Source organism: Pongo pygmaeus, chromosome 17, assembly GCF_028885625.2.
Source record: "Pongo pygmaeus isolate AG05252 chromosome 17, NHGRI_mPonPyg2-v2.0_pri, whole genome shotgun sequence".
NCBI lineage: Eukaryota > Metazoa > Chordata > Mammalia > Primates > Hominidae > Pongo > Pongo pygmaeus.
Window position 1 is genome coordinate 60,835,383 of NC_072390.2, and position 144,179 is coordinate 60,979,561.

A 144,179-nucleotide genomic window follows, 5' to 3' on the forward strand; every position below is an offset into this window, starting at 1 on the left:
TGTTATCCCAACACTTTGGGAGGACAAGGAGGGCTATCACTTGAAGTCAGGAGTTTAAGACCTGCCTGGCCAACATGGTGAAACCCTGTCTCTACTAAAAATACAAAAATTAGCTAGGCGTGGTGGCGGGTGCCTGTAGTTTCAGCTACTTGGGAGGCTTAAGGGAGGAGAATCACTTGAACCCGGGAGGCGGAGGTTGCAGGGAGCTGAGATCGTGCCACTGCACTACTCTAGCCTAGGTGACTGAGCGAAACTCTGTCTCAAAATAAAATAAAATTAAATACAATTAAAAATAAAAATAAAAAATAAATCCCAGGCTTCTTACACTCTCATTCAATCCCCCAACTTCCCTTGAAGCCTTCTCTCTCCTCACTCCTCTGCTGTCCAGCTGCAGGCATCTGGCCCTTGAGTAGTTGTCCTCCAAATATCCCAGGGGCTTTTCTTTTCTTTTTGAGACGGAATCTCGCTCTGTCGCCCAGGCTGGAGTGCAGTGGCACCATCTCGGCGCACTGCAAGTTCCGCCTCCCGGGTTCACGCCATTCTCCTGCCTCAGCCTCCTGAGTAGCTGGGACTACAGGTGCCTGCTACCACACCCGGCTAATTTTTTTGTATTTTTAGTAGAGACAGGGTTTCACCGTGTTAGCCAGGATGGTCTCGATCTCCTGACCTCGTGATCTGCCTGCCTCGGCCTCCCAAAGTGCTGGGATTACAGGCATGAGCCACCGCGCCCAGCATCCCGGGGGTTTTTCTACCTCTTACTCACCCCTCCCACAAAGTCACTTCTCTGCACACTTGTCCTTTCAATCACACGAACTTTTTGGCTATCACATCTGCCAGCCTCTATGCTGGACACCAAGGGGGCAGTGAAGGATGAGCTGGCTCTGCCCTCAAGGCGCTGAGTCTTCCTCCTTTTTAACCACCTGCAGGCAGGTTTCAGACCCTCCCTGAGGCATTCCCCTACTGCCTTGTCTGCAGGGGTCCCTCCTTCCTCCTGGCTTCTAACCCACTTGGCACCTGGCACCACTTCCTTGTTTTGACATTCTTGTAGGTTTCGGAATCTTAGGTCTACTTCCTCCATTCACTACACTTGCACTGAGTGTGTCTGGGGTCTCTGCATGAGGCACTGAGCATGATCAGACAGCATGGACCCCGCCCCCTGGCCGCTCATTCCTCTGGTGTATCCAATGAAAGTGAAAGAGAGCATGCAAAGCAGGAATACATGAGGGCATGTGTTAAGAAGAAGACGGGTGCAGTAATGGGGAGTGTGGGTGCTAGTTTAGATGGGGTGTCAGAGGACCCTCTGCCCCACCCAGGAGGTCCCCCAAGGTCAGGCACCATGTCACACAGGGCAATTCTTTTCATTAAAAAAATGAGAGGCTTATACATACTTGTTAAATTTAAAACCTGTCCTTTGGGCCAGGTGTGGTGGCTCATGCCTGTAATCCCAACACTGGGAGGCCAAGGTGGGAAGATGTCTTGAGTCCAGGAGTTCAAGACCAGCCTGGGCAACATAGTGAGACCCTGTCTCTACAAACATTTTTATTTTATTATTATTATTATTTTTAGAGGGAGTTTCACTCTTGTTGCCCAGGCTGGAGTGCAATGGCGCGATCTTGGCTCATCACAACCTCTGCCTCCTGGGTTCAAGCGATTCTCCTGCCTCAGCCCCCCGAGTAGCTGGGATGACAAGGATGCACCACCACACCCAGCTAATTTTGTATTTTTAGTAGAGACGGGGTTTCTCCATGTTGGTCAGGCTGGTCTCAAACTCCCAACCTCAGGTGATCTGCCCGCCTTGGCCTCCCAAAGTACTGGGATTACAGGCATGAGCCACCATGCCCGGCTACAAAATTTTTTTAAAAGTTAGCTGGGCATAGTGGCATGTGCTTGTAGTCCCAGTTACTTGGCTCAAGTGGGAGGATTGCTTGAGTCTGGGAAGTTGAGGCTGCAGTGAGCTGTGATTGTGCCATTGCATTCCAGCCTGGGAGACAGAGTGAGACGCAGTCTCAACAACAACAACAACAACAACAACAAAAACAACCAAACAAACAAAAAATGAAACTGTCCTTTGCATTTATTTTCACTTTTTTTTTCCCCCATTTTCAGAACTTACAGACTTTCTAAATAGATGGGATTTCTAAATAGACTTTCTAATCAGGGGGATCACCTGGTTAGAAAGAGAGACTTGGAGCTGAGTTTCAGAGTACTGTACCCAAGACAGACCAGTCTTAATTGGCCAGCCCAGAGAACCAGGGTGAGGAGCTAGAGGTTTGTGGGGGAAAGGGGGCCCCCTCCCAGTCACCCTTGGCTACACTTTCATGGTATCCTTCTGCACTGTTCCATTCTGGTTCCACGTGAACCTGCTGCTCTGGAAAAATGAGTCTGTTGAGATGGAAATTTCACTGTATTTGACCACTGAGAGTCTGTGGCCTAGAAGGTGCTGGCCTGGAGTGCTGCCATCAGAGCGGCAGCCTCGTTCTAGAGCATTCTGTCTGAGCCGAGCATGGAGCTGAGAGCTGAAATCATGAGTCATTCTACCCTCACTCCTCCAGAGCCGGCAAGGGAGTACTGGGGGGTCATCCATGTCTGGCAGGCGAGGACAATGGGGCTCAGTGAGGTTATATAACTGCCTGAGGGTCACTCTGCTAGAGAGGCAGAACTCGGTCCAACGTCAGATCTGTCAAACCCCAGAGCCCCTGGTCCTGACAACTGTCTGATCTTCCACTACTCAGAGTCCTTAGAATGCTTCTGGATGTCCTTGTGTTGGAGGAGGCCATTTAATCCCATGGAATGACGCTGTGAGGCAGAGCGAGTCATGTTAACCCTGGAAGCAGTGACTTGTCTGAGGTTCTGTGGCTACTATTGTACAGAAGGTCAGCATTTCCCCAGAGGCCACTGCCTTCTAGCAGGTCCTGGGCGATCCTAGTGGGTGCTGGCTATGGTGGGGGTGGGTGGTTACATTGAGGGAGGCCAGGTTGCCCCTTTTTCTTTTTGAGTCGGAGTCTCGCTGGAGTGCAGTGGCACAATCTCAGCTCACTGCAACCTCAGGCTCCCAGGTTCAAGCGATTCTCCTGCTTCAGCCTCCCGAGTAGCTGGGACTACAGGAGGGCACCACAACACCCGGCTAATTTTTTTTTTTTTTTGAGACAGAGTCTCTCTCTGTCGCCCGGGCTGGGGTTCAGTGGCATTATCTGGGCTCACTGCAAGCTCCGCCTCCTGGGTTCAAGTGATTCTTCTGCCTCAGCCTCCCAAGTAGCTGGGACTACAGGCGCCCGCCACCATGCCTGCCTGATTTGTTTTTGTATTTTTAGGAGAGACGGGGTTTCACCATGTTGGCCAGGCTGGTCTCAAACTCCTGACCTCATGATCCGCCCGCCTCAGCTTCCCAAAGTGCTGGGATTACAGGCATGAGCCACCGTGCCCGGCCTTTTTTTTTTTTTTTGAGACAGAGTCTTGCTCTGTCACCCAGGCTAGAGTGCAGTGGCACAGTCTTGGCTCACTGCAACCTCCATCTCCAGGGTTCAAGTGCTTCTCCTGTCTCAGCCTCTGGAGTAGTTGGGATTACAGGTGTGCACCACCACACCTGGCTAATTTTCTGTATTATTAGTAGAGACGGGGTTTCACCTTGTTGGCCAGGCTGGTCTTGAATTCCTGACCTCAGGTGATCTGTCCACCTCAACCTCCCAAAGTGCTGGGCTTATAGGCGTGAGCCACCGTGCCTGGCCTGTATTTTTTTTTTTTTTTTTTTTAGTAGAGATGGGGTTTCACCATGTTGGCCAGGCTGGTCTTGAACTCCTGACCTCAGGTGATTCGCCCACCTTGGCCTCCCAGTGTGCTAGGATTACAGGCGTGAGCCACCACGCCTGGCCTTAGGTTGCCCAATTCTTAGTAATCTGAGATAGAAGGGAGGGGGCAGCCCAGAGCCCAGAAATGAGGGTTCCCTCCCTTTGTCTCCCCCTACTTTCATCATCTCTAGAGTCGTTCTCATAATTGTGTCCATTTTACAGGGCAAATGGTAGAAGTAACCTGCTCAGTCAGGAGAGATCAGGTTACAGTCAAAGCCAGACCAGCCACACCCTGATGCTACTGTCCAGGCCACCACGGCTGGCAGGTACCTGCTGCAGGCTTAGCCCCAGGCTAGGCGGTATATCAGGTGCAAAAAATGATGGTGAAGAGTGACTCTGACAGGCTTGGCTCTGGCCTCTAGGGCTAAGACAGAAGTTGAGAGGATGACGAATATGATTTAGTAGTAACCCTACAGATAGACCAAGGGCAGACATGTTTGTAGGAGAGTGTGTGTGAGCAGGGGAGTCCTGACCCACAGTGGAAGGCAAGGAGGGAGGGGGTAATAAGGGTAGTGGTGACGGGGGTTGTGTCTGGGCTGAGCTGGTTTTATGGGGGAGATGGCATTTCAGGAGCTTGTAGAGCTAAGTATTGGATACACAGAAGACTTTGAGGCAGAAGTAGGATCCCTTCTGCTCCTACAGAAGAAAGGGAAGAAGCAAGTAACTGTACCATTTAATAATAGAAATACAGTAGTAATAAAAATATTAGTAATTAGGATATCAAATGCCCTAGCCTCCAAAAATATACAAAGGCCATTTGCTGTAGGAAATTGACTTATTGGTATTAAACAGGAGAAGGGGCTGGTTGTGCTGGCTTACACTTGTAACCCTAGCACTTTGGGAGGCTGAGGCGGGTGGATAACCTGAGGTCAGGACTTCGAGACTAGCCTGGCCAACATGGTGAAACCCCGTCTGTACTAAAAAAACAAAAAATTAGCCGGGCGTGGTGGTGTGTGCCTGTAATCCCAGCTACTCGGGAGGCTGAGGCAGGAGAATTGCTTGAACTCAGGGGACAGAGATTGCAGTGAGCCAAGATCACGCCACTGCACTCCAGCCTGGGCGACAGAGCAAGACTCTGCCTCAAGAAAAAAACAAAAAACCCAAAACCAACCAAATAAACAAAAAACAAAGAAACAACAACAACAAAAAACAAAAAACAAAAAACAGGAGAAGGACCCAAGATGGTATCTCAGTAGTCAGGGTCCTACTTCAGTATTTCTGCAGCATTGATTAGACCAGACTGTCAAGGAATCTTTTAAAAACTCAATGTATTAGTCCACATTCATTAATTTCCAGACTAAAAGTTGTGATCTTAGTGTGATTTTTTCTTTTCGTTTTTTCCTGAAATAGGCTGGGCTCTTGTCACTACCCCATAACCTCTCAAATCCTTTGAGGACTCAGGTAGCAGAAAGTAAATAAATGAATGAACGAGTGAAATAACATATACAGATAAACTACTTAGCTAGCACACACTACGTTCTCAGTGATTCTCAATGAGGCAGTTGGTGGCTGTGGTTAAGAAAGTAAGCTCCTCCTGTCTTGGAATCCAACACTGCCACTTACTTGGATGTGTCATCTTGGGCAGGTCACTCTGTGCCTCAGCTTCCACCTTTGCAACTTGGGACTAGTAATGCCATCCAACTCATAGGGTTGTTATGAGTTGTAATGGGGATTCAGTGAATTTAACCCATTTAAATGCAAGGTGCCTGGTATAATAAAAGTTATTTTCTTTTCTTAATTTATTCTTGTAGTTGGGGATGAAAAACTCGCACTCCTGTAGGCAGTCAGAAAAAATGAGTGAAGTGGGGGAACTAAGAGGCCTGGTCTGAAGGGGGAAACTGATGTTTAGGGGAGTGCGGACCCAGTGGTGTGAGATTTTCAGAATCTCCTCTTGACGGGTCTCATCCGAGGTGACAGGCCTCATCCGAGGTTCCAGCACAGCTCTGTAAAGGTAAAGACCGTTTACATTTTCCTCCTCAAAGCTGCTTTATTATTATTTTTCTTCTCAAAACACTGCTTTGCTTTGGGGGAGCGCGAGTCCTTGGCCAGATCCTGAGTCGTGAGATATGTCTTCAGCATCTCCTGCTCCTCCTTGGGAAACGCTCTACCCGCCAGTGGGCCTGCGCCCTCCTCCCCTTTCTCGGGGTTCGGGTCCACCTCGTTTCCCCGACCCTCCCCAGGGCTGACTGCAAATCGGAGGGCGACTGCAGAGGCGGAATTCGGGGCGGGGGGGGGTCTCCCCCGCGGGCCCCGTCCCACCAGCAGGTGGCGGTCGATCTGCAAGGCCTGCAAGATGCCCGGGCAGAAACTTGAGCAGATGTTGGTGCCGCTGCCCTAGAAGAGCTCAGCCGAGTCTCCCCGAGCCCAGCTGTCGGCATCCGCGAAAAAGCGGGGAGAGAAGGGCACGGGCTCTCCGCTGGAGCGACTCAGGGATTCAGACACCGCAAGCTGCTTTCGGAAGGGCTTCAGGAGGGGGTGAGTACTGAGCAGCGCACAGAAAAGGGAGCGCTGTCCTTTGCTGAAGGCATTGCCCTTGGCTTGCATTGAGTGGCTTTCCCACCCCCCGGGAAAGACATTTCGGGAAGGTGACGGTCTCAACAGAAGGAGGGAGCGCGGGAAAGAAGCCCGGGGAGCTGGCGCCTTCACGCCCCGAGGTCTGCAGCGGGAGGAGCGCGGGTTCCATCGCGCCAGATGGCGCTGTCTGGCTTTTCTCGGGCCTCGGGCGCCAGTCTCCAGAGGTCTCCGGCGCAGCGTCCTCTCTAGCCGGCCGACGCGGGCTCTGTGTTTCCGGGCGGAAGTGAGGCGCCGAGCGGAACGGCCTCTGGTGACATTTTCTTGGGGGCGGCTCGGACGACTGAAGGGACTTGGTGGTAGAGGCTGCGGAGGCGGCGAGGTTCACTTTGGTCCCGGCAGGGGCTCTGACCGCGACCCTCTGCTCGCCGCCGGGGCTTGTTCCGAGGAGGAGAAGGCGGCGGTGGCCGTCGCGTCCTGAGTCACCGCAGCGGGGACAGTCCCGGCCGGGGGTTCGGTGCGTGCCCCGACGGGGCGCGCGCGGATCGAGCGAGGAGGCACGGAGTCGCCGCGGAGCGCAGGTGAGGCGGGAAGGGGCGCAGGGCCGCGGCCTGGCTACTGGTCGAGTTGGGGGTCCCGGGCTGCGTCCCAGGGAGGGGTCGGGGCGAATCGGAGGGCTGCGGGCCGCGGTGAGGGCTCTGCGGCGTCCGGACGCCGGGGTCCTGGTGGGCCCGGCTGGTGGGCGCCGGGAACTCGCAGCTTGGATTGCCGGCTGACGCGGGGGCATCGCACCGCTCCGACCTCCTTGCTCGTCCGCCGCTGGTGACCCTCGCGTCCTCCCGGCCCGGCTGAGTTGGCTCTGGCACCCCAAGCCCCCAGACGCTGGGGCCAGGTTGAGGCGAGTCCTTTTCCGGGGATGCTGAGGGGAGGCTGGAGGTGCCGCAGTCCCCGGGCTGCCGGGGGAAGCGGTTTCACGGCCCTGGAGTTGTCTTCGCGCAACTTTCCGGCTCCTAGGCCCGCGGGGGAAGCAGTGGCGGCAACTCCGCCAGCTCCGAGAGCCGGGGGTCTGGCGCGGACACCTGCCCCTGCAGCGGAGAGCTCCGGCGCCGCGGCCGCAGTGGCCTTGGTGGAGGGAGAAAAGGCTTTCTTATAGGCTTGGCGCCGCCTGCCTCTCGGCGCTTCCACTACCTTCGGTCGGCAGGCGCCTCCAGTCAATGCGAGAGGATATGTCAGTCTCCAAAATAGACCGCTTCTGAGGAGTTTGTCAACTTTATTTCAAAACCGGCGAGGATGTACACTGACGAACCCGGGTTAAAGACTATCGCCTTTACGCAAGCCATTCATTCTCACTTTTAAATTGTCCTCTCCACCCCCCCGCCCCCCGCCCCGACCCCCGTCCCCGCCAGCCCCCATCACAAAATTGATGCTCACAGGTTGAAGTAGAGAACATCGGTACGAGCCCTACCAGATCCTTGAGCAGTTTCTGCTTGGATGGGTTTTTCGTTTTTTGCCTGACCTTTTGCTTTCTGAATCCTCCCACCCAGTAGAATTAAAATTCTACTGATGATACTTCGTCAAGGTTGGACCTCTTAATTACAAATACATCTGCCAATTTTGCTTAGGCTATTATTGTGTAGTATTGGGTACATGCTAACAGAATCACTCCCTTTCTTCTCTTGGGATATTTTAAGGATGGAAGCTATTAACTTTCTAATGTAGTTTTGCTGATCTTGGCAATCTAGATTCCTCCAGTAATCAGAGCATTGCCTTTTGGTTTAACAAGCATTTTTAGAGGCCTGCAATTGATAGTTACTACCTGATGTCCTTAGGAGTCACATCGCTAACCATTTTTTTTTTTTTTTTGAGACGGAGTCTCGCTCTGTAGCCCAGGCTGGATGGAGTTCAGTGGTGAGATCTCGGCTCACTGCAACTTCCGCCTCTCGGGTTCTGGTTCAGGCAATTATCCTGCCTCAGCCTCCCGAGTAGCTGGGATTACGGGCACGCGCCACCACGCCCAGCTAATTTTTGTATTTTTAGTAGAGACGGGGTTTCACCACGTTGGCCAGGCTGGTCTTGACCTCCTGACCTCGTGATCCGCCCGCCTTGGCTTCCCAAAGTGCTGGGGTTGCAGGCGTGAGCCATGGCGCCCGGCCTGAATCAGATTTCTTAATGGGAAAAAAATTTTTTTCTGACACCTTTTTGTGAAACATAGGATGGACTGGATATTGGAGCTGGAAACTTTCCCCATTGTTAGAATAAGTTCTCACTTTTAAATTGTGAATAAGTTGTTACTTATTCACTTTATATTACTTTAACATGCATTTATGTGAGAGTAACTGTCATAATACTCTTTGTTTTATGGTTATGATTAATTCAAAACACATATAGTAAAGATAAATTCAGCTTTAGGTTCTAATTTAAAGCAGTTCCTTTAGAACTGAGGGCTAATGCGTGTCTTTCAAAGGTTTCTTGCTTCTAATATTAATAGTGACATTGGTACTTTCAGTCTCTTTATTGTGTGACTAGTAAATTCTGTGCGCTTCTGTAGTTACCCATTATACAAGAAGTTGTTTTGTTGGAATTCCCAATCTTACAGCTTTTTTTGACACGTGCATGAACAGACTTGATAGATAGGCAATTTCAGTATTCTTCTTTTTAAAGTTTGGAATTCATGTACACTAGAGACTCAAACCTTACTTTGGTAAATCATCTTAGATCTTCCTCATTTTCCTGCACGTAACTGAGGATATGGAAATAGCATGTATTCATATTTACTGAATTGACAGTACTTGAGAAAAACCTGTAAAAGGTGAAAAATGTGTGTGTGCTTTTTTTTTTTTTTTTTTTTAAAGACACTCTTGCTCTGTCACCCAGGCTGGAATGCAGTGGCATGATCACAGCTCACTGCAGCCTCAACCTCCCGAGCTCAAGCATTCCTCCCACCTCAACCTCCCAAGTAGCTGAGACCACAGGCTCACGCCACTACACTCAGCTAATTTTTAAATTTTTTTTTTTTTTTTTTTTTGAGACAGAGTTTCGCTCTTGTTGTCCAGACTGGAGTGCAATCTCCACTCACTGCAACCTCCACCTCCTGGGTTCAAGCGATTCTCCTGCCTCAGCCTACCAATTAGCTGGGATTACAGGCATGTGCCAGCACGCCTGGCTAATTTTGTATTTTTAGTAGAGACGGGTTTTCTCCGTGTTGGTCAGGCTGGTCTCGAACTCCTGACCTCAGGTGATCTGCCTGCCTCGGCTCCCAAAGTGCTGGGATTACAGGTGTGAGCCACCATGCCTGGCTAATTTTTAAATTTTTTGTAGTGATGGAGTCTCCCTATGTTGCCCACACTTGTCTTGAACTCTTGGGCTCAGGCAGTCCTCCTGCCTTGGCCTCCCAAAGTGTTGGGATTACAGTTGTGAGCAACTGCACCCGGCCTAAATGTTGGATTTTTAATGTGTTCCTTTAAGGAATACTGATTTCATTATCTTCTGTTATTTTAGGAAAGAGTTTGGGACCAAATAAAGTTTCTTGGGTTACTGTAATTCTGTAGGCAAAATGAAATACATATGATAATTTGAATAAAAAGTTGTGAGACTGTAAAAGGGGAGAGCTATATAGAAGGGGGACAGAAAATAGAGTGGATAAAATATTTGTAAGGGGCTGGGCACAGTGGCTCACACCTCTGATCCCAGCATTTTGGGAGGCTGAGATGGGAGGATCAGTTGAACTCAGGAGTTTGAGACCAGTCTGGGCAACATAGTGAGAACCCCTTTCTTTTTCTTCTTTCGTTTGTTTGTTCTTTCTTTTTTTCTTTACTTTTTTTTTTTTTTTTGATGGAGTCTTACTCTGTCGCCCAGGCTGGAGTACAGTGGCACGGTCTTGGCTCACTGCAACCTCTGCCTCCCGGGTTCAAATGATTCTTCCATGTCAGCCTCCCAAGTAGCTAAGACAGGTGCCTGCCACCACGCCTGACTAATTTTTTATTTTTAGTAGAGACGTGGTTTCACCACGTTGGCCAGGTTGGTCTTGAACTCCTGACCTCAAGTGATCACCCTCCTCGGCCTCCCAAAGTGCTGGGATTACAGGTGTGAGCCACCGCGCCTGGCCTTGAGAGCCCATTTCTATAAAAAATTAAAAAACTTAGCTGGGCGGGGTGGTATGCATCTTTAGTCCCTGCTGCTTGTGGGGCTGAGGTGGAAGGATCGCTCAGGAGGTTGAGGCTACAGTGAGCTGTGACTGTGCCAGTGCACTCCAGCCTGGGCAACAAAGTGAGACTTTGTCTCAAAAAAAAAAAAAAAAAATAATAATTCATGTGGAGCATCTTTATTTTCACAACAACAATTTATTGAGTGTTTACTGTGTGCCAGCAGTGCTCTAGTTGCAGGAACTATAGTGGTGAATAAGACCAACAAGGCCACCTGGTGCTTAAGGAGCTTAGACATTTAAACCTGAGGTTTGAGTTGGATTTCCAGGTGAGCATGCCAGGCTAGGGCAGCCTAACCAAAGTCATGATTATCAGTGCACTTGAATGGTTAAATGGGGCCAGTGCCTTGAGTTTTCAAAAGGAATGGATAGGGCAGATGGAGATAGGGCCAGGTTGCAAAGGTACCTTATTAGTCTGCTAATGGGTTGGGAATTTTCTTCTTTTTGGAGGAAAGAATTCCAGGTAGAATATGAAGAATGAGATAGGCATTCCTTTTATTTTTATTTATGTATTTTTTTTGAGACAGAGTCTCGCTGCGATGTCCAGGCTGGAGTGCAATGGCACAATCTCCGCTCACTGCAACCTCTACCTCCTGGGTTCAAGCGATTCTCCTGCCTCAGCCTCCCGAGTAGTTGGGATTGCAGGCATGTGCCATCATGCCCGGCTAATTTTTGTATTTTAGTAGAGACAGGGTTTCACCATGTTGGCCAGGCTGGTCTTGAACTCCTGACCTCGGGTGATCCACCTCGGCCTCCCAAAGTGCTGGGATTATAGGCGGGAGCCACCGTGCCTGGCCCCGACATTACTTTTTAAAGATTTTTCTGGGGCTGCATGCAGTGGCTCATGCCTGTAATCCCAGCACGTTGGGAGGCCGAGGCCGGTGGATTGCTTGAGCCCGGGAGACCAGCCTGGGCAACATGGCAAAACCCTGTCTCTACAGAAAAATTAAAAGATTATCTGGGTGTGGTGGCACACGCCTGTAGTCCCAGCTACTCAGGAGGCTGAAATGGGAGGAGCAGTTGAGCCCAGGAGTTTGTGGCTGCAGTGAGTGGTGATCATGCCACTGCCTGAGAGTCTTTCTCAAAAAAAAAAAAAAAAAAAAAAGAACAAAAATATTTTTCTTTATTATCCTTAAGTTGAGTGAATACAAATTTTTTTTGAGATGGAGTTTTGCCCTTTCACCCAGGCTGAAGTGCAGTGTCAGGATCTTGGCTCACAGCAACCTCCGCCTGCTGGGTTCAAGTGATTCTCCTGCCTCAGCCTCCCGAGTAGCTGGGATTACAGGCACGTGCCACCACACCCAGCTTTTTTTATATTTTTGGTAGAGACGAAGTTTCACCCTGTTGGCCAGGCTGGTCTTGAACTCCTGACCTCAAGTGATCGCTCACCTTGGCCTCCCAAAGTGCTAGGATTACAGGGGTGAGCCACTGAGCCCAGCCCAGTGAATATAAATTTTGTTGGTTTTATTTGTTTTAGTTTGGTTTATTTATTTTGATTTCTTGGTCATCAGATTAAATAAATCTGATAGTTATTTTTCTTTAGTTGTCAATTTCCAGTCTTGGTTTTGAGTTTGACTGTTGTCATAATACTCTTCTGAATCCTTTTAGCCTTTACCTTTACTTGTACCTCTTTTCCTTACTTTTTCAGAACTCTTATGATTCCACTGAAAGTAAAGAAGCAGTGTTTTTTACTTCTGTGTGGGCAGCTTCTCTCAGCAGAAGTGGGATTGATGTTCAGTCAGTCAGTTTTCACACTCAGCCTACAGGGCCTTGTAAAAGTAAGGAGCAGGAGCAGGGTGAAACTAAAAAGTATCTTGCTTTTTTAAAGTTATCTTTTTTTTTTTTTTTGAGACAGAGTTTCACTCTTGTTGCCCAGGCTGGGGTGCAATGGCGCAATCTCCGCTCACCGCAACCTCCGCCCCCCGGGTTCAAGCGATTCTCCTGCCTCAGCCTTCTGAGTAGCTGGGATTACAGTCATGTGCTGCCACGCCTGGCTAATTTGGTATTTTTAGTAGAGAAGGGGTTTCTCCATGTTAGTCAGGCTGGTCTCAAACTCCCGACCTCAGGTAATCTGCCTCCCAAAGTGCTGGGATTACAGGTGTGAGCCACCGCGCCTGGCCTAAAGTTCTCTTCTATATTCCTGAACTGCTAGGAGAGGAAACTATGTGATCTATGTATTATACAGATTTATCAGAACATATTTGTAGCAGTTGATAATAGTAAATGTGATTTTAAAATACTTTAAAGTAGCCAATATAACTGAGATTTGATAAGTTGTTTGATTAGTTGTTAGGATTTTTGGCTTTAATTTACAGTGTTTTGTTTCTCTTCTCTTTCATGTCTGTTCAAAATAAGGGACCTCATTCCTCTTTGCTCAGACTCTGCCACTTAATAGGTAGATGGTGTAAATTCCTAAATTATTAACTTGACTTTAAGTAATTTTAAAACCTACCTAAATGAGTATTTTCTAGTTAAGTGACAATTAATCTAAAGTGGAAATCTATCAGCAGGGACTTAATGCATATGTGGTATTTATACCTGGTTAAATTAAAAACCCATTTACTGAGCATTTACGTGCCAGGTGGTAATGGGCACATAAAATAAGCAGTTTGGGGTGGGGCACGGTGGCTCACGCCTGTAATCCCAGCACTTTGGGAGGCCAAGGTGGGCGGATCACCTGAAGTTCGGAGTTCGAGACCAGCCTCACCAACTTGGAGAAACCCTGTCTCTACTAAAAATACAAAATTAGTTGGACATGGTGGTGCATGCCTGTAATCCCAGCTACCTGGGAGGCTGAGGCAGGAGAATCTCTTGAACCTGGGAGGCAGTTGTGGTGAGCCAAGATTGTGCCATTGCACTCCAACCTGGGCAACAAGAGGGAAACTGTCTCAAATAAATAAATAAATAAATAAAATAAAAACAATAAAAACAAAACAAGCAAGCAGTCTGTGCCCACAGAACTCAACCTAGTGAACCAGATGATTTCTGAGTTTCCTTCCTGCTCTAAAATGTGGAGAAGAGAAAGTAGATTATAAGGGAAAAAAGTACTGCATAACAAAACAACTGTAGTGTGGAACTAGTGTTTTCCTTTATAAATTCATTTTAAATAAGGTATTAGAAAATAGCATTTTTCTTGGTATCTCTAAGCTTGAAAAGGCTGGAAACTTAAATGTCGTTTTTTGGGCTGGGCATGGTGACTCATGCCTGTAATCCCAGCACTTTGGGAAGCCGAGGCAGGTGGATCACGAGATCAGGAGTTCGAGACCAGCCTAGCCAATATGATGAAGCCCTGTTTCTACTAAAAATACAAAAATTAGCTGGGTGTGGTGGTGCACGCCTGTAGTCCCAGCTATTTGGGAGGCTGAGGCAGGAGAATTGCTTGAATCTGGGAGGTGAAAGTTGCAGTGAGCAGAGATCATGCCATTGCACTCCAGCTCTGGGCAACAGAGCAAGACTCCCTCTCGGGAGGTGGGGGGGAAATGTCGTTTTTTTGTAATGCCAGTTCATTTGCAAAATACATTTGCTTGTAATTTAAGTTCGTGTATTAGTTAAGTTCTGATTGTTGTTCAGAGAGAAACAACATTAAATCTGTTAAAACTTAGAGCAGCCATTCCTAAGAATGTATATAAACTAGAATTGTGCCAGGCATGGTGGCTTATGCCTGTAATCCCAGCACTTTGGGAGGCTGAGGCAGGCGGATCATGAGGTCAGGAGATCGAGACCATCCTGGCTAACATGGTGAAACCCCGTCTCTACTAAAAATACAAAAAATTAGCCAGACGTGGTGGCGGGCGCCTGTAGTCCCAGCTACTTGGGAGGTTTGAGGCAGGAGAATGGCATGAACCCAGGAGGAGGAGCTTGCGGTGAGCCAAGATCGCACCACTGCACTCCAGCCTGGGCAACAGAGCGAGACTCCGTCTCAAAAAAAAACAAAAAACAAAAAACTAGAATTGTGCTTGGGTAGTCTAGAAATTAAGTTTATTTTGATTGATTGATTGATTGATTGAGATGGGGTCTTACTATGTTGGCCAGGCTGGTCTCCAACTCCTGGGCCCAAGTGATCCTCCCATTTCAGCCTCTCATAGTGCTGGGATTACAGATGTGAGCCACTGTGCCTGGCTGAAATTAAGTTTTTATTAGCATAGTTAGCATTAGAGAAACAAGATACTGACCAAAGTGACAAGTAGAAGTTATTGTTTTACTGAGTTGACTAGTTTAAAAAAATGACCTTTACAATAATGTAAAGACAATAATGTCTGGAGTCTGTATTTTGCTAGGTGCCTTATAATTAGAGAAAGGTATTGTCGGGGATAGGGAAGTTGGGTGTGGACTAAAACTTAAGGAAAACAGGATTGTTTTTCTTTCTGTATTAAGAACAAAAACTTCATGTGGTTAAATATTTAAGCAGTATCCTTTCTGCCTTAGTTTTAACCTAGCATAGAAACATAGCTTATTCTTAAATCAACAATTTATTGTCAAGGGTTTCTTACTATTTTTCTCTGCTGAAATCAACTAAGCACTTCGCAGTGAGCCTGAGGGTGTGTATAGTGGAGAGAGTTTTGGCAGCTTTTATCTTGGGACCTCAGTTCCTGGCATGTGGTTATCCATCTTTATGTGAGTTGTCTTCTGAAGGAGATAGAAAATGACCAGGGCAGAAATCTTGGAGAAAATTTAGAACTTTTTTTTAGGGCCAGGCATGGTAGCTCACACCTGTAATCTCAGCACCTTGGGAGGCAGAGGTGGGAGGGTAGCTTGAGCCCAGGAGTTTTAGACCAGCCGGGGCAACAAAGTGAAACCCTGTCTCTATTAAAAAATTATTTTTAAAAATTAAAAGAACCTCTGTTTTAAATTATTCTTGATTTACACTGATGATGCTTTTGAGTACTTCAGAGAGTCTCTCATTAGCCACAGTGCTTTTTTTTTTTTTTTTTTTGCATTTGATAACTTCCTTGGCTTCTTACTTGATGCTAGTTTATTCACAGCCCTGGTGCAGGTCCAGGTACATGCCAGAAGTAATAATATCTGCAATATGAAGTGATTTGAGCAGCCATTATCACTCTTGACCTATTTATAGAGTTTATATCAGTGGAGAAAAAGTTGGCTGGCAAGCAAGATCTCTGGTGGTTGCAATCTCACAATTTATATTTAAGTTCCGGGTAGGCCAAATTCAGTGCATTATGGATAGATCCATTCAGCTGTATTAATATTAGTGTTCCCTTTCTGTACTCTAACCTTTTAGCACTCCAGTTTCCCAGTCAGCTTCACTGTTGAAGGAAAGAAAACCGAAAAACTTACCACACTAAAAAAAAAGGAATAGTTCCTTAATGTAATATGATAGTCAGTGTTCAGATTTCTCTATTATCTCATAAATGTGTCAGAGCAAGAGCCAAATAAGGTCTCTGCATCGTTTTGTAATCTGTAGGATCCCCCTCCATTTCTTTTCCCTAGCAGATTATTAGTTACAAAAGTTTTCCCAGTCTGGATTTAGCAGTTACATTCCTTTGGATTCCTGTGGTAGTGGTGGTAAACGTTTTTCTCTGACCCCTGGGTTTCTAGTTAATTGGTATTAGATTTAGAAGCTTGATCAGATTGTTTCTATAATATATATTCTTTCTCTTGCTTCTTTTGCAGGGGATGAGGGGAATACTTTATAGATGGTACTTGGATCAGTAGGTGCATAATATTTGGTTCCCTGTGATGTTAGTAGCTGTTGGTGATCATTGCCCAGTTCTGTTAATTTGTTACTCATAATTCCTTACTCTGAATGGGGCATCCTCTCTCATCAGTCCTAGTTTGAGTCTTTTATGCTTGTTTATGGGTTCTTCAAACTTTTCTTTCTTTTGAGGATTAAGGGAAGGGGTGAGTTGCTGTGGAGAAAAGGGCTCTTTCTACTATATTGTATTTCTGTGTTTTTTATTTTAGTTCTAATCTTTGGTTCTTGCATTGTCTGCATTGTCTATGCTGCAGCTTCTTGGTGGGAAAACTGACTCAAAATCCCAGCAAATAATTGAAAGAAGTCCTTCAAAACCAAATTTTTAAAAAAATTTTTTTCTGAGATAGAGTCTTGCTCTGTCACCCAGGCTGGAGTGCAGTGGCGCGATCTCAGCTCACTGCAACCTCCGCCTCCCAGGTTCAAGCGATTCTCCTGCCTCAGCCTCCTGAGTAGCTAGGATTACAGGTGTGTGCCACCATGCCTGGCTAATTTTTGTATTTTATTTTTGAGACAGAGCCTCACAATGTCACCCGGGCTGGTGTGCAGTGGCACAATCTCAGCTGCTTGCAACCTCTGCCTCCTGGATTCAAGCGATTTTCCTGCCTCAGCCTCCTGAGTAGCTAGGATTACAGGTGCCTGCCACCACGCCTGGCTAATTTTTTGTATTTTTAGTAGAGATGGGGTTTCACTAGGTTGGCCAGGCCGGTCTCGAACTCCTGACCTCGTGATCTGCCTGCCTTGGCCTCCCAAAGTGCTGGGATTACAGGCGTAAGCCACTGCGCCCAGCAGTTTTTGTATTTTTAATAGAGACGGGGTTTCAGCATGTTGGCCAGGCTGGTCTCGAATTCCTGACCTTGTGATCTGCCTGCCTCAGCCTCCCAAAGTGCTGGGATGACAGGCATGAGTTACTGCGCCTGGCCTCAAAAACCAAAATTTATGGCCAGGTGTTGTGGCTCACACTTGTCATCTCAGCACTTTGGGAGGCCAAGGCGGGCAGATGGCTTAAATACAGGAGTTTGAGACCAGACTGGGTGACATGGTGAAACTCCGTCTCTTCTAAAAATACGAAAATTAGCCTGGCTTGGTGGCATGCGGCTGTAGTCCCAGCTACTCAGGAAGCTGAGATGGGAGAATCACCTGAGCCTAGGAAGGTGAGGCTGCAATGAGCTGTGATTGTGCCACTACACTCTAGCCTGGGTGATAGAAATGAGACCCTGTCTCTAACAACAACAACAAAAAAGATTTAGGAAGATGAGTATTATGAGTGCAATGGAGTCTCTTCGTAGAATTGAATGTGTGAGGAGAGGGGCCTTCATTTGAATTTTAGTAAGATACTGCTTTCTACCTCATTTTGTGGTTATGTAGCTGAAGATATTTAGTTTCATAGTGCCTGATTCTTGCATATTTGCGTATAGATACACAGTCACTTTACATGCAGTATTCTAAATGTAAGGAAACAGCTTTACTAGGCTATTAGCAGTTGAGTCAGTTTTTGTCTTAGGTTTTATGTAGAAAGAGAAAAGGGGAGTTACTCTGTGAGAAATCATGTTGATTCTATGTAATGGAATATATTTTCATATACAAATGAATAGTACTTTTAAGCATACAAGTTGTTTCATTAGTGGTCTTGGTTTAAAAGACTCAGTTGATCAATTCAACAAATACCAGATATTGATTATGTGTTAGGAACTGTGAGTGAACTGATACTGAGTATGATCTCTGTTTTCATGGGAGATGCAACATAGAGGGCTGAGGGAGTAAGTAAAAACATTTAGGCATAATTTGTTTCTTTTCAGTTGTCTTTCTTATAGTATGCTATTTATTGTCCTCCCTCATGTATAAAGTTAACTCTTAACTTCTTGGGCTTAAATTTCCTCGATTGCTCTGTGTGTGCACATGTGCCACAGTCAGAAAAATCAGGTAATAATTGTTAGGTGTTAATTTTCTTGGATGATTACTAGTATTGTGATTGTCTTCCACCATTGTCATAGCTTTCTACTGTGCTAGCCAACTTGTCTAACTGAAATAACTTTTAAGTCTTTTTGTGGCAATTGCTAAAGCCAGCAGGAAGTAGGTCCACAAAAATGTTTGAAAGCCCTGCTTCATTCTAGTTTTATCTTCATGCATTGCAATTTGTCTCTTGTTTTCCAGTCTGCATATTCCCTATCCTCAATTCTAGTTTTTATTTAAAAAACCAGGTAAGGCCGGGCGTGGTGGCTCATGCCTGTAATCCCAGTACTTTGTGAGGCCTGGGCGGGCAGATCACTTGAGGTCAGGAGTTTGAGACCAGCCTGGCCAACATGATGAAACCCCGACTCTACTAAAAATAAAAAAATTAGCTGGGCGTGCTGGCATGCACTGGTAATCTCAGCTACTCAGGAGGCTGAGGAAGGAGAATCGCTTGAACCCAGGAGGCGGAGGTTGCTGTGAGCTGAGATCGTGCCACTGCACTGCAGCCTGGGCAACTTGAGTGAGACCCTGTCTCAAACAATAAAAACAAAAAAACAGGCAAAACTTCGAAAATACCTTAAGTTGGGCATTTTGGACAGGGAGGGGGGCATTTTTTTTAAGTGTTTAGGTATAGAATAGGCAAACTTTCACAAAGAGCTAAGAGAGTGTTTTTGTTTTATTATTTTTATTGATTGATTTAAAAGTTTATGGAGAGTGGTTTTTAAAGATGCACAGCTGATTATCATGAATTTTTTTTTTTTTTTTTTGAGACGAAGTCTTGCTCTGTCACCAGGCTGGAGTGCAGTGGTGCTATCTTGGCTCACTGCAGCCTCCACCTCCCAGGTTCAAGTGATTCTCCTGCCTCAGCCTCCCAAGTGGTTGGGACTACAGTTGCGCGCCACCATGCCCGTCTGATTTTTGTATTTTTAGTAGAGATTGGGTTTGACCATGTTGGCGAGGATGGTCTCAATCTCTTGACCTCATGATTCGCCCGCCTTGGCCTCCCAAAGTGCTGGGATTACAGGAGTGAGCCACCACACCCAACTGGTGATTTTTTTTTTTTTTTTTTTTTTGAGACGGAGTCTCGTTCTGTTGCCCAGGCTGGAGTGCAGTGGTGCGATCTCGGCTCACTACAAGCTCCACCATCTGGGTTCACACCATTCTCCTGCCTTAGCCTCTCGAGTAGCTGAGACTACAGGCGCCCACCACCACGCCCAGCTAATTTTGTTTTTGTATTTTTAGTAGAGAGGAGGTTTCACTGTGTTAGCCAAGATGGTCTTGAACTCCTGATCTCGTGATCCACCCGCCTCGGCCTCCCAGAGTGCTGGGATTACAGGCATGAGCCCCTGTGCCTGGCCAAATTTTGTTTTTTTAACCTTACTCCCAACTATTAAAGAACTTACTACTTTTTTTTTTTTTTTTAGATGGAGTTTCGCTCTTGTTGCCCAGGCTGGAGTGCAGTGGTGTCATCTTGGCTTACTGCACCCTCCACCTCCTGGGTTCAAGCAATTCTCCTGCCTTAGTCTCCCGAGTAGCTGAGATTACAGGTGCACACCGCCACGCCTGGCTAATTTTTGTATTTTTAGTAGACACAGGTTTCACCATGCTGGTCAGGCTGGTCTCCAACTCCCGACCTCAGGTGATCCGCCCGCCTTGGCCTCCCAAAGTGCTGGGATTATAGGCGTGAGCCACCGTGCCCGGCCAATAACTGTCTTAAAGGCAGAAATTTTTATTTTCTTGGAGTTAACTATATTCTTGTTTGTGATCTCTTGACTTCGGTTTATTTAAAGTTTTATTCATACGAGAAGTGCCCAGTTTCCTTGATTTTTGGTGCTAGGATAGTACATCATTTTTGAATAATAGATTCAGTAATAAACATACATGGTTTAATATTTAAACTGTAAGCCAGCTGACAGTTTTTGGGTTTTCAAGCTAAGCCTATTAAAAAAATAACTTAAAAAATTTGTTTAGACTAAACTGCTGTGAGGCTAAACTGTAACTCCCTCGCTAAGTAACTCCCTTGCTTAATAACTCCCTCTTCCCTCCGTGTATGGCATAGTTTTTCTGTTATTGATTAACCATTTGGCATACATTGAGCATAATTTTAAGTAAGCACAGTATGGAAGTTTTTTGTAAGCCTAGTATTATTATACCTATTTGAAGGGCACATGCTGTTTTTATGATGCCTTGGCAGATAATGTCAGGCAAGAGTAACTGACGTAAAGAGTAACTGTCCACTTGTACAGATTTTGTCCTTTAAAATCTCATGTATATATATTTTTGAGACAGAGTTTCGCTCTTGTTGCCCAGGCTGGAGTTCAATGGCGCAGTCTTGGCTCACTGCAACCTCTGCCTCCCGGGTTCAAGTGATTCTCCTGTCTCAGCCTCCTGAGCAGCTGGGATTATAGGTGCCTGCCACTACGCCTGGCCAGTTTTTGTTTTTTTAGTAGAGATGGGGTTTCACCATGTTGGCCAGGTTGGTTTCGGAACTCCTGACCTCAGGTGATCCACCTGCATAGGCCTCCCAAAGTGCTGGGATTACAGGCGTGAGCCACCGCGCCTGGCCAAAATCATATATATATATATATATAATTAATTAAATATATATAATTAATTAATTAATTAATTTTTTTTTTTGAGACAGAGTCTCGCTCTGTCACCCAGGCTGGAGTGCACTGGTGTGATCTGGGCTCACTGCAACCTCCGCCTCCTGGGTTCGAGCAATTCTCCTGCCTCAGCCTCCTGAGTAGATGGGACTACAGGCACCTGCCAACCATGCCCGGCTAATTTTTTGCAGTTTTAATAGAGATGGGGTTTTACCATGTTAGCCAGGATGGTCTTGATCTCCTGACCTCATGATCCGCCCACCTTGGCCTCCCAAAGTGTTGGGATTACAGGCGTGAGCCACCACGCCCAGCCCCTAAAATCATTTTTCTTTTTTTTTTTTTTTGAGGTGGAGTCTCATTCTTGTTGCCTAGGCTGGAGCGCAGTGGCGTGATCTTGGCTCACGGCAGCCTCCTCTTCCCGGGTTCAAGTGATTCTCCTGCCTCAGGCTCCTGAGTAGTTGGGATTACAAGCGTCTACCACCATGCCCTGCCAACTTTTGTATTTTTAGTAGACTGGGTTTCACCATGTTGGCCAGGCTGGTCTCAAACTCCTGACCTTAGGTGATCCACCTGTTTCAGCCTGCCAATGTGCTGGGATTACAGGTGTGAGCCTCAACGCCCAGCCTAAATCATATTTAAAAAGAAAAAATATATATATATGTATATATATATATATATTTTTTTTTTTTTCGGAAAGGATCTCACTCTGTTGCCCAGGCTTGGTGCAGTGGCATAATCGTGGCTGCCTGCAGCATTGACCTCCCTGGCTCAGGCGATCCGCCTGTCTCAGCCTTCTGAGTAGCTGAGACTATAGGCATTGCACCATGAGGCCCAACTTATTTTTCTTTTTTCTTTTTCTTTTTTTTTTTGAGACAGAGCCTTACCCTATTGCCCAGGCTGGAGTGCAGTGGCACCATCTCGGTTCACTGTAACCTCCACCTCCCAGGTTCAAGTGATTCTCCTGCCTCAGCCTCCCAAGTAGCTGGGACTACAGGCGCACACCACCGTGCCTGGCTACTTTTTTGTATTTTTAGTAGAGATGGGGTTTCACCATGTTGGCCAGGCTGGTCTCGAACTCCTGACCTCATGATCCACCCACCTCGGCCTCCCAAAGTGCTGGGATTACAGGCATGAGCCACCACATGTGGTGGCCCAGCTTGTTTTTCTTATTTTTAGTAGGGACGAGGTCTCACTATGTTGCCTACACTGGTTTCGAACTCCTGAGCTCAAGCAATCCTCCTACCTTGACCTCCCAAAGTGCTGGAGATTACAGGTGTGAGCCACCATGCCTGGCAAAAATTTTAAATGGTTAGGGAATTATTAACATAAAAATATAAGATTTTGAAATGTCAACTTATCTTTTAAAAAATCAAAACGTTGGCTGGGCGCAGTGGCTTATGCCTGTAATCTCAGCATTTTGGGAGGCAGAGGCCGGGGGATCACTTGAGCCCAGGAGTTCAAGATCCTGAGTCAGAAAAGATCTTGGTATGTTGAAAGATCTGGAGCCTAATGAGGGCAAATGGTGCTGCTGATGAGATTTGAGTGACACGTATCTGGGCTTCAAAAAAAAATCAAAGTTGACCGGGTGCGGGGTGGCTCACGCTTGTAATCCCAGCACTTTGGGAGGCCGAGGCCGGTGGATCATCTGAGGTCAGGAGTTCGAGACCAGCCTGGACTAAATGGTGAAACCCCATCACTATTAAAAATAAAAAAATTAGCCAGGCGTGGTGGCCGGTGCCTCGAATACCAGCTACTCAGGAAGCTGAGGTGGGAGAATCGCCTCAACCTGGGAGGCGGAGATTGCCGTGAGCCAAGATTATGCCACTGCACTCCAGCCTGGGTGAAAGAGCGAGACTCTGTCTCAAAAAAAAAAAAAAAAAAAAAAAATCAAAGTTTATTCTAATTGGAAGGAAACATGTATAGGGAAAGTATAGGTCAAGGCAAGGAGCTGTTTTGTTCCCCTTCTTACGTGTGAAATGTAGATGTGCTTTTATTTACACAAAAGGTGTATTCTTGTATATTTGTGGGCAACCAAATTCTAAATAGCAACCTTCAAATACATTAGGAAAACTTACTTTAAAGGAGTCTGTATTAAAACATTTTTTTAAAAAAAATTATTTAAAGAGATGGGGTCTCATTATGTTACCCAGGCTGGCCTTAAATTTCTTGGGTTCAAGTGATCCTCTGCCATAGCCTCCTGAATAGTTGGTACTGCAGGCACATGCTATGATGCCCAGATAAAACCTTATCTTTGGCCAGGTGTGGTGGCTCATGTCTGTAATCCCTGCAGTTTGCAAGACCAGGGTGGGTAGAGTTTGTTACCAGTCTGGGCAACATAGTGAAATCCTTGTTTCTATAAAAAATTATCTGGGCTTGGTGGCGTGTGCCTGTAGTCCCAACTACTTGGGACACCAAGGTGGGCGGATCGCTTGAGCCTGAGGGTTTGACGGTGCAGTGAGTGATGATCATGCCCCTGCCCTCTAGCCTGGGTGACAGAGTGAGACACTGTTTCAAAAAAGGAAAAAAAAGAAAACCTTATCTTTTAAATGTGTATAACCTAATTTATCTTTTGTAAAGATACAGACATTCAGAACTTTTACATTTGGTTGAAGAAGGCTACTTGTGTAGCATGATCTAGTCTTATCCTGACAGGCAGGTTGGAAATTCAGAAACTCTTCTAAATATATCTATCTAAATATATTTTGGCCATTGACCTACATATTCTTTTCTTAGAAATCAGGATTATACATTTTAGGTTAGCTATGAGCAGTAATTAATGAAAATAATTAAAATGTTCTGAAAACCTAAATAGAATTTTTTAGAGATAGTTGTCAACATGGGAAGGCCGTTTATCTTGTGTAGTGTTTTAAAATTACAGCTTTTCAGGCCGGGTGCGGTGGCTCATGCCTGTAATCCCAGCACTTTGGGAGGCTGAGGCGGGTGGATCTCATGAGGTCGGGTATTCAAGACCAGCCTGACCAACATGGAGAAACCCTGTCTCTAGTAAAAATACAAAAATTAGCCAGGCGTGGTGGCGCATGCCTGTAATCCCAGCTACTCGGGAGGCTGAGGCAGGAGAATCACTTGAACCCGGGAGGCAGAGGTTGCGGTGAGCTGAGATCACACCACTGCACTCCAGCCTGGGCAACAAGAGTGAAACTCTGTCCCCCGGCCCCCCGAAAAAAAAAACAATTACAGCTTTTCAAAAAACCTGCAAATATGCGGTAAAACATTCATCAATTTAAAAAAATCATTAGTGTCCAGAGCATTCTTTGGATGGATTTTTGAAATGAAATTACCTACATCTTTTAAAAACATTTCTTGAAACTTTTTGAAAACATTGAGATCTCACCTAATTCATAGTAGGATTATGCTGTGTCTAAAGTTTACCAGCAGCCCCAGTGACACTCCTGTAGTGTAGCGTGGAGGCACTAGTTTTAATGCTAAGAAGCAAAGGCCAAGGTAGTACAGATTGCTCCCATATTGCCTTATCCAAGCCTGTATGTAGACCCATTAACTGCACTGGTTTTCTGTATGCTATAACCCTAGCTCCTATGAGAGATGTTTTTGCAGAAGATGGCTGTAATGTGCGTGTATGCATCATCTGTGTTTTTTTTTTTAAAGCAAAAGTGAGATTTAATAGATTCATTTAACTGTGACAAATCCAGTGTGCAACTGGTCTCTGGCCCAATTGGATCCAGTGCTCATTTGATATTATCTCGGCACTGTTTTTATCTCTTTGTGTACTGGCTCTGTGTACTGCTTTTGGGCTTTATTTTCAACCAGGCTTTCCTCTCATGAGGGCAGAGTTGACCCCCGGTAGCTCTCAACTAACTCATTTCCTCAGTATTGAGAAAAAAAATTAATAGACTTTAGTTTTTAGAAGAGTTTTAGGTTTGCAGAAAAATTTAACAGAAAGTACAGAGGGTCCTCAACCAATTTTGCCCTATTAACATATTGCATTAGTCTGGCATATTTGTTACAACTGACAAGGCAATATTGATACATTATTATTTATCGTTAATTTAATTTTTTTTTTTTTTGGTAGAGATGGAGTCTCTACAAAACTTCATCTTGTGTTGCCCAGGCTGATCTCAAGCAACCCTCATGCGTCACCCTTCCAAGGTGCTGGTATTACAGGCATGAGCCACCACGCCTGGCCTGATATATTATTAAAGTTCGTAGTTTACATTAGGGTTCACTCTTTTTCTATTGATTAACACAGAGATTCTATGTTGAATAAAACCAAATAACAGTTCTGTGGGTTTGGACAAATGCCTAATGCTAAGTAAAATATCTCCCACCAGAATGGCACAGTTATTACAATTGATGAACCTCCATTAACTTGTCCTTCTCACCCAAAGTTCATAGGTTATATATTAGAGTTCACTGTTGGTGTTGTACATTGTAGGGGTATGGGCAAATTTGTAATGACATGTATCTACCATTACAGTATTGTACAGAGTAGTTTGGCCTAAAAATCCTCTGTGCTCGGCCTTTTCATTCTTCCCTTCCCCCACCCTCTGGCAACCATTGATCTGTTGTCTCTATAGTTTTGCCTTTTCCAGAATGTCATACAATTGGAATGATACAATATGTAGTTTTTTCAGATTGGTTTCTTCACTTTGTAATAGTATTCAAGTTTCTTTTGTGGCTTGGTACCTCACTTCTTCTTATGGATGAATAATATTCCATCGTCTGGATGACCACAATTTATCCATTCACCTCCTGAAGGATAGTAGGTTGCTTCCAATTTTTGATAGTATGTTTGCTTCCAGTTGGTTGCTTCCAATTTTTGATAGTATGTTTTTCAGCATTTTTGACTGAAAATCATAATGTTAAAAGAGCATAATTATAACAGAAGCATCCTTTCTCTTGACTTTACCAGTTTATTGAACAGCTCATTATTATAGGATGTAGTGGTAGGTAGGATTTCCTGTAGAGCAAAGAGTGGTTAAGAATGTGGACTCTGGCTGGGTGAGGTGGCTCACGCCTGTAATCCCAGCAATGTGGGAGGCCGAGGTGGGCAGATCACAAGGTCAGGAGTTCGAGACCAGCCTGGCCAATATGGTGAAACCCCGTCTTTACTAAAAATACAAAAAAAAATTTATCTGGGCACGGTGGCACATGCCTGTAATCCCAGCTACTCAGGAGGCTGAGGCAGAAGAATTGCTTGAACCCGGGAGGTGGAGGTTGCAGTGAGCTGAGATCATGCCACTGCACTCCAGCCTGGCGACAGAGCAAGACTCCATCTCAATTTTTTTTTTTGAGACAGAGTCTTGCTCTGTCGCCCAGGCCGGAGTGACGTGATCTCGTCTTACTGCATTCTCCGCCTCCCAGGTTCAAGCGATTCTCCTGCCTCAGCCTCCCAAGTAGAGTAGCTGGGACTACAGGCCCACCACCATGCCCGGCTAATTTTTGTATTTTTAGTTGAGATGGGGTTTCACCATGTTGGCCAGGCTGGTCTTGAACTCCTGACCTCAAATAATCCTCCCACCTTGGCCTCCCAAAGTGTTGGGATTACAGACCTGAGCCACTATGCCCGGCTGAGACTCTGTCTCCAAAAAAAAAAAAAAGAACATGGACCCTGGGGCCAGGTGCAGTGGCTCACGCCTGTAACCCCAGAACTTTGGGAGGCTGAGGTGGGCGGATTACCTTAGGTCAGAAGTTTGAGACCAGTCTGGCCAAATGGTGAAACTGGGCATGGTGGCACATTCCTATAGTCCCAGCTACTTGGGAGGCTGAGGCAGGAGAATTGTTTGAACCTGGGTAGTGGAGGTTGCAAGTGAGCTGAGATTGCGCCACTGCACTACAGCCTGGGCAACAGAGTGAGACTCCGTCTCAAAACAAACAAACAAAAACAAACAAAGAATGTAAGAATGTGGACTCTGGAATAACTTTATTTAAAATCCTGACTCTACAGTACTACCTACAGCATTGGCAGTATTGGTTCTGTGAGTTCATGCAGATTCCCCCCTGCCCCTTTTTTTTTTAGAGATGGAGTTTCACCCTTGTCACCCAGGCTGGAGTGCAATGGCATGATCTCGGCTCACGGCAACCTCCACCTTCAGGGTTCAAGTGATTCACCTGCCTCAGCCTCCGGAGTAGGTGGGATTACAGGCATGTGCCAGCATGCTCAGCTAATTTTGTATTTTTAGTAGAGATGGGGTTTCGCCATGTTGGTCAGGCTGATCTTGAACTCCTGACCTCCAGTGATCCACCCACCTCGGCCTCCCAAAGTGCTGGCATTACAGGTGTGAGCCACTGCGCCAGCCGGGTTTTTTTTTTGTTTTTTTTTATGACAGAGTCTCGCTCTGTCACCCAGGCTGCAGTGCAGTGGTACAGTCTCAGCTCACTGCAACCTGCACTTCCTGGGTTCAAGCTATTCTTGTGTCTCAGTCTCCTGAGTAGCTGGGATTACAAGTGCATGCCAACACGCCTGGCTGATTTTTGTATTTTTTGTAGAGATGGGGTTTCGCCATGTTGGCCAGACTGGTCTTGAACTCCTGGCCTCAAGTGATCTGCCCACCTTGGCCTTCCAAAGTGCTGGGATTACATGCGTTGAGCCACTGTGCCAGGCCCCTAACCTTATATTGTAGTGGATATTTACACACCTTTAAATTAGCTCAAATGAAACTTTGAAATGTCTTCTTGGGTTTTAAGTTCAGTGCCCCTAACTTTTCTTGTTTGTTTCTTTCTTTTTAAGAGACAGTGTTGCTCAGTTGCCCAGGCCTGAGTGCAAAGGCTCACTGCCACATCCAACTCTTGGGCTCAAGCATTCCTTCTACATGCCTGGCTAATTTTTAAATTTTTTGTATAGATGGGGTCTGGCTATGTTTCCCAGGCTAGTCTCAAACTCCTTGCCTCAAGCAGTTCTCCTTCGTTGGCCTCCCAAAGCTCTGGGATTACAGGTGTTCACCACCATGCCTGGCCCTCTGGTTTCTTTTGATTTTTCCCATGTCTTTCCTGTTATGGAGGGGAGATTTAAGATTCTTTAATAGGCCGGGTGTGGGGGCTCACGCCTGTAATCCCAGCACTTTGGGAGGCCGAGGCAGATGGATCACGAGTTCAGGAGTTCAAGACCAGCCTGGCCAACGTGGTGGAACCCCGTCTCCACTAAAAGGAGCTATTACAGAATCTTTTATTTATTTATTTATTTTTTTTGAGACGGAGTCTCGCTCTGTCACTCAGGCTGGCGTGCAATGGTATGGTCTAAGCTCACTGCAGCCTCAGCCTCCCGGGTTCAAGTGATTCTCCTGCCTCAGCCTCCTGAGTAGCTGGGACTACGGGCATGTGCCACCATGCCTGGCTAATTTTTTTTTATTTTTAGTAGAGACGGGGTTCCACCGTGTTGACCAGGCTGGTCTTGTACTCCTGACCTTGTGATCCACCGGCCTTGGCCTCCCAAAGTGCTGGGATTACAGGTGTGAGCCACCGCGACCGGCCTCTTGTTTTTATTAAAATTTAAATTTAATTAATTTTTTTTTTTTTTGAGATGGAGTCTCATTCTGTGGTCCAGGCTGGAGTACAGTGGTGTGATCTTGACTCGCTGCAACCTCTGCCTCTCGTGTTCAAGCGATTCTGCCTCAGCCACCAGAGTACCTGGGACTACAGGTGTGTGCTACCACGCCTGGCTAATTTTTTGTATTTTTAGTAGTGACGGGGTTTCGCCATGTTGACTAGGCTGGTCTCGAACTCCTGGCCTCAAGTGATTCAGCTGCCTTGGCCTCCCAAAGTACTGTATTTGCAGGCATGAGCCACCATGCCTGGCCTCAAATATATTTTCAAAGACTTTAAAATATACACAGAGATGTGTAATAATGATTCCCTGTGTACCTACTTATTACACAGTTTCAATAATTACCCACATTTTGCCATTTGTTTTTAGTTATGCTTTCTACTTTTATTAATTTTTTCCTAAAGTCTTCTATTTAACCTTTTTTTTTTGAGATAGAACCTCACTCAGTTGCCCAGGCTGGAGTGCAGTGTTTCGATCATAGCTTACTACAGCCTGGAATTTCTGGGATCAAGCAATCCTGCCTCAGTCTCCCAGGTAGCAAGGACCACAGGTGTGCACTGTCATTCCCATTGTAGAGATGGGGCCTCATGATGTTACCCAGGCTGGTCTCAAACTCCTGGGCTTAAGCAATCCTCCTGCCTTGGCCTCCCAAAGTGCTGGAATTACAGCTTGAGCGACCACGCCTGGCATCCCACATAAACTTTTTTTTTTTTTTTTGAGGGGGAGTCTTGCTCTGTCACCCAGGCTGGAGTGCAGCGGCACGATCTGGACTCACTGTAACCTCCGCCTCCTGAGTTCAAGCAGTCCTCCTCTTTAGCCTCCAGAGTAGCTGGGATTACAAGTGTGTGCCACCACACCTGACTGATTTTTGTATTTTTAGTAGAGACAGGGCTTCGCCATGTTGGCCAAGCTGGTCTCGAACTCCTGACCTCAAGTGATCTACCCGCTTCAGCCTCTCAAAGTGCTGATATTACAGGCATGAGCCACTGTGCCTGGCCCAGATAAACTTTTGAAGAAACCCAACCATTATACCATTGTCATCTGTAACAATTAACAATAATAATATAAAATAATTTACTGTCTAGTCTGTGTTTACTTTTTCTTTTTCTTTTTTTTTTTTGAGATGGAGTTTTGCTTTTGCTACTCAGGCTGGAGTGCAATGGCGCGATCTCGGCTCACAGCAACCTCTGCCTCCCAGGTTCAAGTGATTCTCCTGCCTCAGCCTCTGGAGTAGCTGGGATTACAGGTGTGCGCCACCACGCCTGGCTAATTTTGTATTTTTAGTAGAGACGGGATTTCTCCACGTTGGTCAGGCTGGTCTCGAACTCCGGACCTCATGTGATCCACCTGCCTCGGCCTCCCAGAGTGCTGGGATTACAGGCGTAAGCCACTGCACCCGGCCAAGACGGAGTCTCGCTCTGTCACCCAGGATAGAGTGCAGTGGTGTGATCTCAGCTCACTGCAAGCTCTGCCTGCCGGATTCATGCCATTCTCCTGCCTCATCCTCCCCAAGTAGCTGGGACTACAGGTGCCCGCCACCACGCCCTGCTAATTTTTTGCATTTTTAGTAGAGACGGGGTTTCACCATGTTAACCAGGATGGTCTTGATCTCCTGACCTCGTGATCCACCTGCCTCGGCCTCCGAAAGTGCTGGGATTACAGGCGTGAGCCACCGCACCTGGCCCGAGATTTCTTTAGTATTTCTTGTAAGCTGGATCCACTGGCAACAAATTCTCTGTTTTTGTCTGTCTCGGAAGGTTTATTTCACCTTCAGTGTTAGAAGATAGCTTTGTTGGATATAGGATTTTTGAAAAACATTTTTTCTTCCTTTGAGCACTTTTGAATATGCTATCCACTGCCTTCTGGTTTTCATTGTTTCTATTAGAAACTCAACTGTTAATCTTACTGAGTTTTCCTTGTAAGTAATGAGCCATTTTTCCCTTTCAAGGTTTTTTTTTTTTTTTTTTGGGTTTCAGCATTTTTATTGTGATGTGTCTCATTGTGGCTCTCTTTGCATTTATCCTACTTGGAGTTTATTGAGCTTCCTTAATGTGTAGATTCATGTTTTTAAAATAAATATGGGAAATGGTGCCAGGACATGGGTGATCATAGACACACTCCTTTCATTGTTGCTGTCCCCATCATGGAGCCTCTGTTCTCCCAAGTGGGGGATGTTAAGAAGGAAGCCCATTCCTCTGGCAATGCTTGCCAGAACTTAGGCTCAGCGACAGGTAGCTGGGGGCAGGATGAGAAATGTTGATGTCCTGCCTCTCATTGGAAGGTAGCCAGGAGTTTAACACCACAGCCCTGGCAACATGGCAAGACCCTGGCTCTACAAAGAAAAAAAATTTTTTAATTTTTTTAAATTAGTGCGGTATGGTGACACATGCCTGTGGTCTCAGCTACTCGGGAGGCTGAAGCAGAAAGATAACTTGAGCCCAGGATGTTAAGCCTGCTCTGAGCCATGTTTATGCCACTGTACTCTAGCCTGGGTAACAGAGTGAGGTTGTCTCCAAAAAAAAAAAGAAAGCGGTTAAAAAAACATAAAACTTACCATCATTACATACATCATTTTAAGTATGCAGTACAGTAGTGTTAACTATATGTGTATTGTTGTGTAACAGCTCTCTACAACTTTTTCCATCTCACAGGATTGCTTTGTATTCTTTTTATTTTTTATTTGTTGAGACAAGGCTTCACTCTGTTGCCTAGGCTGGAGTGCAGTGATGCCATCATAGTTCACTGAATATTGCTTTTTAAGTTTCATTTTCTAAGTTTCATTTTTTTTTTTTTTTAGACGGGGTCTTGCTCTGTCTCCCAGGCTGGAGTGCAGTGGCACAATCTCTGATCACTGCAACCTCCGCCTCCCGGGTTCAAGTGATGTGATTCTTCTGCCTCAGCCTCCCAAGTAGCTGGGACTACAGGCGCACGCCACCACACCTGACTAAATTTTGTATTTTTAGTAGAGACGGGGTTTCACCATATTGGCTCAAGCTCCTGACCTCGTGATCCACCTGCCTTGGCCTCCCAAAGTGTGGGGATTACAGGTCTAAACCACTGCACCTGGCCTGTGTGTTTTCTTAATACGGAGAATTACAGTGATTGAGTTTTAATTTTTTTTTTTTTTTTTGAGACAGAGTTTCGCTCTTGTCACCCAGGCTGGAGTGCAATGGTACGATCTTGGCTCACTGCCATCTCTCCCTCCTAGGTTCAAGAAATTCTCCTGCTACAGAATCCTGAGTAGCTAGGATTACAGGGGTGTGCCACCACGCCCGGCGAATTTTTGTATTTTTAGTAGAGACAGGGTTTCACTATGTTGGCCAGGCTGGTCTTGAACTCCTGACCTTGTGATCCACCTGCCTTGGCCTCCTGAAGTGCTGGGATTACAGGCGTGAACCACCTTGCCTGGCCGAGTTGTAAATGTTAAGCCTATTTTGCATTTGTAAGATAATACCACTTGTATTTTTGTACCTATTGTTGCATAAAAATTGTCCCAAAATTTAGTGTGGTGATATTAGCAATACACATTTATCATTTCAGCATCTGAGAGTCAGATATTTAGGAGCAACTAACTAGTTGGTCAGTTCTGACTTTATGAGATTACAGTCAGGTTGTCAGCTTGAGGCTTCAGTTATTTGTAGACCTGATGGGCTGGAGGATCCATTTGCAAGGTGATTCACTCACATGGCTGGCAAGGTAGTGTTGGCTTTTAGTGGAAACCTCAGATTCTTTCCATTTGGACCTCTCCAAGAGTGCCCTCATGGAATGGTGGCTGGTGTCTCCCAAAGGGAGCAATCCTAGAGAGAGAAGTGAGAAGAAAGAGAGCAAAGCATGCCAGGTGGTAACTATCTTCTTTATAACCTCATCTTGGAAATCATAGAACATTACTTCTACCATCTTCTATTATTAGAAGCAACCCACCAAGTCCAGCCTGCACTCAAGGGAGGAGAATTAAGGTCACCCTTTTGAAGGGAGGAACATTAAAGAATTTGTGAACATATAAAAAAAGATTTTAGTTTGTGTTTTGTGGCCATGAGTTATTTTCATTTTTCCACATGCCAGATATACTTACCTCCCAAGATTGCCCAAAAGTCATGTCCCTTTCTTTTTTTTTTTTTTTTGAGACAGTCTGGAGTCTGGAGTACGGTGGTGCAATCATGGCTCACTGCAACCTCTGCCTCCCGGGTTCAAGCGATTCTCCTGCCTTAGCCTCCCTAGTAGCTGGGATTACAGGTGCCCACCACTACGCCAGCTAATTTTTGTATTTTTAGTAGAAATAGGGTTTCACCGTGTTGGCCAGGTTGGTCTCGAACTCCTGACCTTAAGGGATCCACCCACCTTGGCCTCCCAAAGGGATTACAGGCGTGAGCCACCACGCCTAGCCAAAGTCTTATCTCTACAGCATTTAATTAAGTCTAAGTATGGCTGAAGCTTCTCTGGTGAGGTTCCTTGAATATAGTTCCTTGATGAATACAGTTTCATTTGATCTGAAGACGTGTGAACCACAGAGAGAACTTACCTGCTCCTGTATATATACCCAACATATAATAGCTGGTTAGTCATTGGATAACATCTATAGACTCTTTTTTCAAAAATGGGGAAACAAGAAGTACACTGGAGTCACTGATATATATAGCATTTCTGAAATCCAGGAGGACGTGTGTTGGTAGTTCCTTGATTAGGACTTATGATTCTGCATGATGTACTTTCACCTCTTTTATATTTTCCATCTCATATTTTTTGTATGCCATTATGGGTATTTTCTTCAAATCTGTCTTTTAGTTTGCTAGTTTTCTTCTTAGCTGTGTGTAATCTGTTACTTAACCTGCCCAGTTTTTCCTACGATATTTCCATTTTTGAAAATTGTGGGCCAGGTGTGGTGGCTCACACCTATAATCCCAGCACTGTGGGAGGCTGAGGTGGGTGGATCACTTGAGGTCAGGAGTTCAAAACTGGCCTGACCAACATGGTGAAACACTGTCTCTACTAAAAATACAAAAGTTAGCCGGGTATGGTGGTGGCGCCTGTAGTCCCAGCTACCTGGGAGGCTGAGGCACGAGAATCACAGAATCACTTGAACCCAGGAGGTGGAGGTTGCGTGAGCCGAGATCGCGCCACTGCACTTCAGTATGGATGACTGAACCAGACTCCGTCTCCAAAAAAAAAAGAACTGTTTGGTTCTTTTTTAAATTTAATTTTTAATAGTTACATTATAATGCAGTTTTGAAAGATTAATTTTTACATTGGTCCATAAAATGAAGAACTATGAGACAATATAATAAAAAGTTCATTTTCCCATTTTGATTCTCTACCTTTCACCTTCCTACTTTTCACAAGTAAGAATTACTAATTTCCTGTTTCCTTATAGATTTTTAAAATATGCAAATGTAGGTAGATTTTTTTCTCTCATGTTTTATACAAATACCATATTGTACCCACTCATCTTTTTTCTTTTTTGAGATGGAATTTTGGTCTGTTTTCCAGGCTGGAGTGCAATGGTGCATCTTGGCTCACTGCAACCTCCACCTCCCAGGTTCAAGTGATTCTCCTGCCTCAGCCTCCCAAGTAGCTGGGACTACAGGCGTGCGCCACCACACCCGGCTAATTTTTGTATTTTTAGTAGAGATGGGATTTCACTATGTTGGCCAGGTTGGTCTCGAACTCCTGACCTGTGATCTGCCTGCCTCGGCCTCCCAAAGTGCTGGGATTACAGATGTGAGCCACTGTGCCCAGCCTTTTTCCTTCTTAAAAATGGACCCTGGAAATCGTTTCTATTATAGAAAAGAGTTCCTCATTCATAGTCCTTTTGTAGCTTAGTTTTCTCATGATAATCATAAACCTACATCTGTAGTCCAGCTAGAATTGGAAGATGAAATGGGAAATATGAAACCCTTAGAATTACAGCAAATGAGCACACAAAGATTATGGATTTTAAAGCAGTCTGGGAGTAAATGAGATAAAACAAAATTAAATTTGAAACTTGCCCTCAGTCAATATTTAAGACCTTCTTGCTTGTTTTGCACCTCTAGACCCTAAACCCGTCTTCACTTTCACAGTATTCATGCCATCTTTTACCTTTCTATGGTGGGCTTATATGTTATGTCAGCTAGGCTGAACTACATTGCCTAGAAACTCCTTTCCTGTATCTTTCTAATTTTTAAAAGTTATTTTATTTTTTTGAGATGGAATCTCTTGCTGTCGCCCAGGCTGGAGTGCAGTGGAGTGATCTTGGCTCAGTGCAACCTCTGTCTCCTGGCTTCAAGCGATTCTTCCTGCCTCAGTCTCCTGAGTAGCTGGAACTACAAGTGTGTGCCACCACATCCAGCTCATTTTCTTTTAAATTTTAGTAGAGGTGGGGGTTTCACCATGTTGGCCAGGCTGGTCTTGAACTCCTGACCTCAAGTGATCCACCTGCCTTAGCCTCCCAAAATACTTTGATTACACTTTCCTGTGTCTTTCTTGTAAGGTTGGGCACAAGAGAGATTACTGTAGGAGATTTGGAGAGTGGCCATTTTGTTGCTTATATACATTGTTGCTTATCTGTTGAGTCACCTCACTTCTTTGTAGTGAAGCAGCTTATGGGACTGCAACTGTTCAGCTCTCCCCTAGATCTCCTTCCTGATCTTCTTCAGCTCTGCTGACTCCTGGGCCAGGTATATGTTTAGCTGTTTGACAAAGAGGTTTGGTTCCATAGGACATCTATACCATCAAGGTTAGAGGCAACAAGAACTAATACAGAGTTCAGTTTGTCCTGTGGACTTAAGCTTGTATGTGTGATTTCTAGCTCGTTGTTTCTTGCTCTCTCCTACTTGTTCTCTGCCACATCCATCTTTCTGTCTCACCTGCGGCCCTGTGGATTTTAAGCACCAGCATCAGATGCAAAGATAGCCTTACAGAAAGTTCTTTATTGTGTGTGTGTGTGTGTGTGTGTGTGTGTGTGTTTGTGCTGGGGGCAGAGGGTGTATTTTTAAGACCTGGTGGTTCTGTTTCTCTGACCAAACCCTGAATTATTCATTTTTCCAAAAGACCACATTTGCTATCTATCTAATCAATCAATTTTATCAGTTTATGGAAACTGGGAGTCATTTATACTGAGTTCAGGATTTGCCAGGGACAAGATGTCAGATGTCACAGGATACAGTTTTTTTTTTTTTTTTTTTTTAAGACAGAGTCTTGCTCTGTCACCCAGGCAGGAGCCCAGTGGGGCAATCTTGGCTCACTGCAACCTCTGCCTTCTGGGTTCAAGCGATTCTCCTGCCTCAGCCTCCTCAGTAGCTGGGATTACAGGCACGCGCTACCACGCCCAGCTAATTTTTGTATTTTTAGTAGAAATGGGGTTTCACTATGTTGGCCAGGCTGGTCTCAAACTCCTGACCTCATGATCCATCCGCCTGCCTCAGCCTCCCAAAGTGCTGAGATTACAGGTATGAGCCACTGCACCTGGCCAGGATGGGGTTTTTATGGTTGGGCTTTGGCACAGGTAGGGCATCTGAAGTCTGGCTGTAGGTAGCAGTATCCATGAAGTGGCTTCTTATTCATTTCTACAGCTGCAAAGCATTGCATTGGAACTCTGGATGTTTTTTAGCATCTGTTGTCATTGTCCCTGCTCATTTTGATTACATCATTTTTTTTTTTTTTTGGGACAGTGACACTAATGTAGCAGTTATTTGAGAATATCTTATTTCATCCTTAACTAAAGTGCCTAGCTCATGCTAACTACACAGAAATAAATGCCTTTTCGGTGTTGAATGCCTTTTCTGTGCTACAAGTACATGGGTGCTAGTAGGGCACCACTACTATTTTGATTACATCATTTTCTGTCTTTTTTTTTTGAGACAGGGTCTTGCCCTGTCACCCAGGCTGGAGTGCAGTAGTATGATCACAGCTCACTGCATCCTCAACCTCCTGGTTCAAGCGATCCTCCCACCTCAGCCTCCCGAATAGCTGGGGCCACAGGTGCATGCCACCATGTCCTGCTAATTTTCAAAATTTTTTTTGTAGAGATAGGATCTCCTTATATTGCCCAAGCTGGTCTTGAACTCTTGAGCTCAAGAGATCCTTCCTTACCTTGGCCTTCCAAAGTGTTAGGATTGCAAATGTGATCTACTATGCCTGACCTTGGTTTTTTTTTTTTTTTTAAGTTTTGAAATACTTTTCATATAGGCTTTCAAAAAAATATGTGTAGGATGATTCCTTGTGGGTTTGAATATGTATTTGTAGTTTCAACAGACTCTGTGAAGTAGACTTGTTTTTTTGTCCATTTTGGACTTTTTTTTGTCCTATAAACTCTATTTGGTTAAATTTATGTGGTGGAGATTCTGAGATCCTAGGGTAATGATGCTTTCCTTCATTGCGGATGTCTTTGCTTTTTCAGGGTTTCTTGACCACGTGGACAGTGTAAATTTGAATTCTAGATCCAAGTGATAATAAGGAAGTAGTATCAAATTTTCTGAATTCTGATCTCCCGGCATTGACCTACAAGTTTCTTGGTAAGCCCTCTGTTGGCAGGTGTTCTTTTTTCCCCTAGATCTCCCTTTCACTAGTGGTATAAGCTACTGTGAGGGTCCCAGCTCATGGCAGGAATATCAGATCTAGTTTTCTTTTTTTTTTTTTTTGAGACCGAGTCTCACTCTGTTACCCAGGCTGGAGTGCAGTGGAGTGATCTCGGCTCACTGCAACTTCTGCCTCCTGGGTTCAAGCGATTCTCCTCCTTCAGCCTCCTGAGTAGCTGGGATTACAGGCGCGCACCCCTACGCCTCGCTAATTTTTGTATTTTTAGTAGAGACAGGGTTTCGCCATGTTGGCCAAGATGGTCTCGAACTCCTGACCTCAAGTGATCCACCTTCCTCAGCCTCCCAAAGTGCTGGGATTACAGGCGTGAGCCACCATGCCTTGCCTAGATCTAGTTTTCGTAACTTTGCCCTGACCTAAAGCTTAATCTTCTGTTCTCAAAATAGTATGGTATTTGCTCTCAGGACAACTCTAGTATTTCTAGGTTGTTTTGTGTCCAATTTTTAGCTCACTGTTGTGTCTGTGTTGGGAGGTACACTTTGAGTTTTTCTTACTTTGTTGATAGTTCGCAAAATATTAAAAATGTTGCAATTCCTCAGGATCTAGTTGCCCTTTTTGGATAGCATGCACACTAGCTGAAAAGTGCCCTACTAGCATCCATGTACTTGTAGCATAGAAAAGACATTTATTTGTGTGTAGAAAAGGCATTTATTTGTGTGTAGTTAGCATGTGTGTAGTTAGCATGTGTGTAGTTAGCATGAGCTAGGCACTTAAGGATGAAATAAGATATTCTCAAATAACTGCTGCGTTAGTGTCATTGGAGGGATTATAGAGAAGGAAGAGACTATATTTGTTTGAAGAGATTGTGTGGACTATATTTGTGTGGAGAGGCTGAGGAAGTTGGATCACCTGAGGTCAGGAGTTTGAGACCAGCCTGACCAACATGGTGAAACCCCGTCTCTACTAAAAATACAAAAATTAGCTGGGCGTAGTGGCGGGTGCCTGTAATCCCGGCTACTCAGAAGGCTGAAGGAGGAGAATCGCTTGAACCCGGGAGGCAGAGGTTGCAGTGAGCAGAGATTGCTCCACTGCATTCCAGCCTGGGCAACAGAGTGAGACTCGGTCTCAAAAAAAAAAGAAAAGAAAAGAAAACTAGATCTGGTATTCCTGCCATTTTCTTTTCTGTTGGAGACTGAAATAGAAATATGTAGATCATGTGTCTTCTAGATATGATGGACTTGGAGAGAATACTGTTTTACTTCCACCAGAATGACTAAAATAAATGCCTGAAACAAACAAAAAACCAACCATGCTAGTGTTGGTAAAGCATGAAAAAAACAGAGGCTCTCAGACATTGTTGGCAGGAGGACAAATTGATGGAAGCATTTGGGAAAACTTTCTAGTAAAGCTGAACATAAGCATATTCTATGACTTAATCTAGGAGTTGTATTAACTCCTGGGTATATATACAACAAAAACATATGCAAACGTGCGCAAGAAGACATGTATGAAACTTTTCATGAATGCATTGCTCATGATGTCCCAAACTGAAAAAATCACAAATGTCTATCAAGAGTAGAATGGATAGCTAAATTGTGATATAGTTATACAGTGGAATACTTTGCAGTAATGAAAATAAGCTGCTATTGCATACTGTTGCATGGATGAGCCTGAGAGACATTGTTGGACTAAAGAAACTTGACACGAAAATAAAAGAACAGGCAAAATGATTTGTGATAAATGTCAAATAGTGGTTACTTTTTAGGGTGAGTAGTGACTAGAGGGGACACGAGGGGTGCTTCTGGGGTGTTGGGAATGTTCTGTATATGGTCATTACGTGGATATGTTGATTTTATATAAATGTGTCAGGATGCGCACTTAACGATGTGCATTTCTATGTGGTAATATTACAATCAAATTTTTCTTAAGGTTTTTTTTTTGAGACAAAGTCTCACTCTTGTCCAGGCTGGAGTGCAAGGACAGGATCTCAGCCTCTGCCTCCCAGGTTCAAGTGATTCTTGTGCCTCAGCCTCCTGAGTAGCTGGGATTATAGGCATGCACTACCATGCCCAGCTAATTTTTGTATTTTTAGTAGAGATGGGGTTTTGCCATGTTGCCCAGGCTGGTCTCGAGCTCCTGGGCTCAAGTGATCTGCCCGCCTCGGCCTCTCAAAGTACTGGAATTACAGGTGTGAGCCACCGCAACCCCCCAAAATGTTTAAGGAGTCTGACTCATTTGATTTAAAGAGCAGATAACTCAGCCCCTAGTTTGTTTTTTAGTGGGCTCATATTCCTTTTGAAAATTTGTTGGCGTAGATTGAGTTTTTACGGGGAGGGAAGTGGGTAGGAATTTAAATATTGAAGGTAAGAATAGACCTGCATGGAAAGTTGATCTGTAGTATGTGTCTTATAGACTTATTTTTATGTTCTTTTTTTTTTTTTGGTCACAATTACAGAATTTTTAGTATCAATTTTATATAAAGTGAAAGACTGCAGTAATCTTAGAAAAAACTGTGATAAATTCTATTCAAAATACCTTGTTCTCTCATTCTCTCAAGGGAGATTGGTATATACCCTATCACTTGATATTGAAGCTAAATTAGATAAAAAGCATAAGGTTTCCTGTTAGGCCCAATCCTAGATTGCAAGGGAATCAACAGGATCACCTGTTAGGCTTTCTTTTTTCTTTTTTTGTAAGCCTGAATTTCTGTGACAGGAAAAGTACTATAGCCTCTTGTGTGCAAAGGCTTTGTTTTGTTAGCAAAACATTGACCTTCTTTAAAGTTGCCTTTCTTTTTTGGTCTAAGTAGAAAGCATTATTTAATTCAGTGTTGCTTTGTAAAATAAAGCAACATCGAATTCATGAATTATCTAATATTAATACTTTTGCATGTGGAGCAGCAATATAAGTTAACTGGTTCATGTAGACCATATTTGAGGCATTAGCTGCTTGTGTTTCTTACAATTCTAGGTTGGTAATATAAAATAAATAGATGCAAGAATGCTAGCAGTTAGAATACCCTATTTTACATGAGTGTAGAGGAAAATCTTAGAAACATATCATTTAATGGGCTGTGGTTTTGTCAGTTTATGGTGTCAACTTGTGGTTTCAACTGAAAAGGAAAAGGGCCTGTGGCAACAAAAAACTTGTAACAGCAGATGACTTTTTGCATTCCTTACATTAGGAAGGACGATACAGTTTTAGTTTATTCGTTTTTTTTTTTTTACCCGCTTTCTTTTCTTTTTTCTTTCTTTTTTTTTATTTTGAGACAGAGTCTTGCTCTGTCGCCCAGGCTGGAGTGCAGTGGTGCGATCTTGGCTCACTGCAACTTCTGCCTCCTAGCTGGGACTACAGGAACCCACGACCACGCCTGGCTAATTTTTTGTATTTTGGTAGAGACGGGGTTTTACCATGTTGCCCAGGCTGGTCTCGAACTCCTGAGCTCAGGCAATTTGCCTGCCTCAGCCTCCCAAAGTGCTAGGATTGCAGGCGTGAGCCACTGTACCTGGCCTATTCATTTGTTTTAATGGGAGCATTATGTCATTTTAGTGATGTTTAAGGATGGTTAATGATGGTTGCACAGGTAGTATGGAAAGGGGTAAAAAGCAAGTCTTAGTTATATTGAGTGCTTAATGATTTTATGCATTGCTATGTCTAAATCTTCAGGAGGATTTCCGGTAGTACTTGGTCTTTGGTAAGATTCCATTAATCATGGTCCTTTCTTACAATCTAAGTCTACAGGAAGTTGTTAACAATCAAAAAAGAGCATTTTGAGAAGGAATGTTTTCTCTGTGTTTTACGGGTATGTCTTATTTCCCTCCAAAAATAATTCCTTGACTATCAGTTTATATATGAAAACAATTGGTTCACATGTTCTGAACTTTAATTTCTGTAAAAGTCTCTTCTGTGTTCACTGTGGTTTTTCCCTGGATGAACTGATGTATTTAGTCATCATCTGTCCTTATATCAATGATGTCAAAATATGTATTTCTATATTTTTAAGACCTGTGGATTGTTTTGTTTTGTATTTTTGAAACAGGGTCTCATTCTGTTGCCCAGGCAGGCATTATTTAATTCAGTGGCGCAGTCATGGCTCACTGCAGCCTTGACCCTGTGGGCTCACACCATCCTCCCACCTTAGCCTCCCTAGCAGCTGGTACTACAGGCGTGTGCTACCATGCCTGGCTAATATTTTTGTATTTTTTTCTATAGGTGGGATTTTGCCATGTTTCCCAGGCTGGTTTTTAACTCCTGGGCTGAAGCTGTCCTCCCACCTCTGCCTCCCAAAGTGCTGGGATTACAGGCATGAGCCACTGCCCCCAGTAGAGACCTGTGTTATGAGGATTATCCAGTCCAAATCCAAGTTGATTATTTCTCTACCACCAAACTTTTTTTGTTCTTTTTTTTCTTTGCTCTGTCTCCTAGGCTGGAGTACAGTGCCATGATCATGGCTCACTGCAGCCTCAACCTCCGAGGCTCAAGTGATCCTCCCACCTCAGTTCCCTGAGTAGCTGAGACTACCAGCATGCACCATTACACATAGCTAGTTTTTTAATTTTTTGTAGATACGGAGTCTCACTATGTTTCCCAGGCTGGTCTGGAACTCCTGGCCCTAAGAGATCCTCCCACCTCTGCCTCCCAAAGTGCTGGGATTATAGGGGTGAGCCACTGCTTGGCCTCTACCACCAAACTTTTTACTCTTCTGGTGGTCTACCTGTAGTCACCCAAAGAGTGGTCTTCAGCCCTATTTTTTCTCTTTTAGAGAACTTCCCTCATCTGTGACAAGGAAACCTTGTCTCCTCTCTCTTTAAAATATCTTCTCTCAAATCTGACTTTACTGATACTGTTGGATCTCATTTATGGGTAATTTAAATAATCATTTCATCTCAGACATTAAACACTAACTCTTTGAGACTCACTCAACTGAGTTGTTGGGAATACTTAAAACACAGTCCTTTTTTTGTTTTCTTCCCCCGCTATCAAACATTGAATTTATTCCTTTTATCTTACCGTATGTTTGTACCTTTTAACCCACTTCTCTTCATTCTCCCCCTCTCTCTGCCATAGCCCTTTTTTTTATTTTTATTTTTTTGAGACAGGGCCTCACTCTGTCACCCAGGCTGGAGTGCAGTGGCATAATCACAGCTCACTGCAGCCTTGACCTCCCAGGCTCAAGCCATCTTCCCACCTCAGCCTCCCAAGTAGCTGGGCTACAGGCATGCGCCACCATGCCCAACTAATTTTTAAATTTTTTGTAGAGACAGGGACTCACTGTGTTGCCCCGGCTGGTCTTGAACTCTTGGGTTCAAGCAGTCCTCCCACTTTGATTTCCCAAAGTGCTGGGATTATAGGCATGAGCCGCTGAACCTGGTCAATTCTTACTGATTTCAGTGTACACATAAGTGATCCTTCTGACACTACTCAGTAAGTTCTGTGAGGAACTCTCCTGTAAGATTTTGTCCACTACCTTTCCTCAGTCACCTACTTCCGTGGTTGTACCCTCACCAGTGCTTCTTGAACTATCCATTGTGAAGGACCAGTATATTTTTATTTCTAGTCCACTGTGGATTGATTCTTTTATAACATATGATAAAAATTGATTACTAGGAAGTTGAAGTACTGATTTTGATTGTTGTAACAATATAAAGTTGCTCTAAGTTTCTCAGTAACTACTCAGTTTCTATACTTTTTTTTCTTTTTTTTTGAGACGGAGTCTAGCTCTGTCACCCAGGCTGGAGTGCAGTGGTGTGGTCTCAGCTCACTGCAACTTCTCCCTTCCGGATTCAAGCCATTCTCCCGTCTCAGCCTCCCGAGTAGCTGGGATTACAGGCGCATCCCACAGTGCCCGGCTAATTTTTGTATTTTCAGTAGAGACAGGGTTTCACCATGTTGGCTAGGCTGGTCTTGAACTCCTGACTTCAAAGTGCTGGGATTACAGGCGTGAGCCACGGCGCTTGGCCTTCTATACTTCTTTCACTGCAGGTGTACGTTGATTTACAGACAACACTTTCAGTAGCATTGTTTTAGATCCTGTCAGTTATCAATAACTGCAACCCTTCCATAATCTGTTTCATTCACAGCACTCTTGGATTCTATCTTTCTAGCTCATTCTTTACCGTACCCTGATTTCAACATTCTTTGGCTCTGTTGGGATGTCCATTCCATTGGCCTACCCCATTTTTAGTGCTCTGTACTTTCTTGATGTGATCATTAGAATGATTTCCTTGCATATACTCTTGCTTCTTTCTTGCTTCGTTCTACTTGTTGGGCAAAACTAAAATTCTGGTTAAATCCAACCTTTACCTTCTCTGCACTTGGATTTATGCAGCTGAACTTGAAAGGAGAAAAACATATATCTATATACCATTCTTTAAGTTCATGACTACAATCCTTAGAGTGGGCCCTTACTATTGCCTGGAAATTGTATTATACTATGTTGTACTTCCCTGGTTCTTTCACTTTCCTAGTACTGTTTCACACCTAGTCCTCTGATCAACTTCAGTACTACCTCCTTCATCCTCACCTTAACTGATGACCTTGCTTTATGCCCTAAGAAATTTGCAATCCAGGGAGAACATACACAGATTCTTACAATGTTTATCATTAGTCCATGCAAAATTAGAATGATGCCTTTTTTCTTGATAATACTTTTTGTGTTAAGGTCTGTTTTGCGTATTACAGATAGAGCTAAATCAGCTGGGATGGTAGTTGATTATATGATTTTCTGTTCTTAAATCTTTTTTTTTTTTTTTTTTTTTGAGATGAAGTCTCGCTCTGTCGCCAGGCTAAGAGTGCAATGGCGTGATCTCGGCTCACTGCAGCCTCTGCCTCCCAGGTTCAAGCGGTTCTCCTGCCTCAGCCCCCCGAGTAGCTGGGATTACAGGCATGTGCCACCATGCCCAGCTAATTTTTATGTTTTTAGTAGAGATGGGGTTTCACTATGTTGACCAGGATGGTCTCGATCTCTTGACCTTGTGGTCCATCCACCCCGGCCTCCCAAATGCTGAGATTACAGGCGTGAGCCACCATGCCCGGCTCTGTTCTTAAATCTTTTATGTGTCCTTATGTATGTGGAATGGACATCAGACAGTTACAGTATACAGTTACTTAACTAAAATTGTGCAAAGTACTGTGAAGGAGGATAATGTGGGTAATATGCATTTCATAGGAGTAATATTAGTATGTAATTTTATCAAAGGCTAAAAATATTAGCCTGTATCATTTACCAAAGGGTTATTCTAATTTCTGAAGGGTAGCCAGCAAGAGGATAGGTACAAAATGAAAATGACTGTGAAAGGCCGGAGATCTGGAAAAAACTCTTTTTATGTGACATTCTTAGTAGTTGGAGGGAGCTAGGGTGTGAGTGGTCCAAGATGAAAACTAGAAAGGTGGGCAGGGGTTTTGAGCAGGGGAAAGCAATCACATTTTCCCTCTTAAGTTTGTGTTAATGGTCCCATAGTTTGGAAATTAAGCATTGTGAATTGTTCTGACTATATGAATTATTGTACTCAGCAGTTTTAATCTCTGTCAGGTTCTCTGTAGCAGATGTTATAATACTTCTCCATTTTTTTTTTTTTTTTTTTACAAACCCCCAAGCCTGCCTTCTTTTCACTTTGTATTAAGTTTTGCTGACCAAGAAGGAGGTATGATATGAATTTCCTTAACTTTTCTCTTCCAGGTTTTCACAAGTAGCCTCATTCAGCTTTATACTTTACAGTTCCTGTCTCCTGTTTGAGCACTGTATACTGCTTAAATTCCATGGTTTAACTCTTTGAGCTGTACGCATCTTTTGTCATCTTAGTTTCTTAAAGAGTATAAGGGCTAAAAAGTGAATTCATTTTCATTGTCCATAATTAACAACCTGTTTTTTTGTTTGTTTTGTTTTTTTAAAGATGGAGTCTCGCTCTGTCACTCAGGCTGGAGTGCAGTGGTGTGGTCTTGGCTCACTACAACCTCCGTCTCCCGGGTTCAAGTGATTCTTGCACCTCAGCCTCCCGAGTAGCTTGGACTACAGGCGTCCGCTACCACACCCAGCTAATTTTTGTATTTTTAGTAGAGATGGGGTTTCACTATGTTGGCCATGGTGGTCTTGAACCCCTGACCTCGTGATCCGCCTGCCTCGGCCTCCCAAAGTGCTGGGATTACAGGCGTGAGCCACCGTGCCAGGCCAACAACCTGTTTTTTCAGATTATTGCATATAGTCTATTTCCCTCCACATTCACCACTGATCAAAAAGCAATATTTAATCCCCTTTTAAAGGGAGAGAAAAACATCAGATAAATCTCAACTTGCCTTTACCTATCCTCCTCTACCCTACCTTCTAGGACTTAAAAAAAAAAAAAACTTTCTCTCATAAAGATAACATATTTACCTTGTAGAAATATTGTTCTGCCTGCTTTGTAGCGAACAGGTTGGTGCATAGGAGAAAGACTGAGTTTGAAGAGACAGGTGATGATAGTCAGTACTATTGAAAATAAATGATGGAGGTTGTGTCTAAGTGGTGACAGCGGATATGGAGAATAGTGGACAGACTAGAAAACTATTAAGGAGGTGGGATTGATAGGAGTTAGTGAATGATGGACGTGGTGAGTGATGGGATGCAGTGAGTAAAGAAGAAGCCATTGCCGAAGATAACTCAGGCTTTTGACATGAGCAACTGAGATAATAGCAATAGCAGTGCTATTTACTGAGCTAGAGAAAGCCAGAGAAGGAGCAGAGTGGGGTAGATCAGAGATGATCTGGATTTGAATATGATGTGATTGTGGTACCTTTCCAAAATCTAAATACAGATGTCAACTGGGTATTTGGGTGGACTGGTATAGAGCTCAGAGATCTGAGTTGGAGAAATAAAATTACTAGTCTAGAGATGGTATTGGAAAATGTGGGTTTAGAAGAGCTCATTTTGGGCCAGGCATGGTGGCTCACACGTGTAATCCTAGCACTTTGGGAGGCTGAGGCGGGTCGATCACTTGAACTCAGGAGTGTGTAACCAGCCTGGGCAACATGGTGAAACTCCGTCTCTACAAAAAATACAAAAATTAGCTAGGCATGGTGGCTTGCACCTGTAGTCTCAGCTACTTGAGGGGGCTGAGGCGGGAGGATCACTTGAGCCAAGGAGGCAGAGGTTACAGTGAGCCAAGATGGCGCCCCTGCACTCTAGCCTGAGTGACAGAGTGAGACCCTGTCTTTAAAAAAAAAAAAAAAAATCATGTTGGTGGATGGGAAAAGGACCTAGACCTAGGATTAAATCCTGAGATTTGGTAGAGGAAGTTAAGCCTACAAAGTAGATTGGGAAGGACCAGCCAGAAGAATAGAGAAACCTTGAAGCCAAAGAAAGGCATTAATTGGTTTAAAGAGCAGAGAGAGTCATCAGGCATAAAATGCTGCTTAAATATTAAGTAAAATTAGGGCCAAAATATGTTGGATTTAGAGATAGGGAGGTCATTAATGACCCTGGTAATAAATGTTCCACTGTTTTTTTTACTTTTGTTTTTATTTTTTTGAGACAGGGTCTTGCTCTGTTACCCAGCCTGGAACGTACTGTTGCAAACATGACTCTGACAGCCCTGACCCCCTGGGCTCAAGGCATCCTCCTTGCTCAGCCTCCCCAGTAGCTGGAACCACAGCACGTGCCACCATGCTCAGCTGAATTTTAAATTTTTTGTAGAGATGGGGTCTTGCCATGTTGCCTAGGCTTGTACCAGTGGTTTGATAGAAGGAGATGTCAGGTTGGATTGGGTTGCAGAAGGGAGTGTGAGAGTTAAAGAAATAGAAGTTTATACAGCTCTCATAATAAGATTGACTGTGAAAGAAGAGCATGATACCTGGAGGGGGAGATGCGAGATTGAAGGTGATAGGTCAAAGGAGGATTTCAAAAATGAATGAATGGTCCAGTTGGGTGTGGCAGGTGGACGAGAGCCAAGGAATAATCAATAATGTAAGATTCTAGGGAAATGAGAGGGGGATGAGCTCTAGTACTCATGTAGAGGAGGTTGCATTTAGATTGGAGGGAAGAACAGCATGGGGGAAAGTGCTGTTCTAATAGGAAAAATGTTGTGTATTTATTGCTTCACTTAATATAAATTTATTGTCAACATTAACCCAGAGGGTTGATAGCCTTTTATGCCATTTATGTGATGCAATTCCTATTTGACAATTATATCATTTTATACTGCTAGCTACTTGACTGTTCCTACCAGAAAAACCTATTTTTTTCCCCTTGACCAAAAACAATATATGCAGTAAATAATCTGGTCATGTGGAAACATTAATCTTTATGTATGACATCATTTCCCTCTGTGGTTAGGGCACTTCGTTTTTATTCCACTGAAGGGAGTTTAGTCAGAGCTTATATTTTCACTTTCTGTGACTTTTTTCTCCTGTATTTAATTAATTATAGCAAAATTCCACTATAGGAAGAAAGCATAGTAGAATTTATTGACTAAACTTGACCCAAAGAGTAGTCTAGTGTTATGGCCCAAAAAAAGCACAACTTCTTTTTCTTCAGAAGACTTTTATGTCAGAGTGGATTTTTGAATAGATAATGTTTGTATACGTTACAAATTCAAGAGATACAAAACTGCATACCGCACTGTCTTCTCCTGTTGCCTTATTCACCTGCTTTCCTTCTCAACTGGTATTACTATTTTCTTAAGTATCTTTCCGGAGTCTGTGCATCTACAGATAAACTGATATAGTTTTGTTATTTATTTACATGAATGCTGTAATGTATCTTTTTTCATTAAAATTGAGTGAGAACTGTTTCCTATCTCTATATAAAGTGCTTTCTCATTTTTTTAATGGCCACATTGTATGAACATACCATGATGAGCTAACTTTTGTCCTGCTGGTGGTCAATACTAGTCTTTTGTGATGATTTGAGCATATTTAAGTGATTTTGACTGCAATACTGGTTACTAATTTAGGTAGTAGAAATTAAATCTCAGTTAACACTCAAATTTAAGGAACTTGAAAGATAATCATTAAATTGAATGATATGCCATATTGTCATTTTTTTTTTTAACAGGGAAAAACAATCTAGATTTACTTGTGTTATCCACACAACTTATTTCTTGAAGAAACGAGTTGTATGGTCATTTTAACAAATTTACTTTTTAGTCTGATGCTGTATTATGTACTTTGAAAATATCCAGTGCTGCCTTCTTTCACAAATTGAGACTTTTGATGCTTGTCCTATATAGCTGACATTAATTCCATCGGAGTATATTTTCTCAGATATTTTAGCTTTAAGAAGAATTTTTTTTTTTTTTTTTTTTTTTTTTGGAGACTGAGTCTCACTCTGTCACCCAGGCTGGAGTGCAGTGGCAGGACCTCGGCTCACTGCAAGCTCCGCCTCCTGGGTTCAAGTGATTCTCCTGCTTCAGCCTCCTAAGTAGCTGAGATTACAGGTGCCTGCCACCATGCCTGGCTAATTTTTGTATTTTTAGTAGAGATGGGGTTTGACCATCTTGGCCAGGCTGGTCTTGAACTCCTGATCTTGTGATCCACCCGCCTCTGCCTCCCAAAGTGCTGGAAATACAAACGTGAGCCACCGCACCCAGCCTTAAGAAGAATCTTTATTCCAGAATATACAACTTGAATCTCCATAATAGAATTAACTCTCATTTTTATTCAGTTAGAAAATCTTGGTCCCCCCCACTGCTAAATTTGACTAGCTTAAAAAAAAGAACTTGGATTTATTCCTGATACCTGGGGGTATTTTCTATCTGTGAATATTTTATTTCATGTTTGTATTGACAGCATGCTTTATTTATAACGGTCTCTGCTGGTTTAACTGTTACTCCCTCTGTTGGCTTTCAGAGGTGTTACATTTTTTTGTAATGGTGTCAGAAAAAATATTTATGCTGATTTTCACTTAGCCTCCAACATTAGTATTATAATTGATACAAATATGCTTGTGAAGTAGGCTACACACAAGATTGTTTTATTTATTTTTTATTTATTTTATTTATTTTTTTGAGATGGAGTCTTGCTCTGTCAGCCAGGCTGGAATGCAGTGGCGTGATCCTGGCTCACTGCAACCTCCGTCCGCCTCCCAGGTTCAAGCAGTTCTTTTGCCTCAGCCTCCCGAGTAGCTGGGACTACAGGCGCTCACCACCATGCCTGGCCAATTTTTGTATTTTAGTAGAAACGGGGTTTCACCATGTTGGCCAGGCTGGTCTCAAACTTCCAACCTCAGGTGATCCACTTGCCTCCACCTCCTAAAGTGCTGGGATAACAGGTGTGAGCCACCACTCCTGGTCTAGGATTGTTTTAAATTAACAAATGTTTCAGTGGCCATGAATGTTCTGGTTTCCATGAATGTGTTAAGGAAACTTAACCAGAATGCCTGTTTTATCAACAGCTGAGAACAGGGCTATGAAAAACAAAACAGGTATATAGAATATTTATGTTTGTATTAAGCAAAAAGTGGGCTTGGCATGTTAGATCTGTTTTAAAGGATTTTTCAAATATTTCCTAGTTTTTGTCTGCTATAGATTGAACTATCTAGGTAACTTGATGGAGTGAGCTGATGGAGATGCCATATTGCACCTAGCATACCGTATAGAATAATGGTTATGTGTGTCTGTGACCTATGGACATGATAGTTGCTTTCTGTAGTGTAACACATACAGGGCAAGGTATTTACTTGTTTTCCATATTTAGCATCCTCTTTAAAAACCACCAGATTTTCAGTAGGTTCTTGGAAACCGCGACTTTAAATGGAACAAGATACTGCTGGTCTTTGAATGATGTCCTTTAGTTATAAGGTTAATGAGAAAAATTGGTTTTGTTAAATGTCATTTCACTTAAAGTCTCAGTTTCCAAGAACCTGTTGACAATGTTAAGTAAGCACTTAACTGTATAGGTCATAAGTTTTTGAGGTTAAATATTATGTCCTGTACCTGTATGGTTAGTTGGAGTTGTATCACTCACAGTGGTGGTAGAGTGTTAGGTTCTAAATTTAGCATACAAAGTGTAAAATGGGTGTAGAGTATTTTCTCTTAAATCCCTTAATTCATTCATAGAATATACTAGGCTTTCTGGGTTCTGTATTTAGTGACCATCGTGGATAAAACATCTATTTAAACACTAGACTCACATTCAGCATGATGAGGTATGTGGGAGCTAGCTAGGATTGAGGAAGCATCAAATTCTGGCCTTTCATCTTAATGCTTCACTAGAGCAACTCCTATTGAGGGGACTGCAGACAAGTTGGATGCATAGTATTTGGTTGCTCATTTGCCAAATGCATGTAGTTGGAGTGTGTTTGTGTTTTTGTTTTTTTAAACATAAGTGTAGGGGCCAGGCATGGTGGCTTACTCCTGTAATCCCAGCAGTTTGGGAGGCCACAGTGGGTGGATCACTTGAGCTCAGGAGTTTGAGACCAGCCTGGGCAACATGGTGAAATCCTGTCTCTACAAAAAATACAAAAATTAGCTGGGTGCGGTGGTGTGTGCCTGTAGTCCCAGCCATTTGGAAGGCTGAGGCAAGAGAATTGCTTGAGCCAGGGCAACGGAGGTTGCAGTGAGCTGAGATTGCACCATTGCACTCCAGCCTGGGTGGCAGAGTGAGACCCTGTCTCAAAAACAAACAAACAAACAAACAAACAAAAACATTTGATGTTTCTCTATTGTAACTCCCCTCCTCCCACCTCCTTTCTTTTTGGATTCGAATGTAAAAGTAGTCATTCCAGGTAATGCGTTTCTAGACTAGTTTTAAAGCGTTCTTTTTCATTTATATCAAAGCCAATGAATGCATATTAATTATATCAGAGTTTTGAAGATTTCTTTCTAGAACACTTTAAATAAAATTGTAAACTTGAAAATGTTCATTACATGTTAGCTTTGCAAGTTAGAGGATTAATATTATGGCATTTTTAGTAGCTCAGTATGCTTAGATTTTGACCGTATTAAGTCCTTTGAATTTGACTGTTGATCAAACAAGCAGATAATAATATATATATATATTTTAAAGGCCTGTGTAATGGTAAGTTTTGCCCCACTCACTTAGAAAGGTAGGCATGTTGTGTTGACTAAATAATCTGCCATTCTGTTTATTGACTTTGTGTGTTTTTGTACAGGTTGCTTTCCTGTTGCATCTTTGATATCATTTCCTAGACTCTACTCCATGATTTAACTTGAAATTCTGAAATGAAGATGGAGGAGGCAGTGGGAAAAGTAGAAGAACTCATTGAGTCCGAAGCCCCACCAAAAGCATCTGAACAAGAGACAGCCAAGGAGGAAGATGGATCTGTGGAACTGGAATCTCAAGTTCAGAAAGATGGTGTAGCGGATTCTACAGTTATTTCTTCAATGCCCTGCTTGTTGATGGAACTGAGAAGGGACTCTTCTGAGTCTCAGTTAGCATCCACAGAGAGTGACAAGCCTACAACTGGCCGAGTTTATGAGAGTGACTCCTCTAATCACTGCATGCTTTCCCCTTCCTCTAGTGGTCACCTGGCTGATTCAGATACGTTGTCTTCTGCAGAAGAGAATGAACCCTCTCAGGCAGAAACGGCGGTAGAAGGAGACCCTTCAGGAGTGTCTGGTGCCACAGTTGGGCGCAAGTCTAGGCGGTCCCGATCTGAAAGTGAAACATCCACTATGGCTGCCAAGAAAAACCGGCAATCCAGTGATAAACAGAATGGCCGAGTCGCCAAGGTTAAAGGTCATCGGAGCCAAAAGCACAAGGAGAGGATCAGGCTACTGAGGCAGAAACGGGAGGCTGCTGCAAGGAAGAAATATAACCTGCTGCAGGACAGTAGTACCAGTGATAGTGACCTGACTTGTGACTCAAGCACGAGCTCATCAGATGATGATGAAGAGGTTTCAGGGAGCAGCAAGACAATCACTGCAGAGATACCAGGTAGAGGATGTTTTTTAAACTGACTGTAAAGTACCTGATGGCATTTCTCAGCTGTCAGGTTCGGTTAGATGAGTGACACTTCAAAAAATCCAGGAGACCTGCAGCTCTGTGTAAATTTGAAGACTGCAGTCTATTAACAAGACATGGCCAATTTATAAAACCTGTTCTGAGGTTTCCAGTGCACTTTAGCACATCAGGAAAAAAAAATTAAATGGTTAATGATAGGGACAAGATTATTTTTAAGTAATGGAATTTCTCATAAGTCTGTAACACATTACCTGAACTCCCAATCATTGCCTTTTTGGCACTGCTTAGATTTAATACTCACTGTTCAGCATCATTACTGAGTACATTCTCCTCAGGAATAGGTACCTTGCTTTATTATATAGCCACTGCACTCGAGCTTATAGTGTCTGAAATAACACATTCTATCTTTTGTTAAAGTTTTCTAATAATTTTTCCTCCAAAAACAGTAGTTTTATGTTTTCCCCCATATTCAATGCATGAGAAGCTAGTTATCCTTGTTACAAATCTTTCTATCCTCACGTTGAAAAGAATGTCTTTCTGAAAAATTTCCCATTAGTTCCCCAAGTTTTAAAAAAGTTTGTTAAAAATCTGCTTGTTCTAGCTCTCATTGGTATAAGGGTCTGTAATTTATTACATATTTGGTAAATCTGCTTTCCCCATTATTATTGCATCCGGTACTGTGTACTATAATACAAAGGCAGTCTTGAGATTTCATAGTGGAAGATAGATGTATCTGAATGGTTCTTAAGTAGTGAATTCTTATTATCCAAGAGATCCTTGCAATATGATCAGGAACATTTTGTAAACTGTATGGCATTGAATAGGTCATGGCAGTATTGTTTATTGCCACATTGAAGAGGGGCAAGTTCGGGTTTTCTAAAGTTTTATGGGTGACTATGTTTTTTTCTCTCTTGTTCTCTGAAAGCCTTCTGTTTCTACATGTGAAGACAGCATATTGCTGATATACAAAGAATATTTCAAGAGAAATCATATTGGTTAATGAAATCTATCTATAGCTTCCCAAACTTATATAAATTCAGTAACAAGAATGATTGGTTTTAAAGCACTTTATAGGTGTTCAAGTTCTGATAATAAGTCTTGTTCATATAATATAAATGAGTCTCAGACGATCTTTAGAAATGCTTTTTACTGTTTTAATATCTCTATTGGATTCCTTTGCTATTGTTCCTTATAATAAAACTACCGGGAGGGGGATTTCAATGAAGCTCATCAGTTAAATGCATGAGAGAAACAGACTTTGGGGTTGTTCTAAGGCAGGTTTTAGGTATATATTTTAGTTTTACATGTAATAATATTTTTAAGAAAGCCTTATTAATACCTGTAAAATTGTGCATTCCTGTATCCTGTTCTAACCTCTTAATCAAGACCTTGATGGAACTCTTAATACAATATTTAATTCCACTTACTAAACAGGATTTTATGTAACTACCCCAATACTTTGCCTTTTTATGGAAAGGAAGAAGGTGGGTAAACAAAATTCTCTTTAAAGTCAGAACCCTATTGTAAGGTGGCTTGAGAAATGTCTTCATAGGCACTTTCCCTGTTTTGCTTAAATAGGTTAGATGTGCTTTGTTCATATTTTCCTAATCTTCTTTCTAATTGAGTATCTTGACTACTGCTTAAAACTTAAAACACCAGTGGTCTGTTTCTTGTCTCTTCTGAATTGTGTACTAACTGAACACCAAAGTAAATTAATTTGAATCTATAGTTTGGTTTCTATTGTTCACACCATTTAGTAACTTTGTGGCTTTTGAAAATACACATAGTTTTCTAAGGTAATCCTGGAGAATCAAATGGTAGATTGAGGTACAGGGTCACTGTATGTGACTGCCTGTGTGTGTGCTGGCAGTTTTGGGAGGTGCCATTCCCATAAGACAGGTATGAATGATCTTTACTGGAATTATGCAAAGCAGCAAAAATGGAACAACCTAGAGTTCAAATATTAGGAATTTCATTTCAATTGTCCATATTGTTGTCTCTTGAAAAATTGTGACATTGTGAATTTTTAATGTAACAGTGATGTATCTTTCAGTTTCCTGAGTCACCTTATGACTTTGGGGAAGAGAGGAGGCACACTCAACCTTATAGTAAGAGCAGTTGTGGAAAAGTTGCATAAATTGTAAAGGTAGGATAAATTATGAACTGACTTGAGTTCAACAACATGGACATTCAGGTGAACTTAAGCTGGATGGGCCTAACAGAATCTCTTGGATGTCGGAATGTTAATTCAGCTGTTTACACAGAATGGAAACCAAGTGGAAAAGTAAAAACTGATTATTGCCATACTCTTTCATTAAGGTACAGCCAATTTAGTAATTCAGAAAATGCTCTTTATAAGCTTTTGTTTGGGCTCAGCTTAAAAGTTGAAGGCATTACCCTAAATAATTCCTGTTAGGATATCCTAATACCTTAATCCTAAATGTTATCTTATGCCAAATAATTGTAACTGTTAATGCATTTTCTTTTAGAGAGTACAAATAATTAATAATGCAGACCAGTGTAGTGCATGATCATACTTTAATTGAGTTTGATATCTGGGCAACAGATGTTTATGACGATTTTTTAAAGTCAGCAGTTACTGACAGGCAGCTTAGTATCGGCACTAGATCATCTCTCCTTGAAGTTTTTGGAAATATATTGATGTTTTAAGAATCTGTTTGGAGGTATCATATCAAAATAATGCTGGCAGTACATTCATTTGGCAGACTTAGAGATGAGTAAAGGGCATTTTATAGTAAATTTATAATATCTTATAATGAATTCATGTAAAAGTACTATGTGATGGTTATCTTGAGTATCAAGGCTTTTATCAAGTGATTTCTTTTTGTTTTTTGTTTTTTGAGACCGAGTCTCGTTCTGTCACCAGGCTGGAGTGCAGTGGCGCAATCTCTGCTCACTGCAACCTCCGCCTCCTGGCTTCAAGCGATTCTCCTGCCTCAGCCTCCCGAGTAGCTGGGACTACAGGCATGCGCCACCATGCCCAGCTAATTTTTTTGTATTTTTAGTAGATACGGGGTTTCACCATGTTGGCCAGGATGGTCTTGATCTCCTGACCTCGTGATCCGCTTGCCTTGGCCTCCCAAAGTGCTGTGATTACAGGCGTGAGCCACCACGCCCGGCCATTGTCAAGTGGTTTCTTTATGCATTATCTTTTTGTGCTTTGATCATTCTCTGCGGTTTTATGATTAGAGTATTATTTTTCATGGGCGGCCAGTTTCTCTGTAAAAGCAGTTTTGAGACTAGCTCTATAAAATCTGTAGTTGGAGGGATTTTGATTTTAATGTAAATAATGGACGTTAGCCTTCATTCAGTTTGAAAAAGTTAATTTTCTGAACATACTAACATACGTGCATCGGTGTACATGGTCACTGGTGAAAAGTTTTTCCAGTAACTGTTTTTCATAAATATTTAGCAGAGTGGACCTTCCATACAGGGTAGCTTTATCTTGTCTTGTCTTTAAGGACCTGCTTTATCGTTAAATGCCTATTTACACCGAAGTTCCAAAAATAATACCCCTCGTGGTAGGTAAGAGTCAGTTGTCTTGGTTTGTTTGCATTTGAAAATCTCATTTCTTTTGGAGAATGTCATTGAGTCTACTGAGGACAGCTGTTTAAGTTTACCTGAATTCTCAATCCACGCAGCCAGGCTAGACCAGCTCAGCCCCACTTCAAGACAAAATCTCAGCACCCATTACTCACCATACATATTTATGCAGTGAGCTGCATCATGATAAGCTATCATCTTACCTCATAGTTTTTTTGTCTGGTAGAGATAATTAACTTATAATGCTTGATCAGTTAACTCTTGCTTAGAAATTTAAAAAATATTTTTAAGTGACAAATTCTTTGTAGAAATTTTTGAAAATAGAAATATGTGAAGTAGAAAGTTAAAATCACCCACAATTCTGCTTTCGTTAACATTTGAATATGTTGTCTTCCATGATATATAACAAAATTTGTCTGGGTATTGCGTATGTCGTCCTTTCCCTCTTAATATTGCATTTTGAGCATTTAACCAGAACACTAAATATTCTCCCTAGAACATATGGATTTTGAATAATTTAGCTAATTATAAAAATAACTTCCCTAATGGTCCTTTGGGCTCTTTTAAGTTTTTGCTTTTACGAGTTAAGGGTATGAACACTTAAGGCTCTTGACCACATACTGCCATACTGCCATACTGCTTTTAAAAAATAATTAAGCTGAGTGTAATGGCTCACGCCTGTAATCCCAGCACTCTGGGAGGCCAAGTCAGGTGGTTCACTTGAGGCCAGGAGTTTGAGACCAGCCTGGTGAACTTGGTGAAACCCCATTGCTACTAGAAATACAAAAGTTAGCCGGGTGTAGCAGCACGTTATCTGTAGTCCCAGGTGCTCCGGAGGCTGGTGTGGGAGGATTGCTTGAGCCCAGGAGGCAGAGGCTGTAGTGAGCCATGATTGAGCCTCTGCACTCCAGCCTGGGTGACAGAGCGAGACTCCGTCTCAAAAAAATCCAAACAAAAACAAAAATAAGTTTATTTCACCCAGGAGCTTGAGTGTTCATGCATTGTATTCTTGCTATTGAATATTAATTTTTTTTAAAGCTTGCTGATTTGATAGAATGATATCTTGCTGGTGTGGTATCTCACGCCTGTAATTCCAGCACTTTGGGAGGCTGAGGCAGATGGATTACCTGAGGTCAGGAGTTCGAGACCAGCTTGGCCAACATGGTGAAACCCCATCTTTACTAAAAATACAAAAAAAAAAAAAAAATTAGCCGGGCGTGGTGGCGCGCGTCTGTAGTCCCAGCTACTCGAGAGGCTGAGGCAGGAGAATCGCTTGAACCTGGGAACCTGGGAGGTGGATGTTGCAGTGAGCCGAGGTCATGCCACTGCACTCCAGCCTGGGTGACAGCAAGACTCCATTAAAAAAAAAAAAATGGTATTTTGATGTTAATTTGCATTTCTTTGATCACTAGTGAAATTGAAAAACGTTTAGCTATTTGTATTCCTTTGGTAAAGTCTGTTCATATTCTTTGCACATTTTTCTTCTGACGTGTTTTTTCTTACTAATTTTTGAGGCTTTTTAACCTTTTGGGGGTTTAATTGCTTGGCAAATTTTAAATATAAGGCAGTGAGGAGGATTCATAGTTGAAGATCCCAAACCCACATGGTGAATCCATGAAGCGCAGTAATTGACCTTTTTCCTAGATTGAATATCAAAGGATTTCAGTGGCTAAAAGCCTCATGTCCCTATTTTAAGCCTTTTGTAATCTGGTTGTAGTTTGGTAGCTATTTAAGAGACTCACAAAATACATTGATAACAAAACACTGACGCAGAATAATCAGGTAAAAACTGTCTATTTTCAGATTGGTAAATGCAAATCAGGTGGGTAAAATACATATGGTTTTCAATCTGGCTATGTATTAGAATCAGCTGGGTGACATTTAAACCGTCTGATGCCCAGACCCCACTTTAGCCCCATTCAATCAGAATCTTTGGGGTCTGACCCCAGGCATCAGCTTTAAAACTGATGACGTTTATACGATTGGCCTTAGGTGATGACACTGAGTAGCCAGGGCTCAGAACTGCTCAGTTAAGCAGTGATATGTTAAGTTTCCTGTATCTGAAAATCACTGTGAAACTGGTAGTCTGGTTCAATTAAGTTCTCTTACTGCTAATGGGTATCAAGTTCTAAACAGTGGAGTCTGGTTTTTTTGAAATTACATTAGTTATAAATCACAGCACAGTTCTATATTAATTAACAAGCATTAAGTGCCCTCTTTTGCTTCATTTAAGCGATTATTTGAAAAGCATGCAGTGTCTAAATGTGGTTTTCTATATGCTACAAGGTCTAGATGATGTTAATTAAAAAAGCTTTGAAGTCTTACTGGTGGGTATCCTTTGGCAATTTCTCATGTTAAAGCACCAAGATACTATTTTTGGCCTGCTTTTCTTATTTCCTGAAGTGAGTGCCTATATTAACTTTGTAAAAGGAAGAACAAAAGTCTTTTTCTCAAAATAGGATATATCTTAGTGTTAATAAAAGAGCATGTGTGTGTTTAAGGTGAGAATGTGATCCCTTTTTTTGGTCACTTTTTTAATAGATTTTGCTTTTAGAGCAGTTTTAAGTTCATAGCAAAATCGAGCAGAGGAGACAGAGAGTTCCCATGTACCCCCTTCTCCCACATAGCCACGGCTTCCCCTCCTATCAACATCCTGCACTAGAATGGACATTTGTTACAATGATGAACCTGCATTGACACATCATTATCACCCAAAGTCTGTAGTTTACTGTTAGGGTTCACTCTTGGTGTTGTAAGTTCTGTGGGCTTTGATAAATGCATAAGTGGTCCCTGTTTTTAAGGCCTCAAAATGTCTTGCTTTATCAGTGATTATTGCTTGTAGGAATCTTTATGAGGCTACAACTTATCTCACTGCCCCCAGCATAAATGTTCTTATACCGTTATCAGCTTTTAAATACCCATTTTTAGTATTCATTGAGAAATAAGTAATGCGAGAATCTAAAGCAGATCAAAGGAGCCATCCGATTTCTTGTCCTATGCTTAAGTTTGCCCAGCACTTATATAATGGGGCTTAAAGGAAGTTAGTTAAGCTTTAGATTTCATTTAGTCTTTTTTTCCGTAAGCTAAACATACTAACCTTTGGGGAAAGGTATGTCCTTCTTGAGGGAGTTTTCATATAAACAAAACTTTTTTAAAAAGTGAAAACAGCATAGGGGATGGAGTAATCAGAGGAAAAGGAATAATGTGAAATTAGACAGAGGTTGGTGACTGACTTCATGAGGTTTTTGTTTGCTGGATAGGACTGGACTAAATGTTTGTCTCACAGCCTTTTAGGCATTGAAAATAGGTGGCCTGACTGATTTAAACATTCCTTTTTATCTAGGAGAAACACAGTTATATTTGATAGTGAGACATGGGAAACTTCTCTTTGCATCTTCATAAAAGGCCACTGTGTGATAAAGCAAACCATGTTTTCACAAATTAGTTTAACAAATGCTCAATAGAGCATTTCATAAGAGCATTATTTATAAGACTCTTGATGTAGGTTGATGGTATAAGGCCAAGATTGGTTGATTCCATCAGTCATTCTTTTATTCAGCAAGTATCTGAGCACCCAGTCCATGGCTTTGGGGATACAACAGTGAAAGAAGTCTCTGTTGTCATGGAACTTAATCTTTCATGAGGAGACAATAAATGAATTCATCATATGCTATCAGGTAGGGATATATGATGTGAATAATAATAAAGCAGGATATAAGAGATAAAGATTGATTAGGAATGGGGTAGAAAAGCTATTTTAGTTAGTGTAGTCAAGAATGATCTGAGGAAGTAACATTTTTGTTAGGTCCCTTAGAATGAAGAGTTCAATATAGTTAGTTTTATTAGAGACCCAAACTATAGTGGACCCAAACCAAAGATGATCTAGCCTAGTTCAAGGATGAAATTATATATGTATGGAGCCATATCCTAAACTGGACCACTATGCTACTGGGTATTAATAGTTGTACACATGTTCAGGTGTTTGGAAAGTGCTGGATTATGTGTTAACAGATGCCTTTTGTTTTAAACCACAGGGCACTTCAGCCATTAATGAATGTGCTCTCCAGAGGGGAAGGATGTGATTTGTAGTATATCCCAAACTTAACTACATTTTTTGTGTGTGTGTATGGCATGCATTTTAACACTTTACACAGACCAGCGTTTGTAAAAGCTGACCCAGAGGTATTCTGTATCATCTCCTTCATGTGGTTTTCCGTAAGAATTAAAAAAAAATTAAAACAGATCTTTTGTGTGATAAGAATCATCACTTGAGAGTGATTGTATAATGATTGAGTATGGGCCAGCTGACAAAACAACTTTTTAGAATTTTAAAGTGAAAGGAGTTAAAATACTCAAGAATGTAGTGGTTCTCAACTAAGGATGTACATTAAAATCACCTGGGGAGCTTAAACCGAAACAAATCTTAGAAGCCTTGGAGCCACCCTAGGTTTTGGTATTTGTTAAGCCACTCCAGTTCTTATTGTTCAGCAAAGGTTGGAAACTACTGTTAAAGATTCAGTCAGTTGTAGTCAGTCTGTGTAGTAACAGAATACATGCTGCCAGGTAGATATATTAAAGCTATGAAAAATGATAATGTTAGTCATTTTATTTTTTTGGGATTAGTGACCTTGATTAATGAATTTAATCACTGCCTATGAATGCTGGATCCATCAGGCTCTTCTTAGCAATGCTTATGTCATTTTCCTGAGTAAGTGTGTCTTAATAAAAATACAATTTCTGAAGCAATAATGTTTTATGAAATGGCCTCAGTGTCTTTAAAGGTGCCTTCAGTCATGCTGGGGGATCTGAAGGAGCGCCCAGGGAAGTTACAGGATTACTTGACAGGGGTACTGTGTGATAGGAACTGCACAGGCAGTGTCCTAGAAGAGGCCAGGAGCTGTTTTTCCAAGATGCAGAGGCAGACAGAGAAGTTCCACATGTGGATGGAAAAGGTAACTCACCTTGACACTGGCGAAGAGAACAAGCAGCTACTGGAACCCAGGGGACCTAAGATGCAACTAGTTGGCCAAAGAATTTTCCCTATCACCCCATCAAGTGCTTACATGGCAGATGCCTGATTTCCAAGTACTGCCACAGCAGCCCTTTGGTTCTTATGTGACTTGTCCAAATATTGACAGTATGTCAGAGTTCTCAAAGATGTATAATTGCAATTTTCTAGTTAATGTTGCTGGAAATGGGAATATTGCGGAACAACCTTTGAATCTATCACAAAATTAATTGTATTGACAATCTGCGTTTTGGATTGTGTAAGAAATAATATGCTTTTGCCCATTGTAAGTTTCTTTTGATGATGTTGCTGTTTTTTTTTTTTGAGACGAAGTCTTGCTTTGTCACGCAGGCTTGGAGTGCAGTGGCACAATCTCGGCCCACTGCAAACTCTGCCTCCTGGGTTCAAGCGATTCTTCTGTCTCAGCCTCCCCAGTATCTGGGATTACAGGAGCCCGCCACCATGCCTTGCTAATTTTCTTTGTATTTTTAGTAGTGACAGGGTTTCACTATGTTGGTCAAGCTGGTCTCGAACTCCTGACCTCGTGCTCCGCCCACCTTAGCCTCCCAAAGTGCTGGGATTACAGGCGTGAGCCACTGAGCCCAGCCCTGATGATGTTTTAAAAGCTGCAGTAGTAAACAGTTTCTTTTTTAAAAATTAGGTATTCACAACAGAAAGCCCCAGAATTTGGTAAATTTTAGCTTGAGTTTTGTTATGTATGGTAGGAACATAGAACCATATTTATACAATAGTGGGAGCCATTCTCTTCTTTGCTTTTTACCAAAAATATAAATAAAACAAAAAACTGGAAATTTTAGTGAACCGAAATAGGTAGATGGTTAATTCCTTGAGAATCTCTTAGCACTTATTCTCTACAGACACTGTTGACTTCTGCTTCTAATTGGGGGACCTCATAGTTAACTGTGAATGTACTCCATGAACATTTTTATGTCATTATTCCACATGTCATTTAATAATCTTAATTTGTTGCTAGATTTCATGAATTATATTCCGTATCACTTGTATGCAGGAAGAACACAATTCGTTTTTGAGCAAATATTTGCTATGTGCCTACTATGCAAGATAATGTAGGAAAAGCAGATTACACTGCAGCTTGATTTCATGCATGAGAAAAATAGTATTTTTCATTGATATGGAGATGGATTTTTATTTTGAGCTTTAATTTAAAGCTCAGTGCCCAAGGCAATAATCTGGTAGGCATCAGCCAGTGGAATTTCTGGTACTCTGATGTAAAGGATACCTGTAGAGGGTAAAGATAAAATGGTCACTGTATCAAGGGTATGTATTGGGTGGGGTTTTAAATTGCTAGTGACTGAGTTTATTAGTGAATGTACTACCAGTTTAATTTTGTTTTCAATCCTCGAACTAAAAATAAATGGGCCTTAGTTATGTTAAAGAGCTCATAGAGCGTGTCAAAAGATAGAAAATACCACAGGATTGAAGGTCTTGGAACATGATAAATGTTTTTATGTGCAGCCTGGGATTGGTAAATGCTGGCATTTTATCTTTTAAAGATTTCTAGTAATACTGTGAGACACAGCTAAATTAGGATAACAGTCTTCAGTAGGAATATGTAAGTTTGCTGACACTAAGTGGTTTTTTAAAATTGGGTTTTCCACTGGATTTACTTTTTTTTTTTTTTTTGAGATGGAGTTTCGCTGTTGTTGCCCAGGCTGGAGTGCAATGGTGCAGTCTTGGCCCACTGCAACCTCTGCCTCCGGGGTTCAAGTAGTTCTCCTGCCTCAGCCTCCCAAGTAGCCGGGATTGCAGGTGCCTGCCACCATGCCCAGCTAATTTTTGTATTTTCAGTAGAGACGGGGGTTTCACCATGTTGGCCAGGCTGATCTCGAACTCCTGACCTCAGGTGATCCACCCGCCTCCACCTCCCAAAGTGTTGGGATTACAGGCATGAGCCACTGCGCCTGGCCTGAATTTATTTTTGAGAGGAAATTATTCTTTCACATTTATAATAACATCAATATGAAAAAGGTTCATTTTATTTAATGAAGTTGCCACTTTGGAAAAAACCTGATTCTGCATGTGTTTTTTAAGAGGAAGTATAGGTGGTATATTTAGAGTCTTATATAAACAATCAAGATCTTCGATGTCTCTCAATATTTGTTAGTAACGTTACTCAGAAAAAATGTCACCACTTTGTTTTAATTCAGTTCTGTATCCACATATTCGTAACTTGTAAATTACCAGTAATAGACTGAACCACATTTTTTCCTTTTCTGGTTTTGAATTGAAAAATTGCTGCTTTATTTGTTTTTTTCCTTTTAGAACTGGTTTTATGAGAATTGGAAGTTAACTTTGGGGATGGCTTATTTCTGTGCTCAGTTTTTGTTTAAGGATATATACATCCTTGTATAAGGATACATATATAAATATAGACATATATATACATATATATATATGACTAGAGGTCTCTGCATTTTTTTTTTTCCATTTTTTGAGATGGAATTTTGCTCTCGTTGCCCAGGCTGGAATGCAATGGCACGAATCCGACTCACTGCAACCTCCACCTCCCGGGTTCAAGTGATTCTCCTGCCTCAGCCTCCTGAGTAGTTGGGATTACAGGCATGTGCTACCATGCCTGGCTAATTTTTGTATTTTTAGTAGAGATAGGGTTTCTCCATGTTGGTCAGGTCGGTCTTGAACTCCCAACCTCAGGTGATCTGCCTGCCTTGGCCTCCCAAAGTGCTGGGATTATAGGCGTGAGCCACTGTGCCTGGCCGATCTCTTTTTTTGTGTGTGTAATGATTTTTAGATTTTCTGAACTTAGTATTTGACCAGTAGAGGTAAGGTTTGAACACCAAGCAACTTACAATAAATAATGTTAGTATGATTTTTCACTATAAAATATATGAGTTTATTATAACTGATGGGTTTCTCTCTGAAATTATAGTGCAACATTGGTTAACTATTTCCTCAAACATATTTTTTTTTTTAATTGAGTTTTACATCAACAGGAAGAGCATGTTGGTTTTGGATGACTGACTGAATTTTAATGAATCTACAGTCTTTACTTGAAGTTTAGGTGTTTTCAGGGAAGTTCTGTCTTCACCTTTTTCCTGGAATCCCAGATTTTTATTAGACATGGATTTTTAGATGTAAGAAAATATTAATTTATTTTCATCATGTTAAGGACTACTTTTCTATGCATGTGTGAACTGCTTCAAGCACTTAACAGGCTTCTTTTTTGTTTTATGATACAATACTTAATATATTAAGCATGCTTTGAAATGCATTTTAAGATAGAAAAGGTTAGTCTTTTAAGAATAACATAGTCAACTTATTGCTAGTATTGTATTGACTGGATTAATTTTAATTTTTATTGTTATTGAATAATCAGGCAAGAGCTCTGTAGATTTTTTTTTGCCTTTAAGAAAAAAATTTCAGTGGAATGGAATTAACAAACATAGGTAGCCTTTTTTTGGGGGTGGGGGGAGATAGGGTCTCACTCTGTCATCTACGCTGGAGTGCAGAGGTGCCATCTCGTCTCACTGTAACCTCTGCCTCCCAGGCTCAAGCAATCCTCCCGTCTCAGCCTCCCAAATAGGTGGGACTAGCACCTGGCTAATTTTTATATATTTTGTAGAGACGGGGTTCTGCTATGTTGTTCAGGCTGGCCTCAGACTCCTGGGCTTAAGTGATCTGCACACCTTGGCCTGTCAAAGTGCTGAGATTCTGTGGGATTCGCACCTGGCCTAAAACATAGGTATTAATAGTTATATTCAAGGTAAGAATACCATTTCGAATATTTGAAAAGGTGTTGAACACTAATAATTTTGGAAAGCCTTTTCTACAAAATTTTGAGGAAAGGAAGAAAAAAGTTTTGGCAGAAAGATAAGGAACGCCAAAATACACTGATTAAATTCTTAGAACCTATACCAAAATATTAAAAATTTTTCCTAAAGTAAAATTTGACATTCTGCGGTTTGGAGAGTTTAACTTTAGGAATAATTTATAACAGAAACATATGTATGAAAAATTTTTATCTTGATTTTCAGTTTTTACAGAGTGCTTTGAAGGTAATACATTGCTGTCTTAAGGAGTGTTGTTTTGAAAAAATAGGTTTTGCTTTAAAATGGTTGCACCTTTTCCAGGTAGCGCAATTAAAAAATTCCCCTTTCAACATACTTTGTTTTTATACTACAGACATTTAAAAAAATGTCAATATGGGAAGTACTTTTTTTTTGAGATGGAGTCTCGCTCTGTCGCCCAGGCTGGAGTGCAGTGGCGCGATCTCAGCTCACTGCAAGCTCCGCCTTCCGGGTTCACGCCATTCTCCTTCCTCAGCCTCCAGAGTAGCTGGGACTGCAGGTGCCTGCCACCACGCCTGGCTAATTTTTTGTATTTTTAGTAGAGACAGGGTTTCACTGTAGCCAGGATGGTCTCGATCTCCTGACGTCATGATCCGCCTGCCTTGGCCTCCCAAAGTGCTGGTGTTTTTTTTTTAATTTTTTTGAGACGGGGTCTTTCTCTATTGCCCAGGCTGGAGTGCAGTGGCATGATCACAGCTCACTGCAGCCTCAACCTCCCAGGCTCAAGTGATCTTCCCTAGTAGCTGGGACCACAAATGTGTGCCACCATGTCTGGCTAATTTTCTAATTTTTGCAAAGGTGAGGTCTTGCTATGTTGCCCAGGCTGGTCTTAAACTCCTAAGCTCAAGGTATCCCCCAGCCTCGGCCTCCCAAAGTGCTGGGATTACAGGTACGAGCCACCACGCCTCGCCTTGTGAAGTAGTGTTTTTTGTTTGTTTGTTTGTTTTTTGAGACAGAGTCTCGCTTTGTCGCCCAGGCTATAGTGCAATGGCATGATCTTGGCTCACTGCAACCTCCACTTCCTGGGTTCAAGCAATTCTCCTGCCTCAGCCTACTGAGTTGCTGGGATTACAGGTGCCCATGACTGGCCCTGCTAATTTTTGTATTTTTAGTAGGGATGAGGTTTCACCATATCGGCCAGGCTGGTTTCAAACGCCTGACCTCAGGTGATCTGCCTGCCTCAGCCTCCCAAAGTGCTGGGATTACAGGCGTGAGGCACCGCGCCTGGCCTGTGAAGTAGTTTTAATATGTACATTTTTTACATGACTAGTGTGGGTTATTGCATTCTCTTTCCCTGAGGCAGTCTGTATTCTCAAGATTACATGTATAGTACTAATAATAGTAGTAAGTGGGAATTACTTTTGGATTATGTGACGGCATTTTTATGTAGCTATTGTTTAAGTCCCTAGTGGTCCTCCCTTCGTTTCCTCTGAATTCGCTTAATTTCCTAGAATTTTAAGAAGGTTAAGGACCGTGTCCTGTTTGTATTTATTTGTACTCTATGAAGGGTTAATGCTGGAAAGAAATCTCTTTCAACCTACAACACTAATCCAGAAATGGTTGAAATGCTTTTTTATTTAAGAATAAAATCCCATATCTGGACTATTGCATCTCTCTAATATGTGCATATGGAATTTTCCCTTTGTCTAATCTATCAGGTATTTTTTTTTCTCTTGTTTTCATGGGAGAGAATTAAAAGGATTAAGCTGCAGACTTTTAAAAAAGTTACTTCATTTAAAAAACCGCGGAATGTTGTAAAAAAAATAACTTGAGAAATGTTAGGAAACAAATTATAGTTTTAACTACCACAGTTATAATTTTATTACTGGTTGTTACATGTTGATACTTCCTTTTAGTGTTTCTCTTTAGTTGGCATTTAAGAATCCATTATCCTCTCACTAAAGGTAAATGTGTTTTTTGATAATCTAGCTACAGCCTGCTTTCTGCCTAGTTTATGCTAGCTCAGTCCTAGGACATTAGATACCTAATCATCTTAAGAGAATTTAACCAGCAGATTAGAGTGATCTGGTTATTTGAGCCACTTATTAGACAATAATAACTCTCTTAATCATATTGATGTGTACTTTTTGTGCATTATTAAAATTGAGCATAACTTTTAAAGCCCACATAAAATTTTAATTTAGAGCCCAACAAGGTCAAATTAAAATCTTAAGGCTTAATATTTTACATGAAGTTTTACTTTTTTAAAAAATTAGGAGTAGCATACAAATTATTTGGAGGGCTCCAAGGGAAAGTGTTATCTGTTTTTTGTTTGTTTGGATTTTTACTAAGAGAAATTAGCCTAGTTTCAGGGATGTGTGTATGCATGTGTGTACCCATCTTCAGAATTCTGAAGTAACTGAATTTCATTAATGTTAGACTTGACAAGTGGCTAGAGGCAGATAACTGTACAGTTGCTACAGTGATTTCTAATGGATTCAGATTATTAATATAATACCTGTTTACTGCTTCCTAAAGGTATGTAAGAAAGTAAAAGTTGCCTACATTTAAACCTAGTTATGGTAATTAAGCTTGAGAAAAAATATCTTTTTAAAAAAGATTAAAGGTTTGGGTTTTTTGTTTTTTTTTTAATCTCACTAGCAGACCGAATAAAAGAATATACAGTAACTTATTTATTTTGAGTATTGCTTTTGTCATTCCCTGCTGTTACTAAGATTTAACAGCAAGAGTCTCTGGGTCTAGGTATATCTCAATTTACATAAGATTTTTATTTCTTTTTGTTTTTTGTTTTTTGTTTTTTTTGAGACAGAGTTTTGCTCTTGTTGCCCAGGCTGGAGTACAATGGCATGATCTCGGCTCACTGCAACCTCCACCTCCCAGGTTCAAGTGATTCTCCTGCCTCAGCTACCCGAGTAGCTGGGATTACAGGCGCCTGCCACCACGCCCGGCTAATTTTCTGTATTTTTAGTAGAGATAGGGTTTCACCATGTTGGCCAGGCTGGTCTCGAACTCCTGACCTCAGGTGGTCCATCAGCCTTGGCCCCACAAAGTGCTGCCACAGTGCTCAGTCTGATTTATTTCTTAAAAGTTGTATGCAGAATGATTTAAAGTGTATTAAGTCTGCTTGTTAATGAAAGAAACAATATAGTGAATTCTTTTTTAAGCAAAGTACCCTAAATTGATATTACTGGTAATTCTTGTTTTTAACATATAGCTGACTTTGCCTAAAGGTATACAGTTACGTGAATGTTATAAGAAAGATGGCAAACAGACTTTGTGTTATCATTTGTTTAAAATAGCAAATTATGGGCAAGTTATCTTACAAAAAGGTAGCCTTTTAAATTAATTGTACCTTTTATATTTTATTTAGCTTATATTGATTTTCGTCTCTCCTTTTAAAAAATTATTTAAATAGTACAGTGAGGGTGCAATCAAAAAGATTTCGTGGAATGCCACATGTCAGAAAATACAGTGTCAAAACAATTTCAGTAAATTTTTTTCTCAAAATCCTCTTCAAAAATAACATATGCCCTTAATCCTAGTACAGATAAAAAACATGTCATTTTAATTTGTTTAGAAGTTACGAGATTGTGAATTGTAAGTAACAGGGAATAACTTCCAAGTTTCTTTACTCATTTTTTCCCCCTGATTTCTATTTTTATTTCCTCTGAAGTTTAGGAAAGTTAGTGGAAGTTACAACCAAACTGTTAGTTTGCTAGTATTGAGTAGATATTCTCATGTTATATTAAATTACCACAGTGTAAAATAGAAGACGTCATAAAAAGTGAAGGAATAATCCACAAGGAAGTGTATTCTTTGGCAATTAAGTCTTATTCCTAATATAACTTTAAGATTTGGGAATAATGTTATGAAATTACTGTTTTTATTTTATTGCATTTTCTTAATATCCTTTACCTCACTGTGCATTTGACATGTAACCTAGATGAATAAAAATTTTGAAAAAGAAATGTTTCCTGTTACTCTGTTGAGGATGGGGTTATGTGGTTCCCTACCAGTTAATTCACATTAGGTGTTCCTGAATCAAGAAACTTGCTTTTCTGTAATGAAATAAATGGTATTAGTTTCTAGTTAATATAACAATAGATTTTGCATATTTGGCGGATTATTTTTAGTTTTTTTGGTAATTGAAAAAAGAATACCACTGTGAACATAAAAAGTCAAGATTCTTTTTCTTTATATGTCCTACTAAACTGTGCTATTAAAAATTGATGAATATTTGGAAAAATAGCAAAATTTAGACTGATTCAAGGAGAAATCAAAAGGCTAGAATGTGGAATGGATGACTCTTTAGTAGGGTACATAGACATAGGGATGTGGCTAATATATCTAAATTTTGTGCTCTTTCCTGCTGTATGTAGTACAGATATTTTAGTTTTTTTATCTATGGATCTAAATCCTCAAAGCAGTAGGTCATGGGTTTGTCCCTGAAATAGATAAATTGAAAGATGGTGACCTCTTCAGGTGCCTCATTTCTGTATTTATAGCTTCTCTTAAATATCCAGATGAATTACCTGAGTTATCTTTCATAACCCCACTTGAATCAGAGGCTTCATAACTTTATAGTTAGTGGTGACACATTAAATTGTTTTTTCTTTTGATCAGCTTTTCCATTACTCTGATAATCTTGGATCTTTGCTTTTACCTCTTTTGATCTTTTCAAAATGGTAAACCCTTCATGAATATCATAAATAGCCTTCCTGGGTGGACAAAATGATGTAACGTTTACCAGTATAAGGACAAATGTAATCCTTAAAATCTTATTTTCATCTTGGAAACTTTATAATAAAAAATTTAAATTTTTGATAATTGAGTATAATGGAAAAAGTACAAAATACATTCATTTGGTTTTATTTTAAAAACGACTTAACTCCAAAACAAAGTTTCAGTGCATATTGCTGCATTTCATTTCCATGTAGCCCTATCTTAGACATTTTTCCTTTTACTGAAATAATTTTCTGATGTTATTCTGAAGAAAGTAATACACATGTAGTTTTTGGTATTTAAGGCTTTTTTTCTGGAAATGGCCCTTTATAGATTTTTATCTTTTGTTGATGAAATTCTTCTTTTCTAAGAGATGTTTTGAAAATGACTGCTTTCTTTTCAAATTATTCTGCATGTATTTTCTATTTTCTTGGTTGATATTTTTACACTTGATCTTAGTCAAAAGGCCGAGAAGCGATGATTGGTATTTTTATTACTGTTTTTTACTCTTTCTTTTTTGAGATGGAGTCTTGCTCTGTTGCCCAGGCTGGAGTGCAGTGGCGCAATCTTGGCTTACTGCAACCTCTGCCTCCCAGGTTCAAGTGATTCTCCTGCCTCAGCCTCCCGAGTAGCTGGGACTGCAGGTGTATGCCACTCTGCTGGGCTAATTTCTGTATTTTTAGTAGAGACGGGGGTTTCACTATGTTGCCCAGGCTGGTCTCGAACTCCAGACCTCAAGTGATCCACCCACCTCGGCCTCCCAAAGTGCTGGATTACAGGCGTGAGCCACTGTGCCCGGCCTCATTTGTAAATATACATTTTCATCTTGGTAAATATTCTGATGTGTAATAAAACTGCTTTTTTTTTCTTGAGTAGGTCTTGAGTATTAAAATGCAAATTTCCTTCTGCAGCTCTTGAGGTTTGCCTCTTTCCCTCAGTCCCTCATGCCCACACCTTATTCCCCCTATTTAGATTCCTTGGCTAGATAAGGTGTAAGATTTTTTGCTTTTCACTGTCTGGATTGAGGCTAACTATGATGTTTACCCCTTCCTTCGTTCTCTTAGTGTTGTGTGGATAACAGAACCGGGCCTAGGCCATCAAAGGGCCTGTGATAGGGTCTTTTGACAGCAACAAGACAGATTTTTTTTCTTCTCTTGGTGAGGAGATTGGCGAGATTGGGTATGGCAAAGAGGAGGAAGGGAATTTCCTCTAGGCTTTATTGTTTATTACTATGGCTGCATAGACATTGAAATGGGGGTTAAAGGGGCCAACCATGTATTTATCCATTGCCCCACCTTTCCTTGTGCCTTAGACTTAGCAATAGAAAGGGAAGGGGGAATGACAGTCCCATGTGTCTCTGGGTTACAAGAATTATTCCTGTTTCCTAGATTTAGTTAGAGTTCATAATGAGAGAGTGACAACACTTGTGTTAGTGGAGGTGCTCTTGTAGGCAAGATGATGCTAAATATAGATTAATCCAGAGCAATTTCCATTTGGCTTTGAAACATTTTTCTATGAATACATGCAAGCTGACATTTCACTTCAAACAAAAATACAGAAGTCACATTTGTGATGACCTTATTCAACTATGAATCCTAGCCAAAGCATTTACTTACTGAGTTGGGTTCATCTATGACCAACATAAGGCACAGGCCTAGGCACTGATGTTCCTCAGAGCTTCTTGCATGCCAGTGGTGTACAGCAGAGTATACATACAAAAGTAAGCAAACAAACAACAAAATAGGGCAGGTGCTAAGTATAATGGAAAGGTAGGGCAGTGGACCAATATTTAAATTGCTTTTGTGTTCTTTGTTAATGTCTTCTTTAACCCTCACCATAACTCCGTGAAGACACTGAGGAGTGAAATAGTTTACCCGGGTCATGTAGCTAAGAGAGAGTAGGCAGGGCTTTAACTTGTGTCTGCTGCCAAAAATCTGTACTTCCTATGCTGCTCCCAATTTCATCCTGTATATTCTTCTTTCCTTCAACAATGAGAACAATTATAGTTTATTGTGGTTTCACCTAATTAGGACTCAAATTTTCATCTGTAAAATGAGAGTAGTGTTTGTTTAGTTTTAAAATCCTGTGCTTCTGATTGTCAAACCTGGAAAGGGGAATTTGTCATGGGATAAACAGTAAAGGAAAAGTTAGGTTTTGTTTTGATTTGTTTTTGTGATTCAGATTTTCTAATGAGATTTAGAACATACTTGAAAAGGAAACTAATTCGTAAAATTAAACATTTGATGGCAACAACGAAGAAGGCTTAAGGTCATAAGAGGGTAGACTTCACTGTATCAGGAATATGTGACAACACAGATACATCTATATTTTGGTATTTGAAAAGTTCGAACCTATTTATTATAGGATAGAAGCATAGTGAGGCAGTACAAACCCATTTCTAGCATAAAATGGATGCTTTTTAAATAAAAAGTAGTTGGTAGATTTCTAAAATTTTATTTTATCGTTATTATTTTTTAATAATAGAAATGGGGTTTTGCTGTGTTGCCCAGGCTAGTCTCGAACTGCTGGGCTTAAGCGGTCCTCCTGCCTCGTCCTCCCGCCTCGTCCTCCCAAAGTGCTGGGATTATAGGCATGAGGCACTGTGCCCAGCCATTGGTGGGTTTTTGACCTTTAACTTTTCTTGTGTTGTGATTGTAACAGCAAACATTTCGAAAGAATTTGATCAGGAGGAGAAATAGCACCTGAGTTAACCACAGATTGAATGGTTATTAATTATTTAACACAGATGTGTTACATTTACCTCTATAGAAAGATGCTTTTAATGATTGTAGAAAAACCAGTAAGTTCAATATTAGAAATTTGTTTTAAGATTGTGACAGACATCAGAGCTGGCAGATGGGAGAATGTGCAGCTTGGATAACTTAAATGTTGTAAGCATGGAATGTGCCTATGTTAATGACTGAATCTTAAATTGGAAATGTTTTCATGTATAACTTTATTTGAAGTAATTACTTTGATGTTTTTGAAAGTCGATACAGTCTCTTTGTAGCAATGCAGTTGTTTTAGTAGCATAGAGGAATAATCATGTGAGAGCAAGGGCAGTATCCCCATGTTTATTCTATCCTATAATGAACTGATAGAGTCAAATAGCAGCTTCTGTTTTTGTTTTGTTTTGTTTTTTGTTTTTTGCTTTTTTTTTGAGACGGAATCTTGCTCTGTTGGCCACACTGGAGTACAGTGGTGTGATCTCAGCTCACTGCAACCTCCGCCTCCTGGGTTCAAGTGATTCTCCTGCCTCAGCCTCCCAAGTAGCTGGGATTACAGGCACGCACCACCACACCCGGCTAATTTTTGTAATTTTAGTAGAGATGGGGTTTTACCATGTTGGTCAGGCTGGTCTCGAACTCCTGACCTCAAGTGATTCACCTGCATCAGCCTCCCAAAGTGCGGGGGTTATAGGTGTGAGCCACCATGCTCGGTCAGCTTCTGTTAATAATGTGCTGAATTTTCCTAGCTCCTCCCTAGTGATTTTTTTTTTCCCTTCAAGAGATGTTTCTTTTAAAAATCAGATAAAATAACTGCAGAATTTTACCTGTCGTTTACTTCTGTATAGCAAGAATCACATTTTAAAAGAATGTCACAAATTGTTACCATAAGTTAGCTAATATTTGTATAGTAGCTCAGAGTACAAATCCTGAGGCCAAGTGCTTTCTTTTTTTGAGACAGAGCCTCGCTCTGTTGCCCAGGCTGGAGTTCAGTGGCACGATCTTGGCTCATTGCTACCTCTGCCTCTCAGGTTCAAGCGATTCTCGTGCCTCAACCTCCCAAGTAGCTGGGATTACAGGCGTGCGCCACCACACTCAGCTAATTTTTTGTATTTTTAGTAGAGATGGGGTTTCACTATGATGGCCAGGCTGGTCTCAAACTCCTGATCTCAAGTGATCCACTTGCCTTGGCCTCTTAAGTACTTGGATTACAGGCGTGAGCCACCACACCTGGCCCCAAGTGCTTTAAACAAATCTTATTTAATTTTGGTTTCCTAATGGTAGTGTAAAATGACCTTGGAACACAAGATCCTTAATTGTGGCTTCTTCTTGGAAGACAAAGTTGGAAAGACAACCATTTCATTATTTTATTGAAGTTTATATAGTATTGACTTGTCATTGTTTGAATATATTGGAAATGAAAAATGACAGTGATCATAATTTATTTTCAATTTTAAGTGTAATATATGAAAATATTGCTGTCTCTGTTTATGATGAATACTAAATTTAAGCTAAGTTATAAGGTGTGCTGTTTGGAAATATGGAAGATACAAGAATGAAGCCAGATAACAAGTTTATGCTTGTATTTCCTACTGATGAAGACTTTCAGACGAGTTATTTTCATGGGTAGGTGATGTCACTCTGCATGTATACACTTATACTTTTTTGCATGATTATACATGTAGGAGTGGTACAATTTTGACTTGACTATTGACCTGTTTCCTCAATTTGGGGGTAGGGGTGGAGAATATGAGGGCAAGAGGCTCTGAATGGTATTAGTCATATAAATTTTAAAATAACTCACTAAAATAACTTACTACAAACACCTAAAAAAAAAAAGCCCTTAAAAAATAGAACATATGGTCAAATAGTCAATATTGTACTTGGCCCTTATATCTTCTACATCCAAGTATTTGGACATCACACAGTATCTTGATTCCATAATAATCATTTTGAACTCTGACGAGAACGCCATTGAATATTGCAGCTTTCTTTTCTTTTTTTTAGAAAAGAAAAACCTCAAACACGAATCCGTTTCTTGCTATTTAAACTAAAATCAATTACCAACTGATACCAAGGCCACACTGTTGAATTTTTTGGTCATTGAACTTGATTTACCCCTTAAGGGGATCTGGAAATTATTTTTAAGTAGTCAACTAAAGTTGTCATGATCGTCAGAATTTCATATTGTGACATGTCTGTTCTTTATACAATGGCACCTAACAACTCATTTGCTTTTATGTTTGGTCATTTTTTATTTAAAAAATATTACTACATAAACCTGTGGTTTGGTAGTTTAGTTTTAAGGGATCACTACCCAAAGTGTGTTTTTGTTCAGTGACAATTGACACAATGGATATTTGTATTAAAATAGTAATACTTCATTGTGTTACATTTTTATGATTCATTGGCACAGATGCATTCCTTCATAGTCAAGAGTTTAATAAAATAGGTGTGTTTAATATTCATTTGTTGGATGATATCTTAAAAACCTTAATGGAAATAGTTTGCTTGCGCTTCATTAATAGCCTTTGGGGGAGAAAACAGCATTCCTTTATTTCTGCTTTATATTAAAATAGGGGTAGTAGAGGGATTTCTTACTTGAAGGAAAACTTTATGTTTGCTTTTTGCTGTTAATGTTTTTCTTACAAAAGGGGTAGAATTAGCATTTTAAAGCATGTATCTATTCTACAAGCATGAATATTGACTTATTTTAGCATGAATTGCTGCAGTGTAATTAATTTACTTTGAAACTCAGCTGCCTTTTTCAGCCAGTTAGGGGGATTTGAGGGTGGAAGGGTCCTCTTCCAGTAAGAACTTTAATATTTTCTTGTAAAATCACCCATAAGATTGCATATTGTTTAGTTGGAGTATGAGCTGGTTGTCTTTCTTAGGGAAAAGGAAATAGAAATATCCCTCGTAAGATATCCAAAGCAAAATCCTGAAAATGGATTTTATTGTATTGTCTTTTTATAGAATGTCATAAAGTGTATAACATCCCTGTTTTTATAAAAGGACTTTACTGGAAATAGATATGTTAGTCAAACAGAGCTCTAGTGTTAACCTTATTTCTTTAGGACATAGGAAAATATATTTGATTTTCTTTTCTGAATCTACTAGAGACTTTTTATATTACCCAGTAAGAGAAAGAACTAGATTCATTCTTTTAAAAAATATAAATTGGGTTTTAATAATTTGCATCAGTTTTTTCCTTTAAGAAATCAGTTCCACTTTTTCTGTGGAGTCATCCTTTTTTTCTTAATCTTGCTCTTTAAAAGAATGACAGGAATTCAGTGTAACATAGTTGAGTATAGTCTTGTCTTCTGTTCTTCATAGTAACACTCCTTTTCCTCCTTCCAATATGTGTCCATCATCTTTGTAAGCTTGGATTATCTTTTTCACTTTCACATTTTGTGCAAAATATTGGATTTGTAAAGTGCAGCTTTTCTGATCAGATAGAATAATGAAGGCAACTGACATTAGAGGGCTCTTACTAGTTTCAGAAGTATTTTTCACCCCACACGTTAGATACAAGTATACATTTTCTTTCCTCCCTAGATGGACCTCCAGTTGTAGCTCATTATGATATGTCTGACACCAACTCTGACCCAGAAGTGGTAAATGTGGACAATTTATTGGCGGCTGCAGTAGTTCAAGAGCACAATAATTCTGTAGGCGGCCAGGACACAGGAGCTACCTGGAGGACCAGCGGGCTTCTAGAGGAGCTGAATGCAGAGGCAGGTTGGTCTTCCCCATTCCCCTTCTCTAACGGTGTAATATGCATGTGTCCTGGAGCTGTTTTCCTTGTAGTGGACCCTGATGAGGAGAACAGGTCATGCCAGAGACATCTGTCATTGAATGATTGGTTGTGACTATCCAGGCTGCCATTTATACCTGAAACAATTTGGATAGCTTGTCATTCATCTTTCCTACTCAGAAGGAAGTACAAATAAGAGCATTTAAGACATTAATTGTAGGTATTGGTAGGTTTCAGTAGGCATATTTCTTGGATTAAAAATGCCCAATATTTGCAAAAATGACCCAGATATGCTCATATTCTTTGGCCAGTTCTTTCTCTCACTTTAATTCTGGGTAGTGACCTTGCAGCTTGGATAGGGAATCGTTGAATCTCTCCCTGTGGGGCTGGCTGTTCATACACAGCGCTGCCGCTGTTTCTTGTGCTTCTTGCTGTGGAGTGACCCTGTTAATTCCTCGTCAGTAAGTTCTCATTTGTCTTTTCTAACCTCTTTCTTTTAGTTTCTGTCTCTGTTAGCTCAGGAAAAAAAATCTCTGTCCCTGTCTTACATTTTTTTAGTTTTGTGATTATTCTTTAAGGTGGTATTTATTCACTAAAAAATCCACTATTACCTTTGAAAAACTTTCACAATACCTCCAAGTCTTCTTCAATATTTTCTTCAAAACTTTCTTTCAACATTCTAATTTAAACCTTGTTTTGTTGTTGTTGTGAAAATACTAACACTGAACATTTAAGAAGAGAAGGGGATTGAGAGACTGCTTATGCAGCGTATAATTTCTTTAGTGTTGCTGAAAGATTATAGTTTTCTAGTTAATTTATAAATGCATTGGTTTTATGAGTTAATCTAATAGTTTAATAACTACCTAAAGTTATTTTTATGAAAAATGAGTTTTACAAAAAAAGGAGTTATAGTTTAGAACTTTTTATATTGAGACAGAACTCCATTGATTGTTGTTGTCTTAAATTATTCCTTTCATAATCTTTGATTGGAATTACAGAAAAATCACTTGTTTGTTGACCTGATTGATTTACTGTAGCTAATTTTGGAACTGAACCTGGATTTAGTTTTGATTTTTCTTTTTTTTTTTTGACTGGTAACTGTTGCCTGTTTGTCCTTGGACCAGTTGTTTCTCCTCTGGACTTCAGTTTTTATATGTATAAATCCTTGTTTTGCCCAACAAGTGTCTTTTAAGGATTTATTAATATGTATTAATACAAATACTTTGAAAAGAAGTAATAATGCTTCTGGGTACAGTGGCTCATGTCTGTAATCCCAGCACTTTGGGAGGCCGACGTGGGAGGATCACTTGAGGTCAGGAGTTCAAGACCAGCCTGACCAACATGGTGAAACCCCGTCTCTACTAACAATACAAAAATTAGCTGGACGTGACGGGTGTGGTGGTGGGTGTGGTGGTGGGCGCCTGTAACCTCAGTTGTGGAATTGCTTGAACCTGGGAGGCAGAGGTTGCAGTGAGCTAAGATTGTGCCACTGCACTCCAGCCTGGGTGACAAAACTAGACTGGATCCCCCCAAAAAATAAAAAAGAAGTAATAATGCTTTATATCAGTGGAAAGTAGTTTGGCCACATTTTGTACAATATGTATTTCTAATTTATTTTATTTATTTATTTATTTACTTATTTGAGATGGCGTTTCGCTCTTGTTGCCCAAGCCAGAGTGCAGTGGCGCGATCTCAGCTCACTGCAACCTCCGCCTCCTGGGTTCAAGCGATTCTCCTGCCTCAGGCTCCTGAGTAGCTAGAATTACAGGCGCGCACCACCATGCCTGGCTAATTTTTTGTAGAAATGGGGTTTTACCATGTTAGCCAGGCTGCTCTCGAACTCCTGACCTCAGATGATCTGCCTGCCTTGGCCTCCCAAAGTGCTGGGATTACAGGCGTGAACCACCGCACCCAGCCTTGTAATTTGCATATTAGATGGTTTATCTTTGTTTTTCATCCTTTGGCAATTAAGTCATCCATTCCACTTCAGTTTTATTTCTCTGTTTTCTTAGTCTTGCCATTAAATATAGACCATTTTATATTAAAGTTTTGGGGTAAAAAAATGAATGATTACCAACGTTTTGCTCTCCATATGCAGAATTCTTAATATTAGGTTGAACCATATGGAATTGTTAATATTTGACTTTTTGACCTACAACAGATCAGCCATTTCTTATGACTTGACCGAATAGTGCAAAGTTTGCGGTTTTAAAATATCATTAAAGTTTAGCTTTTGGGATGGCATTCACATTTTCAGATTCAAGTAATTGTTAGCCTGACTATTTAAAAATCACTCTTAGGAAACTACCACCATTCTTTTTAAGAAATAAAACGTGGTAAAAGTATGTGAGGAGGAAAACAACTGTGGCTTCAGATGTTTTCCTTCCCTTTGCCCTTCCCACGCCAAAGCTATCCTAAATTGGATATTTAGTGTGTGGTATTCCTGTGTATTTCTTTATATATTTGTACTACATTTTAAAACTAATTGGTATCACATTGAAGGTAATCATTTGAAATGTGCTTTTTTAGTTAAACATTTTATGAGTTTTGTTGTTGTTATGTGTGGCTCTAGTTCATTCATTTTCCACTGCTATTTAGTATTCCACTATATGAATATATCACAATTTATCCATTCTCTTGTTGGACATTTAGGGTGCTATTTTAAGTGATACTGCTCTTAACATTTCTTTATGTGTTTTTTGGTATATGTATATGATAATTTTTCTAGGATATAATTAATATATATAGAGAGCATTTGTGCATATTGGACTATAAATTTTGTGTAGGTTTCTGTATATCATAGGATGCAGTCACCACTGCTCAGCAGATCCCCATGACATTTTGTTATGAAGCTTATTGGCTCTTTCAAAGGCATTTTTTTTTTCTCTTAAATCTGACAATACTGGTATGTGGGTAATAAATAAAAATAATACTGTAGTCTTGATGTGATTATCATAGTGGAACTCATCTTGTGAAGGTATCTGAATGTGCTTACAGTGTCTCAATAAAATATTAATAGAATTTATGCTTAGGAGCCAGTTAATAGTTTTGAGACTTGGACTATTAGTCAGATGGTCATTCTTACGGTGTGAGTGTAAGTTAAGATTTTAATGGTTAATCTGGGTCCTGTCTTTCCCCTTCACAACAAAATAACAAGCCTAGTTATTGAACAGACTATTCAGGGGTTCACTTTAATCAACAGCAGCATCTCAACCCAGGTCCACAGCCCCATCCCACTTAGGATCACATAGGTATGCACTAAAGATAGAGTAGGTTGCCTTTTTCCAAGCAATTAGATGATTATCTTGCATCTAAAATATATATTTAGTTTTAGTTTTAACCTAGGCAAAAGACTTGAATCACATGCAGGGGTTAAAAAGTAAGTTGAAATTAGAGAAGCTACTGATCAACAAAAGACCTAAATTTTCCATTTCAATTATTGCCATGTGTTTGCTTCTTTTAAATTGATGCTGGAATTGAACACTGTAGTGGGTGGTTTTGAACCAGTGGCCACTTAGAAACTGCATGCCCTCAGGTAAATTATATAAAGCCTCAGTTTTCCCTATCTACAAAACTGGGGCACAACCTTTATAGTATCTACTCCAAAAGGTTATTGTTACCACTAATGAAATACAGTGTGTTTACTACGGAGGACAGCACATAGTAGGCCCTCAGAAATGCTAACCAGCATTATGTTAATATTAATATGCTGAAGTAGACTGAGTAAGGAAGTGATTAGTGGCTCAATCACTGGATTTCTAATTACTCTCTTGCACTGCAACGAGTTGCTCTTGCTACAAGTACTTCTTAAATTTTGCTAGAGCGTAGAAATTACCCAGTGTGCTTTTAAATATTCACACTCCTAGATTTCTCCTGATGATTCTGTCAATAAATCTGAAATGGTTTCTGGGAATCTCTTTTTAATAATAGCCTCAGGTAACTCTTGTATCCAGCATGTTTAGGAAACTGTATTAATATATCTGAAAATGGCTTCATTTTTGTTGCTAGTAAGCGCTCACTGCAAACATAAATGTAGTTGGGGCAAAAAGAAGCAGAAGTCTTGGTGAGGAAGGCTTATAGGTGTGGTAAACTGAACTTATTTAGGATTTTTTTCCCTGGGAAGTTAAAACTTTAAATACCTTATCTTTTCCATCAGCCTTCTTGTCAAGAAGGTAGGCTCTGAGCATTTTCCCCATCCTTACAATAGGAGTGGTAATCTTGATTTGTCCCTAACATGGTGGCAGTACAGAGAAATGAATCCTGGGTTTCCTGTTCCTAGTGTAGGGTTTTTAATAATTAGACCAGAATGGCCATGTTTCTGAATCAGTATAGTGAAGGAGGTGAAGTATGGTCATGTTCTTCATGTTTATCTGCATCAAATTGATGGTAAGATTTTAGATTTTTTTTTTTTTTTTTTTTTTTTTTTTTTTTTAGAGGGAGTCTCCAGTCACCCAGGCTGGAGTACAGTGGCACATTCTGGGCTCACTGCAACCTCTGCCTCCTGGGTTCAAGTAATTTTCGTGCCTCAGCCTCCCAAGTAGCTGGGATTACACGTGTGTGCCACCACACCTGGCTAATTTTTGTATTTTTAGTAGAGACAGGGTTTACCATGTTGGCCAGACTGATCTCGAACTCCTGACCTACAGTGATCCGCCTGTCTTGGCCTCCCGAAGTGCTAAAATTACAGGCATGAGCCACCACACCCAGCCAGATTTTAGATTGTTGACCTCTTCCTTCACTCTTTTTTTTTTTTTGGAGACGGATTCCAGCTCTGTCGCTCAGGCTGGATGCGGTGGCAATCTCCGCTCATTGCAGCCTCTGCCTCCTCATTCAAGTGATTCTCCTGCCTCAGCCTATCCAGTAGCTGGGATTGCAGGTACCCGTCACTACGCCCAGTTAATTTTTTTGTATTTTTAGTAGAGACGGGGTTTCACTGTGATGGCCAGGCTGGTCTCGCCCTCCTGATCTAAAGTGATCTGCCCATCTCTGCATCTCAAAGTGCTGGAATTTCAGGCGTGAGCTACCATGCCCAGCCCTCTTCCTTCACTTTTTAAGGTTGTTTAACATGCTCATTAAGGAACTAAAAGTAGGCTGGGTGCTGTGGCTCATGCCTATAATCCTGGCATTTTGGGAGTCCGAGGCGGGCAGATCACGAGGTCAGGAGTTCGAGACCAGCCTGTCCAATATGGTGAAACCCCGTCTGTACTAAAAAAATACAAAAATTAGCCAGGCATGGTGGCATGGGCTCCTGTAGTCCCAGCTACTCGGGAGGCTGAGGCAGGAGAATTGCTTGATCCCGGCAGGTGGAGGTTGCAGTGAGCCGAGATTGTGCCACCTCTCTCCAGCCTGGGTGACAGAGTGAGACTCTGTCTCAATTAAAAAAAAAAAAAAAAAGAACTAAAAGTAGTAATTTGCTGTTTTTAAAGCTAAATGAGTAGTGACTTAAGATGTTAATTTTTTTTTTTTAATGCCTAGCATGCGACTGTCATACAGTATGTAGTATTTCTCTTCAGTGTGTTGCAAAGCTCCGGCCTAGTTCTTACCCAATGGATTTACAGTTTAAAAAGTAGCTGGATTATTTCCTTTAAAGACAGAAAGAAACTGTTTTCCATGATAATTTGGTTACTACTTTTTCTGTGCTTCTTTTTCTTACCCTATTTTGGTAACTACCTTATCTTGGTAACTTTTTCTTACCCTTTCTTGTTGAAAAGGTCTGTAGTGGGAGGACAAAATTTAGAATTTTCTCATATAGTGAAAGAAGTTATCTTTCCAAAGACCTACACAGGCAGAGACCTACACAGAGACAGCCAGCTGTCACAATAGCTAAATATAAGTGCTCTGCTTTATTTTCAGTTTAATATATGGTAATTGTGGTATTTACATTTTTCTCTACAGGGCTTGTTCTTGTCTTAGAACTGGAAAAGATTAGTACCACTGACAGTATTTGAAGAACCTCATAGCATCTTTGGCTCACTTTTCTGTATGCTTTAGGCACTGTTCTGCCATTGGAATCCTGTGAAGTCCTCCATGGGGGGTGAGGCGAGGTGGGGAGGGGCAGAGCGGAAAAGGCCCAAAGGCCAGAGAATGTCAGGTTCTGTACTGGAGCTCCCAAAGGAATGTGTGGCATGCTGAAGAGGGTTACAGTGACAGAAAAGGACTAATGGTCCTGGCTCTGAAATAGAAGAGGGAAGAGGCAGAGGCATCCCAGAATGCCTTTGGTGTCTCTTGTAGAGCACGGCATCTCATTGCCTTGGTGTGGGTCCTAGCTGATTTGTTTTCTGTGTGGCACAATTTATCTAAGGCTCTGACAGGAAATTTGGCAAATGTCTCACACTATTAGTCTAGGAGTTCTTAACATTCACCAGGCAGTCTATATTTAGCACCCCCATCACTTTCTCATGCCTCTTATTTTATCTTGCATTAGTATTTTGACCAAGCATTACAGATCAGAGCAGACCCCAGGCCAGGGCCTATAAGAGCAGACCCTAGGCTAGGCGCGGAGGCTCACACCTGTAATCCCAGCACTTTGGGAGGCCGAGGCGGTTAGATTACCTGAGGTCAGGAGTTCGAGACCAGCCTTACCAACATGGCCAAACCCCGTCTCTACTAAAATACAAAATTAGCCTGGTGTGGTGGTGCATGCCTGTAATCCCACCTACTCAGGAGGCTGAGGTGGGAGAATAGCTTGAACCTGGGAGATGGAGGTTGCAGTGAGCTGAGATCACATCTTTGTACTCCAGCCTGAGCAACAAGAGCAAAACTCCATTTCAGAAAAAAAAAAAAAAAAAAAAAAGCAGACCCCAATTTTAAGTGACCAGTTTTAGCATATCATCTGGGTTTTGTAACCATGTTAAATACCAGCAGGTTTGGATTGCAGTTTTTATGGCAAAAATTGCACTGCCAGAATTGTTTGGATTATCTAACAATGTGGAAGGAATATTACTAGTTTCTAGATCCATAATGAATGAATAAAGTTAGAAGAATCTGAAATATTGGTGATGGTACCTTGTTTTTTTTTTTTTAAAGACAGTATAAAATTAACAAAAGTAGCATAGTAACTTTTCATTTCATGAAAAATAAAGTGATGACATTTCTAGCTCTGGAATAAGGCTATTGGAGGTAGTAAGGTGAGGATGGCGGGGTCCTAGTCAGTGAAGACTGGTTATTCAGAAATATTGACGACAGATATTTCACAAAACATTCCTGCTAGAGAGAGTAGAATTATAAATTAGAACGATGGTTATAGGAACCGGGCAAAGAGATACTAAGAATTAACTAATTCCATCATATTCTTGTTGTATTTTCTTAATTACCATTGTTTAAAAGCATTGAGTGATCAAGGAGGAAGAGTTTGGTTATAGTGACCCTGCCTGTCTACAGTCTGCCTTTTTAATTTGGTTTAATTAATTTCATTTATTTATTTTTAGGATCCCAACAGGCTGAACCCCTTACTGTGAGTCTGCCACAAGTGGCTTTTAGTACCTTTTGGAGCTCAGCTCCTTGCTTGCTTGCTTATTGATTGATTGAGATGGCATCTCGCTCTGTCATCCTGGCTGGAGTGCAGTGGTGTAATTCAGCTCACTGCAATCTCGGCCTCCTGGATTCAAGCACTTCTTCTGCCTCAGCCTTCTGAGTAGCTGGGACTACAGGGGCGTACCACCATACCTGCCTAATTTTTGTATTTTTAGTAGAGACGGGGTTTTGCCATGTTGGCCAGGCTTGGTCTCAAACACCCGACCTCAAGTGATCTGCCTGCCTCGGCCTCCTAAGTGCTGGGATTACAGGTGTGAGCCATGGAGCCCAGCCCAGCTTCTTGCTTCTTAGTGAGTAGGCACAGACAGTTTTGAGGTGGTTTTTCCCATAAATAATGAGTATTCATGATAGCAGGACTTGTAAGTAGAGAGAGACTAACACAGGTGCTGGGACTGTTTCATGAATGAGTAACAGTCATGGAGTCAGTAGATGGCAGTGAAACGGTAACCTCCTGGAAGACACTGCCTGCTGGTGTTGGTACATGAGGATGGAGATGGAGTAATTTGTAAGTGATCTGCATCCCAGCATTGGGGGTTAAGAGCAGCTTCCTCTTCAGAAGACTGCAGGGGAGACAATGTCTTCAGGAACGTCAGTCAGGTTTCCACAAGGAGATGGAGAGAAAGTTCAGTGTATTTTACCATGGAGTTGGCATTCCAGAAGGCAGTGGTAAAGTTGTAGGAGGGTGAGCAGTGGGTGGCTGGCGCAAAGGAAGACAACAGAGTTGGGGATAAGATGGCAAAAAATGGATGATCCCAGGTGCTTGTATTTTGTAGGTAGCTAAGAGGGTGAAAGTATAGTGTTTTACTTCTCATAACCACTGGTTTTCCTTCTGCCCCTCCTTACTGCTTTTTCCTTTTCCACTTTTCTATACTCTTTGTGTTTTTGTTTGTTTGTTTGTTTTTTTGAGATGGAGTCTTGCTCTGTCGCCAGGGTGGAGTGCAGAGGCATGATCTTGGCTCACTACTGAAACCTCCGCCAGCTGGGTTCAAGCGATTCTCCTGCCTTAGCCTCCGGAGTAGCTGGGACTACAGGCATGTGCCGCCACACCCAGCTAATTTTTGTATTTTTAGTAGAGATGGGGTTTCACCATGTTGGCTAGGATGGTCTCTATCTCTTGACCTTATGATCTACCTGCCTTGGCCTCCCAAAGTGGTGGGATTACAGGCGTGAGCCACTGCGCCTGGCCTCTATACTCTTACGCAGCTACTTCCACCACACTGCTTTTCTACTTCATTGGACCAATCCCCCATCCCTTTATCAGTCCTCTCCCAGCTTCATGTCCTTCCCTATCAAGCCTATATAGGCCCAGCTGTCCTTTGCCAATGTCACTTGTAGAGTTGAATTTCCTGTTATACTTACCTGGCAGAGTCTGATCCCTGGATGCACACTTTGAGCCTATATCCACCCTGCTAAGCATAGCTGGAGAAAATCACTTTGTTACAGAGTTAAAGGTTGCCTTAATTTCCTAGTCTGCAGCTTCATCCAGGCTCTCAGCGCTTCCCAGAAACTCCCCCTTTTCCTTAGGCAGCATTCTTTTTTTTTATTTTTTTTGAGACGGAGTCTTGCTCTGTCACCCAGGCTGGAGTGCAGTGGCACCATCTCAGCTCACTGCAAGCTCTGCCTCCCGGGTTCACGCCATTCTCCTGCCTCAGCCTCCTGAGCAGCTGGGACTACAGGTGCCTGCCACCATGCCCGGCTAATTTTTTTTTTTGTATTTTTAGTAGAGATGAGGTTTCACTGTGTTAGTCAGGATGGTCTCAATCTCCTGACCTCGTGATCCACCCACCTCGGCCTCCCAAAGTGCTGGGATTACAGGCGTGAGCCACCGCGCCTGGCCTTGCGTTCTTTCTTAGTAGTGGCTACTTCGCTTTTCTGCACCTGCCCACACCTACTCTCTGCAGATGGCCTTGCCACATTCTTCAAAATCCAGATTACCTCAGCTTTCTGCTGTCAAACCTATTCTCTGCCCTTTTGGAATATGAACAGGTCTCTCTCATTGTTAAAAACTATATATATACACATATATACATACAACATACATACATACATGCACCCCTCCCTCAAGCCCATATTCCTTACTCAGTACCATCCTATCTCCTTTTCCTCCATAGCCAAACTTCTTAAACTGTGTTTGCTCTTCCTTCCCTTTCATTATTCTTCAGATTGCTTTGCTATATTGGCTTTCTCCCAGGCTGGAGTACAGTGGTGCAATCATGGCACACTGCAGCCTTGACCCCCTGGGCTCAAGCAATCCTCCTGTCTCAGTTTCCCGTGTTGCTGAGTCTATAGTTGCACACCACCACGCCTAATTCCCTGCCCCCCCCCCCCCCGCCCCACGCCATCTCTTAATTATTTATGTTCATCAATACTTGGGTTGTGTTTTCTAGACCACTTTTACTCTTCAGGACGATCTTTATTCTCTCACCTGTTGCTGAGGATTTAACAAGTCTGTATTTCCTCTTTAGACCTCTGACCTGAGCTTTAGAACAGTACCGATTGTACCGTTGACTGTCATCTGCTGACTCTATGATAGTTTCACTCATTTATGAAACATTCCTGGCACCTGTCTTAGTCTGTCTCTGCTTGCAAGTCCTGCTATCATGAACACTCATTATTTATGTGAAAACTTAAGTTATGTGAACTGCTTATTGGACATATTAAAGGCACATTATCATCATGCCCTAAGCAACCACCCTCAGCTTTTATTAGTGCACTGAATGGCACTGTAACTCTATCCATTTACCTAAGTCAGAAACCTAAGCATCATTTTTGACTTTCTATGTTCTTTCATTTGCCTAATTCCCAACATGACTAACCTTCCATTCGTACACACACTCACAGTATTTTCCATTGTTTTTTTTCCTACTTCAGCCACAGTCATTTCTCACCCAGGAAGCTGCAGCAGTCTAACTGGTTTTGTTGCCTCCAGTATTTCCTGTCCTGCTTGCTATCAGTTTCATTTCTATACTCTGAAAGGAAATTCTTTAAAATGCAAAACCAGATGACGTCACCCCTCTGCTTACCCTCTGCTTAAATCGTTCAGTGGCTTCCTACTTCTCAAAACTAAGTCCAGACAGCTTACCATGATCTGACCTGCTGACTTTGGTAGCCTTGTTTCTTATTACTCTTTTGACTGTTACCCTCAAATCTCACCAAACTTTTATACCTTAAAGGACAACAGAATGTTCTGTATGCCACTTCCCCTCACCTGTGCCCACTCTTTCTTGAGAACCTAGCTTCCCTGATCACCCTCAACTCTGGTGAATGTTCCCTATCAGAGCAGTTTTCAAGCCATGGTGCGATAGACTGCTTTTTGTTATCTCTGCATATATCGCAGGTTCATTGAGGGTTGAGACTATGCCTGCCTTGTTCCCCATAGTATTTCTGGCACTTAGCACAGTGCATAGCATGTCACAAGTATTTATTGTAGGTACAAACAAATAAACAGTAAAGACTGTTTGAATTATTGAATATGGAAAAGATGAAGGCTATAAAGAAGAGTCTGTGATTTTGTATTCTTCCTTAGCAGTACAGTTGGAACGGTGTGCATGAGGATAGCCAAAACTAAAACATTGAAGTAGAAATTGGATGAAGACTTGGCCACAAGCAAGGTATTGCGGATCAGAGCAAGAATCTAGGTTTACGAAAGCAAGACTTAACCAATTCCATTTAAGCAGCCTCCCTAGATTTAATAAAACAGAGTTTTATCTGGTGAATGCCACCTTTTGTGTGCTTATAGGGTCCAGATATGTGCCCACTGCCAGTGCCACATAATCTGGATTACAAACCCACACAAACTGTGATATATAATCTCAATCACTGGTTTAGCTAGGAGCCATTCTAAGCATTAAAAATTTTTCACAATATGCATCATTTTCAGTTGAAGAATAAAAGGTAAAAATAGTACTGAAGAATTATGAAAAAGACCCACAGTCATATTCAAACTTGATTATTTTCACAGCTTTACTCAGAATCTAATATATTCATAGTGTTATGTGTAATACTTTATACGTTCGTATACATTTTTCCAAGTTGCTACATAGCACTGTAATGAATATCTTTGGATATAACATTTTGCTTATTTAAAGGCTAAAGAGTAAATTATTAGGGGTGGGTTTACAGGGTCAGAAGGTATAAAAATTGTAAGCCTTGGTTTGAGACTGTCTGTAGCTTCCAAAAGGTTTACACTCAAGGGTGACAGGAGTATGAAAGTACAGGATTTGGCCAGGTGCGGTGGCTTATGCCTGTAATCCCAGCACTTTGGGGAGGCCAAGGTGGGCAGATCACCTGAGGCCAGGAGTTTGAGACCAGCCGGGCCAACGTGACGAAACCCCATCTCTACTAAAATTACAAAAAATTAGCCAGGTGTGGTAGCGGGCGCCTGTAATGCCAGCTACTCGGGAGGTTGAGCCAGGAGAATTGCTTGAACCCGGGAGGCAGAGACTGCAGTGAGCTGAGATAGCGCCATTGCACTCTAGCCTGGGTAACAGAGCGAGACTCCATCTCAAAAAAAAAAAGGTACAAGATATCTCAATAACCTTGAAGCACTGGGTTGAGTAAAGGGAGAAGAGCGTTGTATGTAAAATTTTCTTTTCTTTTTTTTTTCTGAGACAATCTCCCTCTGTCGCCTGGCTGGAGCGCAGTGGCGCGATCTTGGCTCACTGAAACCTCCGCTTCCTGGGTTCAAGCAATTCTCTATCCTCAGCCTCCTGAGTAGCTGGGACTACAGGCACGCCACCATGCCCAGCTAATTTTTGTATTTTTAGTAGAGACAGGGTTTCAACCGTGTTGGCCAGGATGGTCTCGATCTCTTGACCTTGTGATCCGCCCACCTTGGCCTCCCAAAGTGTTGGGATTACAGGCGTGAGCTAAAATTTTATTTTCTTTACATTGGTTTAGTTTAGATTAGGTGTTGTGTAGATTTTTTTTTTAAATATGGGAAATAATTTTGTATCAGATCACAATATATTTAAATAAAAATACCCTTTAGAGAGGAAATGAGAATTTGTACTCATTACAACTGTTTATTTTGTGTTAACTCCTAGGTATTCTAAAATTCACCCTTTTAAATCAGAACATTCAAGAGCTGGTACATAGGCCGAATTATTTTAGCTCTTGCTAGAATTGTTTTTAGAGCCATGTACTTTGATGCCATGCCATTAGCCATTATTGTGAGTTCTGTGAAGCTCATGTTTTCTGTGACGTTGGAGAATGTGTTTTATTGCATCATATAATACATGCTTTGGGAAGACTCTTGTAAAGAAGTCCTTACATCCTCCAGTGCCACAAACTGTTATGTTTTTCCAGAGTGTGTGGTTTGTTTCTAAGGAGAACTCTCAGCAATGTACAAGTTACATTTCAGTTGCTCAGAGCCAAAATTGTGATTTACCTCCAGCCTTCCTTTTTAGATGTAGTTTTGGGTCAGATTTTGTCAAATCTATGGTTCTTTAGAGAGGACATATGCTAAATCTTTCACAAAGCATCTCAGTGTAAATGTGGTATTAGTGATTACTTCTATTATTCTGTATGTGCCTTTGGGCTTTTCTGGTTTAGAGTTTGGTTCTATTAAAATGATAAGCAGTAGAGAGCCCCACTGCCTTCTAGGTGGTTATGCAGGTCGTTTAAAAGCTGACTGGAGTTGAATGCAAAAAGCATTACAGCATAAAATGTATAGAGTTTGTTATGGTTTAGGTAGACAGATATAGGTATTTACCAAAGCATTTAAATTTTTTTATCCTAAGGAGTAGCAAGTGAGAGACTTTGAGTTCATACTTCTGTGTATTGCCATGTTGTTTGAATATACATCATGAGCATATATTCTGTTTATTTTTTGAACAAAGAACACTGCCCCAGCTTATTTGACAGTTTTGCTGTGGCAGGCTCTCACAGGGTGATTCTGTTTCTGTGACTAAACCTAGATGACAAATCTGTCAATGAGTTGTTTCCACTGTTTGTGAGGAATAAAATTATAGTGCTTGTTTTTTTTCCTCCCCTTCTCTCTCAGGTCATTTGGATCCAGGATTCCTAGCAAGTGATAAAACATCTGCTGGCAATGCGCCACTCAATGAAGAAATTAACATTGCCTCTTCAGATAGTGAAGTAGAGATTGTGGGAGTTCAGGAACATGCAAGGTAGGATACTAATTGGAGTAGTCTGATATTTTAAGTTACAAATTGTATTTTAACCAGAAAACAAGTTAAAAGAAAATGGTAGACTTTATGGCATAGCTGACATGAATGAATGGTGGGAGCTCTTGGTTTTGTTTGGTTTAAGAAATACTTTTTGTTTAGACATGATATGAGCCTTAGAGTGTGTTATATATTGTCTCATATCAAGGACATTTCAACCATACATGTCTGTGAACTAGAGCTGATGTTTTTTTCTTTTGAGCAAATGTTTAGTTAGCTTGACAGACTTTTCATTTAAGGCAGAAGTATCACTGTACTTTTTTCTCTCATGTTTATACTTTCTTGCCTTTCACTTTCCCTGGAAATACACTGGGAGCAAACAGTTGGGAAACATGCATCTGACATCATGCCTTTTTGATTGGTTTCCTAGAGCAACTCTCCTTGTCTTTCATTAGAAGCAAACTTGCAAGTTATTTTGGTCTGTTTTTACAGAGTGTATTTCTAGTAATGCTCATATAACTAAGGGAGTCTTGTTTCTTAGGATTAAAAAAAAAACCCACAAGACATCAAGTTGGTGTGTAGCATTATAAACATAATTTTATGAATTTTGGCATTCGTTAAGGTAGGGGTCAGCAAACTGTGGCCCATAGGCCAATTCTGGCCTGCTGCCTGTTTTAGTCTGGGCTGTGAGCTAAGAATGATTTTTACCTTTTTAGGTGACTGGTGGAAAAAAAAATCAAATGAAAAATGATACTTTGTGACTTGTGAAAATTACAGGAATTAAAATTTTAGTCTATAAATAAAGTTTTATTTTAACAACTGTGCTTGTTCATTTTATATATAATCATCGATGTCTTTTTGTGCACTCCACTGGCAAAGTTGAATCATTTCAACAAAGATTATATGTCCTCCCCAAAGCCTAAGATATGTACTGTCTGAAAAGTCAGTACCTTTGCAGAAAACATTTGCTGACTCCTGCTTTACGGTATGTTCATAATAATTGGTTCCAGCCCTTTCAGCGATATTCTTCTGAAACATTCTGGAACATCCTCTCCCCACCTCCCCTGCCGCACATGCACACACCCACCCACCTCCCAAAATTTAGACTTTAGAACTTGTGTATTTTGTATAAATCAAACAACTTTTCTCCCATGCCACAAGAGTGAAGTTGTGATTTTCTGGTAAATAGGTATATAACATAGTGTATTCATTACTTGGCTCTTTGATCTGATTTTACTCTGGTTACCCAGGTAATAAAACACATTTGCCAGCATTTCTTCTGTCTCTTATACAAAAGACAAACTTAAAAGTATAGAGTGGAGATGAAATACAGATACATGTACGTTAAGGGTATCTTTTTCTAGAGAGATCTAAGTATACTTTGAGAACATTTTTCAGTCAAATAATTGGAACTTTAAGGATGTAGAGTTAATTTGTAGTTTAACATGCCGTCTCCCCAAAAGTGGCCAATTCTGGCTTTTTCAGAACTAGTCTTTTCCTAGCACTTCATCCTCTATTCTGTATTTATACCTTCCGTATTTATTCTGTAAGTATGCCTGTAAGGCTGCTTCATTTTTTCTTTTTCTTTTTCTTTTCTTTTTTTTTTTTTTTTGAGATGGAGTTTCACTCTTGTTGCCCAGGCTGGAGTGCAGTGGCACGATCTTGGCTCACTGCAACCTCCACCTCCCAGGTTCAAGCGATTCTCCTGTCTCAGGCCCCCGAGTAGCTGGGATTACAGGCATGTGCCGCCATGCTCCGCTAATTTTGTATTTTTAGTTGAGATGGTGTTTCTCCATGTTAGTCAGGCTGGTCGTGAACTCCTGACCTCAGGTGATCCACCCACCTCGGCCTCCCGAAGTGCTGGGATCACAGGCATAAGCCACCGTGCCTGGCCTCTTTTTCTTTTTTTTTTTTAATGATTATTCTCCCTATTCTGGTGGAAGGAATTTTTATTTTTCAGTCTTTCCTTTACTCTTTGTTTTCTGCCTTAATTACAAATTTTTTCCTATTAAATTCCCTTCCATTTTTCCATTTTTCTATTTAGGCCGACTTACCTACCAGATGAGAAAGCTAGAACTACTGATTTCTTCCTTTACATCAGCATATTTTTGTCTTTGGTTTATTTCACCATTGTTGCTTATGATATAAATTATCCTTTTAAGCCCCATGTCAGGATCTTTCTAGACTATTGTATTTTTAAATTTTAGGGTTCCTACTATGATACCGTGCCCATTGACAGGTCAGTGTGGGTGAATTATCTTCAGATGTGCCAGGGACATATTATTCATTCACCAACTTCTTTTTGAGTTACATTTCAAATTTTAATTCATTGTACTTATGTGTTCCTACTTAAATAGGGAAGGAATAGGTAGTAACCTGTACTGTTTGTCTAGTCTCTTACTCTGTGCTAAGACATATCACTTAGTCAAGTTCTCTATTAATTTCTAACTCATCTCCCTTTTTATTGTTTGCTTATGCCTAGAAATGAACCACACTTATTTTTAGCTTCTTTGTTCAATGTTTCTTCATCATTAAATGTTTATCTTCTTTTTCTAAAAAAAATAATATTTTTGTATCTGGAGTTATCATTATATTTCTATTAAAACCTGGAAATTTAAATTCTCAGTTCTCCCCACCCCTAACACACACAATCTCTATTCTACACTTGAACAAAGTGACTTTGTCTACATTTTAAATAACGTTACATTATTTACAAGGATTTTTTCTTACAGGCTCTGAAGCATAAAGCTGTGTTTTATTCTTACTCATTGGTTTGAATCCTGGGAAATCGTATCTTGTAGGTGACATCCATTTTAAAACCTCAGTGGTGGTTAAAATTGTCCATATAATGGAATGTAGAATTTACAGATTCTTTGGGGTACTTTTCACTGACTCCTTTATTATTTTGTGAGGGTGTCTTTTATATTGATCTTGGGTCTAGGACTGAGTCTTTCTGATGTTTTTTTCCCCCGGCAGCTTCTGTATCAGTAGGCTGATAATCTTTCAAACATTGGGATTAAAAAGCTGAGAAGCAAGTAGGAGAAGAGGCTTTCTTGTTGGTTGCTTCAGAGTTGCCCCTTGGCTGCCTGTATCTCATCTGGAATTTATTTCTTTTACGGGTCTAGGGTTGCAGTTATGAAGTATTGATGTGCTTCTGGCAGGGTTATCGCTTGGAAAAAGGTTTTAGGTTTTGATCCACATCTTTTTGTTCTCATTTGATTTGCATGTATAGAGCAGATGTTTTGTTTGGATTTAGTTGTCCTGTTCTTATTTTTTCTTTTCATATTCTACGTTGTTGTTGGGTTTTTAAGAGTTTTTAAGAACTCAGATTTGGTCCTTGAGTTGTTCTCTGGAATTGTGGCTGCCCTGACTTGTGTTGGGTGCCATTTTTCCATATTGGAAGCGTTTTGTTTGGCCTTTGCACTCAGTAATTCGAGTTATGATATGCCTCCCCCCCTCCTTTTTTGATAGTTATTTTTCTTTTCTTGCATGCTAATATCTTCCCCTATTCTTTTATTTTAGATTTTGATGTATTCATTTCTCTTTTGTGTATCTTCTAGTCCTAGACTAGAAAGCATGCTTTCTGAGCTAATGGTTGAACGCATATTTTATGATTGCCTTGTATTGCTGTGTTGAACTCCTGGTTACCTAAATGTTATTTCCAGATGTTAATTTTTGGACAGTCCAGTTTCACAGATGCTCTTTGCTAGTGAGATGGAGACTTTCCCAGCATCTCTAGGTCTTCTGTGCCCACTTAATTTTGCCAAAACTTTTAATTTACGAACCTCAGGCCAATAATTTTTTTTTGTCTTTGGTCCTGTTGTTTTTTCCTTCTACCGACCTCATTGGTAATTGCTGTAGGAAGATGAATACATATAGCACAGATCTGTATGTTATGGAACTGTGTCGGAACAGTTCCTTTTGGTACCTGTTCTGAGGTCCTCATTCTAGTCTGTTAATCCTGTGATCATTGGTGTTAATGTTGAGTTATTCCTTAGCAAAGTAATTGGTGTAGGAAGCTGTATTTGAGACTCATGGCTTCATAGGAGCAGTTGCAAATTTTTTTTTTTTTGAGATGGAGTCTCACTCTGTCCTCCAGGCTGGAGTGCAGTGGCGCGATTTCGGCTCACTGCAACCTCCGCCTCCTGGGTTCAAGCAATTCTGCCTCAGCCTCCCAAGTAGCTGGGACTATAGGTGCATGCCGCCATGCCTGGCTAATTTTTTGTATTTTAGTAGAGACGGGGTTTCACCGTGTTGCCCAGGCTGGTCGCGAACTCCTGAGCTCAGGCGATCTGCCCGCCTCGGCCTCCCAAAGTGCTGGGATTACAGGCGTGAGCCACCATGCCCAGGCCTGTTGCTAATATTAACTCCAAAAAAACTAGTGAGACAGATGAGTGTTCCCCTACAATCACAAGGATTCATTTCCTCTTCAGTTAGGAAAAAGAAGTAGAAATGTTATCTAAGAGGTCACCTTCAGGCTGTCTGTAAATGAGAGTAAAAATGATTAATTTTAATGTTGTTTTCTTAGAATAGTAAGCTAACTATATCAAAAGTTGACCGTCAGAGCCTGCTGTGTGTGTGTGTGTGTGTGCGCGTGCGCGCATGTGTGCATACGCACACTTCATTTCCACTGTGCAGCCTTTCTATTGATATTAGTGTATGAAGAACAGGAAATTATTCTATCAAACCATATTGTTTATAATGCATTTTTTCCTAACATTTTGGGAAGCGAGACCCAAGCATTTTCTTGGTTATAAAATGCAAAATATGGCTCTAGGTTGTGTTTCATACCTGTCGCCAATTGTATGCAGGTTAAACGCTTTGTGAGAACAAAGCCTGTATCTGCACTAATACAGATTAGTAATACAGTTGATTGGACCAATTAAAAACCAGCTGAGTATGTTCCTACCTCATGTCTTTCATGATACAGAAAAAGCATATGTGATAATACATGAAACTCTTTATTTTTTTATGTTGCCTCACAAAATTTCAGGCCTCTTGCATCCATTATAGGACCACTCCAGAGGCTTAACAACCATTGTGCTCCCTCTTTCTCCTGAATTTTTTTCCCTATCTGGTATAAATTTTTGTGTAATGTATATTGTCTTATAAAATAGTTGAAATATTTCTCTAGCACCCTTCCGTTTACTAGATTGACTGTTTTTTCCCTCTGTAGTTAAAAGAAAAATGTGTTAAAAGCCTTGTTCTGTCCTCATTCATCTCCTAACTCCCATTTTATTCAGTGTGTTTGAGATCATTAAAGTAAATAATTTTTGTGAATATTTTATTGGCTAATAACACATGCAGATAACTAATAACGTACCTTTAATTTTTGCAAACTGCTTATACCCAAGTAACAAGCACTCAGATCAGAACACAGAAGTCACTCTGAGCTGTCTTTCTTTTTTTTTTTTTTTGAGACAGAGTCTCGTTCTGTCACCCAGGCTGGAGTGCAGTGGCGCGATCTCGGCTCACTGCAACCTCTGCCTCCTGGGTTCAAGTGATTCTCCTGCCTTAGCCTCCCGAGTAGCTGGGACTACAGGCGCATGCCACCGTGCCTGGCTCATTTTTGTATTTTTAGTAGAGACGGGGTTTCACCGTGTTAGCCAGGCTGGTCTTGATTTCCTGAGCCCATGATCTGCCTGCCTTGGCCTCCCAAAGTGCTGGGATTACAGACGTGAGCCACCGCACCCAGCTACTCTGTACTACTTTCTAATTACAACCTCCCCCTTCTCTTTTCCCCTGTAACTACTATCTTGACTTTTATTTTTTTATTTTTATTTTTTGAGACCAAGGCTCAGCCACCCAGGCTGGAGTGCAGTGGCATGATCTCTGTTCACTGCAGCCTCGACCGCCAAGGCTCAAGCCATCCTCCCACCTCAGCCTTCCAAGTAGCTGGGACTATGGGTGCCCACTACCCCACCCAGCTACTGTGTGTATGTGTGTGTGTGTGTGTGCGTGTGTGTGTGTGTGTGTTTGATAGAGATGGGGTTTCACCATGGTGCCCAGGCTGGTCTCGAACTTGTGAGCTCAAGTGGTCCTCCCGTCTCACCCTTCCAAAGTGCTGGGATTACAGTCGTGATCCACTGTGCCAGCCTATTCTGACTTTTAATGATAGTTTTGCCTGTTTTTGAACAAATCTTAAAGTCACTGTTGAGCTTGGAGGACACCTTAAAATCTTCCTTAACATTCCCGACAGATGCCTCAGCAATTACTTGAGTGCTTAAAAGGCAATTGATTCCATTTCTTAGTGGCTTTGTTCTATAGCAATGATTATCTGAAACTTGCCTTCTAGAAACTGATTCATGGTTCTTAGCATGCGCTCAATGGTTTTGCCTCGAGCATGAAATAGTACCTTTCATGGTGGCTTCCGCCTCACAGTGATTCTCCCTTTGGGAATTCCATGTACAACTATTAATAATTAGAGTTAGTAAAGCTTTTGACCAAAGATAGTATCATCACATTCTCCAGATAATCTAAAATTTTGAAGTAGGAGAAATAGAGAGGGTTAGGGGTTGTTCCATCATCTTAAGCTCTTTGAGGTGCCCAGTGTCCTACTAATAAATTCTCTTCATTGTTTAAAGTAGCCTAAGCTGGTTTTTGGTAACTGGAACCATTTGTAACATAACTTCAGAAGTGATCTATTTTTAGGTAGTTGAAGTGCCATGTCTCCTATTCTGTCTCCTTCAGCCATTCCTCAGTAGAAAATAAGGTCTCTAAACCTCTCACTCTCCTAGTTCTTTTCCTATGCCAGACACTTTCTAAACTCTTCTTTGCCGCTTATTGAATGGCCCTGGGAACCAGGCAGTGCTTCTTTCAGTCAAACATGATGTAGTAACTTCAGGTATAGCCTGAAGAAGGCATTATTATTCAGTGGAAAATAAACCCTTGAGTGGAGACCTGATTTTACTCCAGTTCTATACTTAACTTGTTTAAGAGCCTTTTGGCCTAGGTTTTTTCTTCTGTATAATAAACAGATTAGATCAGATTTTTTAAAAAGCCACTGCCTGATGTTACATTGTATGATTACTTAGTGAGCAATACAGATAAACAATTGGGACTATATACTTCTTTTACTTCGGAGATATTTTTAGAAATTCTGCCAAAGATTACATTGACTCTCTTCGCCACTCGTTGCCTGAATTCTTACCAGGTTTCTAGCCAGCTTGACTTCAATTAGTGCTTGTACAGGTGAGCTTTTGAATTGCAAGTAAGTTTATACTTCTAAATTGTTAGTTTGGGCCTATCTTTGTACTCTGATGATTCTCATTGTGTTTTGCTGCACCCAATTTAATACACACATCTGTAAAGCAACAACATGATATGGAAAGCGTTGGACCCAAAATGAGACCTGTCTTCCTTGGCCTATCACTTTTAAGCATTGTGACTCTGAGCAAATCATGTAACCTGTTTAAGCCTCAGTTTCCCTCTGTAGAGTGAGGATAGTAAATTCCATGCTTACCTCATAGGTCTGTCAGAATTGTCCAATGAGATAATATATGTGAAACTGCTTAGTAAACGTAGTGTTCTGTTGGCCTTCAGTCATCAAAACCATTTCTATAAATGTTGAATCAACTCCTTTGGCTGACATTTTTCCATGACTACATGGTCACTTAATATGAATTTATATAATGGGTTGAACAGATGTGAATTAGACATTGGGCTTTATGTCCCTTATTTTAATGCCCCTATTTATTTCACTAGCTAATCTTTGAAAAGGTAGTAGCCTCTGGGTTAGTAACTACATAGCCCATCTCTGGACAGGTGACGGGCTTCTGGTACTGTAACAAATTTGCGTTCTGCCCTCTGCTCTGGCCCTGAGAGATCTGTTCTTAGGAATTTTTCTTAGTAAGGGAGAAGTTATCAGGTTAAGCCTTTGTAGGAGTAGGGCATGTTTGCAGGAGCTTAAGGGTCCTTGGGGTAGTTTTGCAACTGAATCTTGTCCATTGTTACCCTAATGTTCTTTTGAACCTGGTGGTGTAGGTAGCATTAAACCAAAGCTGAAATTCTCAAGTGGCCCAGCATGATTTGTTGCTTACAGATTGTCAAACAGCTGCTCAGGAGCCACTGTGGTAGTTTAGTGACTAGACTCATGCCACTTGTTACTTCTCACATAAGCTACCTGAGGGCTGGTCAGGAAGTTTAGATGAGAGGACATAGCATTGGGCACATGAGTTGCCTGCCTTGGTCTCATTTGAGTCAGAACTTAGTGTTTTGGCCTGGAGGTTCACAATTCTATCATTTGACTGGAATGTGGAATTCAAACTGTCAGTGTTTCTGAAACAATTTTATTTCAGTGAACTCTTGGTGTGACTTGCTAACAAGGCAGTTCTCTCCCTCTGATAGAACCCTTTTAGTGGATCTAAACTGAAGTTTCAGCTGTGTTACTTTCACGGAACCAAATTATAAGCGATTCTGTTAAATTAACCAAGTGCTTCTGTTGTGACCTTCAGGACAAGGGAAATCGATCCTTTATTCATGATCTATTACTTACAGACTTTTAGAAATTTAATCTGTAAAAGGATATTACTGTCACTGTCTTTGAAGGCATTATTACCAATTATAAAGCTTATTTTAAGAACAAGTTTTAACTATTTTTCTTACTGTTTGATTTGTTCAGACTAAGATTGTTTGGGCATCTTAACTTTGTTCTGGATTTATGTGTTGCCCTATCATGAAGATCCCAGCGGTGTAAATGAGTCCAGAGAAACATCCTGTCACCCATGGTCAGTGACTAATCTAGACACAACTCAGGAGTTTCTGGCTGAGATAAGACCCTTGGCCTTTTTAAGGTTAAACTGAGAGAGGGACCGAGTGGGGTGTGGTGGGCTAGGCAGAGGGGGAGACAGACAGAGATGGAGGGAAGGATATTGATTGTGGGTTTTATGAACTTGCATACTAGGTTTATCTTAGTAAAAATGTTGATAAGTACAACTGAGGTCATATTGTCTTCTGTTTTTCCTGTGGTGGAATTAACCATGCGTTTGTTGTTCATCTCAATTGCAGGTGTGTTCATCCTCGAGGTGGTGTGATTCAGAGTGTTTCTTCATGGAAGCATGGCTCGGGCACGCAGTATGTTAGCACCAGGCAAACACAGTCATGGACTGCTGTGACTCCCCAGCAGACTTGGGCTTCACCAGCAGAAGTTGTTGACCTTACCTTGGATGAGGATAGCAGGCGTAAATACCTACTGTAATACAATGTCACTGTGTTTCCTCTGCACTGTTCCCTTCCACTTCCTCATCCTCTTTGTGACATGGAAGTTCATTGTCATAGCTTCAGCTTCAGAAGCTGTTTGTGGCATTTGTAGGATTCAAACTCATGGAAAATTCCCTCCTCTTCCCCTTTTTTTTAATTAAAAGAAGTCACTTAGGAAAATAACTTATCACAGAGAAAAGAATTTCTTCTTTCCCTCAGTAGGAATATAGAATGATGAATTTTATTAGACAACTTTATTTTACTTGGTGACTTTTAATCTTAGGAAATTCTGCCTTCCTTTTAGAATAATATTTTAATTGCCAGGCAAAATGGGTTTCAGTTTTTGAGTCTTGTATTTATTTTTCTGTATAATGAAATTAATATCTAGACTTGACCACTATCTGCCCACCCCATTGGCACTCCCATCTTAGGGCATTCGCACACATATCAGTCAGGTCCTTATTGGCACCTAGTAGGGCATGTGCATTTAAAAACTTGTCCTTAAAAATAGAAGACAGAAGTATTAAAATTATATTTTCTTTTATTTTAAGTCTTCTCCCTCCTTTCTTGAGTTTGCTCCTGTTGACTTCCCACAGCACAGATAATTGACATGTCCCTTTGTGTTTATAAATACTACTAAGGTGACCTAGTTGGTCTCCTTGTTGCAATAATTAATAACTCTTTTGCAAAATGTCTCCTTTGAGACAGAGGCATTTGAGATAGATACCCACCATGAGGTTTTCTGGGCATCTGAAGGTATTAAGAGTTCAGTGGGAAAAGTCTGTCTCCCTCGGCTTTTTTTCTGGTTTAGTCAAATAACGGGTGAACATAGAAACCTGTTGGGAAGAATATGAAAAGTTATGTGGCCTCTGAGGCTACAGGCACTTGCAAATCTGAGAGGAAAGTGCCGTCTTTCATAGCTGGTCTCTATATAAAGACTATGTAGCAACAACTGTTTAACATCCGAGATGAAGTGGACCTGATGCTGTATTTGGGTATTTTTCTCCTCTACCTTCTAAAAAAAATACCATAAGAAGAATCAGAATGTACCATAAGAAGTCAGATGCAAAGCACGTTAATGTCATTGGTAAGTTTTACAGAATCTGAAAGGATTAGCAAAGGGTAGTAGGAGCTTCAGGGAATTCAGGAAATGCCAGCATTGGAATTTTGTGGCATTAGTTACTACCTTCTTTCTTATAGTATGTTGTAGTTACTAGTGAATTCTTTTAAAAGCAATACCTAGAGTTAGAACACTATGTACTCTGCACAGGGAGAGTGAAGTAATATTGGCTTAGAAGACTTCACCTTTTGTTTTTCATGGTTTTTGTTTGTTTTGTTTTGTTTTTGTTTTTGTTTTTGTTTCCATTGTTACTGTTGCTATGGCCCTTTGCCGCTCTCTCCAAATCCCCTGGTGGCTCTTCTTATCATAAGAGTATGAGAACTACCATTTTCAGTTTTCATTCAGCAAACAAATTTACCAAGTGCCTGCTCTGCATAAGGCACTGTGAGGGGTGGGTGCTCTGGGGGCTGCTGAGATGAATGACACACACCCCACATACACATGCATCAGCGTCTGCCTGCCTCCACCTGCCCAGCCTGTTCTTCTTCTTCTTCTTCATCTTCTTCTTCCTTTTTTTTTTTTTTTTTGTAAAGACAAGTTTATTCCTTTACCCTTCTTATTGCATTAGTTCTCCTGTATATTCCTTCTTCCACAGGAATGTGTTTGTGCATATGTTCTTTGATCTTCTCTGATAGCATCTCATTTGATCTGGCCTCTGTCCTTCATCAGCTTTTATTTTTTTTACTCTTATTTTCTGCTTTTGTTAGATCAGGCTTTTAAGATCATGAACCTCCAGCTTTAGCAACTCATATATCAGTCTCTCACATGGCCACAATTCTAGACAAAAACCAAAGACCCAGAGGCCAGAGCAAAGTAGGACCTTCTGAAGATTCACTACTGGTGTATCCTTGGACCTTCACATTTTACTTTAGGATTAATTTATTGAATTTTACTGTTACACATAGTTTTTGACTTGAATTAAAATACTAGACAAAGCAGAAATGTACAATTTCTGGTCTGTGTTTTCCAGGAAAATCATAGAGAAGAGAATAGAGTGGATTATGTGACTTGAAGTTTTTGCAGCTTATTTTTTTCCCCCACTATCAGGGCAGAGGCCCATTTTAATGAATGTTTTTGCATGACCTGTTCTTATGTTAACTACATATTTTTTTTTCCCCAATTCCACACAGCAGGTGATTTCCCGTGACATATTTTCTTCATAGTCCCTAATATAGTCATCCTCTACAGAGTTGGCGTGCTGTGTGCACTGTGGGTTAGGAACAGAGTGGAGCTGTAATCAGTCTCTTCTCTGGCCCTTTGCCTTTATGTCAGCTTGCACTTTTCCCTCACTTACTCCTAGTCCAGCTCCCAACTGCCTGACTTAATGGACCAGAACAGAGATTTGGATATTAAGATGCAGAGGGGGAGGGGAAGGGATGGTAGAGATAGACAGCTCTCCCCTACTAGGTTGGGTCATTTCCCCTAATAACTATAGAGAGACTGTGTTTCAACTCTCTTTTCATTGCTGTTTCCAGAAGAGTGGAGAGTGTGGTTTCAGGCAAGGTATTAATGATACAATTCCGTGGTATACAACTCCTGTGACATTTGAAGTTTCTTTTAAAGGGATTTTTCTTAATCAAAGTTTTACATTTGGTAGCATAAGTAGTTCTTTATGCTTCACAGGACATTGTCTTCAGAGTAATCTCTCTGCTAAAATGGTACACGTGGGTCACAGATTGGTTTATGCCACTGACTTGGTTAAGTTTCCATCCCCTCCAATTGGTGAAGAACAGAGCAGTGACCTAGCTGTTGCATCATCATGACTGCCATGTAACCTGTAATTGCTGCTCTCCAGTAATTTCTTTTCATTTTGATGGTAGGGGCCAGACTGAATGAATAATGCATTCTTTTTTATTCAGTTTATTTCATTCAGTTAATTCTTGGCAATCAAACATCCCATAAACTTTGCTTTTATTATCAATTATGAATATGAATCGTCTGGTTTACTAATTTAGTCATTTGTTCATCATTACTTTTAGCAGATTAGCACCATAACTAACTTAAAAATAAGTTTGTTACCTGCTTTTTATACTGTCACAAAGGTTTTTGAAAAAGCTGGGGACACTATTTTGTCTTTTAGTTTTAAACTTTTTTTAAGGCAAAGCAAGCTCCCCAATCCCTGTTCTCCAATATGTGTATGATGTGACTTCCATGTAGATATAAAAATGATTGTGCCCTAACCAAACTTCCTCAGATTGTGCACTGTTTGTTTAAAATAATCACGTATTTTAGTCTGATGCTGTTGTATTTTTTCATTTTATTTAAAACACTACTTACTTCTTATTCTCTTAACAAATTTTAAAAGGTAGTGATCTTAAAAAAAAATCACTGGATAACTAGGAAATATTTTTGTTGTTGTTTTGTTTTTTAAAGAGTACAGAGGCCATTGAAGCCTTTTGCTCCTCTTACCGTGAAAATGAAATGTTAGCCATTGTATGGCTAGGAACCAATGCACTTGGCAGTTAATGGATCTGCTGTTGCTGGAGTGTGAGCGTGGACTTGATGCAGTGACGACAAATCATTGCTTAGAATTAATGTTTTCAAATGTGCAACTCTAGTTTTTAAAACAAAATTTGGTTCTTTACATTCATTATTTCGTTTTTGTTTCCCTTTAGTATTTAATGGTCTTTGGAGAAAAAATAATAAAACAGAGTGTTATATATATATTTTTTGGTGCAAGATAAGATTTTCTGTTTTTTGAAATAAGTCTGTAGCATAAAGGTTAAACTATTTTAAGACAAAATAAAATAGAGTGTATTTAAACAATGGTATCTTCTGAGGGTTTTTTTTTTTTTTTTTTTTTTTTTTGTCTTTATCTGGTTCAGTTCATTAGGTGGTACCTGGAGCAGTTTCCAAGTTACCTTTTAAATGTGAAAGTGGATTCTATTTTGTTAACAAGTCTTATCTTTATAAGATGTCTGAGTTTTCAAAGCAAGAGCTGTATTCCTTGCAAGGTTACTTGCAAAACTACTCCCAAGAAGTTTTGCAAGTAACCTTGGATAATTGTTGGATCTTGATAAAAATAGCTTTGCATTAGCTTTCCTGTAACCCCTACCTGAGATTTCAAAGAGGGCCAAAGACTTATTGTTCTGGGCACCTTTACTCCTGGCAACAAAACTTCACTGCTGGTTATTACTTTGCAGAGACCAGAGAGTCAAGGTAAGATGCTGCAACAGCATGCACTTTGCATGTGGTTAAACATTGAAGCAGGTATAGGGTGTTTGAAAAATAGCCTAAATAATTTTTTCCATAGTTTGGTTCTATTTTCAGATTTGTAATTTGGTTATTAAAATGATAGGAACTACCATATTAACACCTCATGATGTTTGTAACTTATCTTCACATAAAGGGGAATGAGGAACCAGGGAGAGTGAAACCTCTTTTTATTAAAACATTCAACTCCTGAATCTCTTAGTTTTCCTCAAGAATTTTTAGTTCTGCTTGTACTGGAAAATGATCTATTAACAATTAGGAAACACAATATTAACAAGTAGGAAATATCTTCAGATTTTTGAAATGGTTCTTTTATACCACCCCGTATCTGAGACGTAGACATATTAGTACCTATAAGAAATCTTCTTTGGCTGGGTGCAGCGGCTCATACGCCTGTAATCCCAGCACTTTGGGAGGCCGAGGTGGGCGGATCATCTGAGGTCAGGAGTTCGACACCAGCCTGGCCAACATGGCGAAACCCCGCCTCTACTAAAAATACAAAAATTAGCTGGGTGTGGTGGCAGAGGCCTGTAATCCCAGCTACTCAGGAGGCTGAAGCAGGAGAATCGCTTAAACCCAGGAGGCAGAGGTTGCAGTGAGCCAAGATCGTGCCAGTGCACTCTAGCCTGGGCGACAAGAGCAAGACTCTGTCTCAAAAAAAACAAAAAAAAAAGGAAAACTCTTCTTTAACTCTAGAAGGAAACTGTTTACCTAGGATCTCATGTTTGAACCCTTTTGCCCTTGGATACTGCTTTTGAAGAAGAAACTAGGCACAACAAGTAAGTAATATAACCTGTAGCTAGTGCTTTATCTCATTTGGGCTGCTTCTTTCTGTTCTTTTGCAAGCATTTGGCCTTTCCTTCCCTTATTGTTTTGTTTTTCAGAGTAGATACCAACTATTTATAATTATAGTCTAATCAGAAAAATTACAGATAAAGAATCTTTACCAAATATATATGTATCTTTTCAGCTCCATTTTTGCAACCTAAGTAAAGTGAATTTCTTCTAGGTTTTGTTTTAACCACACTTGGAACCAAGTGCTCTATGAAAGAGCGATCCTCCTAGGTCATTGGTAGGCACGATTTTTTTTTTTTCATGATTCCATGATTGAAAGCACTGATTCATAGAATTAGAGAGGTTCTGGCTTACAGTGGAACTTTGGCTGGGAGAATCTGCCTGGAGCAGAAGAAAGCAACAGTAAGTAGTGGTAGGAGCAGTGAGTTCAGAGAAAGATGCAAGTAATGATCTGAGTGTCAGAAATTTGGAAGGAGCACCCATTCACCTGATACTCTCTGTTGGTTTAATTCATTGTACACGTGACATGCCTTCTAGGTGGAGATGGCTTTAGGCGGGATCCCTCTGTGTGATGAGGATTCCCTGCCAAGCCTTGAGGACCCATTTGGTAGGGTAGGGTGAATGATGGGAGTGAGTGCTGGCAGCGAAGTCAGCCCTCAGAAAGGAAGTGTGGCAGCAGCAGCTGGTATAATCTGCTCATAGACCCTGGCCTGCTGTTGGGAACACACCTTGGTGGTAAATTATATCTGTCTAGCTTCTTACTCTTTAGTGAAGGAAGCTATTTGGTGCCAGCTTTTTCTTTTTTATTAAATTTTTTTTTTCCCCGTTGGCCTTGCTGAAGCTTTTAGAAGATACCAGCTTTTTCTTTTGTGCTTTGGTAATTGACATCTCAGAGTCACATCTGTTCCCCTTTCATGATTGCTCCATCCTGAGAGTAGAAAGGTAAAGTGTAGTGGACTGTTGAGTCCTCACTTTTGTGACTGATTCTAAAGCAAGCAAATCTGACTTGAGGATGGATCTTGAATTTTGCAGCATGAGAGGGTTAGACTAGAGGCCAGGTGAGTGAGTTTAGGCCTGACCCAGGGAACAGGAGATCCGAGAAAGGCCAAGTGACTGCTAAAGGATTTAGTTTCTGTACCTGTAAAATGAAGAATGTCTCGGGTTTCTTTTTTGAAAAGTTTCACATGGGGTAAGAAGTACAGATTATTATCCTAATTTTACAGATGGGAAAACTGATAACAAGAATAACTGTGTATTTGGATTTACATAGTAGACTTCGTGAGAGTAGATGTTTTAAAAAAATGATTCAAATTAGTACCTTTTAACTGTTCAGAAAAACAAAACCTCAATTTTCTGGTTTTCCTGCCCATTTTCTCTGCTTCTTCACTTGGGGCAGAGAAAAACCAAGTTGCAGAATATGCACTACATGCTGGTATTTGTTTGAAATTTTAAAAGACAATATAATACTGCATACTGATAAAGGATACATACACATGTAGTAAGAGTATAAACATGCATGAGAATAATAAACACCAAATTCAGGGTAATAGTTGCCTCTGGAAGGGGAGGTATGGAGGAGTCACAGAGGACTTCAGCTTTATTGGTAAAATTTCATAAGTTGGGTAGCAAGGACACAAATATATGTTATTCATTGTACCTTTTTGTATATTTTAAATATTTCATAATCAAATTAAATTTTTTCCTGAGAATGAAAACTCTTTTGTGACTTTCCCAATGTTAGTGGAAACAAATAAGATCTGAAGCTGATTCCCTTTAGAAGCTCTCAACACTTCTTAGCTATGTTCACTAAATGCATGAGCATTGATAAATTAGACTTTATAAAAAAAAAACTTTTGTGCCTCAAAGGACACCATCAAGAAAGTAAAAAGACAGCCCACAGAATGGGAGAAAATATTTGAAAATATTAAATCTGATAAGAGACTTGTATCTGGAATGTATAAAAAACTTGCAACTCAATTCTAACAACAACAACAAAAAAAAATCCAATTAAAAAATCAGCAAAGGATCTGAATAGACTCTTCTCCAAGGAAAATATACAGCTGGTCAATGAGCACATGAAAATATGCTTAACATTTCCATCAGAGAAATGCCAGTCTAAACCACAATGAGATACGACTTCATACCCACTAGGATAACTAGAATAAGAAAGATAGGTATTGGTGAGGAAGTGGAGAAATTGGAACTGTCGTACATTGCTGGTGGGAATATAAAATGGTCAGCCACTTTGAGTTTGGCCGTCCCTCAAATGGTTAAACCTAAGAGTTACAATGAATGTTTATAGCAGCATTATTCATAATCGCCAAAAGGAGAAAGAACCTAAATGTCTATCAGCCGATGAGTGGGTAAACAAAATATGGTGTAGCCATGTAAGTGAATGTTAACTCGGCTGTAAGTAGGAATGAAATGCCGATATATTCTACAACATTGATAATCCTTGAAATCACGATGTTAAATGAAAGGAACCAGTTACCAAAGACCACATATTATTCCATTTACAGGAAATATCCAGAATAGATAGGTCTATAGAAGTAAAGTAGATTAGTGGTTGCCAGAGGCTGAAGGAGGTAGAAATAGGGAGTGACTGCTCATAGGTAAGGGGATTCTTTTTGGGGTCTTGAAAATACTCTAAAAGTAGAGTGGTGATGGTTGCACCTCTGAACATTCAGTAGCCCACCCTTATCCATGGTTTTGCTTTCTGTGGTTTCAGTAACCTGTCAATTACAGTCTGAAAATATTAAGTGGAAAATTTCAGAAATAATTCATAAGTTTTAAGTTTCACATTGTTCTGAGTAGCATGATGAAATCTCGCACCATTCCTCTCTGTCCCACCTGGGTCATGAATTATCCGTTTGTCCAGCGCATCCATACTGTATATGCTATCTGCTCATTTAGATACTTAGTAGCCATCTTGTTTATAAGATTGATGACAAGAAGGGTGAGTATAGTACAGTAAGATTTGAGAGAGACAACATTCATATAACATTACTGTATATTGTTAAAATTCTATTTTGTTAATCTCTTATTGTGCCTCATTTATAAATTAAACTTTAGGTATATATGCATAGGAAAAAACACTATATATAGCGTTCAGTACTATTCATGGTTTCAGGCATCCACTAGGGGTCTTGGAATCTATCCCTGGCAGATAAGGGGACTGTTGTACTAACCAGCATTGAATTGTACACTATAAACGGGTGAATTTTATGGTATGTGAATTATATCTCAATAAAGCTGTTATATGAAAATACACATAACCTTTGGAATTGAGGGTATAGTGCCTTAAGCTGTTAATACCATGTTGTGAATAGGTACCACACTTCAGAAAATGAGTTGAGATAGTGGAGGAAGAAAGGATAGTAGGAAGGTACAACTCAGCTACAGGGGACCCCAAAGACCAAGATGGCAGTTACTGAAGGCGAGCATGACCAACTTTCTCCCTGGCTGCAGGCTTCCCTGACCCCGAGATGTGCCTTTAGTAGGAGACCTATCCCCTGTGAAGAGAAATGTGGCTTGCTGAGGTTTCTGTGCCGTCCAAACCTGCCACCCAAGGGTGAAGATTATTCAGAAAGAAACTAACCTTTATTCCCTGCTGAAATTTGAGTGCTTATCAACTTCCAGGGAGTGTTCCACAGACAGGCTTTTGGGAGGTGGGGTGAAGGATGCAGGCATTTTTTCCCTCTGGGCAAGAACATCACCATAACTTGTAAGCTCCTGGGCCTTCCCCTGGCTTTTGCCCAGAAAGTTTTGCAGTCACTCTGACATCCTGCCAGAGAGCCCGTAACTCTATCCTTTGGGCACTGAGGTGGGGATGGGGATGCTTTCTCATTATACATGCCCTTTCCTTCTGAGATGCTGCTTCCATGATTCCCACTCCCTCTCTTGGTTGCAAGCCCTGAGAGTCACTGTCGTAAATGCTGAAATTTCATGGCATTCCTTAGAGCTGTGAAGGCAGAAAACATGTTGGGACCTTGGCTTTAGTCAGTGCTGGGCACTTCTCTTTGGTCTATTTAATAGTCTTCTACATCTCCTGAAGTCTTGGCTAAATTCTTGCTGATTAGCTCTTTGGGCTCTTGGTAGAGTGGATTCATTTGCCATAATGTTAAAAGTGGATATCTTAAGAATGCAAACCTTTTATTCAGGTGAAATATTCAAAAAATTTTCAGCATCCTTTCAGGCACCAACCAGTTAGAATTAACACTGGAGGTGTGGCTGCCACAAGTTCCTGGAAACCGCAGTCTGTGGCAGATACGGAATTAACCCTAACACTGCTACACTGTGTGAATCCTGGCGGGGCTGCCAGGGTGGTGAGGAAGGCACTCAAGCAGCTCAGGGCAGGAGCCCTTTACCAGCTGGAACTGAAGTATGTCGTTGTTTTAACAGCCAATAGAACCAAAGAATACGTTCACTTAACCTCTCCGGACCTCAACTTCTTCACTCATAAAATGGGGATAATAGTTCCTACCTTACAGGATTGTCATAAAAAGTTAATGACTGGAGACCTAGTTCGCTCCATCCATCTTGTCAGCCCTACATTGGTCCTTGTTTGGCTAGCTCAGCTGAGAAGTATGTATAACAAAATCTGTCTGTAGGCCTGCCGACTATTTCACAGCAACACAGTTAAAGCATTACATGCATCCTTGAGACATAAATGAAGTACTTTAGAGAAAGGAGCAAGCAACAGTTGGGTATGTGAAAACTGGCCTGGGGTGGTGAAAAATCACAAGTCCCAAGATCTAGTTTTGGGTCATGTCTTCATTGCTAACAAGCTGTGTGACCTACGAGGCCAGCCGCCTCTTTGGTTCTTACCTTCTTCAAAAAGAGAGGATAGTTGTATGCCTCCCACCATCCCTAGATTTAGGGGGAGGGATCAAATAAGATAACAGGACGGCAGTTTGGAATTTGCAGATTCAGATGACTATAGAAGCAAGGCTGTTAATGGAAATAATTCGTTGGTCCAGATAAAAGACAAATGGGGAGTGTGGCAAACTGGATAGAGTTTATGCCAATCTAAAGGAGGAAGCTGCAACTGTTATGAGAGTAAATGTTCAATATTGCCATATCTATGGATTTTTCAAGAGAAGATGGAAATCTGGATTTTAAAAATGTAGATGTGGAATTTCTGATTTGTAAATGTTCGTGTGTGGCCATGGTCAGGTCTACTGAATATAAAGCTTGAAAAGACCTGTTGGTGCAGGAAGAAAGAAAAATTGGGTGGACTGTCACCGATGTGCCACCTTCCCCACTCCACACTGTGAGCCTTCCTGGTACGGGATAAAAAACAGTGAGCCTAGGATGGTTCTGGTGTTCTGACCCCCATTTTTGTGCAGACTACTGAGACCTGGAGTTATAATTGAGGTACTGCTGTAAGGGACTGAGTGCACCCAGGGAGCTGTGGTCACTTGCATCCTTGGTCTGATGTTTCCTGTTTGCATCTCTGGCTGGCTAGACAGGTAACCAAAGAGAATGGAGGCCAGCTCTGGGTCATCAGTCTTGAAAGTCTTATAACCTGGATCAATCCTGTTTGTCCTCTCAGCCAGGAACTGTGTGGGCCAAACAACACTTGTCTGCAGGACTGGTTTAGCTTGAGGGCTGGGGGTTTACTACCTCTGGACTATGCACATTTCACTGGTTGAGCCAGCGCTTCGTATTTGCTATGTGCTAGGCACTCAGCCAGACCCTGGGGCAATCCTCACCCTCAGGTAACTACCTCTGTGTGGTGTAACAAGCTATTGTCAGAAAACCTGACAAATGCTGCTAAGATTAGCACTCAATGCAGGGTGCTTTGGGAACAAAAAGGCTCCCTAAACTAGCTGGTGGGATGGAATGAATGAATGATGGAGGAGCTCTTGGAGAAGGCAATAGTTCAGCTGAGTTTGAAGAATGAGTAGGAATTAATGGAATCCAGGGAGGTAAAGAGTGGAGGGTGTGGGTAAGAGTCATTCAGATACAAAGTTCAGGCATGGCATGAAGGTGAGAGAGAGCATGGCTCAGTAGAGGGACTGGTAGTTGGGAGAAAGCAGAAGTGATAGGGAGCAAGCTAGAGACGTAAGAGCTATCTGGCAAAGGACCTTGAATGCCTCACTAACATTCCACAGACATGCCACCTCTGGAAACCAATAGAACATGTTTATTACCTGCAAAAAGCCTACTGTTGGAGGTAGAAAATGGGCATCTAGATACATAAATGCAACAAAGATGTACCTCTGAAATGATGGGGAACAATGTAAGTATTGTATAGAAGAGAGGAATAAAAGCCACTCTTCCTGGCAGTGGAGTGAATTAGAGGAGAATTGGTATTGGAAGTAGGGAATTTTATTAGGAAGCTTCTTCAGGAATCGAAACAGATAAATGAAGGCTGAATCAAGGCAGTGGGAGGGGAAATGGAAAGGAGAGGTCAGAATGAATAAAGTTTGAATCTGTGGGACTTGTTCATGCAATGTTGGCGGGGGTGAGGGATGAGGTGCAGAGCCCATGGGTGAGGAAGAAAGGAAGAAAGGCTGCCAGATGTTGCATTTGCTAAGTAGGAAATACAGAAAAGGCATCAGGTTTGGAGAGTGTAGCAGATGCTTTTGGGTCACATGTACCTTCTGAGGTGAGGATAAATTAATTGCCTTTTGTATCCTCCACCACAGTGGTCCCCAACCTTTTTGGCACCAGGGACCCATTTTGTGGAAGAAAGTTTTTCTGGGGGCTGATGGGGGGAATGGTTTCAGGATGAAACTGCTCCACCTCAGATCATCAGGCATTAGTTAGATTCTCATAAGGAGCATGCAACCTAGATCTCTCGCATTTGCAGTTCACAATAGCATTTGTGCCCCTATGAGAATCTGATGCCACAGCTGATCTGACAGGAGGCGGAGCTCAGGTGGTAATGCTTGCTCAGCTGCTGCTCACCTCCTGCTGTGTGGCCCAGTTACTAACAGGCCACAGACAGGTACTGGTCTGTGACCAGGGGGTTGGGGGCCCTTGCTCTGCCATTAAGAAGAACACGTGGTGCTCTTTGGCTTTGGAACACAACACATACCATATTTAGAAATACCATAGTACGGAAAGGCTCTGCAGCACAAGCCAGGCTACAATGCTAGCTGCCCTGTCACTTGGACCATATGACCCAGCAAATCCACGATGCCGGAAGTATTCCCAGTGGAGAGACATGAAGTGTGGAGCCTCTGGCAAGCTGCAATAGGAGAGGTGTGTTACAGATTTCCAAAGGATTTTGGAGCAAGGCTATGCCTTGTGCAGCAGAGAACTATGAACATTTTGAAAAGCAGATCGCAATGTGTTTTGGGTCCTGGTAGAGACAGAGCATCTGACCATTGGACATAATTAATCAAGACATCAGAGATGTTTATCATGAGCTGGGTTTTGTGCCACTCAGGTCATAAATTCAAGCAGGCCAACAGCAATTCATTCTAAGATGGAAGGTGTACAGCTCAGGGATCAGGCATGAGCAGGGCCAGAGGGTAAAAGTAAGCTGCACATGCCTCTTAGGCCCCCAAGGCTGGCACCCTGTGGCATTAATGACTCTCCTTCACTTTACACCAAAGATTTTCTTGTGACTACTCTAGAATAATCCTAGGCCTAGTTCATTGTGTTGGTGTTAGCCAAAATGGACTGGTGTTTCTACTTAAAGCCCCAGTTAAGGTAGCCCTGAAAGACAGTGGGTAGGGGAAATGCTTGCAGTGGGCAGAGCTTCAAGCCTGTTCATGTACGCCTGCTCACCAACTTAGAAAAGAGGGAAAAGTGGTATCCAGGCCACACAGAACTGTCTATCACAGTTGCAGCTGAAATCAGAGGTTGAAGAAGGAGATGTGATGAAATTTCGGATTTGTATATGTTCGTGTGTGGGCATGGTCAGGCCTGCTGAATATACAGCTTGAAAAGACCTATTGGTGCAGGAAGAAATAAAAATAGGGTGGATTGGAAGTGCCACCTTCCCCACTGCACACTCTCTGAGCCTCCCTGGCATGGGATAAATCTACCACTCCAAGCCACTTATGCCCCACATTAAGACTGTCTTGCCCCTGAGTCTTCAAGGTGGCAGCCAGTCATCTAGTAAAAGTACTTTGTACAGGAAAGTAGAACAGGCTACAACCTTGCTCACTGCTGCAGCAGATCTGGAGGCTGAAATTGCCATTCATTATCTTCCTTCTTTCTATTCTAGATTGTCCTTATTGCAATACATAGGAGTGTATGTATTTCTGTTGCTTGGACCGTATGACTTAGGATTCCATAAGAATACATATGGAATCTTGGGCAGCAAATGGCTTGGTTGGTCAGTAAGGGGCCTGAAAGGGAAAAGATGAGAAAGCAGACAAGGAGGTCTGGGGAAGACGCATGTAGATGATCCCATGGGAGTGGGCACAAATGCTTCCCAGAGAGCATCCACCATGGGAAGGGTGCCAAACAGCAAGATGGACGACGTGACTCACCCTGTGGAGGCCAGCTTTGTCCCCAGGGCTTGCACAGTAAGCCTATGAATGGAGTAGCCATGGTGACCAGGATGGAGGTGAGGCGTGGGCCCACGGAGATAGCTACTGCCACTGCTGACTGGTGATCTATCAGTGCAGAGACAGGCCCTGTGCCTTTGATCAGCCAGCCACTTGAGGCATCTTGACTACATCAGGGCCCTTCCACCTTGGAAAGGGCAGCAAATCCTTTTTCCTGGGGTTGCTACCTCTGGTGTTAAGCTGAGGGTTTCTGGAGTGCCTGATTTATCTGCATATGATGCCTCATCACATCACTGTAGAATAAGAGGCCCATGTTATGGCATATTAGGTGCAATAAGGGTTGCATGACCGGGGGTTCACTGATGTGGTATATACGGCAACTAGGGGAAGCCATGGACCTAATAGAATGATGGGATGGCTCGTTAAAAACTCAGTTTCCCAGAGTCAAACCATAAAGGTAAAATATATATATATATATATATTTAAAAACTCAGTTAAGGTTCCCAACTCAAGGATGATACACTGGGGTTGGCTATTGTCATTCAGGATATAGCTGATACGTGGTACCAGTTGCTAGAACACACAGATTCAGGAATCAAGGGTAGATACAGGATTGGTCCCTCTCACCATCACTCTCAGTGATCCACTAGCACCAAGGTGAAAGAATGTCTAGCATTCAGAAAATACACTCAAGAATAGGACTGAAATCCAGGAGAATGTCTCTTGGTGCCATGGGCCCTCGTAGCAAGCATGGCCTGAAAAAGCCAAGTCACCTGAGGGCTCAGACCCCCAGGGATGTCAATAAGTGTCAACCCATCAGGCAAGCAACCTGGAACAGCTCAAATGCTGACGATGAGGAAAATCCTGAATAGAGGCTGGAGAAGGAAGACAATGAACAGCAACGTCAGCCCCTGGATTTACAGCAGCAGGGAGCAGGGTTGTAGCTCCTCCTGTTAACTTTCTTGTATGAAATCTTTTTGCTAGATGCCTGGCTACCACCTTGAAGACCCAGTAACAGAATGGACTTAATGAATGTGGGGCATGAGTGGATCAGAGTGGTGCAAGCAGGGAGTAGACCACTTTCTGTGTCCTGCGTCACATCCCCTTCCTCGGCCTCTGACCAGCTGCAGCTGTGGTAGACAGTTCTGTGTGAGCTTGGACTCATGCTGACAGCACCCCAATTTCCATCACACAGAGTGCATCATTCAGATTTCTATTTCAGCTCCTCCTTCGAAGTCCCAGGAGTCTGTTTGGCTTGTGTGACTCAAGCAGAGCCCAGAAATTAGGGGAGTTAATGGCCCTGGGACAACCCTCAACAATGGAGGATGGGAGCCGGTAGACATATGCCCCAGCCTCTTTGAGTTGGACAGTTCTGGGAAGCATTCTGTATGCTTTTCAGGAGATCCCAGCGGAATTGAGCCCCCATTGCTCGTGGCAGTGACTTTGATGATGGGCCTTATATTGGCTTTTCCTCCTCACTTTCACTTTTTCAGTCTCCTCAATTCCTCACTTCTATGTCCTGAGATCAACTCCCAGTTAAACCACCTGCATCTAAATCCTTGTCTCAATCTCTGCTCCTAGGAGAATTCAAACTAAGACAGGAAGGAAAAGGTCAAGTTCACTCTGAGCTTGATGTGCTGAAGAGACATCCAGTGGAAATATGCAGCAGGCAGTGGCCACGTGACTTTTGGAGATGCTGATTTATGTATCAGCACGTGGTGACAGATAAAACCACAGGCTAGAGAAAATGCATTCCTAAGAGGCCAGTGCGGAGGCATCCTTCCAAGGCAGGGGTTCTCAACCAGGAGCCATTTTACGCCCCAGTAAATATTTGGCAATGCCCGAGGACATTTTTGGTTGTCACAACAGGAACAGGAACAGGAACCTGCTACTGGCATCTAATTGAGTAGAGGTGAGGGATGCTGCTGAACATCCTACAGTGCACAGGTCAGAACCCCATAACAAAGAATGATCCAGCCCAAAATGTCACTAGTGCCGAGGCTGAGAAACCTGTTCTAAGGGCATTGCAAAGGACCATGAGAGTGATGCTGTGAAAGCTGGTTTCACTTAGCCAGAGGGGCCAGCAGGCAGTGCTGCAGGGGCCATGGGAAGTAAGAACAAATTACTGCCCATTGAGCTCAGCAACTGCCAAAACAATTTTATCAGCACCATGGGGCAGAAGCCAGTGCCTTGAAGGCAGTTGATGAAGATGAGTACACACTCTTTCCAGGAGCTTTGAGGGGAAGGAAAAGAGCAAGTGTTTGGGCTTAGCCAGAAGGAGCTGTAGAGTCAAGGAAGAGTTTTAAAAGATACTGGAATGATAAACATCCTGTATATGCTGATGACAAAGCACCAGTTGGGACACTAGAAAGGGCTGATTGATGGAAGAGAGAGAGCCCAGGGACATAATGTGGTACTCAAAGCCAGATGAACTAACTTGGATCAGGTAAGGAAAACCTTCCCTGGAAGCTGGAAGGAGGCAAGGGTGGGCATAGTTATGCCTACAGTTGTCAGGGAGGAAGTGTAGACTGTCGCGAGAGTTAACCTGTGAGCCTTTTTTGTTCTTTGCTTGTTTTGCAGGCTGTAAGTGCAGAAATGATAAGGTAGGAGGCCTGGTATTAATACCTACTTGTTGATTGGTTACATATGGTGGTTTACTGCAGTTTGCATTGCTCTGCTTTCCCCAGGGTCTTCTTGGGAAGTTTGTCCTTCTTTCCTGGTGTGTTTCAGAGGTAAACACAGGGCTATCCCAGAAACTCGGGTTTCTCTTGAGATGCCAGCTGAGACTCCCGTCTTCTTTGTGGAATGCCCTGTGGAAACTCAAAGTTCACTCCAAGATGTTTGTGGACTTTGGGTGTAGGTTCTTGGGGTTACCTCTGCCTCTTGGTTCCTGTGTCTGCATGTGCTCCCTCTATTCTGCCATGGACTTAAAACTTGGACAGGAAACCCTTCTCTTACTCCACAGAACTGTCAGGGCCCAAGCATTTGGGTGTGGGCTGGGTCTACTCTAGATCTTGTAGTACCCTCGTACCATTTTGTGAGCACCTTGCGATCCTCGTTTCTTCACTGCTCCTCATCTGTTTCCCTGCAAATTCCCCCATCTCCAAATCCCTCTTTGACTATTTACCCAGCTGTCCTGAGCTCCCCACCCCGAAACAGGCTTAGCTCAAGCTATCATGGTGCACAGTAGACAAGAAAGCCTCCTCTTAGTCGAATTTACGCTCCAATAGAAGGCGGTTATCGTGAAAAAGTGAAAATGTACTTTCTGTCTGTAAGGCCACAAATTCAGTAGTTAGGGTTTGGGAACCTCAAAGAGGTCTAAACTGGGAAGGCCCCACTCTTCAAAGACGGTAGTCTCATCTGTAAGGAATTAGCTTTGCCGGGACACTGTAGGGAGTTGAAAGGCACAGCAAAGGTAGAGGCAAATGAAAGGCCCAGGTGGGAAGAGGGTCCCGGCCAACCCTGCCCCCTCTGCTTGTCTCCAGAGGACTGGCCTAGAGGTCCAGAGGCCTGGCTTCTGAAACTTGCTACTCTACTCATCAGCCTATAATCTTAGGCCTTGATATTCTCATCTGTAAAGTGAGCATAGTAAGGTGGGAACAAAGATTTGGTGATATAGGATATATGCTTACCTGCCTCAGTAGCTACTTGATATGTTTTATTTTATTTTTTTGAGACAGGGTCTTGTTGTTGCCACCCAGGCTGGAGTGCAGTGGTGCCATCATGGCTCACTGCAACCTCTGCCTCCTGGCCTCAAGCGATCCCCACCACCTCAGCCTCCTGAGTAGCTGGGACTACAGGTGCAAACTACCACACTCGGCTATTTAAAACAATTTTTTGGTAGGAGATAAGATCTCACTATATTGCACAGGCTGGTCTCAAACTCCTGGCCACAAGTGATCCTCCTGCTTTGGCCTCCCAAAGTGCTGGGAGTACAGGTGTAAGACACTGTGCCCGGTCAGCTACTTAATATATTTTACACACTATATCCCTTCTTTGATTTTGCAACAAGAGAAAGGCCCAGGCCTTAGTATTTCTTGCTTGGATGTTCAGTATCATAAGCTAAATGGTTCTACATGATGAGCTAAATGATTCGACAGCTTGCTTCTTCCATGCTGGCCAGTCAGCCAGCCACAGTGGTCTGGGTGGAGACACAGATCCCTGGGGCCCCTCAGGAGCCTCTGCCCTACCTGAGAAGATGAAATGATTACAGACAAAGCCATCGACCACAGCGGAGACAGTGTGGGACTGATGGCCAGGGAAGAATTTGTTTTGGAAATAAAAATGAATTAACATTTTATTTATTTATTTGATTATTATTGTTATTATTTTGTATTTTGAAATTGGAACTCCCTCTCCACAGCCACGCAGAGCTGAGCCCTCCTGCCCAGGGGCACTTTACCAGGCTCATGATGCAGTCCCGGCAGCGCCCAGCAGAGGCCGATCTAGCTCTTCCGTAGCTCCATCTCTGGCAGGAGAACGGAGGACTTGCTTGGAGATTTGGAGGCTGTTTCTCTAAGCTAATGTTTTGAAAACTTTGTTTACTATGATTCACAGTCAGACATAGATTTTATATCACGAGCCAGTATAGGCTTATGCACATGGATGTTTTGCTGAACAATACTTACTGTCACTACCTGAGTGTATTCTTGTCTATTTCTGTTCAGGTCTGCCAGATTGGGTCATTTAAAAGATGCTGCTTACACCCACTGGCTGATCTCACAACCCACCAATAGATGGAGACTTGTACTCGGAAACCCACTGGGAGTCTAGACTGGGCGTGTGGGTCCGGGGGTGGGGGAGAGCTTTGGGGTCACCTGATAAAGGGCCTCCTAGCACAATGGTTACTCCACCCCTCTGTGTTCAGGTTTCCTCGAGGGTCTCTGAAATGGAATAGTAGTAGCACCTACTTGTAGAGTGCTTGTGAAGATTAAGGGGCCATTGGTGTGAGGCGCTTAGGACAGTGCTTGCCCCCAGGAGGCGATCAATTTCTAACTTTTTCCACTTAGACAAGGATTGCTGTGGAGTGCGCAGCCTGCCTGGGTGTCTCGTGGATTCATTGACCCAACCTCTGTTGACACTGGTTACCAAAGATAACAGAGAAAGCTGTCGCCTGGCCAGGGTAGTGGAGGAGCACACAGACAATTAGAATAGATGTGATAAGGGCTTAGGTGGCGATGACCACCGGGTGCTCTGGGAACATTTGGGCACCTGGAGGACTCCTTAGCTCAGCAGCTCTCCGAATGTGGTCTCTGGACCCACAGCAGTAGCAGTCTCACCTGGGAACTTACCAGAAATGCATATTTTCGGACCTTAACCGAGATGTATAGAATCAAAGTCTGGGGCCGTGCCCAGCAATCTGTTTTCATCAGCCTTCCTGGTGATTCTGATGCCTGCTCCAATTTCAGAATGACTGCACTGCCCGTTGTTACCAGATTCGTTGCAAGTTACAGTCATCTACGGGGCTTTTGTCTAGGGTGCGCCCTGTACTGATTTAATCGCAATGTCTAGAAGTAGGAGTCAGGCAGCAGGATTTTTACAAAGATTCCCAGGTAATTCCAGTGTGCATCAAAGTAGGGGAACCACTGCCCTAACCCAAACCTGGACAGTGGGGCACCAGAGAAAGCTTCGTGGAGGGGTGTCAGATAAGCAGAAACCTTAAATGCAGTTGGGACTTGATAGTGAACATGCGTTGGAGGGGAATGTGGAGGGCTAGGAGGCCACTGGTATCCATAGACATTTCTGAAGAGACTATAATCTAGTGTTAAGAAGCTGGACTACACGAGTTCAATGTTCCAATGAGCTATGATCATGTCCCTGTACTCTGGGCTGGGTGACAGAGCAAGACCCTGTCTCTAAAAATAAAGAAACTGGGCTATTGGAATAAGTCACCTGGGTGCGAATCCTCCTCCGCCCTTACCAGCTGTGTGACCATAGACAAGTCACTTAATCTCTCTGTTCCTCTTCTACACGGGGTTTCCGTGGGGATTAAGCACATATAGAAGGTACTGGTGGGATGGGCATTATAATCATAAATTGAGCTAAAGGCCCAGAACTAAACCAGAATGTTTTGGGGAGCTTAGAGTCGCAAGAGATGGCACCAGCCAGATGAGAGGACAAAGCCACAAAAGGCTCTGGATCTAAAGGCACCGGGAAGCCATGGAAAGTGGCATGTATGGGGGAGCCACATGGAGATATGTGTGGATGTGCCAGAGAGCAACAAGGTGGAGGAGACCAATCAGGGAGGGGCTCGTCCCCAAGAAACGGGGGAGATGTGACAGTGCCTGCCTGCCAGAGAGATGACTGAAGAGCTGAGATGGTGAAATAGGCAGGACTTAGAGACAGATTAGATTAGGTAGGAGTGGGAGAGGAGATGAAGAAATGTCCCTATTTCTGGGCTGGACAAATGAGGTGGTTGTGTCCTGATTTGGGGCACCTTGCACACCCAGTTCCAGCACCAGGCTCTCTCTGTTCTGTAGACTGAGGCTGGGCCATAGGCATAGTGAGAGGAGCCTGCTGACTCACACTTCCCCCCACCCGACTTCCCAGGAACAATTTGAGTGTTTTGGAGTCATTCGTCATCCCTCGGTTGAAGACAGTGAAGGCCCATCCAGGCAGACTTACTTCTTGTTACTTGAATGTGTCATGCATGTTCCTACCTCCAGGACTTTGCCCACACCTCCGCCTTTCCTCCCTGTCTACCAGAACCCAGCTGTCCATCATCCCCTCCTCCACAACACACCCCTCCTTTAAGGCTCACCGCCTTGAGCCCTCCTGACCTCAGCGATTGTCCTGGAAGTGGGCAGCAGTCATGGATTGCTAGTCAATCGGATGTCAGTCCCTGCACCTGTAGCAACTGAAATATTAAGCTCCTGGAAGCTGAAAAGTGTCTCCCAGGTCTCTGCCCCTCCCAAGATGCCTGGCCTAGTGTTTTGTCAAACAGATGTAGGATGAGGGCCCTGATTGGATTGGGAGGAAAACACAATTCAATTACCAGCCAGGAAGGACTTGTTGAGAATTAGATTATCAGCCCCTGGGGGCTCAGTGGGAGAGAACAAAGGGTGGAAACTTCTCACAGGATTGCCCTCCCTGGGTCTCGGGGAATTGGGTATATCAGTTTCTGTAATGTGGTGCCTCTCCCATCCAGCAAGAGAGGTGGACACAGCTGGGCTGAGCCCTCTTTGGCCTCTGCCAAATCCCCTCCAGTCAGCTTCTCCCGGTGCCTGGAGGTGGAGGTGAAAGATGCCACCAGCACCCACAAGAGGCAGGACCACGGCCAGTGCTCTAGAAAAACCACTTGGCCCCTAAGGACTCCCTTACTGTGTGCGTATGGCCATGTTAGGTGCTGCACAGGACGTGCCAGAATATTCAGATGGAAGCCTCAGAAATAATAGAAAGCCCCAGAAACAATCCCAGGGTAGAGGAAGTAAGAACTTGGACTTTGGACCCAGATAAACCCAGGTTTGGACCCTGCAATTGTCCACTGGCTAAGGGTCAGTGCAGGAGCCTGAACCTCTCTGAGTCAGTTTCTTCATCTGCTAAATGGTCATAATAGCAGCTGTTATTCAAGTGATTAAAACTTTACACACACACACACACACACACACACAAGTATGATACAGTACTAAGTGATACACGTGATGAAGTATTGTGAAGTCCTTTATCATGGTGTCTGGCATAGCGCAAGCTCCCAGTATGTGGCAGCTATTATTACTGCTGTTGTTTCATTCTGGTTCTGAATAATTACCAGAGTTGCAGGAAGGGAGAGTCCACCGAATGGTCCTGAATGGCCGGAGAAGGAGACGGGACTTTTAGGATGGGTTCAGAAAGAGAGGAAGGACCAACCAGCCAGAGGGAGCAAAATGTCCCGATTTCCAAAAAGTGAAGAATATGATTCCTGGGATGTAAGCTTAATGACACTCAGTAGCATTCTAGAACTATTAAACAGGTGGTTTGGGAGCACTTTGCGAAGAACTGTGCCCAGCCTGGAATTAACTCATTAAAATCATGTCAAATCAAACTCCCAGGGACTTGTGTTATCAAATAATTTTTTTTCTTTTTCTTTTTTTTCTTTCTTTTCTTCCTTTTTTTTTTCTTTTTTTTTTTGAGATAGGATCTTGCTCTGTCACACAGGCTGGAGTGCAGTGGCACAGTCATGGCTCACTGCAGCCTTGCCTTCTTGAGCTCAAGCAGTCCTCCAGTGTCAGCCTCCCAAGTAGCTGGAACCACAGGTGCACACCACTGTGCCCGGCTAATTTTGTGTGTGTGTGTGTGTGTGTGTGTGTATTTTGTGTAGAGACAGGGTTTTGCTGTGTTGCCCAGGCTGGTCTCAAACTCCTGGGCTCAAGTGACCCGCTTGTCTTGTCCTCTCAATGTGTTGGGATTACAGGCATGAGCCACCGTGCTCAGCCAAGAATATTTTTTCATTCATGTCACATATTTATTGTCAGCATCATAGGAAATGCAAAGGGTATCATGGCAAGGCACTGAACGAAGTCTCCCATGCTCTCTGTGTGGTCATGAGAAAGCGATGTGTGAACAGGAGGATGTCCCGTTAAGTGAAGTCCATGACAGTGGAAGCCACGGGGCTCTAGTCCAGTCACTGGAGGGTCAGAGGAGCACCCTGACCCTCTCTCTGATGGGGAGGGATGGCACATAAGAGAACGTCAGTGGCTCTGGAGGCGCCAGCCATTTAAGAGTGAAAAGCAATAGCAGGACAACAGAGAAGTAACATCATACATGAAATTATTCTTTGTAATAATGGCAGTAATATACATTCATGGTAAGAAATTGGGAAAATACAGAAGATCATAAAGAAGTAACTAAAAGACACCTGCAATTCTACTTGAATGGCACGATTTAGTAACACGGCTGACAAGAATTACCGGCAGAGTGGAATTTAGGTAATATAGAAGATGGCAAGGGGTTCAGAATTGTTGAACCTAGAAAAGGGGTCATGCTGTCAGTTTTTGAGGAGTCAACAGGCTGTCAGGAAGAATCTATAGGCTATTGGGTACGGGCATGAGTAGAACACAGAGGCTCAGAGAGGCCAATTTCAGCTCATGGACAACGGGAAGAGCGTTCCAGGAAGAAATTCACCCCCAGGGGTCAGGCTGCCTTGGGAGGGAGGGGAGTGCCCATTCCCGTGAGTATTCAGTGGAAGCTAGTTCTTTGTCACTTTCTTCTCTGAATGTTACTGAAGATTCCCTGCCCTTCTCTGGCTCCTTTCAATGCTAAGATTGTGTATCTATAGGTGAAGACATGGAGGCAGAAATAAATGTGTTTAGTTATCGCTAAGGGAAATAAACATGATGCAAAACAGTGTGCTCTCAATTTTGTTGGAAGAATATAGTTAAATGTATATTCATTGAAAAGAGATGGCAAGGAAGTGAATATTAATGCTTGGACTGTGGGAGATGTTTTCACCTTTGGACTGTTTTGATTTTTCCAATTTTTCTACAGTTGACTTATTTTAAAACCCAGTAGTGCGTCTGCTACATGTGTGAGGATACTTTCTCTACTGAAACAATAGATTAGGGCAGGGGCAGGAGGGAGCTTTTTTGTAGGTATGTACATAGGGTGGGATGGATTGCAGAGGGACTTGAAAGTCAGGCAGGACTGTTTAGATTTGAAGGTCACTATAGTGGCAATGAAAATGACTTTATTTGCTAAACCAAACTCAGGACTGATAATCTAACAAACAATAGCATGTTAATGGGGATAAGAGGACATAATACAGTATTTGAAATTGCAAAACTCTCTGAAAAATCATGTCTTAGCTTGGGCTGCCATAACAGAATACCATAGATTGAGTAGCTTAAATAAAAGAAATTAATTTTCTCACAGTTCTGGAGGCTGGAAAGTCAAGATCAAAGTCCATCAGAGTTCAGGTTCTGGTGAGAGCTCTCCTCCTGGGCTGCAAACAACTAACTTTCCATTTTGTCCTGACTGGCAGAGAGAGGGAGCGCCGTACTCTCTTCCTTTTCTTATAAGGACACCAGTTTCATCATAGGGTCCACACCCTCATGACCCCATCTAAACCTAATTGCCTCTGAAAGTCCCCATCTCTAAATACTATGACCTTGGGGGTTAGGGCTTCAACATATGAATTTCAGGAGGACACAGACATTCAGTCCGTAACGATCAGTATTACAATTGGGAGCCTTGTGGGATTCTTAAGATGTGACATTCATTTGCTTATTCATTCATTTAGCTTAGTAACATTTACGAAGCCCTAGCTATGTGCTAGACACTGATGTGCATATGATTTATTAGGTCTTGTGGGAGCTGAGTATGGGACACACTGGAAGATGAAAGTTAAATTCATCAGGTCAGTTAGCAGGTCCCTGAAAATCTAGGTGAGGGATCTAAGTCTCAGGAATAGGAGTGGTGAGGATAGGAATTCTGGTGATATTTAAAGAAAGCCTTTGCTTGCTTCGCAGTTGCACTAAGGGTTCTTTTCATTACGCTGAACAGGGTAGGGTAAACAGTAGGCACTCAACATACATTAGGTAAGTAATGGGAATGTTTCTGTAGGTAGAAGGGCTTGAACTGAACCTCAAATGAAGAATAATTATTAATGAACACATTGTTGCAATAAACATACCCTGAATTCTTACCATGTGCCAGCTATATTGCTTAATGCTAAAGCTACAAGGAAGAGATGTAGCCATCACCCCAAACGCATCCACAAAACGACAGTCTGAGAGGAGAGACACAAATGTAAGCAACGAAAGCACTTATAACAGACTAATGTAATGTGAACTGTGAGCCCAGATAGAGGTACAATTATTCTAGTCTGTAGGGGTCAAGGAAGACACCAGAGAGGAGGTGACATCTGAATTGGGCACACGGAGAGTTCTCTGGGATGGTCCGTGGGTGGGATGGGTGGTGGAAGTCATTCCTAGTAGATGGAAAAACAAGGTCTACAATATGGTGGGGAAACGATGGCATGGTCCTTCTCAGTCTACTTTGTGTTTGCATTTATTTCCAGCATTCCTTGGCTCGGTGCCTGTAATCCCAGCTCCTTGGGAGGCTGAGGCAGGAGGACTGCTTGAGCCCAGGAGTTTGAGACCACTCTGAGCAACATATGGCGATCTCATCTTTATAAAAAATAAAAAATTAGCCGAGGCATGGTGGCACATACTTGTGGTCCCAGCTACTCAGGAGACTGAGGTGGGAGGATGGCTTGAGCCTGGGATGTTAAGGCTGCAGTGAGCCGTGATCATGCCACTGCACTCCAGCCTGGGCGACAGAGTGAGACTCTGTCTCAAAAAACAAAAAAAAGAAAAAAAAAACAAAAATGCTGGTTGCACATCTGTAGGGCTGTCAGCCCAACCATCCCAGTCTACATAATTACAGCAAGAAGAGTTATGAGGACATACCTGTCTGTCAGGCCAGAGTTGGCTGGTCCAGGGATGGAATCCTGACCAAACTGGAATGTTCAGAGTCCCTCCAGGGAATTTGGAACTGGGACACTAGATCACTGGCTGGCATCAGCCTCAGTGATCTCTTGCAGTCACTGTAAATTTGAGAGCTGTGGGTCTAATATCCTATCTTGTGAATTGGGCATCAAAGAGGGCCAGGTCCTGGTGAGGAAGAAATGAGATAGGTATGCCAAGAAGGGCCAAGATGAGACATACCGGGAGGGGACTGTCTGCATGTCCTCAGTGGTCTAGCCCCTGGCTGCAGCCCACTTCTGAAGTCCTGTTGTGGGGTCCGTGGGAGATGGACTGAGCAAAAGTGAGGTGAAGGGTAACATGCATTCTCACATCCTGGAGGGTCTGGCAGTAAAGACATCGCTGAAACCGTGGCTCTTTTCAGATGCAGGCTATGTACCCACCCGGTGTTAGGGAATTTAACAGTGAAAGAGCACTATGTTTTACATCAGTGTATTTTAGAGAAATACACTATATGAATGTATTTCTAATATGTGTAGGTGTTAAAAGACGGAGATAAAAACTTTAAGCCAGGGCAGAAAGTAGATAGAGAATAATAAATATGCCATGATGTAATGAATCCTTTCTGCCGAAAGCCACTAATCTGAGATGGCTGAAGGATCAGAAATCCATTTGCCTTGATCAATTACAAAAGCAAAATTCTGACACAGCCTATTTCTCTCTCTCTTTTTTTTTTAAGGGACGGGGTCTTGCTCTGTTGCCCTGGGTGGAGTGCAGTGGTGCGATCATAGCTCAGTGCCGCCTTGTACTCCCAGGCCCAGGCGATCTTCTTGCCTCAACCTCCCCAGTAACTACGATGACAGATGCTTACTACAGTGCCTGGCTAATTTTTTTTTTTAATTTTTAATTTAGATGGGGATCTCGCTATGTTGCCCAGGCTGGTCTCAAACTCTTGGCATCAAGCAGTTCTCCTGTCTCAGCCTCCCAAAGTGCTGGGATGAGCCACTATGCCTGGACTCATTTCTAAGTCTGATTTTAGTTTGTGGATTATGTCTCCTGGTTGACTGGAATGGGGATATCAGGGAAGAGTGAGTGGTATCAGGGAAAACAGATCTCTGGAGCCCTCCCAAATATTTCCTGCTATGCAGCCGCTGTGTTTGCTATCACCAGGAAAGGTTGTGATGCCTCTCAAGGCACAGCCAGATAACTGAAAGAGAGTCCTGGCATAGGGTTCCTACTCCCCTCCCCACAGCCTGAGAGTTCTGTCTACACACTCCTAGAGCACCATCCTTTCTGGGTCATGGAGTTTATTTCACTATGGTGTCAATTTACTTGTCTGTTCCCTTCACACACTCTTTCTGGCCAGAGCTGTATCCCCAGTGAAAAATGTAGTGCCCAGTACATAACAGGACTTGGTAAGTATTTGTCAAATGAATGAATGCACAGCAAATTATTGGGGAGAGAGCGTGGAGTCAAGACCAGTGAGAAGGCAGATGTAGTAATCTTAGAGATCATAGGAGTATTTAGTGGGTGGGGACAGAATGAAGGGAGAGCACATTTCTACTGAGTAGGTGGCCCTCGAGGCTGCCTGAGTAGGGGCTCACACACCACTCAGTGCCACTGACCACTGAGGAACAGCAGGAAGCAAGTGGCCCAGACACTGACCTGGCACCTTCCCCAGCTGCCTGACCTGCAGACTAGGACAGACAATTTGGGGCATTTTTCATTCCTTATGATCAGAAGACTCCTTGAGAGGCATTTAGCAAGAACAGGCCACCCCCAGTTCCCATTGTACCCACTGGCTGATTTGCAGTGTTGCTTTTCTCAGAGAGTCACTCCCCACATCTCCAGAACCCCTCTTTGCTGGGGGCATTCAGAACCTGTCTCTCTGGCTGGGTGCAATGGTTCATGCCTGTAATCCCAACACTTTGGAAGGCTGAGGTGGGAGGATTGCTTGAGGCCAGCAGTTCAAGACCAGCATGGGTGACATAGTGAGACCTTGTCTCTACAAAAAATAAAAAGATGGGTGTGATGGCGCACGCCTGTAGTTCTAGCTACTTGGGAGGCTGAGGCGAGAGGATCCCTTGAGCCCAGGAGTTCAAGTTTACGGTGGGCTATGATTGCACTTCTGCACTCCAGTCTGGGCCACAGAGCCAGATCCCATCTCTATTAAAAAGCAAAAGAACCTGCCTCTCTTCTCCTACTCTCCCTCAGAGGCAGCCAGCGGGGGGCCTACATCTGCATACAGGGTCTTCTGCCCGGAGTGCCCTCTCCTGGCTGCTCTGAGCCTTCCAGGCCCAGCTCAGTGTTGTCGCCTCCAGGAGCTTTCTCCTCAGAGCACCCTTGCCACACCCGCCGACTCTTGTCACCTTTGGTACCTGCACAGGGATCTGCAGCTCACAGGGTGCTTTCCCAGCTGCTATCTCAAAAAAGGTCTCATCCATGCTCATTTTGCAGCACAGCACACGGGCCTGGGGAGGTCATGTGGCAGAGCTGGACCAGAACCCAGGACTCCTGAAGCCAAGTTCTTTGAACTTTCCACCCTTAGCACTTTGCTGGACACACTCATCCCCTCCGCTAAGTAAGAAATACCTAATGATGGAGCCTGGATATTAGTTTCTTAGTCCTTCCTCCACACCACGCCCAGGGTGATATTTTGTGCCAGGTGGTCAAGTGGTCAGAATGTTTGCTGAATTGAAGGTGGGAGGCAGAGGTTAAACCCACCTCGGACTGGAGGCTCCCCACCTGGAGAGGTTGCACCAGGAGAGGCCCTAGCACGGTGTGCACGTGGCCATCTGGTTTTGTAAATTTCACTAAGATAGTTTTAAATAGCATTGGTTAAGTCCATTGTCCCTTTCCTCTGCTGCCCCCTGTCACACTTCTTCTCATGACAGATGGTGTTGGGGTGGCTCTGGGTATTTGGGGATCTAGCTAAGGGGGAAGTGGAGTTGGAGGTACATTGAGTTAGGGTTAAGTGGGGTTCTCTTACGTGGCTCACAGCCACTTCCATGTATATTTTGCTTCTTGCTAGTCATCCTAGTGTAGAAATGGCTTCTTGGGCGACTCCTGCGGCTCACTACTGACTCCTCCAATGCCATGACACGAAGGCTTAGGGCCAGCAGCTGTTTGCAATATGAGTGTGTCTGGTGAGGTTGGACTGTGGTATATGTAGGTAGTGTTAGAGAAGTAAGGTTTGAAATGAAAGAGCCAGAAGCTGGTCTGGGGAACATTCTTCTGACCATCGAATGCATAACATCAGAAGCTTGGGCTCGTCTCAATGGAAGTACAATCCTCTAATGCATACCATACTTTTTTTTTTTTTTTTTTTTTTTGAGAAACAGAGTTTCACTCTTGTCGCCCAGGCTGGAGTGTAGTGGCATGATTTTAGCTCACTGCAACCTCCGCCTCCCAGGTTCAAGTGATTCTCTTGCCTCAGCCTCCTGAGTAGATGCGATTGCAGGCACCTGCCATCACACTCGGCTAATTTTTTTATTTTTAGTACTGACGAGGTTTCACCACGTTGGCCAGGCTGGTCTTGAGCTCCTGACCTCAGGTGATCCACCCACCTCAGCCTCCCAAAGTGCTGGGATTACAGGCGTGAGCCACCTCGCCCAGCCACAATACTTTTTTTTTTTTTTTAAAGTGGGAATCATATGTAATAGAATGTATTTCTATTCTGTAATATAATCAGATTTTTTGGTGTGCAAATTTCTAGCTGATTTGAACAAATAAACTTGAAATGCCCTGAAATCTTATAGCTCATGTCCAAAAACTGATAGAGGTTTCCCCAACTTTAGCAACAACCCTCAACAGTTACATGACAATACCAATAATAATTTGTGAATGTGAATTTTCTAAACTGTCCATAATAAAAACTAAATTTGGATTAACCATGTTAGAGAAAAGACTAAAATATCTTTCTATTTTCTCCATGGAAAAAACATTACAAAATTGTCCCAAGAAGAGCTAAACAAAAGGTATGCAGCCCCTCGATAAATATACAGGAAAATTTTAATAGAGGCGGATTGGGCTGTTAACTAATAAAAAGGTTGTTTTATTTTTCTGGATTTTGTGATATTTGCGGTAGTTCTCCGCTTTTTAACACTTGTAATTTGTTATGCTTTCTTTTCTCATTCCTAATAAATTGTCGTGTTTGTGCTAATTTTGTATTTGTTATTTGGTGTTATTTTTCTTTTGTTTTCTTTTTTTGAGACAGAGTTTCCCTCTTGTTGCCCAGGCTGGAGTAAAATGGCACGATCTCGGCTCACTGCAACCTCCGCCTCCCAGGTTCAAGCAATTCTTCTGCCTCAGCCTCCCAAGTAGCTGGGATTATGCTCATGTGCCACCACGCCTGGCTAATTTGTTGTATTTTTAGTAGAGATGGGGTTTCTCCATGTTGGTCAGGCTGGTCTCAAACTCCCAACCTCAGGTGATCCACCTGCCTTGGTTTCCCAAAGTGCTGGGATTACAGGCGTGAGCCACCGCGCCCGGCCTTGGTGTTATTTTTCTTACCTAACCTCCCCCGCCGCCCCCAGTAAACTGCAGACCCATGACTCGGTCACTCTCTTTGGGCCTTGTGTCCTTCCTCCTAGGCAGGGATGGGGCCCTGACCTTGCCTTGAACCCTCTTCCAGGGAGAATTAAAGAGATGATCCTGTTAATTGTTCGGTCGTCCCTTACACCTGCAGAGACAAAAGCACATGGCTTTGTTTGATCCTTACTGCAAACCATTAGGGAAAAACTCCATGTTTTCACTGTGGCAGTGTTTGAATGTACGCAAAAGGAGGTGAATATCCATGGTGCACGGTGCGGGATGGGCTTGGTGAGGTTCCCTGGCACTGGGCTCCAGAATGGCAGGGCCAGACGTATAATCTCTGCAGTTTGACGCCTCTCTCCATGCTGTCCCCACACTTCATGGCACATGACATGTGTAATTATGTGGTGACATCTGCATCCTTCCGCCTGGATTGGAAACAGGCAGCACCCCTGATCCTCAGGGTGGGGGCAGGAAGCCAGTGGCAGCTGGGGGGCTGTCTGCAGCCGAGCTGATGGGAGGCTTCTGAGCATGGAGAGGACTGAGGCTGTGTCTCCCTGGGGTTTGATGGGCACAGATCCCTGGACAGCAAATCTCTGGGCAAGGGGACGGCATCAGAATCATTTGGAGAGCTTTTCTTATATATGTGCTGTTCACCTTATCCCAACCTATTCTAATACCAGCAGGGATAGGGAGAAGACAGGTGCATTTTGGAAAATTTCCCAGGCAAATCTGATACCCATCCATTCTCAGAGTGAGAACCACAGCCCAAGGGGCTCATGGGAGTAACAAGTTAGTGGGGACCCAGATCTGCTCACGGCTGAAGGTAGCCACCTGCTCCTAGGGGAGCGTGGAGTCAGAGCTGTGTATACAGCTGGGGCTGGGAAGCCAGACTTCCCTGGTCCATCTCCTCAGGAGCTATTTGACCTTGGGCAAATCAGTTGACCCTGAAGTCCTCTGCCTGCTTATCTACAAAAAGGAAATCACGGAAGCCCTTACCTCAGGTGAGATAATGCCCTTAGCACAGAATCTGACACACCACACTCAAGAATGTTAGCCACTGCTGTTATTTCCAATGGTGACATCAGACAAGGGTGAAGGGGAAGGAATATTCTCTGCTCTGGGGCTCAAGCGAGCTGCAGACTCTTCTCCCTCCTTCACAGGCAAGATGCCAATGGCTAGAGGCTCCTCCGGAAATCCAGCCCAGCCAGATCTCCTTTCAGGCTGGAGCTGGGACCACCCTCCTTTGTCTGAAGCTGGGGAAACTGGTTTGGGGAACCGGAGAGTCTCTAGTGTCATCCGCGCTCTGTCTCTTCTGGGGGCTGTTCTCAGTGAGGGGAGAGCCATGCAGACAGACATTCCTTTTCAGCATGAACAGGTGGGAAGCCTGGAACCAGAGAAGGATGCTGGGGGGCTGGGGGTGGGTGAGGAGTGCCGGGCGCCGGTGGGGAGGCTTTGGCAGGGCTGTGAAGGAGTCACATTCACAGACTTCCCAGAATCCCCTCTTCCCTCTTTTTTGGCAGCCCTGGTCCCCAAGGTGTGCAGGCACTCACACTGTGAAAGCACCCTCCGTGCAGGGGAAAAGGGCTCAGTCAACTCACACCCATTAAGTGTCGCATTTAAGATGGGGCAATACCTTGTAGTGATTTTGCAACTGGCACCAGAGCCCTTTCTTCAAATGTTCCTTACTCAAGTGCTCAGACTGGAAAGAGACTGGGAGCTTGGCATCATCCCTGCCACACACACAACAGTCCCAGGGGTACCTCTTGGGTCCCTGGGGCTGGGGAAGCATGACCAAACAGCAAAGGAGAGAGGATTGCCAGGGAGTCTCAGCCACAAGAGCCTCTGAGGCCCATCCACTCCCTGTCCCCTTCCCCTGGGAGCCAACCGCCCCCCACCCCCCACTCCTGGAGCGAAGAAAGGCAGAGTCAGCACTTGAACTCAGAACCCTGTCACCAGATTCCTGCTGGGCCCTTGGTGGTGGGGACTGAGGGGGAGCCTTCCCATCTGCCCATCCTGCCAGGCTGGCTGCAGGCCTGAGGACCCACTCTGATGTTTGGGGATGGACCCTGTGCCAGACCCTTCCTGCCCCAAACCTGAGGTCTCCAGCCCTTGTCTGGGGGTTTTCTGTTTCCTGGTCCTGGGAGCTTGCAGGGAGGGGACAAAAATGAAGATCTAACCCCACCTATTCCCAACACTCTTGCCTCCCTGCACCAGGGATTACGGATGAGAGCGCTTTAGAGTCAGGGTCCCCAGAGCCCAGCTGGGCTGATGAGATGAGCTGTCACTCCATATTGTCCATCCTGTCCCTACCATCACTCCCTCCTGTATCCTGCAATGCCACTGGAGGTCCCACACTCTCTGCTGTGTTTGCCGCAGCCACCACCCCCAACAAACAAATCCCTCTGAAACTGATCCAGCCAGGCTACTGGGCAGCCCCTGGCTGGACACATGAGAACCACAGCATGCATTTTTATAAATGTGACCAAGGAGGAAGGCCCTGCTGGAGCAGGACAGAAGGGGCTCTAGTGTTGAAGGCCTCTGGTGCTGCCCTTTGAGTTAACTCAACCCCCTAGGTCCTCACACATCCCGTGTCCTGGACACCAGCCTCCTTGTTCTATCCTCGGATCCATCTGATGCCAAAGCCAGTATTCCTTCCTCCCCACACACAGCAGTCAGAAGTAACAGATTTGATGTACGCACGGCCAAATGGAGGAGCTTAAAACAGAGCCGAGAGAAGAAAGTCAGAGCGTGAGATGCACAACACAACCCATTTACATTAATTAAAATAAATGTGCCCCAAACGAGGATGTGCATGTATAAAAACATGAAGTCTGTTAGCAAGGTGCCCCATGGAGCAGACAGGAAGAGAGTAGGGAGTGGGGTCAACAAGAAATCAGAGAGCAAAGAGAGAGGGAGTGAGAGAGAGAGAGAGAGGGAGAGGAAAAAGGAAGGAAAACGAAAGCAAGCAAACTCTTTAAGCCACTTCTGAATGTTTCTTCTGGGAATAAAGTTTGGATTTATTTAACATATATATATATTTTTTTCACATAAAATAAAACCTATACAATTTTCAAAAATGGAAAATTGTTTTGGTCAGTGTTTTTTGTTTGTTTGTTTGTTTCGAGATAGGGTCTCTCACTCTGTCGTCCAGGCTGGAGTGCAGTAACACAATCACAACTCAATGCAGCCTCAAACTCCTGGGCTCAAGTGATCCTCCTGCCTCAGCTTCTGGAGTTGCTGGGACAGGCATGCGCCACCACGTTCAGCTAATATTTTATATTTTTGTAGAGTTGGGAGTCTCGCTGTGTCGCCCAGGTTGGTCTCAAACTCCTGGCCTTAAGTGATTCTCCTGCCTTGGCCTACCAAATCTCTCGGACTATAGGCCTGAGCCATACCACACCAGGTCTTAGGCATTTTTTAAAAGCAGACGTGTGTGTGTGTGTGTGTGTGTGTGTGTGTGTGTTTCTTTTTCCTGAAGGCTGTTTCATGGCTTGCAGGGCAAAGGGCAAGGGACTGATACAATGTTCTCTTTAAAACGTGGTAGAAACAAAAAAAAGAAGTCCCTTTCTGTGCATAGGAAGGGACAGGTGTGTCTGAGCTGATCCCATGCCATTACACTGGCCGCACTGCCCCTGTATCAAGGCCACCTGCAAGTGCAATCAGAGAGAGTCAGACTTTGACCATGTGAAGGTATGAGATGATTCCAGGGTGAGACCTGAACTAGAAAAAGAAAAAACGGGGATGGAGAATTACGCACACTCTGCACTGGAGAGTTACTCTCCAATGAAGAAGAGGAGCCCCATAGACTAAATGACTCCAGAACGTTGCACAGAGCAAGCATGAACCAAATAAGTGAGCCCTCACTGAGGTCTTGCATGGTGAGTTGTGGCCAGAGACTGCCAATCCAGGAGGCTTCCTGAAGGAGGCGAGCACCAGAAGCCAGATGCACCAAGCCAGAGGCTGAGCAGGCTGGGCAGGAGCTATTGCTGTGCACTCTGGAAGCAGGGGTAGCTGGTTTGGACCCCTTCATCTGCAAGAGGGCATGCGAGACCTCCTGCGTACACTCCTTTGATTGGCCTCTCTCAGTACCTTTGAAAGGGGCATGAGTCTGAACCTGGAGCTGGGCATTGTTCTTCATGCCCTGTGGAGGAGGCTCCTCTAGGGGCAAGTGTGGCGGGCAGGCTGGAGTCTCCTCCTGAGCCAGCCAGTTCCCATGTGTGTGTGTTTGTGTGTGTGTGTGTGTGCATGCACAGCAAGCACCTGTGTACACGTAGGTATGAGGGAAGGGGTGGTTAGGGCCCAAATTTACCCAGTGAAGAGAGCCCAAGGTTGCAGTTTTTGTCACCAGGAAATATGGAGGTGCAGGCCAGCAAACCTCTTGGAGGACCCAAGAGAGCAGGCTCAGGTCTATAGAAGCCATGGTCAGCAGGGGAGGGGCCTGAGGCCTGTCACTTGGCAGGGCCCATTAAAGAGAAAAGGGCTCAGGGCCCCAAGTACGTGGAGGAGTGGCCACCACCTCCAGGAGCGTGAGTGGAAATGATGTGTGTCCCTGGTGGGAATTTGTGGGCTGGGTTTTATTTATTTACTTATTGACAAATAAAAATTGCATATATTTATGCTATACAGCATGATGTTTTGAAATATGTAAACATTGTGGAATGGCTAAATCACACTAATTAATATATGTATTACCACATACACTTCTCATTTTTGTGTGTGTGGTGAGAACACTTAAAATTTACTTCCTTAGCAATTTTCAAGTGTCCAGCATTGTCATTAACTATAGTCACCATGTTGTACAATAGCTCTCTTGAATGTATTTCTCCTCCTAACTGAAATTTCATATCCTTTGATAGACATCTCTCTAATCCCGCCCCCTCCCCACCCCAGGCTGGGGCTTTTAAGAAGTGGGTGTGACTCCTCTAAGTTTTCTTTCCGCTGCACAGTTGCAGACCACAAGGCCTTAGGCCAGGGTTGGTGGAACCACGGAAGAGAACGAGCTTGGGTGCCTGAATCACCACAAGGAAGACAGCTGCCCCCTGACGAGACTTGGACCGTGCCTTGGACTTGGACAGGAGAAATAGATTTCTACTGTGTTCAAGCCTTTCTGCATTTAGGGCCTGGTTATCTCAGCTGTTTACCTGCCCTAATACTCAGCATTCCCAGGCTTGTACCTGCACACATCATCACCCCTGTTGAGTCTGTCCCTGCTTAGGCCTCCGTAGTTGCTGGACTCCTCCATCCATCCACCCATCTACCCATTCATCCTACAAATGCTATTGATTTTTTTGGATGTGCACACTGTGCCGGGTGCAGGACTCATGTCTTCCTGTGTTGCTCACACTCTTCACTGCCTCTCCAGCTTCTCTGAATCCCACTCAGTTTTCCCAGTCTACTTCAGACCCGTTACCTGCTCCGAAGCCCTTCCTGACCACTGCAGGCCAGGCCTTTGACAGCTCGATCCCTCACAGACTGGCCAGTCCATGAACCCATTCCTGGATTCTTTCCTGGGGGGAAAAATGGGGGAGACAGGGATGTGGATCCTCCCAGACCGGGATAGTAAAAGTCCCAGGTTGCAGAGAGAAGGTGAAGGCTAATTTTAGCTACAAACCCACGGATTTCAGGCATGTGGAGGAAATAGGACCTCTTGGTAATGGATTACATTTCTCCTGGGTATGAGCCTCTATGTACTCTCTCACTCTTCTCTCGGACACACAGGTGTGCGTGTATGCACGCACGTCTTTAGACCCACAAACAAGACAGGGAGGCCAGTTGTGCCTGAAACAGCTCAGGAGTTGGGTCCTCACCCACGTGGGTAAGTGAGAGTTGCTGCGGCAGCTGGCAGACCTTGGTGGACCACACACTAGGCAGAGCTGGGACTCCAGGGAAGGATACTGGGGTGACCCTGGAGGAGGTCTAGGTGGGAGAGCCTGAGCTCAGTTCCAAGCCTGGGCGTCAAAGGTGCTGGAGAGAGTCATAGAGTGGGGCTCTGGCCCTTCCCCACTGGGTCTATTTGCCCTTCCATGTTTTGTAGTTTTGATAGTTAGCTTTCTAGAAGTCACCTCCTCCATGAAGCCTTCCTGAATTCTATCAGGCAGAGAATTTCCTCCCACCTTTTTCATGCCCCTATTACAACCCTGAGGTCGTGGTGTCATAGTTTATCTTTCTTTCTAAACTATGGCTGTCCCAGACCCAGGACTCCTAGTACCCAGTATGGCAGCCGGCACAGAGAAGGCAGGCAATACACAGTAATAATAAAATGAGCTGTCCCTAACAAGTGAAGAATATGGACAAACTGAAGGAAAAGAGACTTAAAATCCTATAGGAAAATGTAAAAAGATAGGAACAGACAATTCACACACATAAAAGATATAAAAATAGCCCTTAAACAAAGAAGAAGATGTTCAGCTTCACTCATATTAAGAGAAATGCTAATTAAAAGTCACGCATCAGACAGGCAGAAATGCAATTGCTTGACAATCCACGCTGCTGAGGGCGGTGGGGAGACAGGTCCTCTTAGACATTCATTGCTGGTGGAAATGCAAAATGGCAAAATCCCATGAAAGATAATTTGTCGACATCTGAGAAAACTACATAGATATTTACCTTTCCACTCAGTAACCCCCTTCTAGGAATTTACCCTGAAGACACATCTCAGCAGTGTGAAAATACATAAGTACACATGCTAATGGCAGCATTATTTGTAATGGCAAAAATATAGGAAATTACCTAAATGTCAGAGCATAAGAGATGAGTTGAATAAACTAGGAGACAGCCACACAGCAGGGTGCTGTCCAGCCATAAGAATGACCGGGGAAGATCTCTGAACAGATATGGAGTGATTTTCAGGAAATGTTATGTGAAAACAGCAAAATGCAAAGAGAATATGTAGCATGCTGTCTTTTATGTAAGAAATAAAGGAAATAAGAAAAATTGTATGTGTCAGCTAATTTATTTTCCAAAAAGCAGCACAGGAAAGATAAACTAGAAACAAATAAAATTGATTATTTTTGAAGGGTGAGGTGGGGGACGAAGACTGGAGAGGAGTTTGTGACAGTGATGCTTCTCTGAGTAGTTTTTATTTTTAGAATTATATAAATAATATTATATATATTAAAAAACTAATAGTAAATCAGCAAGGATGTGGCAAACCCTAAAATTGAGTTTAAATGGAAACAAATGAATCCAAATGTATTTCAAATGACTAAAATAACCACAGTAAAGGAGAAAAAAAGGAAACCAAGTAATTTTTTGTTGTTGTTTTTTGTTTGTTTCTGAGACAGGGTCTCACTCAATCACCCAGGCTGGAGTGCAGTGGCACAATCTCGGCTCACTGCAACCTCCGCCTCCCAGGCTCAAGTGATCCTCCTACCTCAGCCTACCAAGTAGTTGGGATTTACAGGTGTGTACCACCATACCCAGCTAACTTTTTTTTTTTTTGTAGGGATGGGGTTGCACCATGTTGTCCAGGCTGGTCTCGAACTCCTGGGCTCAAGCTATCCTCCTGCCTTGGCCTTCCAAAGGGCTGGGATTACAGGCATGAGCCATTGCACCCAGCCCCAAGTAATTTTTGAACACAGTACTTTGACCATATACCCTCAGTCTACAGACAAAAAGAGTCAAAAGCAAGTCTTGATCTCTTAGGAGGCTTGTTTTTTGCAGTATAATAAGAACATTATTGGGATAATTGACAAAACTGGAATATGGATTTCAGATTAGGAAAAAATAATTGTATCAATGTGACAAATGTAAATTATGCTTATAGTATATTAAACACTGTGGTTATGCAGAAGAATATTCTTGTTCTTAGGAAATACATGCTAAAGTAGTAGTGCAACTTTTCTGTTTGAAATTATTTCAAAATAAAAGTTAAAAATAAATAAAAGCCCTCATGTATTGTGCACTTACTGTGCATTGGACATTGCCAGTACCCTGCATCTGTTGTCTCATTTAATCCTCACAACACTTTGAAACCAGAACTTCACTATTCCTATTTTACTAATGAGGAAACTGAGGCTCAGTGAGGGTAATTACTGGTTGTATCTGCCAGTGATCTTGGGATAATTTGAAGCCAGGTCTGCCTGACTCTAAAATCTTTTGTCCTTACCCACTGCCTCTCCCAAACATTGAATGAATGAATGAATGACTAAGGGTCCCAAATAGCACTTTGTCATTTCTCCCTAGCCATGCCATGGGACTTTCTCTTCTCTGTGCCTTGGTTTTCGTATCTTTACAATAACTCCCAGCCTCACCAGTGTGTGTGCCATCTGCTAGTCCGGTGATGGTGGTGAGTGTGGCTTGGCAAACAGAAGAGCTGTTCTCCACGCATTCCAGGGGCTGTAGCTTGGCCAGGGGGAGGGCACGAGGGAGGCTGCAGACAGAACGAGGTCTTTCACTAGGAGTGGGGAGCAGCAGGAGATGCCGCACACACACAAAGTGGCAAGTGGGGCTCACTCACCCCGGCCCGCAGGTGTGTGGGGGAGATGGGGGACAGGACGACATTGAAGAAGTGACTGGGTTGCTGTTGAGCAGAGGGGGACACTTCTTACTATAACTCCTGACCTCCCTCAGGCCCCCCCAAGGAGATGTCAACCCTGTTTAGGGAGAAACTGTCTCCATGTGTCCTGATTGGTTTATTTCTTCTTGGAGCCAGATGCAGGAAGGAATCGTTCAGCTCATTCCTCAGCGGAATGAAAGAGACAGGTGGGCTGGTCCCAGGTGCTCAGATAGCTTCCAGTACACCTGGGGGGCTGTAGGCCAAGTGCCCTGTGGGCGAGAGCAGGTGGAGCTCATGTTCAAACCCAGGGATGTTCGCGTGTGATGTTGTATCTGCAGAACAGCCATCAGCAAAACAATAAAGAAAAGGTGCTCTGATCTAAGCCCAGGGAGAGGGGGGGTTGGACGCCTCCCCATCCCCTGTCCCCTGAAGGGCGGCTGCTCAGCCCAGGAGAGCAGAATGAAAACTATGCCCTGGTTGGCCAATAAAAGGCTTCCTTTTCCCCTGCTGCCTCCCAGCTGCTCCACCCACCATGAGGCTGGCCCAGGCATTACATTAGTTTGGTTTCCCCTCGACCACCACAGGAGTAGGGCATTTGGACATACATCCTAATATTTGCCCCAGTGTATCATCTCTGCAGCTAGACTTGGGGGCTTCCTCCTGGAAGATGCCAGGAGATGATAGGGAGGGGTTGAGGGAGACCCCCACCAATGATCTACGATCTGGGGAAGAATGTCTGTAGTTGTCCTGAGATGGAGGTGGACTACCCAGCTGACCAGAAATAGGTCCACTCGCCAGACCTCTTGCAGACCCCCTTTCAACCAGCATGGGGCAAAGGAGCATGTTCCTTGCTCTCCACTCTCTGTGGAGGGGGTAGAAGGTGAGACAGCTGCATGGGGAGGGTACGTGGAGATCCTGAGATGGTCCATGAGTGATTCCCATCCTGTTCCCCGAGGTCCGGTCCTGACCCATCCCATCCCCTCCCATTCATTCCACCCCATCCCACCCCATCCCACCCTGCCCCACTCTGCCCCATCCCATTCCCATCCCACCCCATCACCTTTAGCTCCCCAGGAGCACTTCCACTAGCTTTTCAGCTTCTTCAATCCCCACCCTCTAAGGAAACCAAACCTGAATTGAAACTAAGAGGAAACAACAAAAGTTTGCAAAAGAGAAAGGCAGCCTCTGAGAGCTGAGCTGGCCGGCCCTCCTCCTTGAACAGAAACAATGACAAAGAACAACAATGTCAAACAAGGCTGCTTTGTGACGGTGACAGACCACGACAGAAATAAGACCCCTCCACATGAGCACAGACAAAAACAAGAATACTAGCTGAACCACAGAAAAAAACCAACATCTGCCTCCCCCAGCCGATGGGAGGGGCTATGGCTTCTTTACCCAATACAGCGTTAGCACTGCTTCATTCCTCCGCTTCTAGGTCAGAATCCTAAAGATACTCTAAGGTCCTCGATCATAGAATTCTCCTGCTCCCTGACTGCACCCAGTGGAGAGGAAATCCCCACTTCTCCAAACCCTTCCCAAAGTCACCAAACAAACACAAACCCTGCATCTTCCTTCTAACACAACCCTCCAACCGGGATGTGCCGTAGCTCCCCAGGGGTGTGGTCACCCCTGTCACAGCTGCATCAATAGATATAGCTCTGGTTGGCTGCAGGTGTCTTTCCAGCAGTCCCTGACTGATGGCATCAGCTGGCTCAAGTGTACTCATCATGAGAGCAAGTGTCTTTCACACAGCGCACCAAGTCAGGAGCCCTTCCTTCCAGCCCGCAGTCATGTCTCTGCCACCAGGTACATGACCTTGAGCAGGTCCTTAACCTGGGACTCTCGGCATCTCCGGCTGCAAAATGGAGCAAGACTTGCCTTGCTACCACTCCCGGAAAGGGAGGATGGAGTGAGACACTGCCTGTGAAGGTGGCTAGAAGGAGTCTGACCCTTGCACAGGGTCACCTTGGAATTTGCTTTCAACTTCTGAGAGTGAAAAGAGACGTTATTGATAACTACACTGAGGCACAGGTATAAACCAGGCCTCTCCCCAGCAAAATGGGAGGAAAGGTGACCTGCCTCAGAGGAGCTATGGGAAATGAAGGCAGAGAGGGTGTGAGGTGCCTCTGGGAGTTGATGAGTGTACTGGGGTGAATGAGGGCCCTCCAGAAGACATGCACATGTCCTAACCCTCAGAACCTGTGAATGTGACCTTATCTGAAAAAAGGGTCTTTCCAGATGTAATTAAATTAAGCATCTTGAGATGAGTCATCCTGGATTACCTAGGTGGTCCCTAAATCCAATGACAAGTGTCTTTATGGAAACAGAAGAGGAGAGAAAACCCAGGGCACAGAGAAGCCTTGGGAAGATGGAGGCAGGCACTGGAGCGCTGTGGCCACAAGCCAAGGAAGCCTGGAGCCACCAGGAGTTGGAACAGATGGGAAGGATTCTCTCCTAGATCCTTTGAAGGAAGTCCAGTCCTGCTGACATCCTGATTCTGGACTTCTGTCTTCCAGAATTGTGAGAGGATAACTTCCTGGTGTTTTAAACATCAAGTTTGCGGTGATTTGTTACGGCAGCCCTGGAAAACAAATCCAGTGGGCAGGGGGGCCTTTAAGGACACTCTCCCTGGATGCTCTGTCCCTCCCAGGGAATCTCTCTGGAATTGCATTATTCAGTTGCAACAGAGGTCACCCGCTACCTCCCACCTCCTGGCCCGGGTTCCAGCCTTGCCCAGGGAGGAGGTAGAGCTCCAGGCCTGCAAGTGTCTCTCCCGGAGTGCTAAGCCCCAGATCCACACCTTGCTCCAGCTGTGGGGAGGGGGCAGCTGTCTAAGCAGCTGAGGATCTGAGGATTGCTCTTGTGCGGCAGAGAAAGAGCCTAATCCGCTCTGTTTTAGGGGCATCTGGCCAGGCCTTGGCCCAGGACTGGAGAAGCTGTGGGAAGTAGGTCCACAGGCCTGCCCAGGAGCCAAATGAAAGCAGGGGTCAGGGGAAGGAGCAGCGGAAGGTGAAGTCAGAAGCCTGTAACCTCCCCTTTCTTTCTTTCTTTTTTTTTTTTTTTCTTGAGACAGGGTCTCTGTCACCCAGGCTGGAGTGCAGTAGCACAACCTCAGCCCATTGCAACCTCCGCCTCCTGGGCTCGAGCAATCCTCCCACCTCAGCCTCCTAAGTAACTGGGACTACAGGTGCCTGCCACCATGCCCGGCTAATTTTTGTATTTTTTGTAGAGATAGGGTTTTGCCATGTTGGCTAGGCTGGTCTCGAACTCCTGAACTCAAGCAATCTAACTGCCTTGGCCTCCCAAAGTGTTGGGATTACAGGTGTGAGCCATTGTGTCTGGCCACCTCCCCTATTATACTTTTAAGAGGATCTAATAAACTGGCTCATGCCTAGACCTGATTACGGCGCTTCCTCTCCCTGGGGATGGGGGCAGGAGGCAATGCCAGAAAGGATGCCTCAAATTTAGGGTGGAATTTTGGGTATTATGCAGTGTTCCTCCCTCCCCTTTCCCCATCATATTCATCACGCTCATCACACTTTTGAACTAAGGTCCAAAATTCCTTCATGGATGCAGATAAGATCTGTCATATCCTGCAGTATCTTTTAATATGCAAATCCCTGAGATAGAAGCACCTAAGGCCCCTGTATGGATTCCCTGATGGAGGCAGAAGGTCCCTAGAAGGGACAGACGGGAAAAGAGAGAAGGCATCCAAAGAGAAATTCCGTTTTCTCCCGTATTTCAACCTGGGCCATGCCTGGTGCCAAGGCTGCAGGAAAAGTTAGCAATGATGGGAAATGTTGGGATTTGCATTTCCATTTCTAGTGGTTTCCTCCTTTCTCCACCCATTTTCCAGCCTTGCTCTTCTAAATTACCTCCTGTTTTCCCCAAAGCTAGAGCTCTGGAGCTGGGCTGCTCAGAGAATGTCAACTGCAGTCTCCATTTTGAGGAAATTTACAACGGGAAAGGCTAGAAGGAAATATTTAATTTAAAAAACTTTTACATATAAGCATTTCCTCTTTGTGATGTATCGTTTTAAGGGTTTTGGCCAGTGCATACAGTCATATACTTACCACCAGTGGCCCGACACAGTTCCATCACTCCAAAATTCCACGTGCTGCCCTTTATTTTATTTTATTTTATTTTTGAGACGGAGTCTGGCTCTGTCACCCAGGCTGAAGCACAGTGGCATGGTCTCAGCTCACTGCATATTCCGCCTCCCGGGTTAAAGTAATGCTCCTGCCTCAGGAGAAAAAAGTAATCAGCTTGTTTATATCTACAAAAAAATCCCATTGGGTTTTAATAGAGATTGTGTTGAATCTGTAGATCAATCTGGGGATAGCTGACATTTTAACAATATTGAGTCTTTTTTCCCATGAATATTCTGTGTCTATCCACTTATCTTTGATTTCTTTCAGTAGTATTTTATAGTTTTCAGCAGACAGATCCTACATATATATTATTAGATTTATACTTAAGAATTTCATTTTTGGGTGGTATAGTAAATAGTACCTTAAAAATTTTTTGAATTGTAATTTTTCATATCATAGCTGGGGTACATAAAATGCAATTGATTTTTTTTTTTTTTTAGAGCCAGGGTCTCATTTTACCACCCAGGCTATAGTGCCATGGTGTGATCATAGCTCACTGCAACCTTGAACTCTTGAACTCCTGGGCCCAAGTAATCTTCCCACCTCAGCCTCCCAAGTAGCTAGGACTATAGGCATGCACCATCATACCCGGCTAATTTTTTATTTTCATTTTTTGTAGGGGCGGGGGGGTCTCACTATGTTGTGCAGGCTGGTCTTGAACTCCTGGCCTCAAGTGATCCTCCTACCTCAGCCTCCCAAAGTGCTACAATTAGAGGCATGAGCCACGATGCTCAGCCTACAATTGATTTTTGTATGTTTATCTTGTATCCTGCAACCTTGCTAAACTTACTTTTGAGTTTTAGGAGCATTTTGTAGGTTCTTTGGGATTTCCCACAGAGATAATCATGTTATTTGTGAGTGGAGACCATTTTATTTATTTATTTCCTGTCTATATGCCTTTCATTTCTTTGCCTTGCCTACTGTATTGAGTAGAAATTCCAGTGCAATGTTGAATAAGAGGGGTGAGAAAGGACAGCCTTCTCTTATTCTTGATGTTAGGAGGAAAGCGTTTAGTGTGTCACCATTAAGTATGCTGTTAGCTGTAGGTTTTGTTTTTTGTTTTCTGAGACAGAGTCTTGCTCTATTGCCCAGGCTGGAGTGCAATGGTGCGATCTCTGCTCACTGCAACCTCTGCCTCCTGGGTTCAAGTGATTCTCCTGCCTCAGCCTCCTGAGTAGCAGGGATTGCAGGCATGTACCACAATGCCTGGCTAATTTTTGTATTTTTAGTAGAGACAGGGTTTCACCTTGTTGGCTAGGCTGGTCTCCAACTCCTGACCTCGTGATCTGCCTGCCTTCACCTCCCAAAGTGCTGGGATTACAGGCCTGAGCCACTGCGCTTGGCCTGTAGGGTTTTTACAGATGCTCTTTATCAAGTTAAGGAAGTTTCTTCCATACCTAGTATGCTGAGAGTTTTTGTTATGAAGGCATGCTGAATCTTGTCAAATCCTTTTTATATCTAATACAATAATCACATTGTTTTTCTTTATTACTTTGCTAACACAGTGAATTACATTGATTTTCAAATGTTGAACTAGTCTTACATTTCTAGGCTAAGACTCACTTGGTCTTAGTACATTATCTTTTTGTTTTTAATTGCTGAATTTGGTTTTCCATTTTGTTAAGGATTTTTGCATCTATGTTCATGAGGGATCTGTATTTGTTTTTAATTTATTTTTCTTGTAATGTCTTTGGTTTTGTCATTAGGGTAATTCTGGCCTGGTAAAATGAGTTGGAGAGTATTTCTTCCTCTTATTTTTGGAAGATATTATGTAGAATTGGTGTAATTTTTTCCTTAAATGTTTGATAGAATGGGAAGCCCTGGAGTTATCTTTATTGAAAGGTATTAAACCATGGATTCAATTTTTTTAATGGATGTATGACTAATTAGGTTATCTGCTTCTTTTTGAGTAAATTTGGTTGTTTGTGTAAGAAATTACCTACATTCCCTTATTATCCTCTTAATGTCTGTGAAGTCTGTAGTGCTGTCTCCTCTTTCAATTCTCATCTTGGTAATTTGCGTCTTCTCTCTCTCTCTGTCTCCTAGTTTGTCTGGCTAGATGTTTATAAGTTCTATTAATTTTTTCAAAGAACCAGCTTTGGTTCCATTGATTTTGTTTGTTGTTTTTCTGTTCTTTATGCCTCTCCTTCTGCTTGCTTTGGGTTAATTTATTTTTCTTTTTCTAGTTTATTAAGGTGGAAGCTTATTTTACTATTTGAGATCTTTCTTTTTTCTAATAAAAACAATTAGTGTTATAAACTTCCCTCAAAGCACTACTTCACCTGCATTATACAAACTTTGATATCTTGTAGGAGAAAGCCACTTAAAATGGCAATAAAACATTTAAATAGTAGCTGGGTATGGGAAATTGAAAATAAAGGGCTTAGACACAAATTAGAAGGTTTCATTGGAAGCTAAGACTACTAGCAGTTGGGAATGAGCAGGCAAGGTTTTATAAATGAAGTGGGATTTGAACACAGCTTTAGAGATGGCATAGTGAAGGCTGAAGGTTGCCTAGCCAATATCCATTGCACTCTTCTTCCCTAGTAACAGAACCCTGTGTTCAGTTGAGAAGAGTTTCCCAGCCTCCCTTATAGTTAGATGTGGACATGACCCTGGGTCCTGTGGATGAGATGCAGCAGAGGTGGTGTCTGTGACTTTGAGGAAGTCTCCTTCAAAAGAAGTGGCTCACAGGGGAGATATGCATTCACTGCTGTTCTCTCTGTCCTTCTTTTTGCTGCCTGGTAGACATCTTGGTCTGCAAGGCATACTTGGGGTATGGAGTGGGTGTATGGGGATGCCAGAGCAACAAGACAGAAGCAGCCTGGGTTCCTGACAATTTTATGGAGTTTCCACACCAGCCCTGGATTGCTCACCCCTGGACTTACTCTACCCAGATATTATAGAATATACCATTGCATGTTTGAGCCACTTTTACTGGGGGAGGAGGGATTCAGTTATATGTAGCTGAGGCCAGTCTTGATCCTGATGAGGAGGATTAGGAATGTAGAGGGGAGAAGAAAGGGCATTTAGCAGAGGGATGAGGAGCAATGCTGGAGAAAGCCTGGGGAAGATGAAACTGGTGGAGTGGAGACCAATTTGTCTGTGTAGGGCAGTAGTGGGAGGTGGGTTTGGTGGGAGCCAAACTCTAGAAGGCCTTAAAGGAATCTAAATGCTACTAGCCTGCTGGAAACTTTGGTAAATTGGTTTGACTTTCCTGGTCTGCTTCCTCATCCATAAAACCTGGGGATTTACTTGGATCAGAAGCTTTTAACCTGAAGTTCATGGACAAATTTCATGGGAGTCTAAGAACCTCTTGCCAAATCACATACGTTTTGCATCAGTGCTATTTTTCTGGAGAGAGGCCCACAATTTTAATCAGATTCTCTAAAAGGTCTGCAGCTCCCAAATAGTTAAAAATCACTAACCCAGATGCTTCCTGCATGAAAGGTCTCTCACTGACTTTATCATGTGGGCTAGAAGGAGCCTTTGGTGTTTTCTAGGGGGCAGGGAAGTGAACATGGTAAAATTAAGGTTTTGGGTGCCTATGAAACATTTTAAATCTGATAACAAATACCTATATAAAATGTGTTTTTAAAAGCTACAACGCAAGAAAAAGAAAATTAAAACTTTCCTGTAATTACTCTACTCTATGAACACTATGGTAGCTTCTTATTTTCAGATATATATGTGTGTATATATATTTTATTTTTTAAAATTTTTATTTATGTATTTATTTTTTTGAGGCAGAGTCTTGCTCTGTCACCCAGGCTGGAGTGCAGTGGCACGATCTCGGCT

General features: G+C 42.6%; 1 protein-coding gene across 8 annotated transcripts; it reads left to right on the forward strand.

The window, feature by feature from the left end:
* The first annotated feature begins 6,124 nt into the window (after positions 1 to 6,124).
* ARK2N (arkadia (RNF111) N-terminal like PKA signaling regulator 2N) lies at positions 6,125 to 102,079 on the forward strand. Of its 8 annotated transcripts, none has more exons than XM_054460466.2 (6): positions 6,647 to 6,937; positions 36,720 to 36,834; positions 50,940 to 51,724; positions 75,139 to 75,321; positions 88,875 to 89,001; positions 98,005 to 102,079. In XM_054460466.2, exons 3-6 carry the CDS (start codon positions 51,010 to 51,012, stop codon positions 98,192 to 98,194), a joined length of 1,215 nt encoding a protein of 404 aa, XP_054316441.1. In that variant the 5' UTR covers positions 6,647 to 6,937; positions 36,720 to 36,834; positions 50,940 to 51,009; the 3' UTR covers positions 98,195 to 102,079. The 8 variants fall into 8 exon arrangements, with proteins under 8 accessions (XP_063509695.1, XP_054316443.1, XP_054316442.1 ...); XM_063653624.1 differs by lacking the exon at positions 6,647 to 6,937 and adding an exon at positions 28,327 to 28,440; XM_054460468.2 differs by lacking the exon at positions 75,139 to 75,321 and having other exon boundaries at positions 6,127 to 6,937.
* Positions 102,080 to 144,179: the final 42,100 nt, after the last annotated feature.

What these genes read in the sequence shown, in the direction of transcription:
- ARK2N (XM_054460467.2), top strand. Translation starts at nt 51,010, where the DNA reads ATGAAGATGGAGGAGGCAGTGGGAAAAGTAGAAGAACTCATTGAGTCC. An exon ending in AATCACTGCAGAGATACCAG is followed by an intron (nt 51,725 to 75,138) that starts GTAGAGGATGTT and finishes TTTCCTCCCTAG; the next exon opens with ATGGACCTCCAGTTGTAGCT. An exon ending in GGAGTTCAGGAACATGCAAG is followed by an intron (nt 89,002 to 98,004) that starts GTAGGATACTAA and finishes TCTCAATTGCAG; the next exon opens with GTGTGTTCATCCTCGAGGTG.